General features: G+C 42.0%; 2 protein-coding genes and 2 long non-coding RNA genes across 10 annotated transcripts; 2 read left to right on the top strand and 2 right to left on the bottom strand.

Moving 5' to 3' along the window:
• The first annotated feature begins 16,935 nt into the window (after positions 1 to 16,935).
• LOC118885850 (zinc finger protein 345-like) lies at positions 16,936 to 34,129 on the top strand. Of its 4 annotated transcripts, XR_005017561.1 has the most exons (5): positions 16,936 to 17,197; positions 18,453 to 18,579; positions 27,474 to 30,890; positions 33,568 to 33,631; positions 33,734 to 34,129. XR_005017561.1 is itself a non-coding variant. In XM_036834996.1 (4 exons), exons 1-3 carry the CDS (start codon positions 17,048 to 17,050, stop codon positions 29,795 to 29,797), a joined length of 2,601 nt encoding a protein of 866 aa, XP_036690891.1. In that variant the 5' UTR covers positions 16,936 to 17,047; the 3' UTR covers positions 29,798 to 29,801; positions 30,715 to 31,604. The 4 variants fall into 4 exon arrangements, 3 of the variants coding, with proteins under 3 accessions (XP_036690891.1, XP_036690890.1, XP_036690892.1); XM_036834996.1 differs by lacking the exons at positions 33,568 to 33,631; positions 33,734 to 34,129 and having other exon boundaries at positions 27,474 to 29,801; positions 30,715 to 31,604; XM_036834995.1 differs by lacking the exons at positions 33,568 to 33,631; positions 33,734 to 34,129 and having other exon boundaries at positions 27,474 to 31,604.
• Positions 34,130 to 50,525: 16,396 nt separating this feature from the next.
• On the top strand, positions 50,526 to 94,572 carry LOC118885862. The gene is made up of 5 exons (XR_005017565.1): positions 50,526 to 50,761; positions 54,298 to 54,428; positions 82,717 to 82,918; positions 84,445 to 84,646; positions 94,417 to 94,572. It is a non-coding gene; the product is annotated as an uncharacterized LOC118885862 (long non-coding RNA).
• Positions 94,573 to 99,291: 4,719 nt separating this feature from the next.
• LOC118885863 lies at positions 99,292 to 126,564 on the bottom strand. Of its 4 annotated transcripts, none has more exons than XR_005017569.1 (5): positions 126,338 to 126,564; positions 114,284 to 116,772; positions 113,359 to 113,485; positions 106,066 to 106,142; positions 99,292 to 99,332 (listed from the first exon to the last, which is right to left on the bottom strand). It is a non-coding gene; the product is annotated as an uncharacterized LOC118885863 (long non-coding RNA). The 4 variants fall into 4 exon arrangements; XR_005017568.1 differs by having other exon boundaries at positions 113,359 to 115,032; positions 115,180 to 116,772; XR_005017567.1 differs by having other exon boundaries at positions 113,359 to 115,788; positions 115,869 to 116,772.
• Positions 126,565 to 130,361: 3,797 nt separating this feature from the next.
• On the bottom strand, positions 130,362 to 139,577 carry C19H19orf18 (chromosome 19 C19orf18 homolog). Its single transcript, XM_036833966.1, has 7 exons — positions 139,261 to 139,577; positions 139,109 to 139,164; positions 138,162 to 138,203; positions 135,297 to 135,386; positions 134,771 to 134,873; positions 131,611 to 131,777; positions 130,362 to 130,630 (listed from the first exon to the last, which is right to left on the bottom strand). The coding sequence occupies exons 1-7, from the start codon at positions 139,425 to 139,427 to the stop codon at positions 130,512 to 130,514; spliced, it is 744 nt and encodes a 247-aa protein (XP_036689861.1). The 5' UTR covers positions 139,428 to 139,577; the 3' UTR covers positions 130,362 to 130,511.
• Between the last annotated feature and the right edge of the window lie 4,602 nt (positions 139,578 to 144,179).

Below are 144,179 nucleotides of genomic sequence, written 5' to 3'. Positions count from 1 at the left end.
CACTGCTTAGCCTTCAAATTTCAGAGAGTATTACATTGAAGTCTCTTTGACTCTGTTTCTCATCATTTTACCCAAACCATGGTCAACAACTTCAAGAGATGTAAGTCAAAGGAGTACAGTTAACCACGGGGGTAGAGTTGCAAACTGGAGAAGACAAGATACAACTAAGTGTACTGTTGTTTCGCACCTCTGATTAATTTTTCACTCTGTTAAGCAGGTCATCAAATCCAGATTTTTTTTAAATTGGACTTTATTTTTAAGAACAGTTTCAAGGGACTTCCTTGGTGGTCCAGTGGTTAAGACTCCACGCTCCCAATGCAGGGGACCCGGGTTCAATCCCTGGTCAAGGCACTAGATCCTGCATGCAGGCTGCAACTAAGAAGCTCGTGTGCCGCAACTAAGACCCTGCGCAGCCATAAATAAATAAATATTAAAAAAAAATAAAAGAAAAGAACAGTTTTAGGTTCCCAGCAAATCCGAGTGGAAGGTACAAGAGAGTTCCCGTGTACCCCCTTCCCCCACATAAGCAGAGCCTCCCTGACTGTCAGCATCCCACACCAGAGTGGGACATTTGTTACAATCAATGAATCTGTACTGACACATCATTATCACCCAAAATCCACAGTTGACATTAGGGTTTACTCCTGGTGTTGTGAATTCTGTGGATTTTGACAAATGTATAATGACATGTATCCACCTTTACAGTATCATACAGAGTAGTTTCTGCCCTAAAAATCTGTGCTCTGCCTATTCATGTCTCCTTCCCACTTAACCTGTGGCAAGCCCTGATCTTTTTACTCTCTCCACAGTTTGGTCTTTTCTAGAATGTCATATATTTGCAGTCATACAGTATGTACCCTTTTCAGGTTGGCTTCTTTCACTTTGTCATATGCATTCAGGTTTTTTTTTTGTTTTATTTTTGAAGTTTTGAATTTAATTTATTTTTTTATACAGCAGGTTCTTATTAGTCATCTATTTTTTTAATTTATTTATTTTTGCTGTGTTGGGTCTTTGTTTCTGTGCGAGGGCTTTCTCTAGTTGCGGCAAGCGGGGGCCACTCTTCATTGTGGTGCGCGGGCCTCTCACTATCACAGCCTCTCTTGTTGTGGAGCACAGGCTCCAGACGCACAGGCTCAGTAATTGTGGCTCACGGGCCTAGTTGCTCTGCGGCATGTGGTATCCTCCCAAACCAGGGCTCGAACCCGTGTCCTCTGCATTGGCAGGCAGACTCTCAACCACTGCGCCACCAGGGAAGCCCTAGTTATCTATTTTATGCATATTAGTGTGTATATGTCAACCCCAATCTCCCAATTCATCCCACCACCAGCACCACCACCACAACCACCACCACTTTCCCCCCTTGGTGTCCATAGGTTTGTTCTCTACATCTGTGTCTCTATGTCTGCCCTGCAAACCAGTTCATCTGTACCATTTTTCTAGATTCCACATATATGTGTTAATATACAATATTTGTTTTTCTCTTTCTGACTTACTTCACTCTGTATGACAGAGTATCCCAATTTTGTTCCTTTTTATGGCTAATATTCCATTGTATATATGCACCACATCTTCTTTATCCATTCATGTGTCGATAGGCATTTAGGTTGCTTCCATAACCTGGCTATTGTAAATAGTGCTGCAGTGAACATTGGTGTGCATGTGTCTTTTTGTTTTGTTTTTAATTAATTTATTTTATTTTTGGCTACATTAGGTCTTTGTTGTTGTGCGCGGGCTTCTCATTGCGGTGGCCTCTCCCTTTTTTCCACATCCTCTCCAGCATTTGTTGTTTGTAGACTTTCTGATGATGCCCATTCTAACTGGTGTGAGGTGATACCTCATTGTAGTTTTGATTTGCATTTCTTTTTTTTTTTTTTTTTTTTTATTTATTTTTGGCTGCATTGGGTCTTCGTTGCCGCACGAGGGCTTTCTCTAGTTGTGGCGAGCGGGGGCTACTCTTCGTTGTGGCACGTGGGCTTCTCACTGTGGTGGCTTCTCTTGTTGCGGAGCATGGGCTGTAGGCGTGCAGGCTTCAGTAGTTGTGGCACGTGGGCTCAGTAGTTGTGGCTTGCGGGCTCCAGTGCGCAGGCTCAGTAGTTCTGGCGCATGGGCTTAGTTGCTTCGTGACATGTGAGATCTTCCCCGACCAGGCAGATTCTTCACCACTGCACCACCAGGGAAGCCCTTGCATTTCTCTAATAATTAGTGATGTTGAGCAGATTTTCATGTGCTTCTTGACCATCTGTATGTCTTTTTTGGAGAAATGTCTGTTTAGGTCTTCTGCCCATTTTTTGATTGGGTTGTTTGTTTTTTTAATATTGAGCCGCATGTGTTGTTTATATATTTTGGAGATAAATCCTTTGTCCATTGATTTGTTTGCAAACATTTTCTCCCATTCTGAGGGTTGTCTTTTCATCTTGTTTGTAGACTCCTGTGCTTTGCAAAAGCTTTTAAGTTTCATTAGGTCTCATTTGTTTATTTTTGTTTTTATTTCCATTACTCTAGGAGGTGGATCAAAAAAGATCTTGCTGTGATTTATGTCAAAGAGTGTTCTTCCTACGTTTTCGTCTAAGAGTTTTATAGTGTCCAGTCTTAACATTTAGGTCTCGAATCCATTTTGAGTTTATTTTTGTGTATGGTGTTAGGGAGTGTTCTAATTTCATTCTTTTACATGTAGCTGTCCAGTTTTCCCAGCACCACTTATTGAAGAGACTGTCTTTTCTCCATTGTATATCCTTGCCTCCTTTGTCATAGATTAGTTGACCATAGGTGCGTGGGTTTATCTCTGGGCTTTCTATCCTGTTCTATTGACTCTATTTCTGTTTTTGTGCCAGTACCATACTGTCTTGATTACTATAGCTTTGCAGTATAGTCTGAAGTCAGGGAGTCTGATTCCTCCAGATCCGTTTTTTTCACTCAAGACTGCTTTGGCTATTCAGGGTCTTTTGTGTCTTCATACAAATTTTAAGAATTTGTGTTCTAGTTTTGAAGGAAATGCCACTGGTAATTTGATAGGGATTGCATTGAATCTGTAGATTGCTTTGGGTAGTATAGTCATTTTCACAATATTGATTCTTCCAATCCAAGAACATGGTATATCTCTCCATCTGTTTGTGTCATCTTTGATTTCTTTCATCAGTGTCTTATAGTTTTCTGAGTACAGGTCTTTTGTCTCTTTAGGTAGGTTTATTCCTAGGTATTTTATTCTTTTTGTTGCAATGGTGAATAGGATTGTTTCCTTAATTTCTCTTTCTGATCTTTTGTTGTTAGTGTATAGGAATGCAAGAGATTTCTGTGCATTAATTTTGTATCCTGCAACTTTACCAAATTCATTGATTAGCTCTGGTAGTTTTCTGGTGGCATCTTTAGGGTTCTCTATGTACAGTATCATGTCATCTGCAAACAGTGACAGTTTTACTTCTTCCTTTCTGATTTGTATTCCTTTTATTTCTTTTTCTTCTCTGATTGCTGCAGCTAGGACGTTGAATAATAGTGGCGAGAGTGGACATCCATGTCTTGTTCCTGATCTTAGAGGAAATGCTTTCAGTTTTTCACCATTGAGAATGATGTTTGCTGTGGGTTTGTCATATATGGCCTTTATTATGTTGAGGTAGGTTCCCTCTATGCCCACTTTCTGGAGAGTTTTTACCATAAAATGGTGTTGAATTTTGTCAAAAGCTTTTTCTGCATCTATTGAGATGATCATATGGTTTTTGTTCTTCAGTTTGTTAATATGGTGTATCACATTGATTGATTTGTGTATGTTGAAGAATCCTTGCTTCCCTGGGATAAATCCCACTTGATCATGGTGTGTGATCCTTTCAATGTGTTGTTGGATTCTGATTGCTACTATTTTGTTGAGGATTTTTGCATCTGTATTCATCAGTGATATTGGTCTGTAATTTTCTCTTTTTGTAGTATCTTTGTCTGGATTTGGTATCAGGGTGATGGTGGCCTCACAGAATGAGTTTGGGAGTGTTCCTTCCTCTGCAATTTTTTGGAAGAGTTTGAGAAGGATGGGTGTTACCTTTTCTCTAAATGTTTGATAGAATTCACCTGTGAAGCCATGTGGTCCTGGACTTCTGTTTGCTGGAAGATTTTTTTTTTTTTTTTTTTTTTTATTTATTTGCCTGTGTTGGGTCTTCGTTTCTGTGCAAGGTCTTTCTCTAGTTGCGGCAAGCGGGGCCACTCTTCATCGCGGTGCGCGGGCCTCTCACTATCATGGCCTCTTGTTGTGGAGCACAGGCTCCAGATGCACAGGCTCAGTAGTTGTGGCTCAAGGGCCTAGTTGCTCCGTGGCATGTGGGATCTTCCCAGACCAGGGCTCTAACCCGTGTCCCCTGCATTAGCAGGCAGATTCTCAACCACTGTGCCACCAGGGAAGCCCAACTGCTGGAAGATTTTTAGTAGTTTCAATTTTATAACTTGTGATTGGTCTGTTCATATTTTCTATTTCTTCCTGGTTCAGTCTTGGAAGGTTTTATACCTTTCTAAGAATTTGTCCATTTCTTCCAGGTTGTCCATTTCATTGGCATAGAGTTGCTTGTAAGTTGTCTCTTATGATTTGTATTTCTGCCGTTTCTATTGTAACTTCTCCCTTTTCATTTCTAATTTTATTTATTTATTTAATAAATTTATTTATTTTATTTCTTTCTTTTTGGCTGCATTGGGTCTTCATTGCTGCGTGCGGGCTTTCTCTAGTTACACCGAGTGGGGGCTACTCTTCGTTGTGGTGTGCAGGCTTCTCATTGCAGTGGCTTCTCTTGATGCGGAGCATGGCCTCTAGGCACTCGGGCTTCCATAGTTGTGGCTTGTGGGCTCTAGAGCACAGGCTCAGTAGTTGTGGCACACGGGCTTAGTTGCTCCGCGGCATGTGAGATCTTCCCAGACCAGGGCTCGACCCCATGTCCTTTTCATTGGCAGGTGGATTCCTAACCACTGCACCACCAGGGAAGTCCCTCTAATTTTATTGATTTGAGTCCTCTCTCTCTTTTTCTTGATGAGTCTGGCTAAAGGTTTATCAGTTTTGTTTACCTTCTCAAAGAACCAGCTTTTAGTTTTATTGATCTTTGCTATTGTTTTCTTTGTTTCTATTTCATTTATTTCTGCTCTCATCTTTATTTCTTTCCTTCTACTAACTTTGGGTTTTGTTTGTTCTTCTTTCTCTAGTTCCTTTAAGTGTAAGGTTAGATTGTTTATTTGAGATTTTTCTTGTTTCTTGAGGTAGGCTTGTATTGCTATAAACTTCCCTCTTAGAAATGCTTTTGCTGCATCCCATAGGTTTTGGGTCATCGTGTTTTTGTTTTAATTTATCTCTAGGTATTTTTTGATTTCCTGTTTGATTTCCTCAGTGATCCCTTGGTTATTTAGTAACGTATTGTGTAGCCTCCATGTGTTTGTGGTTTTTACGTTTTTTTCCCTGTAATTGATTTCTAATCTCATAGCGCTGTGGTTGGAAAAGATGCTTGATATGATTTCAATTTTCTTAAATTTACTGAGGCTTGATTTGTGACCCAAGATGTGATCTATCCTGGAGAATGTTCCATGTGCACTTGAGAAGAAACTGTAATCTGCTGTTCTTGGATGGAATGTCCTATAAATATCAATTTAAATCTATCTGGTCTATTGTGTCATTTAAAGCTTCTGTTTCCTTATTAATTTTCTGTCAGGATGATCTGTCCATTGGTGTAAGTGAGGTGTTAAAGTCCCCCACTATTACTGTGTTACTGTTGATTTCCTCTTTTTATAGCTGTTAGCAGTTACCTTATGTATTAAGGTGCTCCTATGTTGGGTGCATATATATTTATAATTGTTATATCTTCTTCTTGGGTTGATCCCTTGATCATTATGTAGTGTCCTTCCTTGTCTCTTGTAACATTCTTTATTTTTTTTTAAATTTTTTAAAAAAATTTATTTAGTTATTTATTTTTGGGTGTGTTGGGTCTTCGTTTCTGTGCGAGGGCTTTTCTCTAGTTGCAGCGAGCGGGGGCCACTCTTCATCGCGGTGCGCGGGCCTCTCACTGTCGCAGCCTCTCCCATTGCAGAGCACAGGCTCCAGACACGCAGGCTCAGTACATTCTTTATTTTAAAGTCTATTATATCTGATATGAGTATTGCTACTCCAGCTTTCTTTTAATTTCAATTTGCATGGAATATCTTTTTCCATCCCCTCACTTTCAGTCTGTATGTGTCCCTAGGTCTGAAGTGGGTCTTTTGTAGACAGCATATATATGGGTATTGTTTTTGTATCCATTCAGCAAGCCTGTGTCTTTTGGTTGGAGCATTTAATCCCTTCACGTTTAAGGCAATTATCCATATGTTTGTTCCTATTACCATTTTCTTAATTGTTATGGGTTTGTTTTTGTAGATCCTTTTCTTCTCTTGTGTTTCCCACTTACAGAAGTTCCTTTAGCATTTTTTGCAGAGCTGGTTTGATGGTGCTGAATTCTCTTAGCTTTTGCTTGTCTGTAAAATTTTTGATTTCTCTGTCGAATCTGAATGAGATGCTTGCCAGGCAGAGCAATCTTGGTTGTAGGTTCTTCCCTTTCATCACTTTAAATATATCGTGCCACTCCCTTCTGACTTGTAGAGTTTCTGCTGAGAAATCAGCTGTTAACCTTATGGGAGTTCCCTTGTATGTTATGTATCGTTTTTCCCTGTTGCTTTCAATAATTTTTCTTTGTCTTTAATTTTTGTCAATTTGATTACTGTGTGTTTTGGCGTGTTTCTCCTTGGGTTTATCCTGCCTGGGACTCTGTGCTTCCTGGAGTTGGGTGGCTGTTTCCTTTCCCATGTTAGGGAAGTTTTTGACTATAATCTCTTCAAATATTTTCTCTGGTCCTTTCTCTCTCTCTTCACCTTCTGGGACCCCTATAATGCGAATGTTGTTGCGTTTAATGTTATCCCAGAGGTCTCTTAGGCTGTCTTCATTTCTTTTCATTCTTTTTTCTTTATTCTGTTTCGCGGCCGTGAATTCCACCATTCTGTCTTCCAGGTCACTTTATCCGTTCTTCTGCCTCAGTTATTCTGCTATTGATTCCTTCTAGTGTAGTTTTTCATTTCAGTTATTGTATTGTTAATCTCTGTTTGTTTGTTCTTTAATTCTTCTAGGTCTTTGTTAAACATTTCTTGCATCTTCTCAATTTTGCCTCCATTTTTATTCCGAGGTCCTGGATCATTTTCACTATCATTATTCAGAATTCTTTTTCTGGAAGGTTGCCTATCTCCACTTCATTTAATTGTTTTTCTGGGGTTTTATCTTGTTTTTTCATCTAGTACATAGTGCTCTGCCTTTTCATTTTGTGTATCTTTCTGTGAGTGTCCCATTTAGGTTTCCTCCATGTCCTTTCATGACTTGGTAACTCATTTCTTTTCAGTGCTGAATAGTGTTTCTTTGTATGGACCACAGTTTATTTATCCATTCACCTACTGAAGGACATCTTGATTACTTTTGGGCAATTAAGAATAAAGCTGCTATAGGAAGTTCCCTGGTGGTGCAATGATTAAGAATCTGCCTGGCAGTGCAGGGGGCACGGGTTCCAGCCCTGGTCTGGGAAGATCCCACATGCCATGGAGCAGCTAGGCCCGTGTGCCACAACTACTGGGCCTGCGCATCCCAACTACTGAAGCCTGTGAGTCTAGAGCCCGTGCTCTGCAACAAGAGAAGCCACCGCAATGAGAAGCCTGTGCACTGCAACAACGAGTAGCCCCTGCTCACCACAACTACAGAAAGCCCACACGCAGCAATGAAGACCCAACTTGGGGGAAAAAAGCTGCTGTAAACATTCATCTGAGGATTTTGTGTGGGCATAAGTTTTCAGCTGCTTTGGGTAAATACCAAGGAGCTCCATGCCAAACTATATGATAAGAGTATGATGAGTTTTATAGGAAACTGCCAAACTCTTCCAAAGTGGCTGTACCATTTTGCATTCCCACCAGCATTGAATGAGAGTTTCTGTTGCTCCATGTCCTCGTCAGCATTTGGTATTGTCAGAGTTCTGGATTTTGGCTATTTCTAAAAGATATGTAGTGATACCTCGTTGTTTTAATTTGAAATTCCTAATAACAAATGATATTGAGCATCTTTTCATATGCTGTTTGCCATCTATATACCTTTTTTGTGAGGTGTCTGTTTATTGTTATATAAAGAAAAACAGAAGCAAAACAAGTTTATTAACCACATTTACGTGAACAACAATTTTTTGTCTTATTTTTTGGCTGCGCTGCACCACATGCAGGATCTTAGTTCCCCGACCAGGGATGGAACCCATTCCTCTGCAGTGGAAGCATGGCGTCTTAAGCACTGGACCGCCAGGGAAGTCCCAACAGCAATTTTTTTAAACCACCTAAAATTTAGATGCTTCCAAAGAATTCAAATTAGGATTCATCATAGCATCACATCCTTCAGATTCATATTTTACTTGTTTATGTTAATGGTCAGTAAATTATTAAACTGTTTTTATATTTATTTATTTTATTTATTTATTTTATTTTTTGGCTGCATCAGGTCTTAGTTGCAGTACATGGGATCTTTCATTGCGGTGCATGGTCTTTTCTCTAGTTTTGGTGCATGGGCTCCAGAGTGCACGGCCTCTGTAGTTGTGGCATGAGGGTTCCAGAGTGCATAGGGTCTGTAGTTGAAGCATGCAAGCTCTCTAGTTGTGGTGCGCAGGCTCAGTAGTTGCAGCATGGGGTCAGTAGTTGTGGCATGTGGGCTTAGTTGCCCCATGGCATGTGGGATCTTAGCTCCCTGACCAGGGATTGAACTGGCATCGCCTGCATTTCAAGACTGATTCTTAACCACTGGACCACCAGGGAAGTCCCAGGCAATAAATTATTAAATAACAAATTGTTAATTCGAACTAGAGTTTAGGGGACATATAACTTTTGATGAAGTACAGACTACTTATCGTGATTATATGCTAACAAATAAAATATTTCTGGCAGGATACACAGTCGTTGATAACAGAACTTAACTCCTGTATTATAGAGGATGGGGGAGTAAACAGAAGAATGAGGAAATAGCATTTTATGTATATGCACTTAAATCTACTCAAAATTTTCTAAACAAAAAGTCTAGGTTTTATAGTACACATTGAAAAAATAATCAGGAAAACACTGGTAAACCAAAACAAAAATGTGTGTGGGGATATGTATGAAATTAATCAATACATGCAAATTATAGAAAAATATTGGGAATTATAATAAAGAGAAATTACATAAATGAATTTAAATAATAACTAGATACATCATTTAAATGGGAGTGAGCATCACAAAGTTTGGGTAATTACAAAAGATCACAAAATATCTTTGAATCCTGGACCAGTTGTGGTCACATGTCTCATCCCCATTAAAAACTGCAGTCATTCATGAAAAAAATCTAGTCTGTGTCCTGTCTTTTTCGGAGTGATTTCTGTGGAAGGCCACTTAGGGACTGAATCAAACACATCTTATTTTCAGGGGATGTGACAGGAAAATCCCCCCACCCCCACCCAGCTCTGTGGCTTGAATTTTGGAGGTCAGATCAGACCAAGTTATCACTGCTCAAAGAATGAGTGGGGCGAAATCATTAGAAATCCTCACAGATCTGGAGCCAGTGGTGACTTTCAGGGAAACACTTAGACCTTAACACCATTATGCACCTTCATTATTACTCCCCTCTAAGCTTGGCAATCTTTCATTCATTCTTTTATCAAATGAAGTGTTTATTATTTTGAATGAGAGGTACCTTCTTTGCACTGATCCCAGTAATTTGCTGTAGACATAAAATTACTGATAAAATAAAGTGCATCCTGTTCCCCAGAACCACTAAGAAAGAAGATGGAGGTGTTCAGTTCTATACTAATCACAGAAAGTTTACAGAGACTATTCAGAGTTCTCTGTAGTAACAGAACCGATGTATATACAGGGAGAGAGAGAGACTTAATTTATTATTTATTTATCTATTTATCTTTTCTCAGCGATAACAGTGGTGAGAGAGAGACATTTTAAGGAACTGGCTCACAAAATGGTGGTGGATGGCAAGTCCAAAACCTGCAGGGAAGGCTGGCAGGCTGGAGACCCCGGGAATGGCAGACGTTGCAGTCTGAAGACAGCTTATAGGCAGAGTTCCCTCTGTAAGTGTCTGTGTTCTAATCTCCTCCTATTATAGGGACATCAGTCATATTGGGTTAGGGCCCACCCTAATGAACTCACAGTAACTGAATTACCTCTTTAAAGACCCTGTCTCCAAATACAGGCTTATTCATATGTCCTGGGGGTTAGGATTTAAACATACGAATTTGGTGGGGGGCATGGGAGGACACAACTCGGCCCATAATACTTCATACTCTGGCATCACTGAATTCATGTCGTTCTCACATAAAAAATACATTGACTCCAACCCACTTGCCCGCAAAGTCTTAACCCCTTGGATCATGCATTACATGCCCATCATATCTTCAACAAATAATCATCCAGCCACAGCCTTGATGTTCTCTCAGAAGCAGGCTTCCCCAGTTTTTACAAGAGAGATAGGCTTAGAATTCCCCTAGTCTTCAAGTTCCTGTTCCTTTTTGCTTAACAATTCCTGCTTCAGTTTCTCTCTCTCCTCTTGCATGTACTGTGAACAGCAAGGAGAAACCAGGCCATGCCTTCAAGAGCTTGCTTAAAAATCTCATGTCAGTATCCAGGTTCATCACTAACAGGTTCTACTTTCCACAAAACATGAAAATGCAGTTTGACCAAGTTCTTTGCCACTATAACAATGATTGCCTTTCCTCCCATTTCAAATAACATGTTCCCACATTTCTGTTTCAGCCCTCATCAAAAGCAGCTTTAATATTTATATTTCTAGCACTCTTCTGTTTATGATGATATATGTATATCTTTAAGATGATAGGAGCTTTTTCTACAGCTCTCCTTTTTTTCTCTCTGAGCCCTCTTCAGAATCACCTTTAGCTTTCATATTTCAATCAACAGTCTTTTCAGGGCAGTCTAGGCCTTTTCTAACATGTTCTTCAAAACTCCTTCAGCTCTGCTTATTACCCAGTTCCAAAGCCACTTGAGTATGTGTAGGTATTTGTCATAGTAGCACCCCTCTTCCTGGTGCCAAAGTCTGTACTAGTTGGTGTTCTTCAGAGAAACAGAATCAGTAGGGTGTGTGTGTGTGTGTGTGTGTGTGTACACAGTGTGGAGGCACAATTCCTTCTATCCTTGTCTGCACCCTTGTCATCTTACAATATATTGCATATTTTATTTATTATTTGTTTTGTCTGATGTATATCTTTTTTGTTGCTAGTATTGGCTTAATAGAGGCAGGTCCTTTACCAGATATTTTTCTTCCTGATTCCTCTTACAGACACAAATAATGTTTGACACACATCAGATGCTTAACACATGCCTATTGAAGCAGTGAATAAAAGTATACCCATTTTGTTCATGTTCCTTTTTAAGATTCTGTAAGTTCTTCCTACTTCTCTCTTTTCTTCTTCTTCCAGGCTGCAGTAGTGCTCAGAAATCACAAATGAAAAATAATAATATTTTCTAGGTAAAACACTTGGGTTGGCGAGAAACACAGCCCATGAAGCCCATCCTTTGTCTTAGCTGTCTTCTGTCACTTTTTAGACTGTGTCTTGCCTATCAATTTTACCTGATCTTTTCCAGCCATTTCAGATATGTTATGGCCTGGGTTCCTGGCTTCTCCCCCTCCTCAATAAATTACTTAATCACTACTAATAGTTCTTAATAATTTGATCATTTTTAAATGTTTCTCTAAGATCATCTCAAGTCCCCATGCTCACACTGCCACTGCATTTACGTGTGAAATAAAAATTCCTTCCCAGCAAGTACATGACGTGATATTGTCCCAAACCTTTATCTACCGGGTAAAATGACCCCTGTGTACATGTGCAAAGATAGGAATTTGGAAATTTTTGGCTTACAGTGGTATTTATGCCATGACATTGAATGAGATCACTAATAAAATGTGTGCAGATTGTGAGGAGAGATGACTATTGATTAAACTCTCAGGAATTCCATTACTAAGTGGATGAGAGAAAATGAAGAATCAGCAAATTTAAGTTAAAAATGCAAAAGTTATGAATGATGTCAAGAGCTACTGAGAGGAAGTTTAACCAAAATCTTACGTATCACTGTTATGTTTAGGAGTTTGCTCATGACATTGGTTTTGTGAGGATAAAACTGCACATAGAATGAGTGAAGAATTACCTAAGAGTTGAGATAATAGAATAAGAGAGGGAAAACGCTCTAAAAAAGTGGAGTTGTAGAGACTTCCCTAGTGGTGCAGTGGTTTAGAATCCGCCTGCCAATGCAGGGGACACGGGTTCAATCCCTGGTCCAGGAAGATCCCAGGTGCTGCGGAATAACTAAGCCTATGTGCCACAACTACTGAGCCTGTGCTCTAGACCCTGCGAGCCACAACTACTGAGCCCACGTGCTGCAACTACTGAAGTCCGCACACTAGGGCCCGCGTGCCAAAACTACTGAGCCTGCCTGCCTAGAGCCCATGCTCCAAAACAAGAGAAGCCACAGCAATGAGAAGCCGGTGCACTGCAATGAAGAGCAGACCCCACTCGCCACAACTAGAGGGAAAGCCTGCGTGCGGCAACGAAGACCTAACGCAGCCAAAAAATAAATTTAAAAAAAACAGTGGAGTTGCAAAGGGTGTGAGAAATGGTAGAATCAGAAAATGTACTGGATACAAGAGTGAAGTGTAATTGTTTCAAGGTATCCAATATTTATCAAGTTATTTTTAAGAGATTCAAAGAGACTGAAGCGCATTGATGAGATTATCTTTCAAGAGATTTGATAAAACAGCTTGTCTTGGCCAAGAGCTTCTCCTTAGGGTGTCTCCGTAAAGGGTCTTTGAAGCCAGTGGCAGTTTTGGAAGAAAATATTTTCTAGATGATATTGGATATAAACTTGTCCTTTGTCTTCACAGAGTGGGCAGGAGGAGTCGTCTTAGCCATTAAGCTTTGCCCCAGTATTTCAAGGTGGGTGGAACTCAGAGTGACATCCCCCAAGTGCATTGGATTCTGCTTTTTCCTCTGCTGGATACTGTAGCACTTGATAAATACCTTTAGTTGCTGTGAGTAAACTGGACCAAGTAAGAGGAAAAACAGCTGCAGAAAAAATTCATAGATACTGTTTTTCAGTCATTTCAGAAAGGTGTATTGCCTCACTACATGAATTCATGTTGTTCTTCATTGACCTGATGTGTTATGGGCTCATGGTCCACCAGCGGCTCCATGGGTCTTTTCCCGCACAGACACAAGCAGAGAATCCAGTGCGTTCACAGCAGCAGCCTCTCCCCTAGACTTTCCCATGAGACCAAAGCACCATTCTTATGGTGCTGAGGAAAAAAGCCACGTTCACCATTCTCATTCTGGTGAATATGTTGTCTGCTTTTACCCTCTCTCTTTATTTTATCTTTTTGGATAACCCTGATTATGAACCCACACCATGGTCTAATGAACGCCTCTGAAAAGGTATTTTCAGGTTTCCCGACATTCATCCCTTAGTGCTCTTTGGCAGTGACACTCAGCTCTCTCAGTTTAGCTTTCCTGTTGGGCAAGGAAAACAAATATTCTGAGTGTAGCTCCTGGGCTATAAATTCTCTCTAGAACACCCTGCCGTTTATTTAATCAACTTTATATATTTGTATGCTCACGTTTTATGTCATTTCATCTTCCAGAAGATTTTGACTCAAAATTGATAACAGTGATAATAACTCTGCTTCATATTACAAGTAGAGTATAAAAACACGAAAGCTACTCATAATTATCCAAAAATAATTTTCTAAAATTATATAATGTTATTCACTACAGGTTCAGGGAATTTAATGATAATATAGAGAATGTTCAAGATTTAGGAGTGTAGGTTATAACAGCACTTTAATTTAAACGTTAAACTTTATGTTGACACTTAAAAGATTTTTTGAATTTACAAAGCATAGTGGGGAAAATAGATGTTTCATTTGGAGAGCAAAAGACCTGGGAATACTTTTGAGCTGTAAAGTCATATATGGAATTCAAAGACTGAAGGAAGATCGATGTGTTTGTGGTATAGTGTGCGATGGGAAGAGTGATGAGAAAAGAAGCAGAGGAAGCAGGTGAAGGCTTTTTTTGCCAGGTATCAGAGGATATCTCAGTGATGAGAATGATCCGAACTTTTTGTAGGGAAGATGATGAGTTTATGGGGGATTAGTCAGGTGGGATAATAATCAGTGTTGTATATGGTAACAAGTGTAAGTATTCAATTCAAATAAATTTACTTTATTAAACTCTACATTTTAGCATCATTTAATATTTGTTTTAATTGAAAACTTTGTGTTTGTTTGAAGTAGTTCTTAGAAGTGATGCATTTACAGTATTTAATAGGCATATTTTGGAAATTATGCTTTTATGAAAGTGAATTTTAGAAATTGTGATCTATTGGCAATTGAAGGATACTTTTAAAAGTTGAATGCTCTTTTCCTCTTTATTACCCAACTGTAGTAAGTTATTTGCCTTTTATTACCACTAACATTTATTAACATAATACCTGTCAAACGTTGAAACACTAACTCACAAAGGGACTGTATTTGGACATAGGGCATTTATAGAGGTAAATAAAGATAAGTGAGGTTATAAGAGTGTGGCTGTATTCCATTAAGACTGGTTTTCTTCTGTTGACAAAAACTCAATTAACAATCAAGAAGAAAAAAGTGAATTTTATTCAATTAAACTGAGGTTTATAACCCGGGAGACAGAGTCTCAGAATGTCTGAGATCTGTTCTGCCTGTTGGAAGTTGAAGGCACAACGATATACATTTATGAGACAAAGGATCATACAACAAAATGACATGCTGACATTTTATACAAAGTTCATAGGCCAAGTAAGCATGTACAAAGCAGTCAGTGAGTCACCATAACCCCCAATAGAGTTGGGAAAGAATGCTAATCTTTTAAGAAGTTACATTGCTAGCATCAGAAGAAAGGGGGAAAAAATTGATCTTTAGAGTCAAGAAAGCATTCCCATCTTTGAGGAAGACTAGTTAGTGTGTAATGCAGATGCACACTGCACATTAAGGAGGTAGAGAGGCCAAAGCAGAAAATTTTATGTTTAAATTTTCTTGTCCTGCCTTGAAATATAAATTTCATTGCATCACTCATAAGATGAGGGATAGACACCAGGAGTATGCACACGAGGAGAAAAGGCCATGTGAGGACAGAGCAAGAAGTTGGCTACCCAAAAGCCAAAACAGAGGCCTCAGGAAAAACTATACTTTTTGACACCTTCCTGTTAGACTTTTAGCATCCAGAACTGCAAGAAAATAAATTTCTGTTATTTAAGCCACCCAGTCTATACTCTTACTAAACCAGTTTCATTTGCCCGATGCACAGCAAGCCAAACGCTGAGACGCTGAGGTTTGCAGCAGAGAAACTGTTTATTCATAAGGCAGCCAAGCGAGGAGAAGCAAAGACAAATCTCAGATTCACCTCCCTAAAGGGGAGGGGCTAGGAATGTTTATGGGATAAAGCTGGGTGGGGGGGATGGGAATTGAAGATAAGAAAAGGTGATTGTTGTTCTGCACAGGTAAAAGTAAGCTACAGACATTTTCATGAGACACCTGTTCAGAAAATGGCAGCGTTAGCATGTTCTGAGTGTGGGCTGTTGGCCCTCTGACATCAAAAGGTCACTGAGCCGACATTTGCGCATGCCCAGATGGAGGGTCGGTGGTCTTAACCAGTTTTAACCAGCTCGAGCTCAAACTGGACACAGCTGACTCCCAAGTTCCTAAAACAACTTGGGCAAAGATCTTATTGTTTAGGCTATTTGCCACTTGGGAGTACCTGCAAGTTTTTGTAAAAGCAAAGTGAGCTTGATCAGTGAAAGCAGGTTACAGTTTATAACTTATGACTACCCTAGGTTTCAATAGTATTCAAATGTTATGGCAGCCCTAGCAGACTAACACAATTCTCATTTAATATTTTCTCATCACCAAATAAATGAGCTCAACACCCAAGAAATATAGTTAGGCCTACAACACCACTTCTGCTGTCACAGTAAAGTCTGCCATCAGACAACTGAAGGAATTGGAGGACCAGTAGAAGCACCACCATTTGAAACCTTGCTAGCCTTTAATAAATGGGTTGATTTGTGTAACAAAATATATATAGAGAGAGAGAGACAGGGGGAACACAATTGTAACAATTCTAAAAAGGCCACAAAATTAAAAATTAGCTTTTATACAATTTAGGGCATTTAGTTTGGCAGTTCCTATTTTTCTTCCACTTCTGATGATCCTGTTGATTTTTGCTTCTACTCCTCAAAATGACTGATAACATAGGCAGGGGAACCGTTTTCTGTGGGAACCAGAGGCAGAGCTCCTGCTTGTCCATCCTCTTCAGGGCAGCCGAACATCGCACTACTTGCTTTTCTGTCATGGACCTGTATGGAGTCTTTTTTTCTTCTTCCTGACCAAACAAACTGAAACTTAAAAAACTGAATAACACTTCCGGCCACATGCAGTTGAAGAGCAATTAACAATGTTTCTAGCTATGTGTGGACTCATTTTATGTACGAATGACTGGAATGATACGGCCATTTAGATGAGTCGATTTGGGAGCATCGCAAATAATAGTTTTATCCTCTAGGAGCTGCCTGGGCTTCATGGAGTCTGAAATAATATCTCTTCGCAGCCTTTAACAACGACCAAAGCCCCTCCCTCCTTTGAGGTAGGAACACCACCAGCAGCGCTCCTCAGGGGGCTGCAAATCCAATGCTCCTGTTGAACATTATGAACTAGCTTCGCCGCGGCCTCTGGAGCGCTGGGAACTACATTACCCAGAAGGCACGGGCGGAGAGGCCGCAGTTACGAGGCAACGGCCACTCAGGATGAGGGGTTCCCGCGCGTGATCGTCGGGGCGGGACTTCCGGCGACCCCGTTGTGGCGGTCATTTTTGCTCCCCTCCGGTTTGTTCGCGCTCCGGAGCGTTGTGTCAGGATCGAGGTGACGGGACCGAGAAGATCCGAGAGGAGGGCCTGTCCCCGCAACACAGGGGCAGGAATGAGGCTCGGCGACGCCGCCCGGGGTATCCCGCGCCAAGCCCGGAAGAGTGACCGTCGTGCCCACGTTTCGCCTCCTCTCCCGCAGCTCCCGGCCCCGCTCTATCCACCGAGTCCGATGGCGGCGGCGGCGCTGAGGGACCCGCCTGAGGTAAACGCTCGTCCTCCGGCCCCTCACCGCCCTCACTGCACCAGACACTAAAGTCCCGAGTGCGGGACGCCTGCTTACGTGCCCGCAGCCCAGGCCGCGGTGTCCAGGACGGTGAGGTGGCCGTGGGCGGCGCGTGGGCGAGGGTGACAGGCGGAGGGACCGGCAGGTGCAAAGGCTTGGAGGTCGGACTGAGCCAGGAGGATTCGGGAAACCTGGGGTCCATCTTATGGCTGCAGTAAAGAGAGTGTGAGGTGGAATCACGCCTGGACCGGCAGAGAGAGAGGTTGTTCCTTTATTCTGAGGGACCTGGGAGCCACGGAGGGCTGTGAACGGACGAGGAACAGTGTATGTGAGGGCTTTAAAAGTTTTCAAAAAGCTGCTCAGAGAAGAGAACGGATTGGAATGGGGGTGACAAAGAGAGGCACAGGGAGTTGAGTCCTCGTCCAAGGTCGCAGGATCTGATGAGAGGCAGCAGAGGTTAGTCAGTCAGCCTGAGGTCACTAGGTTCCAGGGCTGGGTGGGGATACAAGGGAGTCCTGCACACATGGAGCCCAGCCATGGTTGCCCAGGTTCTGAAGGTTGAAGAGGCACTTGTGGAACCTATGTAAGGCAGGAGAGGGTGTCCCAGTCCCTCACTGGTTCTGGGTGGCTAATACTGAAACAGAGGTCAGAGCAAGGCAGGCAGGGCTTTCCCTGGCTGTGGGCTCCCTCAGAGAACTGGGATTGTACCAGATCATGTTTGATTTTGTTAAGCACTCTGTGGATGCCATGTTCCAAGTACCTGGGTGAGTCCAGAGAGGTGCCTGTGATGTGGGGCAGGGAGGTGGTAGAGCTGTGGGAGTGCAACTGTGAGGTCTGAAGATGTGCAAGAGGTTTGGACAACTGAATGGCGTGCACATCAAGGCGAAGTGTGGGCTGAGGGCCCACAGGCCCTGGTGTTGGGGATTAAGGGTAAAGATGAGCCCATGTTTGGCTGTGTCTTGGAGGCACAATGTGGGAGACCTCAGGGGAATTACTTGGGGGGAGGGATGGGGCCCTGTAGGCCAGGCCCAGAGTTTAGATGGCATTTATCCCCCCGGCCACCGCCTTTTGTTGCTGAGGGCTGAACACAGTGAGGAGAGATCAGGCATCATTGGCACCAGGCCTGACGTGGGGAGCCCTGATGGATGATGACCGTGGAATACATGTGTGAGGAGATGAATTGTGGGTCCTCAGAGAGAGAATGTTTATGTTTCATCTATCTCATTCATGACAGGGTGGTGTGACCTTTGAGGACATTGCCCTGTACTTCTCCTGGGAGGAATGGAAGCTCCTTGATGAGGCTCAGAGACGCCTGTACCATGATGTGATGCTGGAGAACTTTGCACTTATATCTTCACTGGGTAAGAGCCTCACCCTCCCCAGTGACCTGGGCTAGGCTCTGTATCCTGCCTCACCCTTTTTTCTCCAAGGTGTGCTCTGTCCTTCTCACATATGGACCTTGGGCACTGCTTGTTTCCCTAGCTTTCTGGGCAGTTGCTGTGATAGTTAGGGCTGGGTTGTTTGCACTGCCCCCTTCTCTCCCCGTAGCCCCAATACAGTCTGTACTCAACCCTCATAGGGGTGGATTTGAGTAAGCAGTCTTGGAGTGAGGCTAAAGGATTGCATCTTAAACTTGCCCTTTCCCTGGTCAGGTGGTGTATCCAGGTCCATGGCACTTCTGTGTCCCAGGTTTTGTTCCTTTTTATCATCTGACATTTCCTTCTGCCTCCATATGCCAGGAATTGAAGGTATTGTCATGACCATTACTTACCTGGACCATGGGCGGTTTTCCAAGGCTGTCCTTAATGGTTCTACTTGTGTTGTTTAGATCTCTTTTCTTTTTTCTTTTCTCCAGCTTATTGAGGTATAATTGACAGATAATACTGTATATATTTAAAGTGTACAGGGAGTTCCCTGGTGGTCTAGTGGTTAGGATTCAGCGCTTTCACTGCCGTGGCCCGGGTTCAATCCGTGGTTGGAGAACTGAGATCCCACAAGCCGCACGGTGTGGCCAAAAAATGAAAAAAAAATTAAAAAGTACAAGGAAGTGTACAATGTCATGATTTTATATATACACACATACAGTATGAAATGATTACTACAGTCAAGTTGATTAACACATCCATTACCTCACATAATTGTATTTACATTTTTCGTGTGTGTGAAAACACTTAAGATCTACTCTGTTAGCCCATTTGAAGTATACAATACAGCATTACAATACATTACAATACAGTATAAGCTCCATGCTGTATTAGTTCCTCAGAGCTTATTCATTTTATAAAACTGACCAACATCTCCCCATTTCCCCAGACCTGAGCACCTGGCATTCTACTCTTTGTTTCTATGGGTTCAACTGTTTTTTTTTTCAAGATTCCATATATAAGTGATAGCATATAGTATTTGTCTTTCTCTGGCTTATTTCACTTTGCATTATGCCCTCCAGGTTCATCGTTGTTGTCACAAATGCATGATTTCTTTTTTTAATGGCTGAATAATACTCCATTGCATATAAATGGACTTTATTAATCCATTCATTCGTAGACAGATACAGGCATATTGCAGGTTAGGTTCCAGACCACCGCAATAAGGTGAGTAACACAATAAAGTAAGTCACAAAAAGTTTTGTTTTCCAGTGCCTATAAATGTTATGTTTACACTGTATAGTAGCCAGTAAGTGTGCAATAGCATTATGTCTTAAAAAACAACATATATACCCTAGTTAAAAAATACTTAATTGCTAAAAAAAATTTTAATCATCATCTGAGTTGTATCTTTTTGCTGTTGGAACAATTTATTAAAAAAAATTTTTTTTAATAAATAAATAAATTAATTAATTTATGGCTGCGTTGGGTCTTCGTTGCTGCGCGCAGGCTTTCTCTAGTTACAGCGAGTGTAGCTACTCTTTGTTGCAGTACAGGGGCTTCTATTCTCATTGCGGTGGCTTCTTTTGTTGTGGAGCACGGGCTCTAGGTGCATGGGCTTCAGTAGTTGTGGCACGCAAGGTCTAGAGTGCTGGCTCAGTAGTTCTGGCGCACGGGCTTAGTTGCTCCGCGGCATATGGGATCTTCCCAGACCAGAGCTCGAACCCGTGTCCGCTGCATTGGCAGGCAGAGTCTTAACCACTGCGCCACCAGGGAAGTCCCTTGCCTTAATTTGACTGATCAAGGTGCTGACTGATCAGGTTGCTGAAGGTTTTGGTGGCTTTGGCAGTTTCTTCAAATAAGACAACAATGATGGTTGCCACATCAATGGACTCTTCCTTTCAGGAATGATTTCTCTGTAGCACGCGATACTGTTTGATAACATTTAACACACAGTAGAACTTCTTTCGAAATTGGAGTCAATCTTCTCAAACCCTACTGCTGCTTTATGAACTAAGTTTATGTAATATTCTAAAGCCTTTGTCAGGCTTCCCTGGTGGCGCAGTGGTTGAGAATCTGCCTGCCAATGCAGGGGACACGAGTTCAAGCCCTGGTCTGGGAGGATCCCACATGCCGCGGAGCGACTAGGCCCGTGAGCCACAATTGCTGAGCCTGCGCGTCTGGAGCCTGTGCTCCGCAACAAGAGAGGCTGCGATGGTGAGAGGCCCATGCACCGCGATGAAGAGTGGCCCCCACTTGCCGCAGCTAGAGAAAGCCCTCGCACAGAAACGAAGACCCAACACAGCCATAAATAAATAAATAAATAAAATTTTTTTAAAAAAAGCCCAATTACATTTTTAAAAATTTAAAAAAATAAAATAAAATAAAGCCTTTGTCATCATTTCAACAATCTGCACAGCATCTTCACCAGGAGTACATTCCATCCAAGAAACCATTTTCTTTTCTCATCTGTAAGAAACAGCTCCTCATCTGTTAAAGTTTTCTCTTGAGATTGCAGCAATTCCGTCATCTTCCAGCTGCACTTCTAATTCTAGTTCTCTTGGTTTTTCCACTACATCTGCAGTTACTTCCTCCACTTAAGTCCTGAACCCCTCAAAGTCATCCAGAGAGTTGGAATCAGCTTTTTCCCAACTCCTGTTAATGTTGATATTTTTACCTCTTCCCATGATTCATAAATGTTCTTAATGGCATCTAGAATGGTGAGTCCTTTCCAGAAGGTTTTCAATTTAATTTGCCCTGATCCATCAGAGGAATTGCTATCTATGGCAGCTATAGCCTTATGAAATGTATTTCTTAAGACTTGACAGTGTAAACTACTTGATCCATGGGCTACAGAATAGATGTTTTAGTAGTAGGCATGTAAAGAACATTAATCTTGTACATCTCCATCAGAGCTCTTGGCTGACCAGCTGCATTGTCAGTGAGTAGTAATATTTTGAAAACATTTTTTTTTTCAGAGCAGTAGGTCTCAACAATAGTCTTAAAATATTCAGTAAACCATGTTATAAGGAGACGTGCTGTCATCCAGGCTTTGTTGTTCTATTTATAGAATATATGCAGAGTAGATTTAGCAGAATTGTTAAGGGCCTAAGATTTTCAGAATGATAAATGTGCGTTGGCTTCAACTTTCAGTCACCAGCTGCATTACCCCTAACAAGAGAATCAGCCTGTCCTTTGAAGCTTTGAAGCCAGCCTTGACTTCTCCTCTCTAACTGTGAAAGTCCTAGATGCCATTTTCTTCCAACATAAGACTGTTTCATCTACATTAAAAATGTGTTGTTTAGTGTAGCCATGTCCATTAATTATCTTAGCTAGATCATCTGGATAACTTTGGTATAGCTTCTACATCAGCACTTGCTGCTTCACTGTGTACTTTTTTTTTCACCTTGTACTTTTATGTTATCGAGACAGCTTCTTTCCTTAAATCTCATGAACCAACCTATGCTAGCTTCATACTTTTTTTTTGCAGCTTCTGACCTCTCTCAGCCATCACAGAGTTGGAGAGAGTTGGGGCCTGACTCTGGATTAGGCTTTGGCTTAAGGTAATGTTGTGGCTGGCTTGATCTTGGATACAGATAACTAAAATTTTCTCCATATCAGCAATAAGACTATTTTGCTTTCTTTTTTTTTTTTTTTTTTTTAAATAAATTTATTTATTTATTTATTTATTTTTGGCTGTGTTGGGTCTTCGTTTCTGTGCGAGGGCTTTCTCTAGTTGCTGCGAGCGGGGGCCACTCTTCATCGCGGTGCGCAGGCCTCTCACTGTCGCGGCCTCTCTTGTTGCGGAGCACAGGCTCCAGACGCGCAAGCTCAGTAGTTCTGGCACACGGGCTTAGCTGCTCCACGGTATGTGGGATCTTCCCAGACCAGGGCTCGAACCCGTGTCCCCTGCATTGGCAGGCAGACTCTCAACCACTGCACCACCAGGGAAGCCCTTTGCTTTCTTATTATTTGTGTGTTCACTAGAGTAACACTTTTAATTTACTTCAAGAACTTTTCCTTTGCATTTATTGACACAACTTGGTTAATACTGTTTGGTCCAAGAGGCCTGGCTTTCAGCCTCTCTGGACTTTTAACTTGCCTTCCTCCCTAAGCTTAATCATTTCTAGCTTTTGATTTAAAGTGAAAGACATGTGATCCTTCCTTTTACTTGAGCTCTTAGAGGCCATTGTAGGGTTATTAATTCGCCTAATTTCAGTATTGTTGCATCTCAAGAAATACAGAGGCGTGAGGAGAAGGAGAGAGACGGATTTGCCAGTCGGTAGAGCAGCCGAACACATACAGTGTTTATTGATTAAGTTTGCTGTCTTATGGGTCCAGTTTGTGGCACCCCAAAACAAAGATCACTGATCACAGATCACCATAACAAGTATAACAATAATGAAAAAGTTTGAAATATTGCAAAAGTTACCAAAACCTGACGCACAGAAACAAAGTGAGCAAATGCTGTAAGAAAAATGGCGCCAGTAGACTTGCTTGACACAGGGTTACTGCATACCTTTAATGTGTAAAAAAAAAATGCGTTATCTGTGAAGCACAATAAAACAAGGTATGCCTGTACTTAGGTTGTTTCTATACCTGGGCTATTGTGGATCATGCTGCAGTGAACATGGGGATGCAAACACCTGTTTGAGATACAGATTTTGTTTCCTCTGGAAATAGACACAGAATTGGGATTATTGGACCATGCAGTAGTTCTATTTTTAATTTTTAGGAAATTCCATACAGTTTTCCCTAATGGCTGTACTGATTTACATTCCTACCAACAATGTAGAAGGCTTTCCCTTTCTTCACATCCTAACGAACATGTATCTCTTGTCTCTTTGATAGTAGTGTTCCAGACAGGTGTGAGGTGATATCTCCTTGTGGTTTGGATTTGCATTTCCCCGATGTTAGTGATGTTGAGCACCTTTTCATATACCTGTTGATCATTTGTATGTTTTGGATAAATATCTGTTCAGGTCCTTTTGCCCATTTTTAATTGGATTCTTTAGTTTTTTATTGTTGAATTATATGAGTTCTGATATTTTCTGGATATTAACCCCTTATCAGATAAATCCTTTGCAAGTATTTTCTCCTTTTCCTTAGGTTGTGTTTTCATTTTGTTTCCCTTGCTATAAAGAACCTTTTCCATTTGATATAGTCCCACTTGTTTATTTTTGCTTTCATTGCTTGTGCTATTGGTGTCATCTAAAAAAATCATTGCCAACACCAATGTCAAGGAGCTTTTTCTCTGTATTTTCTTCTAAAAGTTTTAGAATTTCAGGGTTTATGTTTAAAAATTTTAATCCAATTCAAGTTAATTTTTGTGAGTGGTGTGAAATAAGGCTCTAGTTTCATTTTTTTTGCATGTAGATAACCAGTTTTCCCATCACCATTTTTGGAAGAAGCTGTCCTTTCTCCATTGTGTGTTCTTGTTGTGCCTATCAAAGATGAGTTGACCATATATGTGTGAGTTTATTTCTGGGCTCTTTGTTCTGTTAAGTTGGTCTATGTGTCTGTTTTTATGCCAGTACCATAATGTATTAATTACCATAGCATTGTAATATTTTGAAATCAGGAAATGTGATGCCTCTAGCTTTGTCCTTTTTCAAGATTGTTTTGGCCATTTGGGATTTTTCATGGTTCCATACAAATTTTAGGATTGTGTTTTCTATTTCTGTGGAAAATATCATTGGAATTTTGATATGGATTGTTTTCAATCTATAAATTGCTCTTGGTAAAATTAACAATATTAATTTTTCCAATCCAAGAATACTGGATATCTTTCCATTTATTTGTGTCTTCTTCAGTTTCTTTCATTGTTGTCTTATGATTTTCAGAATGTAAATCTTTCATCCCCTAGGTTAAATTTGTTCCTGAGTATTTTATTCTTTTGATGCTATTTAAAATAAGATTGTTTTCTTAATTTTCTGTTCAGACAGTTTTTTATTAGTGTATATAAATGCAACTGAAATTTGTATATTGGTCCTTTTTATCCTGCAACTTTACTGAATTTATTTGTTAGGGTTGAATTTTGGGGTTTTCTACATATAAGAGTGCATTACCTGCAAACAAACACTTTTCCTTCTTCCAGTCCAATTTGAATGCCTTTTCTTTCTTTTTCTTCTCTACTTACTCTGGGTGGGACTTCCTGTACTATGTTGAATAAAAATGGATAGGGTAGGCATCCTTGTCTTGTTCCTGATGTAGAGGAAAACCTTTTAGCTTTTGAATGTTCAATATGATGTTAGGTGTGTGCTTGTCAGATGTGTTGAAGTACATTCCTTCTATACCTAGCTTTTTTTAAAAAAAATAATTAATTAATTCGGCTGTGTCTGGTCTTAGATGTGGTGCGCAGGATCTTTTAGTTGTGGTGCACAGGCTTCTCTCTAGTTGTGGCGTGCGGGCTCAGTAGCTGTGACCTGCAGGCCCTCTAGTTAGAGCGCATGGGCTCACTAGTTGCGGCACACAGGCTCTCTAGTTATGGCACACGGGCTGCAGAGCGCGTGGGCTCAGTAGTTGCGGTGCATGGGCTCTCTAGTTGTGGCGGGCGGGCTGCAGAGTGTGTGGGCTCAGCAGTTGCAGTGCGTGGGCTGAGTAGTTGCAGTGCATGGGCTCAGTAGTTGCGGTGTGTGGGCTTAGTTCCCCAACCCAGGACCGAACCTGTGTCTCCTGTATTGGAAGGCGGATTCTTAACCACTGGACTACCAGGGAAGTCCCTCTTCTATACCTAACTTGTTGAGAGTTTTTATCATGAATGGATATTGAATTTTAAAATGGTTTTTCAGCATCTATTCATATGATTATGATTTTTATCCTTTGTTCTGATAATGCAGTGTATCACATTTATTGATTTGCACATGATGTTGAACCATCTTTGCATCCCAGGGATAAATTCTACTTGATTGTGATGTATGATCCTGTAAATGTGCTGTTGGATTTGGTTTGCAGGTATTTGGTTGAGGATTTTTGCATCTATATTCATCAGGGATTTTTTTTTAATTAATTTATTTTATTTATTTATTTTTGGCTTTGTTGGATCTTCGTTGCTGTGCGTGGGCTTTCTCTAGTTGTGGCGAGCGGGGGTTCCTCTTCATTGTAGTGCATGTGCTTCTCATTGTGGTGGCTTCCCTTGTTGCAGAGCACGGACTCTAGGCACGCAGGCCTCAGTAGTTGCAGCACGCAGGTTCAGTAGTTGTGGCTCGCAGGCTCTAGAGCGCAAGGGCTTAGTTGCTCCGCAGCATGTGGGATATACCCGGACCAGGTCTCGAACCTGTGTCCTGTGCATTGGCAGGCAGATTCTTAATCACTGTGCCACCAGGGACATCCTCATCAGGGATATTGACCTGTAATTTTCTTCTGCTGTATTCTTCTTAAATGGCTTTGATATCAGAGTAATGCTGGTCTCATAAAATGAGCTTGGGAGTGTTCCTGCTTCAATTTTTTGGAAATCTTTGAGAAGGATTGATATTAATGTTTTAAATATTTAGTAGAATTCCCAGTGATTTTGTCTAGTCCTGGGCTTTTCTTTGTTGGGAGATTTTTTTATTAGTGATTCAATCTGCTTACCAGTTATAGGTTAATTCAGATTTTCTATTTCTTCACGATTTTATTTTGGTAGGTTTTATGTTTATAGGAGTTTTATTCATTTCTTCTGAGTTATCCAATTTGTTGGCAAATAATTGTTCATTCTAGTTTCTTCTGATTGATTGTATTCCTGCAGTATCAGTTGTTATGTCTCCTCTTTCATTTCTGATTTTGAGTCGTCTCTCTTTGTTTTATAATCTAGCTAAAGGCTTGTCAATTTATCTTTTCAAAAAAACCAACTCTTGAGACTTCCCTGGTGATCAGTGGTTAGGACTCTGCACTTCCACCCCAGGGGGGTCCAGGTTTGATGCCTGGTCAGGGAACTAAGATCCCAGAAGCCATGCAGAGTGGCCAAAATACAAAGTAAAACGTTTAAAAAAAAAAAAAGGCTCTTAGTTTTATTGGTATTTTCTGTCATTTTTCTAGTCTCTATTTCTTTAATTTCTGCTCTGATCTTTATTATTTGTTTTATTTCTGCTAACTTTAACCTTGGTTTGTTCTTTTTCTCATACCTTGAGATATAGAGTTAGGTTGTTTATTAGAGATCATTCTTTTTTCTTAATGTAGTCATTTATTGCTATAAACTATCCTCTTACAATTGCTTTTACTGCATCCCATAAGTTTTGGTGTGTTATGTTTCCATTTACATTTGTTTGAATATTTTTTTTTAAATTATTTCTTATTTAACCCATAGATCGTTCAGGAGTGTGTCATTTAAATTCTACATATTCGTGAATTTCCCAGCTTTCCTCCTGTTAATGATTTCTAGTTTCGTACCATTGTGGTTGGAAAAGATATTTAATATGTTTTCCATCTTCTTAAATTTGTTAATACTTGTTTTGTGACCTAATATGTGAACTATCCTAGAGAATGTTCTCTGTGTACTTGAGAAGAATGTGTATTCTGCTATAGTTGGATGGCATCTTTTGTACATGTCTGTTAGGTCCATTTGGTCTTAGGTGCAGTTCAAGACCAACGTTTTCTTATTCAGAGTGGGGCATTGAACCCCTAATATTACTGCACTGCTTTCTTTTTCTGCCTTCGGATTTGTTTGTATTTGCTTAATATATTCAGGCGTTCCAATATTGGGTGCAAATATACTTGTAATTGTTATATCCTCTTGATGAATTGACTGCTTTATCATTATATAATGACCTCCTTTGTCTATTTACTTAAAGTTTGTCTTTTCTGACATAGTATAATTACCCCTACTCTTTTTTTGTTTCATTTGCGCGTTTGTGGTTGGGTTGCCCCTTCCAATAAACTGAATGTGTACCTCATCAGTGTTTCTTTGCATTCAGGTTTCTGGAGTGGAGAAGAGAATGTTGAGGCATCCTTTGAACAGAGTGTTTCTGTGGTAATGTCACAGGTCAGGACTTCCAAGGAACCTTCATCTTCCCAGAAGACTCACCCCTGTGAGATGTGTGGTCCGGTCTTGAGAGACATTTTCCATTTGACTGAGCAGGAGGGAACACAACACAGCCAGAAATTATTCAAGTGTAGGGCATGTGCAAAAGGATTTTATTTCAGTGCAGACACTCAGCAGCACCAGGAGCAACACATGCAAGAAAAACCATTCATAATCGGTGTGGACAGGGCCTCATTTGTGAAGAGCAGCAATTTCCATGTGTCAGGGGAGCCTTTTACCTGCAAGAAAGTTGCAGAGGACTTCCTAGCCACCTCAGGACATCTGAATCAACAGACCATTCACACTGGGGAAAAGCCAAACACAGTCACCCACTGCATGGAAACTTTACAAAGCAGAAAAAGTCATTGCACCAGGGGAGAATGCAAGAAAGCCTTCAGCCCCAAACACACACTTGTTCAGGCCCAGAGTGTCTACACTGAAAGACAGTGTTTTATGTGCAGTGAATGTGGGAAAATATTCAAGTATAAATCCTCATTTGTTGTGCACAAGAGAGTTCACACTGGTGACAGGCTTTATGACTGTGGCGACTGTGGAAAATCTTTTAAGGGAAGCTCAGCCTTCATTCAACATCGAAGAATTCATACTGGGGCAAGGCAGTACAAGTGCAGCAAATGTGGGAAATTCTTTAGCCAAGAATTTGTCCTCATTTATCCTCAGAGGAGTCACACTGGAGAAAATTGCCACATTTGCCATCAATGTGCACAATCTTTTAGCCATAGCTCCATCTTTTTTCAACAACAGACAGTTCACACTGGAGAAATGAGTTATGGGTGCACTGAATGTAGGAAGTCCTTTAGACGAAAATCTGACCTCATTGAACACTGGAGGGTTCACACAGGAGAAAGGCCTTATGAGTGCAGTGAATGTAGGAAATCCTTTACTTCTAGCTCCGCCCTCCGTTATCATCAGAGAGTTCACACTGGAGAAAAGCCTTATAAATGTGGGGAATGTGGGAAGTCTTTTACCTCTAGCTCTGGCCTACGTTATCATCAGAGAATTCACACAGGAGAAAGGCCATATGAGTGTACTGATTGTGGAAAGTCTTTTACCCAAATAAATCACCTCATTATACACCGAAGGGTTCACACAGGAGAAAGGCCTTATGAGTGCAGTGAATGTGGTAAATCCTTTAGCCACAAATCTTACCTGTCTCAACACCAGAGAGTTCACACTGGAGAAAGGCCTTATGAATGTAGTGAATGTGGGAAATCTTTTACCTCTGGTTCCGCCCTCTGTTATCATCAGAGAGTTCACACAGGAGAAAAACCTTATGAGTGCAGTGAATGTGGGAAATCCTTTACCAATGGACCGATACTCATTCGACACCGTAGAGTTCACACAGGAGAAAGGCCTTATGAGTGCAGTGAATGTGGGAAATCCTTTACCCAAAGAAATCATCTCAACATACACCAGAGAGTTCACACAGGAGAAAGACCTTATGAGTGCAGTGAATGTGGAAAATCTTTTACCTCTGGTTCCGCCCTTCGTTATCATCAGAAAATTCACATTGGAGAAAGGCCTTATGAGTGCAGCGAATGTGAGAAGTCTTTTACCTCTAGCTCTGCCCTCCGTTGTCATCAGAGAGTTCACACAGGAGAAAGGCCTTTTGACTGCAGTGAATGTGGTAAATCTTTTAGGGACAGTTCCCAATTGAATCAACACCAGAGAGTTCACACTGGAGAAAAGCCTTATGAATGTAGTGATTGTGGGAGATCCTTTAGCCAGAATTCATACCTCTCTAAACACCGGAGAGTTCACACTGGAGAAAGGCCTTATGAGTGCAGTGAATGTGAGAAATCTTTTACTTCTGTCTCTGCCCTTGGCTATCATCAGAGAGTTCACACTGGAGAAAGGCCTTATAAGTGCAGTGACTGTGGGAAATCTTTTACCAATAGCTCCATACTGATTCGCCATCGGAGAGTTCACACAGGAGAAAGGCCTCATGCATGTAGTGACTGTGGGAAGTCCTTTACCCAAAGAATTCACCTGATTATTCACCGGAGAGTTCACACAGGAGAAAGGCCTTATGAGTGCAATGAATGTGGGAAATCTTTTACCTCTCGTTCCACCCTTCATTATCATCAGAGAGTTCACACAGGAGAAAAGCCTTATGACTGCAGCGAATGTGGGAAGTCTTTTAGCCGAAAATCTAACCTCTCTCAGCACCAGCGAGTTCACTCTGGAGAAAGGCCTTAAATGTGTAAGAAATGTATAATTTCCTTGTTCAGTGTAATGACATTGGACAAAACTGTGAGGCACTAGTTGCCCCATGCATCCAAACATCAGGAGTAGAGAGATTCCTCATAATTTTCAGTTATGTGGGAAGCATGTGTGACTGTGTTGCACTTTCTAACCTACCCAGGGCTCTTGATTTATGTCACTGCCACTTTCTGTAGCCAGATCCATTTCACCCCTATAACCTGGCACATCCCCACAGTGTGCATCAGTCACTACTGCAGTGTGCTCAGGGAAGCCAACTCTGTTCTCTCATTTGTGGGAGGAAATTAGGAATAGCCTGAACCTTTAGGATGTCCTCATTCCCTTTCTGACCAGCTTGGGCATGGGTCTGACCTACTGTTGGCCCAGAGAACATCATATGAGTTCATCTGGCAGCTTGCAGAGAAGGATTACCATTTTTAGGGACACTTTGGTCTCAAGATACCTGTGATGAATTTTTCTAGCTTCCGAGTCACCAGCTAAAGAACTGCCAGCCATTGCTGGCAGATCTGCCAGAACATTGCTTTGGTTTGAACAGTAGCAAAGACCTTACTGTTAAGTTCTCTTTAATCTTGGACATTCTATTTACCAAGTAGGGTAGGTTATAAACAGATTTGGGCTCTACAAGCATGAAGGGGTGAGCAACTTTTATGGGGGTATCAAACTTTCTATGCCTCAGAGGAGACATTACAGAGGCAGAAATTAACTTACTAGTTTTTGCCAAATTTGCATTTCTGCCCGTGGCCTCCTAGGAAAGACTGCAGGACTTTCTTGTCCTCATTTGAGGCCTGGATGCTATGAGTTTTAGGAGACTCAGAGGGCACCCTGAGGAAGGGTCAAGTGTGACAACCTCAACTGCTTCTGGGAGCAGCATGAATTTTTTCCCTTGTTCACAGGGGACGTCAGCAATGCTGAGGGAACTCTCTTCCCCAGGTCCTACAAAGAGCCAGGCAGATTTAAAAAAAAGAGAAAAGGAGAATCTGTAGTCCACAGATGTGTCTCTTGTGACCCAGGCCACATTCCTGTTGACTCTGGTGGAAAGTCATTGCTCACTCTATTTGCTGTCTTTGAGGTAAGACCAACCCCGAGAGGGCATGACAAAGTGGAATGAATGTAGGATTGCCAAACCTATTTTCCCTAAACAGTTGGACATAGAGGTTTTTTTTTTTATCTTGAAACATTTCAAAAGCTATTTGTTATCAGATAGCTCTGATGTATGTATGGAACTGAAACCATCATTGTAGTCATGGTAATGACTGTATCTGTTACTGTATATTTATCTCATGACCTTTTGTAATCTCTCTCTCCTTGCCCCTCACACCCCTTCAAGTAACCATTGATTTACTTTCCATTATAATATATAACTTTCCATTTTCTAGAATTCATGTGATGGGAATCGAAGTATTTACTCTTTTTCCTGCTTTTATTTATGTTGCATAAATACTTGGAGAGTCATCAATGATATATAAGCAACTCATACTTTTTTTTCTAAGAAACATTCTTATCTTTGAATATACCACTATTTATCCATTCGTTTGCTTATGGACATTTGGGGTTTTTCTAATTTTTGACTATTGGATAAAAAAGCTGGTACAAACATTTGTGTATAAGTTTTTATGTGGATATATGTTTATCTTCAGTAACTCAGAGTGCAAAGTTTAAGTCATAGGGTAGGTGAATGTTTAACTTAAACAAACTAGCAAATTGTGATCTGAACTAATTATACCTTTTTCATTTTTTTTTTTTTTTTTCCTGGCCGTGCTGCACAGCTTGCGGGATCTTAGTTTCCCAACCAGGCCTCATCATTGAAAGTGCAGAGTCCTAACCACTGGACTGCCAGGGAATTCCCATTTTTTTCATTCTTACCAGCAGTGTATGAGAGCTCCATTTCTTCCACATCCTGGTGAATACTTCGTTTGTTCAATCGTTCTTTTTTTTTTTTTTTAACAAAAGTTGTCACTTTTATATTGTACATATGTGTCTTTCTACATAAATGGGATAAAAGATAACATTCCAGGATATTAGTGTTTTTATTGGGAATGTGTATTTCTTTTTTTTTATTACTTGTATTTTTTATAGTCAATCATTCTTAATTTTAACACTTTTTGTAAGTTTGTCCAGCTATCTAACTGTTGTTTTATTTGCATTTCCCTAAAGATGCATGATGAGCATTTCTTCAGATGCATATTTGCTACCTCTGTATCTTTAGTGAAATGTTCATATCTTCTGCCTATTCTATGAATTTTGGCTATTTTCTTTCTTTCACAAGAGAAGAGTGAAACAGCCAAGTTGTATTGGAATTTCACTCATTTTGTGACTTTTTAATTTATGGAATAATTGTTTTTAATACTGGAATAATATGTTCTAATTTTTTCAATTTTTTATGCTATGTGCAATGTAATGGATACATATACCATATACTTTTAATTTTAATCTGTGTTATTAATGTACTCTCCATCACTTTCTAAAGTCCAGACATTTAATCATACCACAAACCCTTGCTTAGTAGTGTTCGCCCATTTGCCTGGTCTATCATCATGGGGGTTGGTGGGTTGGAGCCGAACTCTTGGGGAGGGAGACAAGATGGCATCAGGATGAACAGGGTGTTTTTTGAGTCCCAAAGCCTAGCAGGACTGGAAATAGGGTAGTAATCAGACTCCCCAAGCCCTGAGTCAGGCAGCCTGGGTTTGAATCCTGATCCCAAAATATTGTGACTCACAGGCAAATAACCCCCCACTCTGGGCCTCAGTTTCCCCCTTTGTAAAACAGGTACAAGGTGTGGCTCTACCCGTGAGCTGTGGGAGGTGAAGAGCTGAAATGCCTATTTGCTGTGCCATGGCTATACCCGCAACCTCACTGGACCTAGGCAGCACTAACCTCTGCCTGCCGTGACATTCCCTGGCCAGGCACCCCTCATTTTCCCCAAAGTCCCCGGGTGCATTTGGGAAAGAAATGGGGCTTCTCAGAAGCCACTGACCCACCCACCCAACCCACCCGCAAGGAGGTAGAGGCTGCAGAGCACTGACATCTCAGTCTGGTTTCCCCACCTGGGAATCTCTGGGCAACTTGCTAGAGCTCCCTGAGCCTCAGTTTGCTGACTGGCATGGAGGTGATGAGGCGCTTACCTTGGTCCCTGTGAGGATTAATAAAAGTAACAAAACACTGAGTACCTAACGGTGCCAGGATTCCAGGGTTTGCTTTATGAACATATTCTCTTTAATTCTCACAACAACCCAAGAAAGTGGGAACTATTATTGTACTGCCGGGGAAATCCAGGGTCAGAATGATGTTGTGGGTTCCCCGAGGTCACACAATGGACAAGTGTCTGATTCAAGATGCTGGATTCATACCCCTAAGTCTAGCTCCAGAGCTGGGGATGTTTAATCCCTTTACCTCAGCACGTGAAGCACTAATCCCTGGGCAGGCACGCACAGAGTTCCAAGGAGTCTCAGCTGCTGTTACCTTTGTTGGAATTATTAACATGACCATTTCCCCACTTACCACCTGCCCTCACAGTTCTCACAGGAATGCCCTTGTCTGTCATCACCAGTGGCTTCCCCCATGGGAGGTTTTTCTCAGCTGCAATTGCATTATGTCCAAAGACCGCACCTTCCTCCCCTTTGAGCACAGCACAGAGCTTGACCCTCGAGAATCAGTGATTCAGGGCTGGGTCTCTCCACCTTCATCAGCGACTGATTGACAGCCTCTGATGCCATCTAACATCCCAATATGAGGTTTGACTTTTTCAGGTGTTTGTAACCTTCATCCTGGAGGAGTAGAGACAGCGCAGCCCAGAGGACCCGGTACCAAGAGGTAATAATGGAGACCTTTGGGCTCCTGGTCTCAGTGGGTAACAGCTCACCTCTGCTCCATTCATGGACCTGCTGCCTATTTGGTTCTGTCCTCTCTGTCCAGGACTGGCTGGTTGAGAAGACCACTGGCACGCACCGTCCTTCTTCCCTGCACTCCTCACCATGTTCTGGACCGACATCCTCTATTCCAACCTTTCTGTCTGCATCAAGGGTCTTTTGGTAAAAAACACAAGTCCTCACCTGAGTGCCCAGCACACTCTAACCACATCTGAGGTCCCCGCTCCAGATTCCACAGAAGGGGAACTGACTAGCCAAGCCTGGTTGGGTCATGTGTCCCCTCGGTCCAGTTAGCAGGGTCATGGGTGATAGGCTGCTTCAGAGAAGAGCGTGAGTCAGGCAGTACTTCTTGAGAACCATTTGCCATCAGTTCATCCAGGGTATCTTCTTAAACCATACAATCCCAGTTAAAACAGGCTCTGGTGACTTCCCTGGTAGTCCAGTAGTTAAGACTTCACACTTCCAATGAAGGGGGTACTGGTTCGATCCCTGGTCGGTGAAGTAAGATCCCACATGCCGCGCAGCACGGCCAAAAAACAAAAGGTGGGGGTAGCTCCTCTCCTGAATGCTACACCATTGTCCCTTGTTTTTTTTTTTTTTTTTTTAATTAAAAAATTTTTATTGAAGTATAGTGGATTTACCGTATTATACTAGGTTCAGGCATATAGCTTAGTGATTCAGTACTTTTACAGATTATACTCTGTTAAAAGTAATTACAAGCTAATGATATATAATTCCCTGTGCTATACAACATATCCTTCTTGCTTATCTATTTTATACATAGTACTTTGTATCTCTTAATCCCATACCCCCAACTTGTTCCTACCCCCCTTCCCATTCCCCTCTGGTAACCACTAGTTGGTTTTCTCTATCTGTGAGTCTGCTTCTGTTTTGCTGTATGTTCATTTGTATTATTTTTTAGATTCCACGTATAAGTGATATCATATGGTGTTTGTCTTTCTCTGATTTATTTCACTGAGCATATCTTTGAGGTCCATCCACATTACTGCAAATGGCAGAATTTCATTCTTTTCTATGGCTGAGTAATATTCCATTGTATATATATGTACCACATCTTCTTTAGCCATCCCTCTGTTTTTGATTTTGTTTTTTATTTTTTTTCACACACACACACTGTATTTTATTTTTACAAGAGATAAATAGACTGACACCAAGCATTGTACATGGATGACCACAACAAAAGCAACAATGATTGCAATTACCAAACATGAAACACACTCATACTATGTCATAATATTGACATTCAGTCCAGTAATCCTCCACTGTAACAGCTCCTTTACTTTGCAGTGAAAATTGATTTGTATATTCTTTGCCTCTGAGTCCTTGTGGGATTTTTTTTTTTTAATTCAGACAGAAAGTCACAAAAATTATACTCATCCTCATCAGTTCACTCAGTCCCATGTAATTAATTTTTTTTTCATCTTGACTTTTGTTAGCACTTTTATGAGTTCATCAGTTTTTCATTAGAGTTCTGAAAATGCTTATTCATTCAGTTCAGCAGTACAGTCAGTTACCAGAAACCTGTACTTGTCAGAGTCTTTTCCATGAATTTCTTGAAGATGAAACCCTTTTATAGGAACATATTTGCAAAAGCATCAGAGTACACCCAGAACTGTCTGTAAATGACAAAATACTTAAAAATGATCACAGTTAAAGATTTGATGAAAGTTCTTAATAATGCAGTTGACAAGAAAATTAGTTATTTCTGAGATATACATTTTAAAGTAATAACTAGGATTATTACTTATAACATTATACCAGAACATATAAGATTTTTAGAAATTTCATGTAATGTCTGAAACATTTATATTAACATATTTCCATACATATTTCCATACAAATACAAATATAAGATTTTTAGAAATTTCATGTAATGTCTGAAACATTTATATTAACATATTTCCATACATATTTCCATACAAATACAAATATAAGATTTTTAGAAATTTCATGTAATGTCTGAAACATTTATATTAACATATTTCCATACAAATAACCCAATGAAAGTTTAGTATTAGTTGTTTTGTTTGTTTGTTTTTTTATACTGGAAGTTCTTATTAGGCATCAATTTTATACACATCAGTGTATACATGTCAATCCCAATCGCCCAATTCAGCACACCACCATCCCCACCCCACCGCAGTTTTCCCCCCTTGGTGTCCGTATGTCCGTTCTCTACATCTGTGTCTCAACTTCTGCCCTGCAAACCGGCTCATCTGTACCATTTTTCTAGGTTCCACATACATGAATTAATATACGATATTTGTTTTTCTCTTTCTGACTTACTTCACTCTGTATGACAGTCTCTAGATCCATCCACGTCTCAACAAATGACTCAGTTTCGTTCCTTTTTATGGTTGAGTAATATTCCATTGTATATATGTACCACAACTTCTTTATCCATTCGTCTGTTGATGGGCATTTAGGTTGCTTCCATGACCTGGCTATTGTAAATAGTGCTGCAATGAACATTCGGGTGCATGTGTCTTTTTGAATTACGGTTTTCTCTGGGTATATGCCCAGTAGTGGGATTGCTGGGTCATATGGTAATTCTATTTTTAGTTTTTTAAGGAACCTCCATATTGTTCTCCATAGTGGCTGTATCAATTTACATTCCCACCAACAGTGCAAGAGGGTTCCCTTTTCTCCACACCGTCTCCAGCATTTGTTGTTTGTAGATTTTCTGATGATGCCCATTCTAACAGGAGTGAGGTGATACCTCATTGTAGTTTTGATTTGCATTTCTCTAATAATTAGTGATGTTGAGCATCTTTTCATGTGCTTCGTGGCCGTCTGTATGTCTTCTTTGGAGAAATGTCTACTTAGGTCTTCTGCCCATTTTTGGATTGGGGTGTTTGTTTCTTTAATATTGAGCTGAATGAGCTGTTTATATATTTTGGAGATTAATCCTTTGTCCGTTGATTCATTTGCAAATATTTTCTCCCATTCTGAGGGTTGTCTTTTCGTCTTGTTTATGGTTTCCTTTGCTGTGCAAAAGCTTTGAAGTTTCATTAGGTCCCACTTGTTTATTTTTGTTTTTATTTCCATTACTCTAGGAGGTGGATCAAAAAAGATCTTGCTGTGATTTATGTCAAAGAGTGTTCTTCCTATGTTTTCCTCTAAGAGTTTTATAGTGTCCAGTCTTATATTTAGGTCTCTAATCCATTTTGAGTTTATTTTTGTGTATGGTGTTAGGGAGTATTCTAATTTCATTCTTTTACATGTAGCTGTCCAGTTTTCCCAGCACCACTTATTGAAGAGACTGTCTTTTCTCCATTGTATATCTTTGCCTCCTTTGTCATAGATTAGTTGACCATAGGTGCGTGGGTTAATCTCTGGGCTTTCTATCTTGTTCCATTGATCTGTGTTTCTGTTTTTGTGCCAGTACCATATTGTCTTGATTACTGTAGCTTTGTAGTATAGTCTGAAGTCAGGGAGTCTGATTCCTCCAGCTCCATTTTTTTGCCTCAAGACTGCTTTGGCTATTCGGGGTCTTTTGTGTCTCCATACAAAATTTAAGATGATTTGTTCTAGCTCCATAAAAAATGCCATTGGTAATTTGACAGGGATTGCATTGAATCTGTAGATTGCTTTGGGCAGTATACTCATTTTCACAATGTTGATTCTTCCAATCCAAGAACATGGTATATCTCTCCATCTGTTGCTATCATCTGTAATTTCTTTCATCAGTGTCTTATAGTTTTCTGCATACAGGTCTTTTGTCTCCATAGGTAGGTTTATTCCTAGGTATTTTATTCTTTTTGTTGCAATGGTAAATGGGAGTGTTTCCATAATTTCTCTTTCAGATTTTTCATCATTAGTGTATAGAAATGCAAGAGATTTCTGTGCATTAATTTTGTATCCTGCAACTTTACCATATTCATTAATTACCTCTAGCAGTTTTCTGGTGGCAGTTTTAGGATTCTCTATGTATAGTATCATGTCATCTGCAAACAGTGACAGTTTTACTTCTTCTTTTCCAATTTGTATTCCTTTTATTTCTTTTTCTTCTCTGATTGCCGTGGCTAGGACTTCCAGAACTATGTTGAATAATAGTGGTGAGAGTGGACATCCTTGTCTCGTTCCTGATCTTAGAGGAAATGCTTTCAGTTTTTCACCATTGAGAATGATGTTTGCTGTGGGTTTGTCATATATGGCCTTTATTATGTTGAGGTAGGTTCCCTCTATGCCCACTTTCTGGAGAGTTTTTATCATAAATGGGTGTTGAATTTTGTCAAAAGCTTTTTCTGCATCTATTGAGATGATCATATGGTTTTTATTCTTCAATTTGTTAATGTGGTGTATCACATTGATTGATTTGCGTATATTGAAGAATCCTTGCATCCCTGGGATAAATCCCACTTGATCCTGGTGTATGATGCTTTTAATGTGTTGTTGGATTCTGTTTGCTAGTATTTTGTTGAGGATTTTTGCATCTATATTCATCAGTGATATTGGTCTGTAATTTTCTTTTTTTGTAGTGTCTTTGTCTGGTTTTGGTATCAGGGTGATGGTGGCCTCATAGAATGAGTTTGGGAGTGTTCCTTCCTCTGCAATTTTTTGGAAGAGTTTGAGAAGGGTGGGTGTTAGCTCTTCTCTAAATGTTTGACAGAATTCACCTGTGAAGCCATCTGGTCCTGGACTTTTGTTTGTTGGAAGATTTTTAATCACAGTTTCAATTTCATTACTTGTGATTGGTCTGTTCATATTTTCTGTTTCCTCCTGATTCAGTCTTGGAAGGTTATACCTTTCTAAGAATTTGTCCATTTCTTCCAGGTTGTCCATTTTATTGGCATAAAGTTGCTTGTAGTAGTCTCTTAGGATGTTTTGTATTTCTGCGGTGTCTGTTGTAACTTCTCCTTTTTCATTTCTGATTTTATTGATTTGAGTCCTCTCCCTCTTTTTCTTGATGAGTCTGGCTAATGGCTTATCAATTTTGTTTATCTTCTCAAAGAACCAACTTTTAGTTTTATTGATCTTTGCTATTGTTTTCTTTGTTTCTATTTCATTTATTTCTGCTCTGATCTTTATGATTTCTTTCCTTCTGCTAACTTTGGGTTTTGTTTGTTCTTCTTTCTCTAGTTTCTTTAGGTGTAAGGTTAGATTGTTTACTTGAGATTTTTCTTGTTTCTTTAGGTAGGCTTGTATAGCTATAAACTTCCCTCTTAGAACTGCTTTTGCTGCATCCCATAGGTTTTGGGTCGTCGTGTTTTCATTGTCATTTGTCTCAGGTATTTTTTTATTTCCTCTTTGATTTCTTCAGTGATCTCTTGGTTATTTAGTAACGTATTGTTTAGCCTCCATGTGTTTGTCTTTTTTACGTTTTTTTCCCTGTAATTCATTTCTAATCTCATAGCGTTGTGGTCAGAAAAGATGCTTGATATGATTTCAGTTTTCTTAAATTTACTGAGGCTTGATTTGTGACCCAAGATGTGATCTATCCTGGAGAATGTTCCGTGCGCACTTGAGAAGAATGTGTAATCTGCTGTTTTTGGATGGAATGTCCTATAAATATCAATTAAATCTATCTGGTCTATTGTGTCATTTAAAGCTTCTGTTTCCTTATTTATTTTCATTTTGGATGATCTGTCCATTGGTGTAAGTGAGGTGTTAAAGTCCCCCACTATTATTGTGTTACTGTCGATTTCCTCTTTTATAGCTGTTAGCAGTTGCCTTATGTATTGAGGTGCTCCTATGTTGGGTGCATATATATTTATAATTGTTATGTCTTCTTCTTGGATTGATCCCTGGATCATTATGTAGTGTCCTTCCTTGTGTCTTGTAACATTCTTTATTTTAAAGTCTATTTTATCTGATATGAGTATAGCTACTCCAGCTTTCTTTTGATTTCAATTTGCATGGAATATCTTTTTCCATCCCCTCACTTTCAGTCTGTATGTGTCCCTAGGTCTAAAGTGGGTCTCTTGTAGACAGCATATATATGGGTCTTGTTTTTGTATCCATTCAGCCAGTCTATGTCTTTTGGTTGGGGCATTTAATCCATTCACGTTTAAGGTAATTATCGATATGTATGTTCCTATGACCATTTTCTTAATTGTTTTGGGTTTGTTTTTGGAGGTCCTTTTCTTCTCTTGTGTTTCCCACTTAGAGAAGTTCCTTTAGCATTTGTTGTAGAGCTGGTTTGGTGGTGCTGAATTCTCTTAGCTTTTGCTTGTCTGTAAAGCTTTTGATTTCTCCATCAAATCTAAATGAGATCCTTGCCAGGTAGAGTAATCTTGGTTGTAGGTTCTTCCCTTTCATCACTTTAAATATATCATGCCATTCTCTTCTGGCTTGCAGAGATTCTGCTGAGAAATCAGCTGTTAACCTTATGGGAGTTCCCTTGTATGTTATTTGTCGTTTTTCCCTTGCTGCTTTCAATAATTTTTCTTTGTCTTTAATTTTTGCCACTTTGATTACTATGTGTCTCGGCGTGTTTCTCCTTGGGTTTATCCTGTATGGGACTCTCTGTACTTCCTGGACTTGGGTGGCTATTTCCTTTCCAATGTTAGGGAAGTTTTCGACTATAATCTCTTCAAATATTTTCTCTGGTCCTTTCTCTCTCTCTTCCCCTTTCTCTCTCTCTTCCCCTTCTGGGACCCCTATAATGCGAATGTTGTTGTGTTTAATGTTGTCCCAGAGGTCTCTTAGGCTGTCTTCATTTCTTTTCATTCTTTTTTCTTTAGTCTGTTCTGCAGCAGTGAATTCCACCATTCTGTCTTCCAGGTCACTTATCCGTTCTTCTGCCTCAGTTATTCTGCTATTGATTCCTTCTAGTGTAGTTTTCATTTCAGTTATTGTATTGGTCATCTCTGTTTGTTTGTTCTTTAATTCTTCTAGGTCTTTGTTAATCATTTCTTGCATCTTCTCAATCTTTGCCTCCATTCTTATTCCGAGGTCCTGGATCATCTTCACTATCATTATTCTGAATTCTTTTTCTGGAAGGTTGCCTATCTCCACTTCATTTAGTTGTTTTTCTGGGGTTTTTTCTTGTTCCTTCACCTGGTACATAGCCCTCTGCCTTTTCATCTTGTCTATCTTTCTGTAACTGTGGTTTTTGGTCCACAGGCTGCAGGATTGTAGTTTTTCTTGCTTCTGCTGTCTGCCCTCTGGTGGTTGAGGCTATCTAAGAGGCTTGATGGGAGGCTCTGATGGTGGGTAGAGCTGACTGTTGCTGTGGCGGTCAGAGCTCAGTAAAACTTTAATCCACTTGACTGTTGATGGGTGGGGCTCGTTTCCTTCCCTGTTGGTTGTTTTGCCTGAGGCAACCCAACACTGGAGCCTACCTGGGCTCTTTGGTGAGGTTAATGGCAGACTCTGGGAAGGCTCACGCCAAGGAGCACTTCCCAGAACCTCGGCTGCCAGTGTCCTTGTCCCCATGGTGAAACAGAGCCACACCCCGCCTCTGCAGGAGACCCCCCAACACCAGCAGGTAGGTCTGGTTCAGTCTCCCCCAGGGTCACTGCTCCTTCCCCTGGGTCCCGATGCGCACACTACTTTGTGTGTGCCCTCCAAGAGTGGGGTCTCTGTTTCCCCCAGTCCTGTCAAAGTCCTGCAATCAATTCCCACTAGGCTTCAAAGTCTGATTCTCTAGGAATTCCTCCTCCCGTTGCCAGACCCCCAGGTTGGGAAGCCTGACGTGAGGCTCAGAACCTTCACTCCAGTGGGTGGACTTCTGTGGTATAAGTGTTCGCCAGTCTGTGAGTCACCCACCCAGCAGTTATGGGATTTGATTTTACTCTGATTGCGCCCCTCCTACCGTCTCACTGTGGCTTCTCCTCTGTCCTTGGACGTGGGGTATCCTCCTTGGTGAAGTCCAGGGTCTTCCTGTCAATGATTGTCCAGCAGCCAGTTGTGATTCTGGTGCTCTCACAAGAGGGAGTGAGAGCACGTCCTTCTACTCCACCATCGTGGTTAATCCCTCTGTCCCTTGTTTCTTAAGGCCTGGACCATGCTCCCATGCTGCTTCAGGAGATGATTTTAGAGGATGCACAGATCCGACATCAAGTGGAATGTCTGGACACCCTGAGAAAGCGATTCTTTTTCCCCGCTCTTTCCCTTGCTGCTGTCAGGAGAAAGTCTTCTTGGTATAGTGCTAGATCTCTATTGCCCACTGTTATTAATATCCCCCTCCCCCTTTTTGGTGCCCGAACAGGGACATGAAACTAATATCCCTTTTTAATAGAGGGGGCACCCGTGAGCATACCCCATGAGGTCCCTGGGACTTCAGAGCATTATTTTGATTTCATTGTATTTTCATGGTAAACTTCCACTTGTCCCAAGTCAAACTGGTTTTCCCAATTAGCAGAGAGATACAAATATTCTTTTTAAGATGCAATCTATATAAGAAAAATAAAATGTAGGTCATTTAAAAGAGAATTGTAACACTGGCCACAGCCAAGTTCCCGTAAGCACAGACCAGGTGTCAGGTTTGTTGCAGGCACTGTTCTGACTCCATTTCTTGAATTCCAACATCCTGTCCTCAGCAAAGTAAGGAAGATACAGCCACTGAGTGAGTTCCTCAGAAACCTCAAGTTATTCAATGTAGAAGATGTGCCTTCTCTATGAGGTGCCAACCTGTGCTTTCTTTGCTGCTAAAAGTCCTTTTTGTGGCCACGTTTCATGGCATGCAAGATCTTAGTTCCCAGACCAGACCAGGGATCGAACCCCTGCCCCCTTCAGTGGGAGCACAGAGGCCTAACCACTGGATTGCTAGGGAATTCCCTAAAAGTCCTTTTTAAAAATGAAATGTGAGTGAGTGTAGATGATAGTTGATGTCCTTTCTGCACCAAATCACCATGTAGATTTTCTGATTTTTAAAAAAATTTTACAAGTCCATGAAATATCAAAATCTGGGAATGACCAAGTCATCCCCTCACACAGATTCCCCTTTCTCGAGGATTAAATACTCCAGATCACCACCCTCTCACATGGCTACCTTCTCCAAGAATGCTGGCCCCACACAGAGCTGTGCACTGTTTCCTCCTTAGTGTAGCACTCAGGAGGCCGAGTCCTGGAGCCAGAGCTCCTGGTGAGAATCCCAGCTCTGCTCCTCACAGGCTGTATGGCCCCAGGCAAGTTTCTGAACCTCTCCCTGCCTTAGAGTCCTCCTTGACAGAATGGGGTAATATGGTATTTATGTCACAGTATTATTGTTTGTCTAAATGTTCATGTATGAAAACAGACCAGTCTGTTACTTCCTGACTGTGCAGGTCTGAGGTATGATCTCTGTTGCTATCACTGCTCCTGTTGATACCACCATCATCATCATCATTATCCTCATTTTCAACATGCCTGAACTCGGCACCTGCTAGAGCAGTGTTGTGAAGTGTTGTAGTTCAATAGTACAGATGCCAGAGACAGCCAACCTGGGTCCCCAATTGGATCAGCTGAATATCAGTTACATGCCATTCACCTGTCTCAATTCACTTGTTATTGATAGTTGAGTTTCCAGCTTGGGGATGTTAAAGATAAAGCTGCTGCAGACATTTATAGCTAGTCTTCATGTGGAAATGTGTTTCATTTATTTTGAACTAAGATTTGTGAGTATAATTCCTGAGTCAGATGGTAGGTGAATTTTTTTGTTGTTAAGAAACTGACAAAATTTCAGTTTCATTGACCTTTTCAATTTTTTTTTAGTCTCTATTTCTGCCCTGATCTTTATTATTTCTTTCTTCTACTAAATTTGGGTTTTGTTTGTTCTTTTTCTAGTTCCTTTAGGTGTAAGTTTAGGTTGTTTGAGATTTTTCTTGTTTCCTGAGGTAGGCTTGTATCACTATAAACTTCCCACTTTGGACTGCTTTTGCTATATCCCATAGATTTTGGATTGTTGTGTTTTTGTTTTCATTTGCCTATAGATTTTTTTTTTTTTTTTTTTGCCACACTGGGCGGCCTGAGGGATCTGTTTCCCGACCAGTGATTGAACCCAGGCCACAGCAGTGAAATCCTGGAATCCTAATAACTAGGCCACTAGGGAACTCCTGATATTTTTTTTTTTTTTTTTTATTTATGGCTGTGCTGGGTCTTCGGTTCGTGCGAGGGCTTTCTCTAGTTGCGGCAAGTGGGGGCCACTCTTCATCGCGGTGCTGGGACCGCTCTTCATCGCGGTGCGCGGGCCTCTCACCATCGCGGACTCTCCCGTTGCGGGGCACAGGCTCCAGACGCACAGGCTCAGTAATTGTGGCTCACGGGCCCAGCCGCTCCGTGGCATGTGGGATCTTCCCAGACCAGGGCTCGAACCCGTGTCCCCTGCATTAGCAGGCAGACTCTCAACCACTGCGCCACCAGGGAAGCCCGATTTTTTTTTATTTCTTTGATTTCTTCAGTGATCCATTGGTTGTTAGCAGCATATTATTTAGTCTCCATGTGTTTGTGTTTTTTGCAGTTTTTTTTCTCTTTCTTGTAGTTGATTTCTAGTCTCATAGCATTGTGGTCGAAAAAGATACTTGACAAGTAGGAAAAGTTATGGTCAGAGAAGGTTCTTTGAAAAGAAAAATAAAATTGATAAATCTTTAGCCACACTCATTAAGGAAAAAAGAGGGCCAAAATCCATAAAATCAGAAATGAAGAAGCAGAAGTTTCAACCGACACAACAGAAATACAAAGGATCATGAGATTAATATCAACAACTATATGCCAATAAAATGGACAACCTAGAAGAAATGGACAAATTCCTAGAATGTACACTCTCTCAAGACTGAACAAGGAAAAAATAGAAAATATGAACAGACCAATTAACCAGTAATGAAATTGAATCAGCAATTTTAAAAAACTACCAACAAACAAAAGTTCAGGACCAGATGGCTTCACAGGTGAATTCTACCAGAAGTTCAGAGAAGAGTTAACACCTCTGCTTCTCAAACTATTCCTGAAAACTTACAGCAGGAACATTTTTGAACTCATTCTACAAGGCCAGCCTCACTATAATACCAAAACAAGACAAAGATATCACAAAAAAAGAAAATTACAGGCCAATATCACTGATGAATATATATGCAAAAATCCTTAACAAAATATTAGCAAACCAAATCCAACAATACATTAAAAGGATCATACACCATGATCAAGTGGGATTTATTCCAGGGATGCAAGGATGGTTGAATATCCACAAATCAATCATATACCACATTAACAAGTTGAAGAATAAAAATCATATGATCATCTCAATAGAATGCAGAAAAAGCTTTTGACAAAATTCAATACCGATTATGATAAAAACTCTCTAGAAAATGGGCATAGAGGGTACATACCTCAACATGATAAAGGCCATATATGATAAGCCCACAACTGGTATCATACTGAACAGTGAAAAGCTGAAAGCATTTAATCGAAGACAAGGATGCCCACTCTTGCCACTTTTATTCAACATAGTTTTGGAAGTCCTAGCCACAGCAATCAGAGAAGAAAAAGAAATAAAATGAAATTCCAAGGGATTTCAGAGCTTGGTGGCAGGAACTGTGGTCAAAGACCAAATATTAGAACAAAAGATGCTCTTAGTGCTCTTATCACTTAGGAAATTAGAAGGGTTTTAGGAGCTCTGTGCCAGGAACTAGTGGTAGAGACCAACATATTTTTACTGTATTTTACAGTATATTAAAACACACCACTCAGCCATAAAAATGAATGAAATTGGGTCATTTTTAGAGACATGGATGGACCTAGAGAGTGTCATACAGAGTGAAGTAAGTCAGAAAAGCAAATATCGTATAATAACATATATATGTGGAATCTAGAAAGATGGTATAGATTTTATTTGCAAAGCGGAAATAGAGACATAGACATAGAGAACAAATGTATGGATACCAAGCGGAAAAGGGGTGGGGAGGGAGGAATTGGGAGACTGGGATTGACACATATACATTATTGATACTATGTATAAAATAGACAACTGATAGGAACATACTGTATAGCACAGGGAACTCTACCTAATGCACTGTGGTAACCTAAATGGGAGGGACGTCCAAAAGGGAGGGGATATCTGTCTATGGATGATTCATTTTGTTGTCAGTGGAGGCTAACACAACATTGTAAAGCAACCATACTCCAATAAAAATTAAACTAAACAAAACGAAAAAACACACACACCAGAAAATATCTCTAGCACCCTGGAACTGGCACAATGGTCATATGAGTGGTCTGGCAGTCCAGGCAAACAACTACCCTTGGGAAAGTGTATTGGCTATTTCTTCTCCATGGAACATCTTTCTGATGTATCCTTGTCACTCTCTCCTCTCCATTAAATACTTGCTCGAATATTATCTGCACTATGAGAACATCTCTGACCCCTCTATTTCCTACTGAAATCCTCAGACTCCACATGCTTGCATTCCTCATTGCTGCTCTTTTATATTTCCACAGCACCTGTCATCTTATAATTACTATAATATAGAATTTTTTTGTGATTTATTGACTATTCCTTCAATAAAGAGTTAGATTGAAGGCTGCATGAGAACACATTTTTTGGTTGCTGATGTATAACTCATATCTAGATGAGCCTCTGAGCCAGATGAGATGTTTAGTAAATGATTATTGATGGAATAAAACATGATGCCATAGCTTTCCTTCCATTCTTCTACCTCTTTCTGCTCTCACCTTACTGTTTCTTTTTCTCAAGTTTGTTTTCTCAGGGTTGTCATGAATGGAAAGGATTCACACTTTGTGGAAATAAGAATTTCATGGTAGCCAAGTCTCCAGCATAACCATGGACTCAACTTAATTCTCTCACATTTTAGGACTCAGTGTCCTTCATTTACCACCCATTGAGACTTACCTGTTCTCAGGTTTCACAAGTCCTTTTCTAGTGATTTCCATAGTGCTTAATGGATGACTCCATTAATCAACATTAATAACTTTCTGTAATTTTCTCACTCTACAACTATTTTTCAGAGATATTCTTGAGTCCCCTTGCAGACACTGTCACTGCATTTACAGGTGAAATAATAATCACTGCCCAGCAAGGAGATGAGATCGTGGAATTAAAAACCTTTATCTCTTGTTTGGATGCCCACTTTTTACCCCATACACAGATGCCGATATTTTGGCCATCCTGGCAACAAATGTAAATTTGGTAAGTAAGCACTATTCCCAGATACATGTCATATTCTTAGAAGAAATAGACCATACCTCAGAAAATTCAATAAGAAACGTTATATGGGGGAAAAAATCTGCTTTCTGGGATTGGAACACAAATACTGACAAAGAGATACAAAAAGGATGCATTCTGAGGGACCAAGAGCCATGGTGCCACCTCATCTACTTGCTTTAGGGCTGCCTAGTATCTCTCCATGTTTCCTCTACAACCTGTCTGGATTATACTTGCTCTTATTGTTGACCAAACACATTGAGCCTCACAATGTCCATTCTAAGAGCTTTGCTCCCCACGAAGAGTAAGAAGACTGTGTTTTATTCAGTTTTTGAGTGGACATTTATGTCAATTGTTGGATATGCATTTTTTTATCTTTTGGGAGCATGATTTGCAAATCGAATCTGTAAGAGTGTTTTACTAAGATGTCTTTGATGAGTGCAAGTGTTAAACTTCCTGTCAGATTTCGTGAAAGCAAGACACACTTAAAAAACATGTGAGTAAAAGATTGTAAGATACAAAGAGCAAGATAATCAGGGATATAAAGAATCTCAAAGCTAAAGGTTATCTTGTATGACGGCATGTTTTATATATACATAATATCTTCATTATTATTAATATTTTGCCTCCTCTCTCTGGAAAGATCTCTGATGATTCAGTGGTGAATCAGTAGGTATCTAGTTCGTTATCTAGAAGTCATGAGACGGCTTGTTCTAACAAATCATATCCTGATCACACACACTGACAGGTATCTTTCAATCCCTTTGTGGAGAGTGAAGTTTTCTTGATTACACCTTATTTGTGCTCACATAGAACCTCTCTAATCAGGGGAAATTTAAGAGCCTTTGTTATCTCAAAAAAACTGCAGTTTGTAATGGGCAATGTGTACAATAATGAGAGCAAGTTTAGAATTTGCAGGCCCTTGTCTCTTTAATTAAAACAAGTTTTGTTATGCCTCATACAAAACAAGTAATGCTGCTTGTATATGACTTAAATTCATTTCAAAGGTTTTATATAAACTATTTCCATTTTTTTCCTTTTTATAATTCTCTTACTCTAATTTAGTATTTTTATTGTACTACCAATTTGCTAGTTTCGTTCAATTTTATAGAATGCTATATAAATTAAAGTACTGAGAAAAAATTTTAATTTAATTAATTAATTTATTTATGGCTGCGTTGGGTCTTTGCTGCTATGCGCGGGCTTCTCTAGTTGTGGCGAGTGGGGGCTACTCTTCTTCGTGGTGTGCGGACTTCTCATTGTGGTGGCTTCTCTTGTTGTGGCGCACAGGCTCTAGGTGTGCAGGCTCAGTAGTTGTGGTGCACGGGTTTAGTTGCTTCACAGCATGTGTGATCTTCCCAGACCAGGGCTCGAACCTGTGTCCCCTGCGTTGGCAGGTGGATTCTTAACCACTGCAGCACCAGGGAAGTCCCATCACTGAGAAAATTTTTACCCAATCCATACAGATATGATTTTTCATGTGTAGGTTTGATTAAATTATTTTCAATTTGAGAATATTTTTTCCATCTCAATTTTTAATCCATTTTAATATTTCATTGCATTATATATTTTCTGTCCAAATTGATAATCAAGTTTAATATATATATGCCCGCTTAAATTATTCAATATGTACATATCAGTAAGGTGTTTCCAGGCTCACTACTATGTACTGTTAACCCCACTACGATTTTCTCTGCCAGAATAAGCTGTTGGATATATTTATAATTTCTTCTAATAAATACTTTTGTTATCCCTTTAAGTAAGCTTTAACTAATAAGCTCTGAAACACTAGCATTTTGTTTGAAATACATCAAGTAAATGACCTCTTTTAGTATTTTTATTCATAATAGCCTTTCTATATAGAAACTTGCTTTATATCTATTTTTATTTAGAGGTGGTTTTTATAATTTCTGGTTTAATTTCTACAGTTTTCAATTTTCTTCAATTCTTTCACATTTCTTTGTTCTAATGTTTTTCAAATTTTTGTTTGTATTTCAGTAACATTTGCTTTAAATTTTTAAATAGGAGAAAGCTTCTTACAAGATTAATATTGATTTTTAATTTTTATTGCATATATGCATACCCATAATCTCTTGTTAATTATATTTCAAATGGTTTTAAAAGGATTTTTAGCTATATATAGGTCAACTTTCAGTATAAATATGTACTTTTTCATTTTCTCTAAATATAATTCATAAATATATTCCTAAACTTACAGCATTGAAAATGCCGGACACATCACCTCACTTATAAATCTTTCCAGTATGTTTATAAAGTACAAATTCTCTTTCATTATGACAATTACAATAACATTTTCACACTAACAGAAATACCAATAACTGAAAATTCAATTTTCCTACTTTTTCTAAAATTATTTTTTCGTAATCATTATGTTTAAATCACAAACAATATACTCCTATTTTATGTTTAATTATGCATCTTAGTTCTCTTTTATTTCAAAGATTTGTCTTACATTCTTGTGTTATATTTGTCATATATATGGTGGCGTAACTAGGTCATTTGGTATAATTTCCCACATTTTCTAATTGCATTTCTCTGATGGCCTAACATGTTCTGCATTGCTTCCAATAAATGTATAAATAGAGCCAGAGGCATTGATCAAATTCACTCTGGTCACTGTACTCCACAGGCAGGGCTGAGACTTATGACTGCATCACCAACAGATGCTCTGAAGACTGAGTGTCTCTGCTTTTCAAAGTTAACGATTGATGCAATAAAAATTTGTATTCTGAGGCAAACCAAGGATAATTTAAACATAAAAAATTTTCTGTGCCCTTTGGCTTCCTCTTTCCCCTCTACTGTGCATTGTATATCTGCATTATGCATCCACCAAAACTCCCCATTGGCAGAAATACCTGCTCAACCATAAAGAGCAACATTCTCCTAGCACCAACAAGAAAACTCCTTAAAAGATAACATGCCTTCTTGATCTTGTAAGGTGTCACGATGACCCACCACTTTGTACTTACAGATCTGGATTGTGCAAACCATCTATGGCATTTAAAGTACAGCCCTCTGTCTATATAATTATAAACCTATATAACTGCTTTGACCTTTAACGACCAGAACAGTTCTTGGAGCTTTCTGAGAGGGTGTTCCCGGATTATAATCCTACTTGGCTTGAATAAAATTTTCCATTTCTTTCTTAGATAGGCCGATTAAATTTTCTTGGACACTTCACACAGTGGGTCCAAAGGTTATTAGGGTTTTTTCATCCAATGTCATTTTTCCCCCACTGGATTTTTATCTGTTGTGTTAGCTGTCCCTTGCAGTTATTTGGCTGAAGTAATTGGTTGGTGATCATTGATTAAATTCATTACTTTATGCGCTGTAGACCAGTCCCTATTCTACCTAATTCTTATCAGGAATTCTGCATATATAAAGAAGAAACTTTCCTAATTTTCTATTTGTTTACCCTAAAGTGCAGTCTGTACAGCAAAGTTAGGAAAATGCTTGATGCCTTCGCTTTCATTAGCCATTCTCAAAATGTCCCTTAGACGTTTTGTACGCAATTTCCCAGAGCATCCCCGCAGTGGATCTTGGCCTTTTCTCCTGGAAATGGGAACTACATGACCCAGAATGCTTTGCGTTGAAGGCAGAGTCCCTGAGCCAATAAAGGCTCAGGAAAAAGGAGTTTCTGTTTGGGCACAAAGGGTCGGGCGGGACTTCCTGTCTCCTCCTCCAGGCGGCCATTTTAATTGCCCTTGGTCTGTTTCAGCTCCGCAACGCTGGGTAGGGACGGAGGTGACGGAACTGAAGAGGTGCGAGAGGAGGGGCTGTTCCTGCGGCATAGAGGCGGGCCTGAGGTTCGGCGACGCCGCTCGGGGTGCCCAGCTTCAGGCCCGGAAGAGGGACCGCCGTGTCCGCGTCCGGCCGCCTCTCCCGCCGCTACCGGCCCCGCCCCGCTCACAGAGCCCGATGGCTGCGGCGGCGCTGAGGGACCCGCCTGAGGTAAACGCTCGTCCTCCGGCCCCTCACCGTCCTCACCCCACCAGACAGTAAAGCTCCGAGTGCGGGGCGCCTGCTCACGTACCCGCAGCCCAGGCCTCGGTGTCCTGGACGGTGAGGCGGCCGTGGGTGGGGCTTGTTTCAGACAGGGTGATGGCGCGTGGGAGAGGTTTCAGGTGGAGGGACCGCAGGTGCAAAGGCTTGGAGGTCGGACTGAGGCGGAAGGATTCGGGAAACCTGGGAACCATGTTCTGTCTGCAGGGAACAAACAACGTGAGGCGAAGGCTGGAATAGCAGGATGAGGGTTCTTCATGGTAGAACTCTAGAAGTCATGGGGAGTTTTAAGAAAAAAAATACAGGATCTACGTCAGAGGTTAAAAATTTCCCAAAAGCTGTTCAAAGGAAAAACAGAGAGGCGTTGAGGACATTGAGGTACTGGGAGGTTGAATCTTTGTTCAGGTTCACGCAGCTGGTAAGGACACTGATCATTGAGATTAGACCATCAGCCTGAGGTCACCTGGCTCCAGGGTCAGGGAAGGGTACAGGGAGGCGATCAGCACATGGGACCCCACCACGGATCCCTTCCTCCGAGGCCTGCCTCTTTGCACAGGTTCCCATGGCTGCAGAAGTGCTTGTGGAATTCGCACAGGTAGGTGGAGCGTGTCCCAGTCCCTCAGGGCCACAAACCCCACTCCTGTGTTCTCTGAATTGTGGTTTCCTGGGACTCTTAATGCTATTCCTCCAATTCTTGAGTCTGGGAACTCTGGAGAAACTCCAAACCCATAGCCCTGAATCCATGTGAGGCTTTATATAGAGGTATTCTCATGATTGACAACCAGTGTAAACAGGCGTGGAGGGTTCTTCCAGGAACTGGTTCCAAGATTTCCATATGTTTAGAGGTAAAACTGAGCAGGGATTGTTCAGGAAACCACAGGTCTCCTTTCTTTTAGGTGAGAACAAAGAGCAGGGACAGGAGTCAGTATAGAAATGATTCCCTGAAAAGATGGATGTCTATTCTAGAGATGAAGGGAGATTTGGATCAGAGGAGGGAGGTGTTCTTACCAGTGTCTATAAACAGGTTCCATTGGGCTGTAAAGTGGAGAACAGACTGAAGTTGAGGGAGGAGGAGGGGAAAATCAGGGTAGAGGCTCCTATCATAGTCCAGGTGAGGGTTAATGGACCATAATGGTGGCTTAGGAAAAGTGGTTGGATTCTGGATGCATGTTTTAAAAAGGGACAACTAGATTTTTTTCTAATGTGAACAGTGAGGGAGTAAAACACAGGAGTCAGAGATTACCCCAGGGTTTCCAGCCTTAGCAGCTGTAGGGATGCAAACTCCATCATCTGGGATGAGAAAGACTGTAGTAAGTAATAGTCACTGGGGGTAACAAGAGCTTTGTTTTAGCCATGTTTAAAGTCTGAGGTGTATCAGAGATCACTGAGTGGAGGCGTGAAAGGAACACCTGAACACATAGGTGTGGAAATGTGCGGAGGGGTTCAGGATGGAGACATCCAAAATGTGGTCGGTACTCTGTAGACCATGATGAGTAAGCTTTGGTGACATTAAGGAGGGGCAGTTTTCAGGTTACTGTGTAAAGCTATTAGGCGCCCAGGAAAGGGAGGGTGGGGCTGTGGACTGAATATCTGGCTTGAGTACTTGGGTCATGGTATTGGGCTTCACAAACAAAAGTGAGGAAGGTAAGTGGCCATAAAGGGAGGTTGTGTTGGGGACAACATAGTGTGGCGGATGACTAGACATTCTAAGTGGCCAATGGAAATAAGATGGATGCAGAGGCCTAGAAGTAATTGAGGCAAGATGACAGTCAGGCTGGAGCTGGTGCTTACTTCCCTATGGATGCTCTAGGATTTTTTGATGACTTTGGTATGCTCTGACATGTTTCATTCAGCCTGGAGGATAAGATCGGGGGGAAATGTGGTCATATGTGAGCATCAGTAGGCCTGGGGTGGGCCACCAATGGGCTAGGCTTTGAATGAGGGTTAAGTGGACGGAGGAAAGTTGTGACTGGTAAGGGAACAGCAAGTACAGCATAGAAGTGGAATAGGGCCATGGGTGTCTGAAATGAACAGTCGATTCTGTGTGGCTAAGTCTGAGGTAAGGAATGGAGCCTGTCAGGGCGGCCATTATAGAAGCTTTTGGCACTGCCACTGCTAGTGGGAGCCATGGAGGTCTAGAGAATTACTGGATCCTTTATGAATTTGCCAAGCATACTCTGGATGCTGTCAGCTAAGTTGTGGTGTCAGGCCTAAAATTAACTCCCAGTATTATATGCTTCCTTGACATGTGTTGAAACTGGCAGGACCTCAAATGGCCTGAGCAGCAGTTCCCCACCTTGCTCTGCTCCAGTGGATAAGGTCTCCTAACCAAACAACCCTTTTTATAAAGGGGACCAGGTATAATTCCTGCTTATCCCTTTGTAGTGAGTTTCAATTCCCTGTCAGCCCTTTGGAGTTATTCAGAAAAGGAAATTGCATCCTTCCATGGAAACCAGGGGCACCTTACCCTCTTGATACTACAAAGCTTGCATACCACAGCTCTTGGTTGTTCACTGTTTTCCAGAGTGTAACTCCATGTAGCCCTGTGTGGAATGTGGTGTCCTCCTATTCCAGGCTGTGGATATATATGATTAATAAGATGCTGCTGATAACATCTGTCCAGTGTCAGGTGCCCTAACCCTAGGCAGAAATCCCACCCTCACCAGTGGAGTGAAAAGGAGGTGATCAGGGCTTCCCTGGTGGCGCAGTAGTTAAGAATCCGCCTGCCAATGCAGGGGACATGGGTTCAAGCCCTGGTCTGGGAAGATCCCACATGCCACGGAGCAACTAAGCCCGCGAGCCACAACCACTGAGCCCTTGTGCCACAACTAGTGAAGCCCGCGTGCCTAGAGCGCGTGCTCAATAAGAGAAGCCACTGCAATGAGAAGCCTGTGCACCGCAACAAAGAGTAGCCCCCGCTCGCCTCAACCAGAGAAGAGCCTGCGCACAGCAACAAAGATCCAACACAGCCAAAAATAAAAAGTAAATAAAAATTTTAAAAAAAAACTTTATAAAAAAAAGGAGGTGATAAAAATACTTCAACGTGTGGGGAGGTCAGGGAGATGCTTATAGAGTGGGATGGTGAGGTGGTGGTGGCCATGGGCATGTCTAGATATGAGGGATGTGCAGTCTCGAGAGTGATATGTACATGGAGAGGGAGTATGTCTGATGGTCCCAGGTCCCTGGTATTGGGACTTACATGACCTTAATCACACCAGGGGTATTGCCTGGCAGGAGGGTTGGATGCCTCTATGTCAGGCGCACAGTTTAAATATCTGTTTGTGCACCTGTCTCTTGTTGCTGACGGCTGGACCCAGTAGTCATTGGGCCCATAGGGAGACAATAGCACCAATGGCGCCAGGGCCTAGTTTCTCCTCTGACTGGGGAGATTGGGAGGAGGATAGACATAGAATAGATAAATAGGGGAATTGATTGTAGGTCCTCTTGAGAGAGGCTTGTTTGTGATTTCATCTGTCCCAATCAAGACAGGGCAGTGTGACTTTTGAAGATGTGGCCGTGAACTTTTCCTTGGAGGAATGGGGTCTCCCTGATGAAGCTCAGAGATGCCTGTACCATGATGTGATGCTGGAGAACTTGGCACTTACAACCTCCCTGGGTAAGGCCCTCAAACCCACCCCTGTGCCCTGAGCTAGTCTCTGCCCTTTCTTTTTATCCATTGGCAAGTCTCCCCTTCTCACATCAGGACCCTGGGCGCTGCTTTCTTCCCCAATTCCCGGAGTAGGTGTTGTGGTTGGTAGGGCTGAGGTGTGAGCACTGCTGTCTCTTCTCTTTGACAGGTCCAGCACCTGCTACCCCTTGCCTTGCAGGGATGGATCCAGAGTCAGGAGTCTTGTAGGCATGAATCCCACTTTGTTTACCCTCTCCATAATCAGGTGAATTTTCCAGATCCAAGGCACCTGTGTACCCCAGGTTCTACTTCCTTCACCTAGCTAACATTTCCTCATTCTTGCTTGTGCCAGAAATTGCTGTTACTGACCTGGTCACTGTTATTATACGGACCATGGGCTATTCTTGCAAGATATTCCTCTGAAGTTCTTTTTGTAAGATTTAATTTTATTTCTTGTGCTCTATCTTTTTGGCCAGTGCTAGCTGCTTATCTGTCCTGTCTTTACTTTAGTACTTGAATCATCCAGGTTCTGCGTAGCTGCTCATCAAGGGGGTGATGTGGAGAGGTTCACAGAATAGAAAGGACTCCAGCTACAGCAAGGACTCACACATAGTCTGGCCCTGATAAGTGGCACCTGGGGGAGGGCGTGATGTCAGGGCCGTATACAAATCATGCCAGAAAGCTATTCTCTGACTAGCCTTTTGGTGCCAATCACAGTGGCGGCCACACCTCATTTCTGCCTGTACTTCCCCATTCTTCAGTTAGCCACCTTCTCAACTCTACTACTTGTCACTTTTTATTTCCAACATAGGGCTAATTCTCACCTCCCTGGACTCCATCTCTCAATGCTTTTTCACACTGGTCCATCTGCAGTGCTGTCCAACATGGGCCTATACCATTTATGTCATGAGGTGTGCACATTCTTAATCCTTGAACACCAGCTGCTCTGTTGCAGTTGGATTTTCCTGAGCCTGGATACAACCTACTACATAGTACTCATGTGTCACCACCAAACAAGGTCTTGCTGAAAGCTGTTTTCAGAATGAGTTGTAGACCCTGCCTCTTCTCTTTGTGTCACTCCACATGGTCATGTCCCTCACCTTGTGAGGCCTCCCCCATTCTGTAATCTTTAAAGGCCCAGTGCTGCTAAGCAGCGGCATCCTCAACTTGAACCCAACCACCTTGTCTTGCAAGCAATCCCATGGACTCATCCTTGGATTTGTGAGACACAGATTTGTATTGGGGATTTCTCCTTGCACAGAGTCAACGTGTACGTCTCCAGCATTTCTCTGCTTTCAGGTTGTTGGCATGGAGGAGAGGATGAGGAGGCACTTTCTGAGCAGAGTATCTCTGATCAAGGAAGCTCACAGATCAGAATTGTTAAGGCAGGTCTGTCTCCCCAGAAGGCCAACCTCTATGAGATGTGTGGCCCAGTCTTGAGTGACATTTTTCACTTGGCTGAGTACCAGGTAGCATGCTGTGGGCAGAAACTACACGTGTGGGGCGTGTGAGAAACCATTCTATTTCAGAGCAAACCTCCATCACCAAAAGCAGCACACTGGAGAGAAACCATTGAGAAGTGATGTGAGGAGAACATTGTTTGTGAACAGCTGCAAATTCTATGTATCAAGGAAGCCCTTTACCTTTGGGGATGTTGGGAAGGACTTCCTGGGCAACTCAGGATTTCTTCACCAACAGGCCACATGCACCTGGGAGAAGTCAAATAGTGGAACTGAGCGTGAGACTCCCTTTCCAAGGGGAAAAAATCATTATAAATGGGGAGACTGCCCAGAAACTTTCAGTGGCAAACACACTTGTTCAGCACCAGAGAGTCCTCACTAGAGGAAGATGTTACACATGCAGTGAATGTGGGGAATCATTTAGCAAAAGCTCCCATCTCATTAGACATGAGAGAGTTCACACTGGAGAAAGGCCTTATGAGTGCAGTGAATGTGGGAAATCCTTTAGCCAAAGCTCTAACCTCATCACACACCAGAGAGTTCACAGTGAGAAAAGGCCTTACAATTTGGGGAATATGCTGAATTCTTTACCTACAGCTCTAGTCTCTTAAAACAGTAGACTGTTTACACTGGACCTTGTTAATGCAATGAATACGATAAGGCCATTAGCCCAAGGTTTTGACTCTGGAACCACAGATTTCAGAAGGAAAAAACATCTTACATGTGCAGGGATGTACAATTTCCTTTTTCAGTCTGTCAACACTTGAGATCCCTCCTCGTGGTACCATCTGAATTGAACCTCATACATCCAAACATCTGCAAACATCCCAGGTATGTGGGAGCTGCATTGTACTTTTTAGCCTGCCCAGGTCCCTTGCCAGATTTCTGTCATTGACAGTTTCTGTGGCCAAAGCCATTTCGCCTCTCCCACCTGGCAGGTACTCACAGTGTACAGCATTCACCCACCCCAGTGTGTGCAGGGAAAGAAACCTTGGTTTTTCCCATTCACAGGAGGGCTTGTGAGAAGCCTGAGCACTCACTCCTTTCTCATTTCTTTGATGAGTTAAGTCACTGACATGACCCATTTTTGGCCCAAAGGACTCTGCTTGTGACTTGCAAAAATGGACGACCTTATTCAGGGGTATTGTTGGCCTCACATAACTCCTATGATAGGATTTCCTAGCCATCAAGTCACCAATCCAGGAGTAGCTTCCCTCCCATTGCTCTGGTTTGTGCAATTATAAAGGTCTCACTGTTTAAGCCACATTTAATCTTGAGGTTCCATTCACTGTAGGGGATGATTTGAAAACACTTGGGTTCTGCTAACATAAAGGAGTGATCAGCTTTTGTTGGGAATCCCACGCTTTGTGTGCCTTAAACTTAAGGGCACAGTATGATAGCAGATATACCTTTCTCCATTTTGGCCTTGTTTGCATTATTGCCCAAGGCTTCCAAGGAAAGACTACAGAGCTTTCTGGTTCTAATTTGTGGCCTGAGTGCCATATTTTCTTGGTTCAGAGGTCAGCCTGGGGAAGAAGCAATTGTTGTGACAACCGTCCTTGCTTCTGAGAGTAACATGAAATTGTTGTCTTGTTCACAGGGGATATTGCCTTGAGCTCAGCATTAGTGAGGAAAATATTCTCCCAGGTCCTGCAATAGAGCCATGTGCCCTTATGTGCAGAATTCTGTAGCATAGCATCACTGATTGTAAGATTATAGGGGGAATGATAATTGTTACAGAAAACATTGGATTAATAGTGGGAAGAGGACACTATTACAAGCTAGTTGGAATGTGTCTCATTTAAAGGGGCATCCAGGGCTTCCCTGGTGGGGCAGTGGTTGAGAGTCTGCCTGCCAATGCAGGGGACATGGGTTCGGGCCCTGGTCTGGGAGGATCCCGCATGCCGCGGAGCAACTAGGCCCGTGAGCCACAACTGCTGAGCCTGCGCGTCTGGAGCCTGTGCTCCGCAACAAGAGAGGCCACGATAGTGAGAGGCCCGCGCACCGCGATGAAGAGTGGCCCCCGCTTGCTGCAACTGGAGAAGGCCCTCGCACAGAAACGAAGACCCAACACAGCCAAAAATAAATAAATAAATTGATTAATTAATTAAAATATTTAAAAAAATAAAAAAATAAAGGGGCATCCACAATGACAGTGTTCCAGTCACTGTGCCTGTGAAGGATGAGCATGTACAGAAATTCTCAGATCTCCTGAATTATGAAGCTTGTATAGCAGAGGGCATTACAAGAGAAAATAATCTGAAGGTTTTGTGGATTTCTGTAGCCTCTGTGGGCTATCCTCCTCAAGGCCATTTCTGTGCAGACAGAAAAATGAGAATAGAGAGAAGGGATATCTTTTCATCGAGTAATGGACTTTGTGACCCAGGCAGTATTCCTGTGGAATCAGGTGGGAATAGTCTTCATTGCTTACTTATATTTTTGACCACTGAGGCAAGGTGACCCTCCCAAGGCGTGAGGCAGAAAGTGGTGAAGTCAGTATAGGGGATTTTACAAAAAGAGTAAGAAATCCAGATTTTTATTTTGGATAATATTTTAAAGCTTTAATAAGGTATAAATACATGCAATAAAATGCACATGGTTAAAATATACAATTTGATAAGTTTTGACATTTATATAAATCCATGGAACCACCATCACATACATAATAAACCTATCTTCCTTCATATTTACCTTGTTTCCTTTATTGATGTTACTCTTACTTCTAGTCAATCATTGATTTATTATTCTTTACAGTAGATAAGTTTGCATTGTCGAGAATTTTATATGATTAAAGTCATAAAGTGTTTATTCTTTTCCCCTCAGGTGCCCTCATGTGACATATTTATTTTGAGAGTCATCAGTGAGTAGTTCATTCTTTTTATATTGATGAGAAGTATGATGTTCTGAGGATATACCACTATTTGTTTATTCATCTGTTTATCCGTATTTGAGTTGTTTGCAGTTTTTGACTGTTGGAAGTAAAATTGCTGCAGACTTTTGAATATAATTCTATACATGGTTATGTTTCACTTTTCCTGTATTAATACTTTGGGGTGCAGTGCCTGAGTTACAGGGTTAGTGAATGGATGATTTTTAAAGAATTACCTATAGTGTGATCTGAAATGGTTGTTTCCTTTTGTATTCCTACCAGAAGAGTTTGGGACTTCCAGTTATTCCATATCATTGCCAATATGTTTAGTCTTTTTAAACTTTTTTTTCTTTTTAATTTGGCTGCATCGGGTCTTAGTTTGTGGCACATGGGATCTTCATTACGGCATGCGGGATCTTTTGTTGTGGTGTGTGGGCTCTTCGTTGCGGCGTGCGGGCTTCTCTCTAGTTGTGGTGCACAGGCTCCAGAGAGCGTGGGCTCAGCAGTGGTGGCGCCCTGGCACTCTAGTTGTGTCGTGTGGGTGCTCTAGTTGTGGCATGTGGGCTTAGTTGCCCCACAGCACGTGGGATCTTAGTTCCCCAACCAGGGGTCGAACCCATGTCCCCTGCATTGGAAGGCACATTGTTAACCACTGGACTGCCAGGGAAGTTCCAAGTCTTTTAATAGGACTTTTTGACCCTTTTAATAAGTGTGTAGCAGTATCTCACTGTGGTTTTAGTTGCATTTATCAGATGTTTTATGACGTGGAGGATTTTTTTCATTTTTAAAATTTTCCACTTGCGTGTCCTCTTTTCGTAAAATGTCTTTTCATAGCTTTTGTCCATTTTAAAATAATTAATTTTGACTATTTCTCTCTTCATTAATAAATATGATAATGAAACAGTGAAGACTTGAAACTTCATTCTTTAGTGATGTGACTCCTAGCCATAAGAAATAATTATTTTTGAATTCTGAAATACTATTTCCTAAATTTTTTTCTGCTGTACACAGTGCAATGGCCACATACAGCATATATCAGCATTACTAACATATTCTCCATAATCAAGCCAAGATTTGTGTTGTTTGCACTTTCCCTAGTGTGAATATTCCTACTTTCGTCGATTTAAAACTTCCAATGTGATATCACTGAACATGGAGTTTGAAAGTTGACAGTAGCACACCAATATATTCTATTTCCACTGTAGTGATACAGTAGCCACAAGCTTCAAGAACATAGAAGAAAAATGTAGTGAAGTGACTAAGAAGTTAGAAGTTTTTATATATATATATATTTTTTTTTAACACACACTGTATTTTATTTTTACAAGAGATAGACTGACACCAAGCATTGTACATGGATGACCACAACAAAAGCAACAATGATTGCAATTACCAAACATGAAACACACTCATACTATGTCATAATATTGACATTCAGTCCAGTAATCCTCCACTGTAACAGCTCCTTTACTTTGCAGTGAAAATTGATTTGTATATTCTTTGCCTCTGAGTCCTTGTGGGATTTTTTTTTTTTAATTCAGACAGAAAGTCACAAAAATTATACTCATCCTCATCAGTTCACTCAGTCCCATGTAATTAATTTTTTTTTTCATCTTGACTTTTGTTAGCACTTTTATGAGTTCATCAGTTTTTCATTAGAGTTCTGAAAATGCTTATTCATTCAGTTCAGCAGTACAGTCAGTTACCAGAAACCTGTACTTGTCAGAGTCTTTTCCATGAATTTCTTGAAGATGAAACCCTTTTATAGGAACATATTTGCAAAATCATCAGAGTACATCCAGAACTGTCTGTAAATGACAAAAGACTTAAAAATGACCACGGTTAAAGATTTGATGAAAGTTCATAATAATGCAGTTGACAAGAAAATTAGTTATTTCTAAGATATACATTTTAAAGTAATAACTAGGATTATTACTTATAACATTATACCAGAACATATAAGATTTTTAGAAATTTCATGTAATGTCTGAAACATTTATATTAACATATTTCCATACAAATACAAATATAAGATTTTTAGAAATTTCATGTAATGTCTGAAACATTTATATTAACATATTTCCATACAAATAACCCAATGAAAGTTTAGTATTAGTTGTTTTGTTTGTTTGTTTTTTTATACTGCAGGTTCTTATTAGGCATCAATTTTATACACATCAGTGTATACATGTCAATCCCAATCGCCCAATTCAGCACACCACCATCCCCACCCCACCGCAGTTTTCCCCCCTTGGTGTCCATATGTCCATTCTCTACATCTGTGTCTCAACTTCTGCCCTGCAAACCGGCTCATCTATACCATTTTTCTAGGTTCCACATACATGCATTAATATACGATATTTGTTTTTCTCTTTCTGACTTACTTCACTCTGTATGACAGTCTCTAGATCCATCCACGTCTCAACAAATGACTCAATTTCGTTCCTTTTTATGGCTGAGTAATATTCCATTCTATATATGTACCACAACTTCTTTATCCATTCATCTGTTGATGGGCATTTAGGTTGCTTCCATGACCTGGCTATTGTAAATAGTGCTGCAATGAACATTCGGGTGCATGTGTCTTTTTGAATTACGGTTTTCTCTGGGTATATGCCCAGTAGTGGGATTGCTGGGTCATATGGTAATTCTATTTTTAGTTTTTTAAGGAACCTCCATATTGTTCTCCATAGTGGCTGTATCAATTTACATTCCCACCAACAGTGCAAGAGGGTTCCCTTTTCTCCACACCGTCTCCAGCATTTGTTGTTTGTAGATTTTCTGATGATGCCCATTCTAACAGGAGTGAGGTGATACCTCATTGTAGTTTTGATTTGCATTTCTCTAATAATTAGTGATGTTGAGCATCTTTTCATGTGCTTCGTGGCCGTCTGTATGTCTTCTTTGGAGAAATGTCTACTTAGGTCTTCTGCCCATTTTTGGATTGGGGTGTTTGTTTCTTTAATATTGAGCTGAATGAGCTGTTTATATATTTTGGAGATTAATCCTTTGTCCGTTGATTCATTTGCAAATATTTTCTCCCATTCTGAGGGTTGTCTTTTCGTCTTGTTTATGGTTTCCTTTGCTGTGCAAAAGCTTTGAAGTTTCATTAGGTCCCACTTGTTTATTTTTGTTTTTATTTCCATTACTCTAGGAGGTGGATCAAAAAAGATCTTGCTGTGATTTATGTCAAAGAGTGTTCTTCCTATGTTTTCCTCTAAGAGTTTTATAGTGTCCAGTCTTATATTTAGGTCTCTAATCCATTTTGAGTTTATTTTTGTGTATGGTGTTAGGGAGTATTCTAATTTCATTCTTTTACATGTAGCTGTCCAGTTTTCCCAGCACCACTTATTGAAGAGACTGTCTTTTCTCCATTGTATATCTTTGCCTCCTTTGTCATAGATTAGTTGACCATAGGTGCATGGGTTAATCTCTGGGCTTTCTATCTTGTTCCATTGATCTGTGTTTCTGTTTTTGTGCCAGTACCATATTGTCTTGATTACTGTAGCTTTGTAGTAGAGTCTGAAGTCAGGGAGTCTGATTCCTCCAGCTCCATTTTTTTGCCTCAAGACTGCTTTGGCTATTCGGGGTCTTTTGTGTCTCCATACAAATTTTAAGATGATTTGTTCTAGCTCTGTAAAAAATGCCATTGGTAATTTGATAGGGATTGCATTGAATCTGTAGATTGCTTTGGGTAGTATACTCATTTTCACAATGTTGATTCTTCCAATCCAAGAACATGGTATATCTCTCCATCTGTTGCTATCATCTGTAATTTCTTTCATCAGTGTCTTATAGTTTTCTGCATACAGGTCTTTTGTCTCCATAGGTAGGTTTATTCCTAGGTATTTTATTCTTTTTGTTGCAATGGTAAATGGGAGTGTTTCCATAATTTCTCTTTCAGATTTTTCATCATTAGTGTATAGGAATGCAAGAGATTTCTGTGCATTAATTTTGTATCCTGCAACTTTACCATATTCATTAATTACCTCTAGCAGTTTTCTGGTGGCAGTTTTAGGATTCTCTATGTATAGTATCATGTCATCCGCAAACAGTGACAGTTTTACTTCTTTTCCAATTTGTATTCCTTTTATTTCTTTTTCTTCTCTGATTGCCGTGGCTAGGACTTCCAGAACTATGTTGAATAATAGTGGTGAGAGTGGACATCCTTGTCTCGTTCCTGATCTTAGAGGAAATGCTTTCAGTTTTTCACCATTGAGAATGATGTTTGCTGTGGGTTTGTCATATATGGCCTTTATTATGTTGAGGTAGGTTCCCTCTATGCCCACTTTCTGGAGAGTTTTTATCATAAATGGGTGTTGAATTTTGTCAAAAGCTTTTTCTGCATCTATTGAGATGATCATATGGTTTTTATTCTTCAATTTGTTAATATGGTGTATCACATTGATTGATTTGCATATATTGAAGAATCCTTGCATCCCTGGGATAAATCCCACTTGATCGTGGTGTATGATCCTTTTAATGTGTTGTTGGATTCTGTTTGCTAGTATTTTGTTGAGGATTTTTGCATCTATATTCATCAGTGATATTGGTCTGTAATTTTCTTTTTTTGTAGTGTCTTTGTCTGGTTTTGGTATCAGGGTGATGGTGGCCTCATAGAATGAGTTTGGGAGTGTTCCTTCCTCTGCAATTTTTTGGAAGAGTTTGAGAAGGATGGGTGTTAGCTCTTCTCTAAATGTTTGATAGAATTCACCTGTGAAGCCATGTGGTCCTGGACTTTTGTTGGAAGATTTTTAATCACAGTTTCAATTTCATTACTTGTGATTGGTCTGTTCATATTTTCTGTTTCCTCCTGGTTCAGTCTTGGAAGGTTATACCTTTCTAAGAATTTGTCCATTTCTTCCAGGTTGTCCATTTTATTGGCATAAAGTTGCTTGTAGTAGTCTCTTAGGATGCTTTGTATTTCTGCGGTGTCTGTTGTAACTTCTCCTTTTTCATTTCTGATTTTATTGATTTGAGTCCTCTCCCTCTTTTTCTTGATGAGTCTGGCTAATGGCTTATCAATTTTGTTTATCTTCTCAAAGAACCAACTTTTAGTTTTATTGATCTTTGCTATTGTTTTCTTTGTTTCTATTTCATTTATTTCTGCTCTGATCTTTATGATTTCTTTCCTTCTGCTAACTTTGGGTTTTGTTTGTTCTTCTTTTTCTAGTTTCTTTAGGTGTAAGTTTAGATTGTTTACTTGAGATTTTTCTTGTTCCTGAGGTAGGCTTGTATAGCTATAAACTTCCCTCTTAGAACTGCTTTTGCTGCATCCCATAGGTTTTGGGTCGTCGTGTTTTCATTGTCATTTGTCTCAGGTATTTTTTTATTTCCTCTTTGATTTCTTCAGTGATCTCTTGGTTATTTAGTAACGTATTGTTTAGCCTCCATGTGTTTGTCTTTTTTACGTTTTTTTCCCTGTAATTCATTTCTAATCTCATAGCGTTGTGGTCAGAAAAGATGCTTGATATGATTTCAATTTTCTTAAATTTACTGAGGCTTGATTTGTGACCCAAGATGTGATCTATCCTGGAGAATGTTCCGTGCGCACTTGAGAAGAATGTGTAATCTGCTGTTTTTGGATGGAATGTCCTATAAATATCAATTAAATCTATCTGGTCTATTGTGTCATTTAAAGCTTCTGTTTCCTTATTTATTTTCATTTTGGATGATCTGTCCATTGGTGTAACTGAGGTGTTAAAGTCTCCCACTATTATTGTGTTACTGTCGATTTCCTCTTTTATAGCTGTTAGCAGTTGCCTTATGTATTGAGGTGCTCCTATGTTGGGTGCATATATATTTATAATTGTTATGTCTTCTTCTTGGATTGATCCCTGGATCATTATGTAGTGTCCTTCCTTGTGTCTTGTAACATTCTTTATTTTAAAGTCTATTTTATCTGATATGAGTATAGCTACTCCAGCTTTCTTTTGATTTCAATTTGCATGGAATATCTTTTTCCATCCCCTCACTTTCAGTCTGTATGTGTCCCTAGGTCTAAAGTGGGTCTCTTGTAGACAGCATATATATGGGTCTTGTTTTTGTATCCATTCAGCCAGTCTATGTCTTTTGGTTGGGGCATTTAATCCATTCACGTTTAAGGTAATTATCGATATGTATGTTCCTATGACCATTTTCTTAATTGTTTTGGGTTTGTTTTTGTAGGTCCTTTTCTTCTCTTGTGTTTCCCACTTAGAGAAGTTCCTTTAGCATTTGTTGTAGAGCTGGTTTGGTGGTGCTGAATTCTCTTAGCTTTTGCTTGTCTGTAAAGCTTTTGATTTCTCCATCAAATCTAAATGAGATCCTTGCCGGGTAGAGTAATCTTGGTTGTAGGTTCTTCCCTTTCATCACTTTAAGTATATCATGCCACTCCCTTCTGGCTTGCAGAGTTTCTGCTGAGAAATCAGCTGTTAACCTTATGGGAGTTCCCTTGTATGTTATTTGTCGTTTTTCCCTTGCTGCTTTCAATAATTTTTCTTTGTCTTTAATTTTTGCCACTTTGATTACTATGTGTCTCGGCGTGTTTCTCCTTGGGTTTATTCTGTATGGGACTCTCTGCGCTTCCTGGACTTGGGTGGCTATTTCCTTTCCCATGTTAGGGAAGTTTTCGACTATAATCTCTTCAAATATTTTCTCTGGTCCTTTCTCTCTCTCTTCCCCTTTCTCTCTCTCTTCCCCTTCTGGGACCCCTATAATGTGAATGTTGTTGCATTTAATGTTGTCCCAGAGGTCTCTTAGGCTGTCTTCATTTCTTTTCATTCTTTTTTCTTTAGTCTGTTCCGCAGCAGTGAATTCCACCATTCTGTCTTCCAGGTCACTTATCCGTTCTTCTGCCTCAGTTATTCTGCTATTGATTCCTTCTAGTGTAGTTTTCATTTCAGTTATTGTATTGGTCATCTCTGTTTGTTTGTTCTTTAATTCTTCTAGGTCTTTGTTAATCATTTCTTGCATCTTCTCAATCTTTGCCTCCATTCTTTTTCCGAGGTCCTGGATCATCTTCACTATCATTATTCTGAATTCTTTTTCTGGAAGGTTGCCTATCTCCACTTCATTTAGTTGTTTTTCTGGGATTTTTTCTTGTTCCTTCATCTGGTACATAGCCCTCTGCCTTTTCATCTTGTCTGTCTTTCTGTAACTGTGGTTTTTGGTCCACAGGCTGCAGGATTGTAGTTTTTCTTGCTTCTGCTGTCTGCCCTCTGGTGGTTGAGGCTATCTAAGAGGCTTGATGGGAGGCTCTGATGGTGGGTAGAGCTGACTGTTGCTGTGGTGGTCAGAGCTCAGTAAAACCTTAATCCACTTGACTGTTGATGGGTGGGGCTGGGTTCCCTCCCTGTTGCTGTGGCGTCAGAGCTCAGTAAAACCTTAATCCACTTGACTGTTGATGGGTGGGGCTGGGTTCCCTCCCTGTTGGTTGTTTTGCCTGAGGCAACCCAACACTGGAGCCTACCTGGGCTCTTTGGTGGGGTTAATGGCAGACTCTGGGAGGGCTCACGCCAAGGAGAACTTCCCAGAACCTCTGCTGCCAGTGTCCTTATTCCCACGGTGAAACAGAGCCACCACCCGCCTCTGCAGGAGACCCCCAACACCAGCAGGTAGGTCTGGTTCAGTCTTCCCCAGGGTCACTGCTCCTTCCCCTGGGTCCCGATGCACACATTACTTTGTGTGTGCCCTCCAAGGGTGGGGTCTCTGTTTCCCCCAGTCCTGTCAAAGTCCTGCAATCAATTCCCACTAGGCTTCAAAGTCTGATTCTCTAGGAATTCCTCCTCCCGTTGCCGGACCCCCAGGTTGGGAAGCCTGACGTGGGGCTCAGAACCTCCACTCCAGTGGGTGGACTTCTGTGGTATAAGTGTTCGCCAGTCTGTGAGTCACCCACCCAGCAGTTATGGGATTTGATTTTACTCTGATTGCGCCCCTCCTACCGTCTCACTGTGGCTTCTCCTCTGTCCTTGGACGTGGGGTATCCTCCTTGGTGAAGTCCAGGGTCTTCCTGTCAATGATTGTCCAGCAGCCAGTTGTGATTCTGGTGCTCTCGCAAGAGGGAGTGAGAGCGCGTCCTTCTACTCCGCCATCTTGGTTAATCCTCTAGAAGTTTTTATATATTTTTAAACAGTTCAATTGTGGTAAAATTACATAAAGTAAACTGCACATATTTTTAATGTACATTTTAATGGTTTGACACGTGCTTACAACTGAAACCAAAATTTTCCTGCTACCCATTTTAACTCAGCCTTCTCCACATATAAAATTACTGATACAATGACATATCATTTGTTATTTCTAATATACACAAAAATGGAAAAGATTGTATTAGGAAGCTGGATGAACCCCTTTCCAATCTGCCACCATTATTTATCATTTCTTGGCCATTGTTTCATTCATCTTCGTATATGCTAGTGGATTATTCTACTTTTAATCCCAGACATAACATGATGCATAACCTCTTCAGGATGCATTTTTAGAAATTGAGTGCTCCTTCATAACTCTAATAACTATCACATAAAATGAAAACACTTAAGAATTTGGAAGTATGCTCAGTTTTCTCAACTGTCTCAAAAATGTATTTAAGGCAGATTAATTACGGTCAGGATCCAAAATGTATTCTTAGGGTTTTTGGTAGCTGTGTCGCACTAAGTCTCTTAACCTTTAAGTCTCACTTGCCATTTTTATTCTTATTTGTTGATCAGAATTAGGCAGATTATAGATGTGGTTTATTGAATCTCTGATACTGTTTAACTGATCACCCTTTCCCCATAATCCTGTGCAGTAGATATTAATGAGGTAGGTGATTGAAGTTTGGTCCCAGCAAAGTGTGTGATGGTGACTATTGGGTAAATAAAAATAAAATCTCTGGACTCAGAAATCCTCTCCTCAAAGGTGGTAGTGACAGAAAACACTTTTATTTTTGAGTAAGCATTAAACCAGAGTTTGATGTGTATCACAGGTCATATGCTAAGAAATTGCAAAGGCTGAAAAAAAACTCCACCTTATGTAGCTAAGCAGATACAACTCATTACATACATGTTTTGACGATAATAACTAGTCACCTAGCTCTAGTACCTGTGCCATGCTCAGTCACTGGCTGAGAACAGCTTGCTGAGAATGGCTTTTGGAATGCTGTGGTGGCTTCCAAGGCAGCACAGCTGGGGGCTGTTGGCCAGCTACACTCCTCAGAGCAGGATACATTGTAAAGGAAGAACTGAGCAGCGTACTCTCATGGCTGCCCAGAACTGAAACTATATGGATAATATTTGATTAATTTTAAATATGGTTTGGTCAGAGCAAAGAGGCAACAGAATAATCCTTTGGCCGGTCTCTCTCAAATTCTTAAAATTCCATCTGATTCCTTATCTTAAAACCATCAAAGTAGGTCTACTCTAAAAGTAAGAAATAGGCCCAGAAAACAAACAAAAAAATAGTCAAGAGAATTTGACAGTACCACTCATCACACATGGTTCTTCTTCTAAATTTATCTGGCAATTGGGGTGACTATTGTGAAAGGAAAGTAAAAATGGAGTCGATATTGCTCAGGGCTGTCTAAAATGGAGCCGGGAATCTATTAAGGAAGTGTGACTTATGCACCTCTCAGCCTGGATGGAGTCTGATTTTTGACTACTTATTGTCCTAATGAGGCCATCCAGAACATCTGCCAGAACGTCAAGATTCTTATCAAACCCTCATCCTAAAATAACTCATGACAGCCTGTCTACTTATCAGACCCAAACCGTAAAATAACTCCTGATTGCTTAAGGACAAATAGTTCCTAAATTGCATCAGACTCAATCACAATTCTCAAGAGGCAGCTTTAACAAACTCAGAGCTCTTTGTCTTTGTAAGCCCCTTACTCTCTTCTCCTGGAACATCTTTTGGGGTTACCTGAATCTGTGTCTCCTGAATTGCAGACTCCAAATAAACTCTTTTCTTTTTTTAATAACGGGTTTTTTTGTTTGTTTGGTTTGGGTTTTTTTGGCCATGTTGGGTTTTCATTGCTTCGCGCAGGCTTTCTCTGGTTGTGGCAAGTGGGGGCTATTCTTTGCTGCGGTGTGTGGGCTTCTCGTAGTAGCTTGTCTTGTTGCAGAGCATGGGCTGTAGGCACGCGGACTTCAGTAGCTGTGGCTCGCAGGCTCTAGAGTGCAGGCTCAGTAGTTGTGGCGCATGGACTTAGTTGCTTCGTGGCTTGTGGGATCTTCCCGGACCAGGGCTTGAACCCACGTCCCCTGCATTGGCAGGTGGATTCTTAACCACTGCGCCACCAGGGAGGTCCCTAAACTCTTCTTATTTGCAGCCTCCTATATTGTTTTTTGGTTGGCATTACATGGTGTCAGAAGTGGGATACAGAGCGACCTGCAAAAGCCCTCACCAACTCTTATCTAACGCTGCCTTGGATTCAGTTAAGGTGCCTGCAAGAGCCTGTTATGCTTTATCATCTCCTTGGTGATCCCAGATCGTGGTGGTGAGTCCTCCTGTACCTAAGCCACCCATGTTGGTAGAAGTTCTAGTTTATTTGGGTGTCCTCTGTTGCTGGCTTCTGTCCTCTAGGATTTTGTTTCCTGTTTTGAGTGGCCTCCAGCATTTTGCTTCCTGTTTGTTTTTTGGGTTTTTTTTATTTTATTGAAATATAGTTGATTTACAGTGTTGTGTTAATTTCTTCTGTGCAGCAAAGTGACTCAGTTATATATGTATATGTATAATCTTATTCATATTCCTTTCTATTGTGGTTTGTCACAGGATATTGAGTATAGTTCCCTGTGCTATATAATAGGACCTTGTTGTTTATCCATCCTTTATAATAGTTTGCCTCTGCTAATCCCATACCCCCAATCCTTCCCTCTACTACCCACCCTCCGCCTTGGCAACCACACGTCTATTCTCTATGTCTGTGAGTCTGTTTTTCTTTTGTAGCATACCCATTCCACAGGCAGGGATACTGAGTCTCCAGAACCAGGGGACAGTCCTGCTGCTAGGAAGAGGCAGATCAGAGACCTGAACCCCTTTGGCAGAAGTATCTCAGGGTGCCTCCTATGTATACAGGTGCCCTGAGCAGTTCCCTGCTGGCTGAAGACACAGGTGCAGCCTCCAGGTAGGACCCCAAGTAGGGATCAGAGCTACTCTGGGAAGAGCCCCCTGATGGGCCAGGGCCCCTCAGCCCCTGGAACTCTCTCCTGTTGTTGCAGCCTCCCCAAGGGCACTGCCACCACTCTCCAGGGTATCAGGACTCCAACAGCTACCTCCTTGGGGGCCTTACTATGGGCCCGGCCCTATGCATCCTCCCACAGCCCCTGAGGCAGCTCCATCATTATCCCCGTTTTGCACTGGGGGAAACTGAGGATGTGTGGGACTGGAGGGGGTATCTCTTACTGTAACCCCGGCAGAGGTGGGGATGCAAAAATCAATCGCAGCCTCACCCACTGTGTCCCCCCTTCCCTCTGGCCTGGTTCCACCCCAAGAAACCTCTCCTTATTCCCTCGGGCTCCTCTTAGGAGCCTTCTCAACCTCTTCCCTGTTGCCCTGCAGGTCCTCTCCCAGATGCTGATGGTCCCTGTGTTAATTTGCTAAGGTTGACAAAACATGGCACCATAGTCTGGGTGCTTTAAACAACAGAAAATTATTTCCTCACAATACCAGAGGGTAGAAGTCTGGGATCAAGAGGTTAACAGTGGTTTCTTCGGAGGCTTGTAAATAGCTGTCCTCTTCCTCTGTCTTTACATGGTCTTCCCTCTGACATGGCTCCCCACCCCTGCAGGCATACAGCACCTTCCCCAGGTGTCACCCCAAACACATGACTGGCCCTTGCTGCCACATGTGAGTCATCCCAAGGCTGTTGGTCTTCCTACTAACATCACCTCGGCATCTTCTCCAATCATTGCCCCATTACTCAGCTGTCACTGTTGTGGACATTGGAAGAGATGCTAAGGACTAAGAATGTCTACTGTAACCCTCCCCAGTCCCTGTCCCCATGGTTCTTCCTCTCACTCCCTCCAGCTGGTGAATTTGGTCCTCCCGAACACTCTAGGTAAAAAGCAAACCAGTGACTGCTAATCCCTAAGAATATTCCTGCTCCCTCCTGGGGAACTAAACTTGACCACCATTCCCTGAATGGGCTAGATGAAGTCTGGCCTGTCTTGTAAATCCTGCATCATTCACATATGACAGGATGACAGTGTCCCACACTTGTTACACTGTGTCCCCAGATATATATAGGCAGGTCATATCCAATACCTGAAACGGTTTGTTTCCAGACTGTGTTATGGTGTGGTAGCAAAATACAGTCACACTATTTGTGTTTCTAGGTGTGTCACATACAAATTATTTTATTTGACAAATACACACGTACGTAAAAAACAAAAGATTTACTTCTCCCTGTTGAAAATGGGGAAAGAGATTTCCTTCCTCTCCCTCAGACCATTTACCTTAGAAAACTTGTAGGAACTGTCTCATCTCTTTTAAAATGCATGTCTTTGAAGACTAGAGAGGCCTTTTTTCAGCTCGTCTTTTTTTTTCTTCCAGTTTTAGGACTCAGAAATGTCTTTCTCAAGAACCTGCTTTCTCCTCAAACTGCAGACATCAGGGAGTTAGCTCATTTATCAGTTCTTGTGCAAGGATAGGAGTCTCATCTTAGTGGATGCTGTGCTCCAACTTAAAAAACTACCTCCTATTACAAAGATGAGAAGTTTGTGTTTCCTGTGGCTAAAACCAATAAGCAAACACAGATAGTCACCCCAATTACCAGGTAAAATTACGACTCTGTGTGACAAATGGTACTGTCAACTCCTCTTACTTGAGGACTAGTTATTGTTTATCTTGAATATACATGTGCAGTGGGTTGTATCTGTTTGGATAAATAGGGGAGTTAGGTTTTTTCTGTCTTTGCAGTTTCCTAGTGGATTGCCTGTGATGCACGAGTAGTTTGCTTTAATGCTTATTCAATAATAAAAGTGGTTTTATGTCTCTACTACCATTGTGGAAAGGGTTACCAGGTTGGGAGAAATTTTTGTTTTTACTTCCCTAACAGTCATCATCAGGCACCTGTCTGCAGGGATCAAACCTCATCACCCATCTCGTCAACATCTAGTATACAGGATATATGGGGGGAGGGTGACCAGTTGAACAGTATTAGAGACTCATTAAGACCCATCTTGAATGTGCCAAATTCTGATGAACCAATGACAGCAAATTATGAGAAACAAATAAGAATTTTAAAAGATAAGTGGACCCCACATGTTAAGAGATGTGAGACACAGCTACTGAACCCTGTAAGGATATATTTTGGATTCTGATTGCAACTAAATTGACTTAAGAAACAAACACGTTTTTGAGACAATTCAGCATTGATACAATATTTATATTTTTTTTGGCAACTATTGTGTTATGAAAAATCTATTCTGAAGAGATTATGCATTAAATGATACCATGTCTAGAATTAGTACAGTAGTTCCCCCTTATCTGCAGCAGATGTGTTCCAAGACCTCCAAGTAGATGTCTGAAACTACAGATAGTACTGAACCCTATATGTACTGTTTTTTCCTAAATATACATACCTGTGATAAAGATTATAACAATAGCTGTAATAAAAGTTAAGTGAATGTGGTATCTCTCTCTCTCAAAATAGTTTATTGTACTGTAGTCGCCCTTTTTGTGATGATGTGAGATACAATGCCTATGTGGATTCACTGGACAAAGGGATGGTTCATGCTGTGGGTGGGACGAAGAGGGCAGTGAGAGATTGCAGCATACAGAAAGACACGCAATTTAAAACTCAAGACTTGTTTATTTCTGGAGTTCTCCATTTAATATTTTCAGACCTTAGTTGACCTTGGGTCACTGAAACCCCAAAAAGCACATCTGTGAATAAGGGAGAGACTGTGGTAAACTAACGCACTGGTGTAAACGGGGATAGATGAAATAAGAATGGCCATGAAATGATGGAAGATGGGGATGGATTCATCTGGTTTCATAACAGTCTCTTTTTTTTTTCATAACAGTTTTTTTCATAACAAAAATATATATGTCCTTCTATCAGTAATTTTATATGCTGAGAAGGATAAATTTTAAAAGGCAGGAGGAAACTTGGTTTCAGGGTTGTAAGCATGCATCAATAGATCAAACGGTAGATTTTAAGTATGTGTGGTTTAAACTGTTTTCAATGTATAGTATGTCATCTGCAAACACGGACAGTTTTACTTCTTCCTTTCCATTTGGATTCCTTTTATTTCGTTTTCTTCTCTGATTGCTGTGGCAAGAACTTCCAATACTATGTTAAACAAAAGTGACAAGAGTGGGCATCCTTGTCTTGTTCTTCATATTAGAGGAAATGCTTTTAGCTTTTCACCATTGAGTATGATGTTATCTGTGGGCTTATATATGGCCTTTATTATGTTGAGGTATGTTCCCTTTATGCCCATTTTCTGGAGAGTTTTTATCATAAATGGATGTCAGATTTTGTCAAAAGCTTTCTCTGCATCTATTAAAATGAAATGTTTTTATTCTTTAATTGTTATTGTGGTGTATCACATTGATTTGTGGATATTGAAAAATCCTTCCATCCCTGGGATAAATTCCATTTGATCATGGTGTATGATCCTTTTGATGTACTGTTGGATTCAACTTGCTAATATTTTGTTGAGGATTTTTGCATCTATGTTCATCAGTGATATTGACCTGTAATTTTCCTTTTTTGTAATACCTTTGGTTTTGCCAGCAGGGTGATGCTTGCCTGGTAGAATGAGTTTGGAAGCATTCTTTCCTCTGCAGTTTTTTGGGAATAGTTTGAGAAGGATAGGTGTTAACTCTTTTCTAAATTTTTGGTAGAATTCACCTGTGAAGCCATCTGGTCTTGGACTTTGGTTTGCTGGGTGTTTTAAAACTAGTGATTGAATTTCCTTACTGGTAACTGCTCTGTTCACATTTTCTATTTCTTCCTGGTTCTTGGGAGATTGTAACTTTCTAAGAATTTGTCCATTTCTTCTATGTTGTCCATTTTATTGACATATAGTTGTTTGTAGTAGCCTCTTATGATCCTTTGTATTTTCATGGTGTCAGTTTAACTTCTCCTTTTTCATTTCTGATTGTATTGATTTGGGCCCTCTCGCCTTTTTTCTTGATGAGTTTGGCTAAAGGTTTATATATTTTATTTATCTTTTCAAAGAACCAGCTTTTGGTTTCATTGATCTTTTCTATTTTTTATTTTTTTGTCTCTATTTCATGTCTTTCTGCTCTGATCTTTATGATTTCTTTTCCTTCTACTAACTTTTCGTTTTGTTCTTTCTCTAATTCCATTAGGTATAAGGTTAGATTATTTGAGATTTTTCTTGTTTCCAGAGGTAAGATTGTATTGTTATAAACTTCCCTCTTAGAATTGCTTTTGCTGCATCCCATATGTTTTGGATCTTCGTGCTTTCGTTCTTTCTTTTTCATTTCTGCCTAGTTTTTTTTGTTTGTTTCTTTCTTTGCTGCACTGTGCAGCTTGTGGGATCTTAGTTCACTGACCAGGGATCGAACCCAGGCCCTTGACAGTGAAAGCGTGGAGTCCTAACCACTGGGCCACCAGGGAATTCTCTGTCTCTAGGTATTTTTTGATTTCCTCTTTGATTTCTTCAGTGATCCATTGGTTGTTTAGTAGCATATTGTTTAGCTTCCACGTGTTTGTGTTTTTTACAGTTATTTTCTTGTAGTGGATTTCTAATCTCATAATGTCGTGATTGGAAAAGATGCTTGATATGATTTCAGTTTTCTTAAATTTACCAAGGCTTGCTTTGTGGCCTACCATATTATTAATCCTGGAGAATGTTCCATGTGCATTTGAAAAGAATGTGTATTCTGCTGCTTGTGGTTGGAATGCTTTATAAATATCAATTAAGTCCATCTGGTCTAATGTGTCATTTAAGGCCTGTGTTTCCTTACTGATTTACTTTATGGGTGATCTGTCCATTGATGAAAGTGGGGTGTTAAAGTCCCCCACTATTGTGTTACTGTTGATTTCTCCTTTTATGGCTGTTAGTATTTTCCTTATATATTGAGGTGCTCCTATGTTGAGTGCATATATATTTGCAGTTGTTATATCTTCTTCTTGATTGATCCCTTGATCATTATGTGGTGTCCTTCTTTGACTCTTATAACAGTCTTTATTTTAACGTCTGTTTTGTCTGATATGAGTATTGCTATTCCAGCTTTCTTTTGATTTCCATTTGCATGGAATACCTTTTTCAGTCTCCTCACTTTCAGTCTGTATGTGTCCCTAGACCTGAAGTGGCTCTCTTGTAGACAGCATATATACTGGTCTTGTTTTTGTATCCATTCAGCCAGTCTACGTCTTTTGGTTGGAGCATTTAATCCATTTACGTTTAAGGTAATTATCAATATGTATGTTCTTATTGCTGTTTTGTTAATTGTTTGGATTTGTTTTTGTAGGTCTTTTTTCTCCCCTTCCTCTTTTGTTCTCTTCTCTTGTGATTTACTGAGACATCTTTTTTTTTGGCAGTCCTGTGTGGCTTGCAGGATCTTAGTTCACTGACCAGAGATTGAACCTGGGCCCACATCAGTGAAAGCGCTGAGTCCTAACCACTGGATAGCCAGGGAGCTCCCTCTTCTCTTGTGATCTGATGACTAACTTTAATGTTGTGTTTGGATTCCTTTTTTTTTTTGGTGTGTGTATCTATTGTAGATTTTTGGTTTGTGATTACCATGAGATTTGATATAGCGGTCTATATATAAACAAGATTGTTTTGTTGCTGCTCTTTTTTTATTTTTATTTTTTTTATTTTTTTTTATTTTTTTCAGTATTAAGTAGTGTTTATTCAGTGAATGCAAGATTGATTTAACAGTTGACAGTCAATTAATGTAATTCACTGCATTAACAGAATGAGGGAAGAATCATAAGATTGTTTCAATGTGGTAGAAAAAAATGATAAAGTTTTACTCCCATTTGTTATAAGCTTATGTCATAAAATTGGTATGGAACTTCTTTAATTGGATATTTAAAAATAAACTAGCACATAGGTATTTAAAAATAAACTAGCACAAATATCAGACTTACTATTGAAAAATTGAAAATTTAGCAAATTAGAAATGAGTCAAGGATATCTTCTATCACCATTTATTTTCAATGTTAAAACCTCTGTCTAGGGTCAGGAAGAAAGAAAAATAAATAAAAGTTATAAAGATGGGAAACCAAAAATAAATTTTCATTTTTTTCATAGGCAACTTAAGTTTTACCTAGAAAATCCAAAAGAACCCAGTGATTAGTTATTAGAATGAGTTTAGCTATCTTCTGGATACAAGATATTTTTTTTATTATAGTTACTTCTGTGATTATTTATAGAATGTCTTTTTTTTTTTAATTATATCTCAAAGCTCTTAATTTTTATTTTTATTTATATATATATTTTTGGCTGTGTTGGGTCTTCGTTTCTGTGCGAGGGCTTTCTCTAGTTGTGGCAAGCGGGGGCCACTCTTCATCATGGTGCGCAGGCCTCTCACTGTCGCGGCCTCTCTTTGTTGCGGAGCACAAGCTCCAGACGCGCAGGCTCAGCGGTTGTGGCTCACGGGCCCAGTTGCTCCGCGGCATGTGGGATCTTCCCAGACCAGGGCTCGAACCCATGTCCCCTGCATTGGCAGGCAGATTCTCAACCGCTACGCCACCAGGGAAGCCCTGTTGCTGCTCTTTTAATTTCAAATGCATCTCCAGTATCCTGCGTTTGTACTCTCCTCATGATTGCTCGTTTTGATATCATATTTGTGTTTGGTTGCTTTCCTACTTTTTCTTTATGTTTGCCTTTACCAGTGAGTTTTTCCATTCATAATTTTCTTGTTTCTAGTTGTGGCCTTTTTCTTTTCTTTTCTTTTTTTCCCCACCTAGAGAAGTTCCTTTAGAATTTGTTGCAAAGCTGGTCCGGTGCTGCTGAATTCTCTTAGCTTTTGCTTGTCTGTAAAGCTTTTGAATTCTCCTTCGAATCTGAATGAGATTGCTGGGTAGAGTATTCTTGGTTGTAGGTTCTTCCCTTTCATCACTTTCAGTATATGGTTCCACTACCTTCTGGCCTGCAGAGTTTCCATTGAATAATTAGCTGATACCTTATGGCAATTCCATCGTATGTTATTTGTTGCTTTTCCCTTGTTGCTTTTAATTTTTTATCTTTGTCTTTAATTTTTGTCAGTTTGACGGCTATGTGTCTCAGCATGTTCCTCCTTCGGTTTATCTTGACTGGGGCTCTCTGCACTTCCTGGACTTGGGTGACTGCTTCCTTTCCCATGTTAGGGAAGTTTTCAGCTATTATCTTTTCAAATATTTTCTCAGGTCCTTTCTCTCTTCTCCTTCTGGGAACCCTACAATGTGAATGTTGGTGTGTTTAATGTTGTCCCAGAGGTCTTTTATACTGTCCTCATTTCTTTTCATTCTTTTTTCTTTATTCTGTTCCATGGCAGGGATTTCCACCATTCTGTCTTCCAACTCACGTAGCCTTTCTTCTGACTCATTTATTCTGCTGTCAATTCTGTCTAGTGTATTTTTCATTTTAGTTATCTTATTGTTCATCTCTGTTTTAGATCTTCTAGCTCTTTGTTAATCATTTCTTTTGTCTTCTCAGTCTGTGCCTCCATTCTTTTTGTAAGATCTTGGATCATCTTTACTGTCTTTACTCTGAATACTTTTTTTTTTTTTAATTTATTTATTTTATTTATTTTTGGCTGTGTTGGGTCTTTGTTTCTGTGCGAGGGCTTTCTCTAGTTGCAGCAAGCGGGGGCCACTCTTCATCGTGGTGCATGGGCCTCTCACTGTCGTGGCCTCTCTTGTTGCGGAGCACAGGCTCCAGACGCGCAGCCTCAGTAATTGTGGCTCACGGGCCCAGTTGCTCCGTGGCATGTGGGATCTTCCCGGACCAGGGCTTGAACCCGTGTCCCCTCCATTGGCAGGCAGACTCTCAACCACTGCGCCACCAGGGAAACCCTACTCTGAATACTTTTTCGGGTAGATCGACTATCTCCACTTCACTTAGTTGCTCTTCTGGGGCTTTATCTTGTTCCTTCGTTTGGGATATATTCCTCTGACATCTCATTTTGTCTAACTTTCTGTGATTGCGGTTTCCGTTCTGCAGGCTGCATGGTTGTAGTTCTCCTTGCTTCTCGTGTCTACCCCTTAGAGGATGAGGCTGGTCTAAGAAGCTTGTGCAGGCTTTCTGGTGGGAGGAACTGGTTCGTGCCCACTGGTGGATGGATCTGGGTCTTGTTCCTCTGGTGGCCAGGGCTGTGTCAAGGGGTGTGTTTAGTGGGAAGCAGTGAGCTCAGGAAGACTTTAGGCAGCCTGTCTGCTGATGGGTGCAGATGTGTTCCTGCCCTGTTGGTTTGGTCTGAGGAGTCCCAGCACTGGAGCCTATAGGTTGGGTAGGGCCAGGTCTTGGTGAGAAAACGGTGGCCTCCAGGAGGGCTCACGCCAATGATAATCCCCCAGAACTAGCACCACCCGTGTCTTTGTCCCTGCATTGAGCCACAGTCACCCCCCACCTCTACAGGAGACTCTCCAATACCACCAGGTAGGTCTGGCCTGGGCTCCTATGAGGTCACTGCTTTGTCCCCCGGGTCCTGATGCACACAAGACCTTGTATGCTCTCTCCAAGAGTGGAGTTTCTGTTTCCCAAAGTCCTGTGGAGTTCCTGCGATCAAACCCCCCTGGTCTTTAAAGCCAGATACTCTGGGGGCTCCTCCTCCAGATGCCACACCTCCAGGCTGGGGAGCCTGATGTGGGGCTCAGAACTTTCACTGCTGTGGCGTAACCTCTACGATATTATTATTTTCCAGTTTGTGCATTGCCCACCTGGTGGGTATGGGATTGGATTTTATCACAATTGTTCCCCTCCTACCATCTCATTGTGGTTTCTTCTGTGTCTTTGGATGTAGGATAATTTTTCTGGTAGGTTCCATTGTTTTTTTGTTGTGATTTGCTGTGTTGTGATCACAGCAGTTAGTTGTGATTTTGGTGTTGTTGTGAGAGGAGGTGAGCTGACGTCCTTCTCTGGCACCGTTATTTTTAATAAGAGTCTGTGCCTAACAATTTAAAGACCTCTGGCCACATGTATTTGTAGAACAAGAGTTTCCTGAATCTGGTCCTTTTGCTTATTATTTCTCTGTTTCTCCCTCAGGTGCAGCCTTTAAGTAGTCAAAATAAACCAGGTAAAGGCATCTCGGGGTGTGGGGGTACAAGCAGCCAGCAGCACCTCTTCCTGCTATTCTCTTGGTGTTGGTAGTGGTGGTATTTTTAGGCTGAGTGGTAAACTTCAGGCTCATTTTTCTATTAATGAAAAGAAATTGGCTGTGGAAACATAGACGTATAAGGAATAATATAACAAATAGTAATATACCACCTCCCCCCACTTCTGACTTAAGATATTTTTCTTTAAACTGATACATAGGAACCATATTTTTCTGCCTTCAGTGTCCAGGATTTCATTAAGAAAATGGGATTCATGCTCCCAGGAATTTGTGTGAGAATTAAATGAGAGCATATAAACAAAGCATGGCACATGGCAGGTTCTCAAAAATTGTACCTGTTAGTATGAACACTTCCATACTTATTGCTATTCTTGTTTTATTTATTTATTTATTAATATTTATTTTTGGCTGTGTTTGGTCTTCGTTGCTGCACACAGGCTTTCTCTAGGTGCGGCGAGCAGGGGCTACTCTTTGTTGCAGTGCGTGGACTTCTCATTGTGGTGGCTTCTCTTGTTGTGGAGCACAGGCTCTAGGCACGTGGGCTTCAGTAGTTGTAGCATGCAGGCTCAGTAGTTGTGGCTCATGGGCTCTAGAGTGCAGGCTCAGTAGCTGTGGCGCATGGGCTTAGTTGCTCCGTGGCATTTGGGATCTTCCTGGACCAGGGCTTGAACCCATGTCCCCTGAATTGGCAGGTGGATTCTTAACCACTGTGCCACCAGGGAAGTCCTATTGCTATTCTTATTAGCCCCAAGTAGAGCCTGGTAACAGAAGCTGGAAAAGGTCAGAGCTGTGGAAAGGAAAGGGGTGACTTGGCATTCAGTGATGGGTGGGGAGATGCAAAGTTTCAGAAGAGAGCTGAAGTAAAGCCCTTGGGGTTTCAGATGCTGACGTCTTGGAGCCCTTGTTTTGCTACTGTGTGGAGGAGGCAGGCAGCCACATGGTCTGCATTATGAACCCCAATGTGGAAGGACTCACTACTTTCAGTGAGTCAGAGGCTCTGCTTCCTGCATGTGGCAGCAGCCTGGCTTCACCCAAAATGAGTGTGGACCCAGCTGTGTGCTGTGCCACAGAACAGTCTACAAAGCATACAGGCTGTTCTTTCAGAATGTTTTGTTTGTCCCAGGAGATGTTTGTTCAGTTCTTCAGTGAAGATGTATGAAGACCTTGAATAGTATCACTAAGATATTAATGGGCCTTGTCTTTCATCATATTCTTTTTGGGAAGAGCAGCAATGAAGCTCTTAAGTCCCCACCAAATCCACTCTTTTTAAAAGATGCCATTCCTGAGACCTCCAAGCCACACCCATCTGTGCTATCTGAAAGTAAATTTATTCCTGTTATTTTTTTTTTCTAGATTATTCTGTCTCCTGGTTTGGGTTTTTGTTCTTAGGATTGGGAGCTTCTGGAAGCTTGTTTGTCCTTCTGTGGTTTTTGTTTTTATTTTGGCTGTGCCAAAAGTCTTCTGGGATCTTAGTTCCCCGACCACGGATTGAACCCGGGCTACAGCAGTGAAAGTGTGAAAAGGCCAACTCTTAACCACTGGACCATCAGGGAATTCCCATTCTGTTGTTTTTATTTAAGCTGTAAACACAGTCAACCGATAACCCCTCCTGTGGGAGAGAAGGGCCTTCTGAGGATTCTTTCCAATAATCGATCCCAGGCGTGGATTTTGTCTTTCTTTTTACAGAAATTGTCCTGTCCTACGAGCTTTATTTTGAAAGGGTACTTCAGATCTTTTTGGAACACGGTAAAATTTAGGACATAAGGAGAGACATTCATGTATTATTTTCTTCTGAGTTTGATAGACATTATTGTATTTCACCAAAGCCAAGATTTCGTCCATTGTAAGAAGAACCACTATCTTATGTACCTCTAAAAAAGTACACTGCCCACTAAACCATGTCACACAGTCATTTAAAAAATCCTGATTTCAGAGAAGCAAAAAAGGATGTGTGTTTTAAAACTGACGAGGTGTGATGTACAAAACTGGGCAGGCAGAATGAACCAGGAGTCAGAGTTCAGACGAGCACACCTTTATTCCACTGGGGCTTTCACAACGTGTCTGACACCCATCACTGAACTGCTCATCGTCTGTCTGCACCTGCTTCGTGGCCCATCTACTTCCAATGTGCCAGTTGGTGCAGTGTTAAGTCCAGTTGTTTGAGCCAGAAATCTGAGTATAGACGGGACTCCTGCCTTGCCTTCCCTCCTACAGCTAACTCCTGGTACTTGATTCTGCCACTTGAATATCTGTACTGCCTCTTCCCAATGACCCAGCCTCACAACCATTGCCCTGGCACAGGACTCAACTTTTTCTTACAGGAATGTCCCAGGAGTTTCCCAACAGGACCCTCTACATCCAGGCTCACCACCTCCAATTGAATCACTCACTGCATGGCCGACCACGGAAACATATCCCTGCCTAGCAAGTGCCCATCTGTGCTCTTAACTGTCCTGGAAAGATGTCCACGTAATCGGGGAGTCCACTGAATTTATTTCAATCCATGGCATCAATGCCCCAGACTCCTTCGCACATTCCGGCCCTGTCTGGCAGCTTTGTCACTATCTTCAGCACAGGAGCACACAGTCGAAAAGCAGACACTCTTTGGCCCTTTCCCCAGATCTGCAGGTGTTGCCCATCCTGTCTATTCAGATGTTTATGTATTTTGAGTGTAGTTGATGCTTTTCTAGTTCTATGTCTTACGTGAGTAAATATTCTTTATCCCATGTGTATTCAGCAAATATTTCTCTCTGCCAGTTTCAAGGTTTTCTTTTGTTGTTGTTGTATTCATTACCTCCATTTTTTTGTGGCTGCACTTTTGGCTTTCAGATTAAGGTATGTCAGTGAGGAGAAATGTTCATTTAATAAAGTACATGTTGTTGCTTTTTGTTTCCTCTTGTGTGAGGGCTCTTCAGGGTGTGTGTTGAAAGTCACAGCTCGTGACTGACGTGACCAGACACATGGCCGTGTCGATTTTCTTCAGGAAAATGTGGAGCTGCATCCACATGGAGGGTAGCTAAGTTTCCTCTGGACCTGCTGGGAGGTGCTGGCCTGGTAGGGAAAGGTGAGGAAATGAGGAGAAGATGTTTCCTGACGGGGGCTGCTGGTTGGGGGTACCGGGGGTAGGGAGGTCCATCTCAGAGGTCCCAGCAGAGGAATAAATGGGGGAGGAAAATTGTGAATTTTAGTCAGTCTTGTGTGGGGTGGGGAAGGAGTCTGGTGTCCTCTTTTAGGGTCATGATGTTCCATATTCTAGGTCTTTTTATTTTCTTAGCATGACCGTCCTTTCACTGCTCTAGGTCCCTGGCAGCATTGTCTTCAGCTAACACACCAGGGACGACGTGTGTGTTCTTCCTGGGGGTCTCTTGACTCCTCCCCACAGACCAATGGATTTATTTCTGGGATCACCTTTCAATTCCATTCATCTCAGTATATATCCTCATGCCAGTTTCACCATGTTTCACTTCCCAGGGGCTGTGTTCAGAACATTTGAAAGTTGTAGGTCTGAGCCTTCAATCTTGTTTTTTTTTTTTGTTTTTGTTTTTTTAATAACTCAGGTAGAGCTGTGGGGTCTGTTGACATTCCATATTTCAGGGTGTTCTTTTTTGCTCCCCTTTGCTGATATGTACACCGCCCTCCCCTTTGCTGAGGCACACATGTATTGAAGACCTCTTGATTCCTTTAAGGTGTAGACAGCATGAGTGGAGCTTCCAAGCAAAACATCGTTTTTGTTTTTGTTTGTATACAGGTTTTCAAACCAACTGTGTGAATGCTTGGAGGCCTGCCAGGTGGTCTACAGGTGTTAGACTATTTTGGCTTTGGCCCATGGTGCCCAATGGTGTCTCCAGGGACCATTATCTGCATTTCATCAGCAAGAAAGGAGAGTTGCTGTTGTTCCTCATCCTCCAGTGATGGGTATCGTCATTTCGGGAGGTTAGCAGGACTCAGAGGTGTGTAGTGCTATCTTGTGGTTATAATTTTGCATTCCTCATAACTCTGATCTGGATCATATTTCTGTCCACTTATGTATTATCTGTATATCTTTGTAGGCCAAGTGTCTCTTCAGATCTTGACTTACCTTGAATGGAGCTTTTGTTTTCAAGTTCTTTGTCTACTCTGAGGAAAAATTCTTTATCTGATCTGTGTTTGGCAAATATGTTTTTTCTTCCAGTTTGTGGCTTGTTTTCTGGCTTTCGGCATAAGTTATTTCAGCATGGAGAAATTTTCATTTAATAAAGTAATTGTTGTTACTTTTTGTTTCCTCTTGTGTGAGGGCTCTTCATGATGTGTGTTGAAAATCACAGCTCGTGATGGATGTGACGAGACCCATGGCCGTGTCAATGTTCTTCTCTGTGATCCTCTGTAATTTTTTATGGTTTCGTATGTTTTCAATTTGCCTGCAGACAATTTGGAGTGACTTTTAGTGCAAGTCGTAAAGTCTGTGCCTACATTCGTTTCGTGGCACGTGGTTCCTAACTGTCCTATGATTAGGGTTCCAGAAGTCCTGGGATATTGGCCTCCGTCCCTTGGAACTTGGAGAGTGTGTTGCATTGAGTGGGGCTACCTGCAAAAAATTCAGCCTCCACTGTAGTGGGAGTGGGTGCCCCCTGCATTTTCCCACTTGGCCAGCGGAGGGTGACAAACCAGTCTCTCTCACCAGTGCAGGATCTTCCTCTTCTGCCCACAGGCTTGGCCTTGTGCACAGCTCACAGGCGTTAGGTCTCTCCAGGACAGGCCAGGGCTTTGGCTTCGGGAAAATGCAGCGCTGCATCCACATGGAGGGTAGCTAGGTTTTCTCTAGACCTGCTGGGATGTCTGGCCTGGTAGGGAAAGGTGAGGAAATGGCGGGGCAGGGGGATGTTTCCTGACGGGTTGCTGGCTGGGGTTACTGGGGGCAGGGAGGTCTGTCTCAGAGGCCCCAGCAGAGGAAAAATGGGGAGGAATATTGTGACTTCTAGTCTTGTGTGGGGTGGGGAAGGAGTCCAGTGTCCTCTTTTAGGGGCATGATGTTCCATATTCTAGGTCTTTTTGTTGTTGTTGTTGTTAGGGTGACTGTCCTTTCACTGCTCTAGGTCCCTGGCAGCTTTTGTCTTCAGCTAAGACACCAGAGATGTGTGTGTTCTTGCTGGAGTCTCTCGACTATTCCTTACAGACCGATGGGTTTATTTCTGGGAGATCCTTTGATTTCCATTCATCTCAGTATACATCCTTATGCCAGTTTCACCATGTTTCATTTCTTGGGGTTCTGTTCAGAACATTTGAAAGTGGGAGGTCTGAGCCTTCTATCTTGAGTTTTCTCCTTATTAAATAATTATGTTAAGCTGTGGGATCTGTTGACATTCCATATTTCGGGGTGTCCTGTTCTGCTCCCCTTTGCTGAGGCACACATGTATTGAAGACCTCTTGATTCCTTTAAGGTGTAGACAGTATGAGTGGAGCTTCTGTGCAAAACGTTTTTGTTTTTGTTTGTATACAGGTTTTCAAACCAACTGCGTGAATGCTTGGAGGCCTGCCAGGTGGTCTGCAGGTGTTAGACTATTTTGGCTTTGGCCCATGGTGCCCAGTAGTGTCTCCAGGGACCATTATCTGCATTTCGTCAGCAAGAAAGGAGAGTTGCTGTTGTTCCTCATCCTCCAGTGATGGGTATCGTCATTTCGGGAGGTTAGCAGGACTCAGAGGTGTGTAGTGCTATCTTGTGGTTATAATTTTGCATTCCTCATAAGGTCCAATCTGGATCATATTTCTGTCCACTTATGTATTATCTATATATCTTCGTAGGCCAAGTGTCTCTTCAGATCTTGACTTATCTTGAATGGAGCTGTCTGTTTTCTAGTGCTTTGTCTACTCTGAGGAAAAATTCTTTATCCGATCTGTGTTTGGCAGATATGTTTTTTCTTCCAGTTTGTGGCTTGTCTTCTGGCTTTCGGCATAAGGTATTTCAGCATGGAGAAATTTTCATTTAATAAAGTAATTGTTGTTACATTTTGTTTCCTTTTGTGTGAAGGCTCTTCATGATGTGTGTTGAAAACCACAGCTCATGATGGACATGATGAGACCCATGGCCGTGTCAATATTCTTCTCTGTGATCCTCTGTAATTTTTTATGGTTTCGTATATTTTCAATTTGCCTGCAGACAATTTGGAGTGACTTTTAGTGCGAGTCGTAAAGTCTGTGCCTACATTCGTTTCATGGCATGTGGTTCCTAATTGTCCTATAATTAGGGTTCCAGAAGTCCTGGGATATTGGCCTCCATCCCTTGGAATTTGCAGAGTGTAGTGCATTGAGCAGGACTGCCTGCAGAAAACTCAGCCCTCACTGAAGTGGGAGTGGATGCCCCCTGCATTTTCCCAGTTGGCCAGTGGAGGGCGACAAACCAGCCTCTCACCAATGTGGTACCTGCCTCTTGTACCCACAGGCTTGGCCCTGTGCACAGCTGACAGGCATTAGGTCTCTCCAGGACAGGCCAGGGCTTTGGCTTCGGGAAAATGCAGAGCTGCATCCACAGGGAGGGTAGCTAGGTTTCCTCTGGACCTGCTGGGAGGTGCTGGCCTGGTAGAGAAAGGTGAGGAAATGGGGTGGGAGGATGTTTCCTGACAGGGACTGCTGGTTGGGGTTACTGGGGGCAGGGAGGTCTGTCTCAGAGGCCCCAGCAGAGGAAAAATGGGTGAGGAGTCTTGTGTGGGGTGGGGAAGGAGTCTGGTGTCCTCTTTTAGGGTCATGATGTTCTGTATTCTAGGTCTTTTTGTTGTTGTTGTTAGGGTGACTGTCCTTTCACTGCTCTAGGTCCCTGGTAGTTTTGTCTTTGGCTAACACACCAGCGATGTGTGTCTTCTTCCTGGGGTCTCTCAACTCTTTCTCACAGACTGATGAGTTTATTTCTTGGATCTCCTTTCAATTCTATTCATCTCAGTATATATCCTCATGTCAGTTTCACTGTGTTTCATTTCCTGGGGTTGTGTTCAGAACATTTGAAAGTGGGAGGTGTGAGCCTTCAAATTTGAGGGTTTTTTTTTAAAAATAATTGTGTTAGAGCTATGGGGTCATTGAAATTCCATATTTTGGTGTGTCCTTCTCTGCTCCCCTTCACTGAGATGTACATCCCCCTCCCTTTTGCTGAGGCACACATGTATTGAAGATCTCTTGATTCCTTTAAGGTGTAGACAGTATGAGGGCAGCCATGGGTCTGGTCACATAGCTCACGAAGCAGGATTTGGAACAAAAAGCCCTCACACAAGAGGAAACAAACAGCAGTAACACCTGATGCATGTGTTATTCTCCTCTGTGAATTACCTTCCTCCCTAAGCAAAAAGAGAAGCCACACACTGAGAGAAATATATATTTATTTCCCAAACATATATCAGATAAAGAAATTTTACTCAGTTTGTGAAAAGAACGAGAAACCAAACAGCTACATTCACAATGGGTAAAGATCTGAACAGACACTGGGCCTGAGATGATCTACAGATAATAAAGTAGTGCAGACAAAAATATGACTTGGGAGAGGAGTCAAGATTTCAGACTAGGTTGATGCAGAATTCGCATCTCTGCATAACCAGGGCACCTACCAGGCACTGGTGGGGGACCTCGGACACCTAAAGGGATGAGAAGAACCCCCAGTGACGGGGTAGGACGTGGGGCATGGCAGGGGAGTGAGGGGTGAGGAGAAGAGGAGGTGGGACTGTACTGGCGACCCTGAGGGGTGGCTGGGGGAGAAGGGATCCTATGCCCAATGGGGGAAATTGGGGGACCATTGGGAGGGCAGAGGATCAAAAGAGAGCATGGCCAGGTTTCCCCTGCCCTCTTGGGCCCCCGGGAGCCTGCTGAGTTCCCAATCCTGATCCTCTGCTCACGGAGGCCCCCTCCAGCCATGCAGGTCCTAAGGGAGTGGGAGGGAGGGAAGGGGGAGCAAAAGTAAAGGCTGCACCTACAGAGCTGGCACCCCTGAGGGGTGGTTGGGGGAGGGGAGGAGTTCCTACACCCACGGTTGGGGTCCAGCAGGAATGGGGGAGACCCTGGGGGAGACATGGGATGCAGAGGAATGGAAGGGAACACGGGCAGCGATTTCTCTGTCCACTTAGGCACTGGGGAGCCTGTTGGGCTCCCAGTCCTAATCCTCTGCCCTTGGATCCTCCCTACTGCCCACAGACTGAAGCCCCGCCCCTACACACCCACCCAGGGCCCTACCTCTATACTCGGAGATCCCCTCCAACACACTGGGCCTAAACCCCACCCACACATCCTCGCTGAGGGCCTTACCTCCAAACTCCAGAACTCCAAACTCCATAGGCAGCCCTTTGGATGTGCTACCTCTCCACTTCCAGGCAGGTCCTAAGCAGAGGCCCCGCCCCATGCTTGAATGTTGTCCTGCCTGGGCTCTGTCCCCAAGGCCTTTTCTGGCTGCCTGGGTTCTGAGCCTAGGCTCCGCCTCACACTCAAACGTCACCCAACCCACCCACCTAGGTCCTGCCCCACCCTAAACCCTGCCCCTGCCCGAGTTCCACCTCTGCCTACACTCCACACTGCCCCCCACCACCACCCTGTAGCCAAGGTTTTTTTTTTTTTTTTTTTTCCTCTTAGATTGGGGTTCTGTTTTACCTTGTTGTTGATTCACTGATGTTGATTCCTTTATATATTTTTTTCTAATCTTTTATTTTTCTAATTTTATTTTTTATACTTTGTTATTGTCCTGCGGCTTTTGGCTTTTTTTCTGTTGTGGTTTTGTTTTACCTTATTGCAGTTGTTTCAATTATATTATTACTTTTCCCAATATATTTTTTATCTTTCTAATTTTATTTTGTTTTTAATTTTTTGTGATTGTATTTTTGGTTTTTTGCTTCACCACGTGGCTTGCAGGATTTTTGTTCCCAGGCCAGAGGTCAGACCCAAGCTCCTGTGGTGGGAGCTCCGACTCCAAACCACTGGACTAGCAGAGAACGTCAGCCCCCAGGGAATATTAATCAGAGTGAGGCCTCCTGGAGGTCCTCATCTTGGCACCAAGACCCAGCTCTATCCAACTGCCTGCAAACTCCAGTGCTGGACACCTCAGGCCAAACAACCAGTAAGACAGGAATACAGCCCCACCCATCAAAAAAAAAAAAAAAAGAAAGAAACAACAAAAAAATATGTGGCAGACGAAAGAGCAAGGTAAAAACCTACGAGACCAAATAAATGAAGACAGAATAGGCAGCCTACCTGAAAAGGAATTCAGAGTACTGACAGTAAAGATAATCCAAAATCTCAGAAACAGAATGGAGAAAATACAAGAAACATGTAACAAGGATCTAGAAGAATTAAAGAGCAAACAAACAGTGATAACACAATAACTGAAATTTAAAATACTCTAGAAGGAATCAATAGTAGAATAACTGAGGCACAAGAACGGATAAGTGACCTGTAAGATAAGATAGTGGAAATAACTGCCCCAGAGCAGAATAAAGAAAAAAGAATGAAAAGAATTGAGGACAGTCTCAGAGACCACTGGGACAACATTAAACTCACCAACATTCGAATTATAATGGTCCCAGAAGAGGAAGAGAAAAAGAAAGGGTCTGAGGAAATATTTGAAGAGATTATAGTTGAAAACTTCCCTAACATGGAAAAGAAAATAGTCATTCAAGTCCAGGAAGTGCAGAGAGTCCCATACAGGATAAACCCAAAGAGAAACATGCCAAGACACATATTAATCAAACTATCAAAAATTAAATACAAAGAAAAAATATTAAAAGCAGCAAGGGAAAAGCAATAAATAACATACCAGGGAATCCCCAATAAGGTTAACAGCTGATCTTTCAGCAGAAACTCTGCAAGCCAGAAGGGAGGGGCAGGACATATTTTAAATGATGAAAGGGAAAAACCTGTAACCGAGATTACTCTACCCAGCAAGGATCTCATTCAGATTCCATGGAGAAATCAAAAGCTTTACAGACAAGCAAAAGCCATGAGAATTCAGCACCACCAAACCAGCTTCACAACAAATGCTAAAGGAACTTCTCTAAGCAGGAAACACAAGAGAAGAAAAAGACCCACAAAAACAAACTCAAATCAATTAAAATGGTAATAGGAACATACATATCAGTAATTACCTTGAATATAAGTGGATTAAATGCTCCAACCAAAAGACACAGACTAGCTGAATGTATACAAAAACAAGACCCTTATATATGCTGTCTATAAGAAACCCACTTCAGACCTAGGGATACATACAGACTGAAAGTGAGAGGACGGAAAAAGATATTCCATGCAAACGGAAATCACAAGAAAGCTGGAGTAGCAATACTCATAGAAGATAAAATAGACTTTAAAGTAAAGACTGTTACAAGAGATAAGAAGGACACTACATAATGATCAAGGAATCAATCCAAGAAGATACAACAATTATAAATATTTTTGCACCCAACATAGGAGCACCTCAATACATGACAAATGCTAATAGCCAAAAAAGGAGAAATCGACAGTAACACAATAGTAGTGGGGGACTTTAACACCCCACTTACACCAATAGATCATCCAGACAGAAAATAAATAAGGAAACACAAGCTTTAAATGACACAGTAGACCAGGTAGACTTAATTGGTATTTTCAGTACATTCCACCCGAAAGCAGAAGAATACACTTTCTTCTCAAGTGCACGTGGAACGTTCTCCAGAATAGATCAAATCTTGGGTCACAAATCAAATCTTGGAAAAAGTAAGAAAATTGAAATCATATTAAGTAACTTTTCTGACCACAACACTATGAGATTAGAAATCACAGGAAAAAAACCAGCAAAAAACACAAATACATGAAGGTTAAACAGTGTGCTGCTAAATAATCAAGAGATCACTGAAGAAATCAAAGAGAAAATTAAAAAGTACCTAGAAACAAATGACAATGAAAACGCAATGATCCAAAACCTATGGGATGCAGCAAAAGCAGTTCTAAGAGGGAATTTCATAGCAATTCAAGATCACCTCAAGAAACAAGAAAAATCTCAAACAATCTAACCTTACAGCTAAAGCAACTAGAAAAAGAATAACAAAGGAAACCCAAAGTTAGTAGAAGGAAAGAAATCAAAGATCAGAGCAAAAATAAATGAAATGGAAACAGAAAACAATAGCAAAGATCAATAAAACTAAAAGCTGGTTCTTTGAGAAGATAAACAAAATTGATAAAACTTTAGCCAGACTCATCAAGAAAAAAAGGGAGAGAGCTCAAATCAATAAAATTAGCAATGAAAAAGGAGAGATTACAACTGACACCACAAAAATACAAAAGATCATAAGAGACTACTACAAGCAACTCTATGCCAATAAAATGGACAACCTGGAAGAAATGGACAAATTCTTGGAAAAGTACAACCTTCCAAGATTGAACCAGGAAGAATTAGAAAATATAAACAGACCATTCACAAGTAATGAAATGGAAGATTTTTAACTACAGTTTCAAAGAAAAGTCCAGGATCAGATGGCTTCACAGGCGAATTCTATAAAACACTTAGAGAAGAGTTAACACCTATCCTTCTCAAAATCTTCCAAAAACTTGCAGAGGGAGGAACACTCCCAAACTCGTTCTATGAGGCCACCATCACCCTAATGCCAAAACCAAAGATATCAGAAAAAAAATTATAGACCAATATCGAACATAGATGCAAAAATCCTCAACAAAATACTAGCAAAGAGAATCCAACAACATATTAAAAGGATCATGCACCATGATCAAGTGGGATTTATCCCAGGGATGCAAGGATTCTTCAGTATATGCAAAACAGTCTGTGTGATACACCATATTAACAAATTAAAGAATAAAAACCATATGATCATCTCAATAGATGTAGAAAAAGCTTTTGACAAAATTCAACACCCATTTATGATAAAAACTCTCCAGAAAGTGGGCATAGAGAGAACCTACCTCAACATAATAAAGGCCATATACGACAAACCCATAGCAAACATCATTCTCAATGGTAAAAAACTGAAAGCATTTTCTCTAAGATCAGGAACAAGACATAGATGTCCACTCTCGCCACTATTATTCAACGTCCTAGCCGCGGCAATCAGAGAAGAAAAAGAAATAAAAGGAACCCAAATTGGAAAAGAAGAATTAAAACTTGTCTCTGTTTGCAGATGACATGATACTATACATAGAGAATCCTAAAGATGCCACTAGAAAATTACTAGAACTAATCACTGAATATGGTAAGGTTGCAGGATACAAAATTAATGCACAGAAATCTCTGGCATTCCTATACACTAACAACGAAACATGAGAAAGAGAAATTAAGGAAACAATCCCATTTACCATCGCAACAAAAAGAATAAAATACCTAAGAATAAATCTACCTAAGGAGGCAAAAGACCTGTACTCAGGAAACTATAAAACACTGATGAAAGTAATCAAAGATAACATAAACAGATGCAGAGATATACCATGCTCCTGGATTGGAAGAATCAATATTGTGAAAATGACTGTACTGCCGAAAGCAATCTACAGGTTCAGTGCAATCCCTATCAAATTACCAATGGCATTTTTCACAGAACTAGAACAAAAAATTGCACAATGTGTATGGAACCACAGAAGACCCCGAATAACCAAAGCAATCTTGAGAAAGAAAAACGGAGCTGGAGGAATCAGGCTTCCAGACTTCAGACGATTCTACAAACCTACAGTAATCAAGACAGTATGGTACTGGCACAAAAACAGAAATACAGATCAATGGAACAGGATAGAAAGCCCAGAGGTAAGCCCACGTACATATGGTCACCTTATCTTTGACAAAGGAAGCAAGAATATATAATAAAGACAACCTCTTCAATACGTGGTGCTGGGAAAAACTGGACAGCTACATGTAAAAGAATGAAATTAGAACACTTCCTAACACCATACACAAAAATAAACTCAAAATGGATTAAAGACCTAAATGTAAGGCCAGACACTCTAAAACTCTTAGAAGAAAACATAAGAAGAACACTCTGACATAAATCACAGCAAGATCCTTTTTCACCCACCTCCTAGAGTAAAGGAAATAACAAAAATAAACAAATGGGACCTAATGAAACTTAAAAGGTATTGCACAACAAAGGAAACCATAAACAACGAAAAGACAACGATCAGAATGGGAGAAAATATTTGCAAATGAAGCAACTGACAAAGGATTAATCTCTAAAATATACAAGCAGCTCAATATCTCAAAAACAACCCAATCCAAAAATGCGGAAGACCTAAAAAGACATTTCTCCAAAGAGGACATACAGATGGCCAACAAATACATGAAAAGATGCTCAACATCATTAATCATTAGAAAAATGCAAATCAAAACCACAATGAGATATCACCTCACACCGGTCAGAACGGCCATCATCAAAAAATCTACAAACAATAAATGCTAGAGAGGGTGTGGAGAAAAGGGAACCCTCCTGTACTGTTGGTGGGAATGTAAATTGTTACAGCCACTGTGGAAAACAGTATGGAGGTTCCTTGAAAACCTAAAAATAGAATTACCATACGACCCAGCAATCCCAATACTGGGCATATACCCTCAGAAAACCATAATTCAAAAAGAGTCATGCACTCCAATGTTCATTGCAGCACTACTTAACAATAGCCAGGATATGGAAGCAATCTAAATGTCCATCAACAAATGAATGGATAAAGAAGATGTGGCAATACGATGGAATATTACTCGGCCATAAAAAGGAATGAAATTGAATTATTTGTAATGAGGTAGATGGACCTAGAATCTCCTTCCTTGCTGATGGAACACACTGAAGGCCCCTCGAGACACCCTTTGGAAACATGTTCCAAAGCCAATCAAATCCAACACTGAAGACCATCTTTCAAGCTTCCAAAGAGTCATGGAATTGTTTTCAGAAACTATCCAGACAAAAGGAAGGACCCTTTTTTACATGGAAGCTCTGTTCATACTGTTGACACCTTAAAACAATCAGGAGGTCATAGGGACGTGAGGTCATAAGCAAAGAGGGAAGGGGTACATTCAGGTAATGGGGAAACAGAAATGGAACCCACAAAATATATAATATTCAGACACCCCACAGGTCTAAAAAAATTTTTTTCACGAGGAAAATCTAATTTGAAGGCTCACACTTCCCAATTGCATATGTACTTACACAGCCACAATGAGGGAAACACTGTGATACTGGCTTGAAGATATACAATGAAATGAATGGAATTGAATGGAGATCCCAGAAATAAACTCATCAGTCTGTGAGGAAGAGTCGAGAGAGCCTATGAACAGACCCACACATATGTGGTTTGTTAGTGTGAGACAAAGCTGCCCAGACCCTACATCAGTGAAAGCACAATCAGCCGAATCAGTGGCCTGGAAAACTGATCAGGACCCCCTAAAAGGATGCAGGGCTCCTCCTGCACCACACACATGACTAAGTAAAATATTCTTCCCCAAGCTTTTCCTCTGATGGATCTTCTCAAGATGGACCCCCCCTACCCTCATCCCTCAGCCCCCAGCAGGAAGCATCCCCCCACATCTTCCTCACCTATCCCTCCAAGGGTGGAACCTCCCAACAACTCTTGAGGAAAACTGCTCCTCTAGTGTGGATGCAGGTCCACATATTCCCGAAGCCAGGCCTGGCTGGTCCTGTGTAGACCTAATGCCTGTTAGGTGTGCACAGGGCCAAGCCTGTGGGCAGAAGACAGGGCCTGCACTGGCATGAGAGTCAGGTTGGTCGCCCTCCGCTGGCCACCTGGGAAAATACAGGTCGCACCCACTCACACTTCAGTGGAGGCTGAGTTCCATGGGGGCAGTCCTGCTGAATTCACAACACTGTGGAAACTCAAACGCATGGGGGCAAATATCCCAAGACTTCTGGAATGCTAGTTGTTTCAGGACAATGAGGAAACACATGCCCCAAAATGAGTGTAGCCACAGACTTTACAACTCACACCAAAAGTCACTCCAAGTTCTCCACAGGCAAATTTAATATATAAAATATTATAAAACCACTTAAACTTTAAGAATTATTAAAACCAGTTACATTGATATTGAGAGGTAATAGGCCCTTATACTTTTTAATTTTTGTGTGTGTGTTTTAGACAGATGTAGAAAACAAAATAATGAAAAATTTTTAAAAATCTGGGAAACGATGAATTTTTTTTGGTTGGGTAGGTGATTATATAACTGGAAAATTTAGGCAATTTGTTTAAAAACAGATTTGGTACATTGCATTGATAAATCCACAATGAGTTTCTGGGGGAAAATTATTCACAGTAATGATCAAGAACTAGAAAATACTTAGTAATAAATTTAACAAGAAAAGTATATGACCTTAATGAGAAAACTGCACAACTTCACTGATGGGCATAGAATAAAACCTGCAGAAATAGAAAATATAATCATGTTCTCTAGGTGGGAAGGCATAATACCATAAAGCGAAAATCATTTCTCTCCTAATAACATATAATTCAATTTTATATCATACCTCTTATGTTGTTTTAGATTTAAAAGCTAAAAGCTTATATAAAAGGAAGAATGCCGAAGAGAAGCTAGAAAAAGAGGTGTCACAATGTATGACAAAGGCACTATTAAAAAATCAATATGGGGACTTCCCTGGTGGCAGAGTGGTTAAGAATCCGCCTGCCAATGCAGGGGACATGGGTTCGAGCCCTGGTCCGGGAAGATCCCACATGCCGCAGAGCAACTAAGCCCATGCGCCACAACTACTGAGCCTGCACTCTAGAGCCCGTGAGCCACAACTACTGAGCCCACGTGCCACAACTACAGAAGCCTGCACGCCTAGAGCCCATGCATCGCAACGAAGAGTAGCACCTGCTTGCTGCAACTAGAGAAAGCCTGCATGCACCAATGAAGACCCAATGCAACCAAAAATTAAAAAATTAAAAAATCATACGTTCCTCTATTGAAAAAAAAATCAATATGGAATCTGGGGAAGAAGATTGATTAAAATGAGGCGTGTTCAAAGAAACAGACTGATGCAGGGGGAGACAGAAGAGACCACATGTAAAAGAGACACCAACAACACCCAAAGGGTGTAAAGAACATAGCAAATACTGAAGTGAGCCAGTCATCATTGTTGTCACCACTCTACCTGCTGTTCATTTAGGCTCTGGGCTTTAGAATAAACTGCTGCTCTCATTGGTGTGTTTGAAGTACTAATTGACATAACAACAGTCCTTCAGTTGTTTCTTAAATCATTAGAGACTTGGCTATAAATAGGACAGTCACAGGACTCCTGGGGAGAAATTATTCGCTAAACACAGCGTGAGTCATGATTTCCTCAAGTTGCCAAGTTACCCACAAAGCTCAGGGCAAGACTCGGTTCATGGACTGGAGACTCTATCCTTTCTGAGACAGGCAATGCCTGTCAGCCAATGCAGGGGATATGGGTTCGAGCCCTGGTCCAGGAAGATCCCACATACCACAAAGCAACTAAGCCTGTGCACCACAACTGCTGAGCCTGTGCTCTAGAACCCACGAGCCACAACTACTGAGCCCACGTGCTTCAACTACTGAAACCCACGCACGTAGGTCCCATGCTTCACAACAAGGGAAACCACCTTAATGAGAGGCCTGCGCACCACCATGAAGAGTAGCCCCCACTCACCACAACTAAGAAGAAGCCCACGTGCAGCAACGAAGACCCAACACAGCCAAAAATAAATTTATTTTAAAAAATAGTAAAATTAAAATGCTCCTTAAAAGCCACTACATACATATTATCATCCACAGTTTGAATAACACCAAGGTTTTAACCTTATGTGCTTTGTAAGATTTAAATACACAAGAGTAAACTTTTATCGAGTGACAACTTGGATATATTTATATACACTGCTGCATAAATTATGAAAAATGTTTTTTAAATTCTCAAATTTTGGTTTAAAAATGTATCACTTATTTGAAAATGATATTGAACTTTGGAATTTTGGGGGGTATATATTGAGGCAGACTGTTTTCTAATTCCTTTTATCATTGTTATTGGCACGATCATATTGGCATGGCCAATACACTTCTCTACAGACATTTAATTTTATCTTTTAAAAAAACAAAATATACAAGGAATTTGATAAATATATACAAATGACAAACATGTGAAAAGATTTTCAACCTTATTAGTAATCAGAATACAAATTTAAACCACAATGATACTGGCAGATCAGTCTGATGTATTCCTGGTAGTAATATGGAAAAAAAGAATTATATATTTCTTTTAGGAATATGTATTCAAACAAGCACTGGGTAAACATTTTGGCATTTTCTAGGAAACCTGAATATTTATATAATCTAGTAAGCAGCAATTCTGCTCCCAGATTTATACTGTAGAAAAAATTTTTATATAAAAATAGACTTGGAAACATGTAAATAATACTTATGACAGCAACAGTCATAATAGCGTAGACAGGGAAAAGCCCAAATGTTCATTGACAGTAGAATGGATAAATAAACTATGGTTCATTCATACAAAGTTATTTTACACAATGGTGAGAAAGAATGAATTCCATCCACATGTAACAACATGGATGAATCCTGAAAACAATATTGTGAGCTGAAAACAAGCAACAGAAGAATTTATAGTGTAAGATACTATTGGGGACTTCCCTGGTGGCGCAGTGGTTAAGAATCCACCTGCCAATACAGGGGACACGGGTACGAGCCCTGGCCCGGGAAGATCCCACATCCCGTGGGGCAACTAAGACCGTGAGTCACAACTACTGAGCCTGTGCCCTAGAGCCTGCAAGCCAAAACTACTGAAGCCTGCGTGCCTAGAGCCCATGCTACACAAGAAGAGAAGCCACAGCAATGAGAAGCCCACGCACTGCAACAAAGAGTAGCCCCCACTCGCCGCAACTAAAGAAAGCCTGCGCGCAGCAACAAAGACCCAACGCAGCCAAAAATAAATAAATACACTTAAAATAAATATACTATTGATTCCATGTTCAAAAATATTCAAGCTAGAAATTATATTAGGTAGGGATTCATACATATGAAAACATATAGAAAAGTCAGAAAAGACTAAACTAGAAATTCATGTTAGTACATACCTCTTGGGGGGAAAGTGGAAGTAGTGTTTGCAGTGGGATACACAAGGTACAGACATTTGTTTCATTTTTTTTTATTTTTTATTTTTTGCATTTTCAATTCAATTAGGACCTTTAATAATATCACAAAGATGAAGCTTGATATGAAAATTTTTTTAACATCTTTATTGGAGTATAATTGCTTTACAATGGTGTGTTAGTTTCTGCTGTATAACAAAGTGAATCAGCTATATGGATACGTATATCCTCACCGTCTGGTGTCTCCCTCCCACCCTCCCTATCCCACCCCTCTAGGTGGTCAGAAAGCACCGAGCTGATCTCCCTGTGCTATGCAGCTGCTTCCCACTAGCTATCTGTTTTACATTTGGTAGTGTATATATCTCAATGTTACTCTCTTCGTCCTAGCTTACCCTTCCCCCTCCCCATGTCCTTAAGTCCATTCTCTACATCTGCATCTTTATTCCTGTCCTTCCCCTAGGTTCATCAAAACCATTTGGGTTTTTTTTTAGATTCCATATATATGTGTTAGCATACGGTATTTGTTTTCTTCTTTCTGATTTACTTCACTCTGTATGACAGACTCTAGGTCCATCCACCTCACTACAAATAACTCAATTTCGTTTCTTTTTATGGCTGAGTAATATTCCATTGTATATATGTGCCACATCTTCTTTATCCATTCATCTGTCGATGGACACTTGGGTTGCTTCCATGTCCTGGCTATTGTAAATAGAGCTGCAATGAACATTGTGGTATATGACTCTTTTTGAATTATGGTTTTCTCAGGGTATATGCCCAGTAGTGGGATTGCTGGGTTGTATGGTAGTTCTATTTTTAGTTTTTTAAGGAACCTCCATACTGTTCTCCATAGTGGCTGTATCAGTTTACATCCCCACCAACACTGCAAGAGGGTTCCCTTTTCTCCACACCCTCTCCAGCATTTATTGTTTGTAGATTTTTTGATGATGGCCATTCTGACCTGTGTGCGGTGATACCTCATTGTAGTTTTGATTTGCATTTCTCTAATAATTAGTGATGTCGAGCATCCTTTCATGTGTTTGTTGGCAATCTGTGTATCTTCTTTGGAGAAATGTCTATTTAGATCTTCTGCCCACTTTTGGATTGGGTTGTTTGTTTTTTTTGATATTGAGCTGCATGAGCTGCTTGTATATTTTGGAGATTAATCCTTTGTCAGTTGCTTCGTTTACAAATATTTTCTCCCATTCTGAGGGTTGTCTTTTTATCTTGTTTATAGTTTCCTTTGCTGTACAAAAGCTTTTAAGTTTCATTAGCTCCCATTTTTTTATTTTTGTTTTTATTTCCTTTACTCTAGGAGGTGGGTCAAAAAGGATCTTGCTGTGAGTTATGTCAAAGAGTGTTCTTCCTATGTTTTCCTCCAAGAGTTTTAGAGTGTCTGGCCTTACATTTAGGTCTTTAATCCATTTTGAGTTTATTTTTGTGTATGGTGTTAGGAAGTGTTCTAATTTCATTCTTTTACATGTAGCTGTCCAGTTTTCCCAGCACCACGTATTGAAGGGGCTGTCTTTTCTCTATTGTATATTCTTGCCTCCTTTATCAAAGATAAGGTGACCATATATGTGTGGGTTTATCTCTGGACTTTCTATCCTGTTCCATCGATCTATATTTCTGTTTTTGTGCCAGTACCATACTGTCTTGATTACTGTAGCTTTGTAGTATAGTCTGAAGTCCAGGAGCCTGATTCCTCCAGCTCCGTTTTTCTTTCTCAAGATTGCTTTGGCTATTTGGGACCTTTTGTGTTTCCATACAAATTGTGAAATTTTTTGTTCTAATTCTGTGAAAAATGCCATTGGTAGTTTGATAGGGATTGCACTGAATCTGTAGACTGCTTTGGGTAGTACAGTCATTTTCACAATGTTGATTCTTCCAATCCAAGAACATGGTATCTGTCTCCATCTGTTTGTATCATTTTTAATTTCTTTCATCAGTGTCTTATAGTTTTCTGCATACAGGTCTCTGTCTCCTTAAGTAGGTTTATTCCTAAGTATTTTATTCTTTTTGTTGCAGTGGTAAATGGGAGTGTTTCCTTAATTTCTCTTTCAGATTTTTCATCATTAGTGTATAGGAATGCCAGAGATTTCTGTGCATTAATTTTGTATCCTGCTACTTTACCAAATTCATTGATTAGCTCTAGTAGTTTTCTGGTAGCATCTTTAGGATTCTCTATGTATAGTATCACGTCATCTGCAAACAGTGACAGTTTTACTTCTTTTCCAATTTGGATTCCTTTTATTTCTTTTTCTTCTCTGATTGCTGTGGCTAAAACTTCCAAAACTACGTTGAATAATAGTGGTGAGAGTGGGCATCCTTGTCTTGTTCCTGATTTTAAAGGAAATGGTTTCAGTTTTTCACCATTGAGAATGACGTTGGCTGTGGGTTTGTCACAGACATTTGTTTTAAAATGTCCAAAAGCAAAATTGAAAGTTTGAATTGTACCCAGAAACGACCCCTGCAGTGGAAGCACGGCCTCCTAACCACTAGGGCTCCAGGGAATTACCAGACATTTTTATAAATTTGCTTGAGTTAATTAACTTAGCCTGGTGATCTTCAGTTATTAATAAATATGCAAATATGATATTGATTTCATCTCAGGAATACATATTACTTTTTTAGAAAGACTTAAGTGTTCTCACAGCAATTTAAAAAAAAAGACTCTTGGGCTTCCCTGGTGGCGCAGTGGTTGAGAATCTGCCTGCCAATGCAGGGGACACGGGTTCGAGCCCTGGTCTGGGAAGATCCCACATGCCGCAGAGCAACTAGGCCCATGAGCCACAATTGCTGAGCCTGCGCGTCTGGAGCCTGTGCTCCACAATGGGAGAGGCCGCGATAGTGAGAGGCCCGCGCATCGCGATGAAGAGTGGCCCCCACTTGCCACAGCTAGAGAGAGCCCTCACACAGAAACGAAGACCCAACACAGCCATAAATAAATAAATAAAATTAAAAAAAAAAAAAGACTCATGAATCATGCCTTTCATTTCAATCTGACTCTTCTAGCTAAAAATTCAGAAAACTAATACTGAAAATGTCTCTGAGTATTTTTTCTTTTTTCTTTTCTTTTTTTTTGATTTATTTATTTTATGTTTTGGCCATGAAGCATGGAGGATCTTACTTCCCTGACCAAGGATGGAAACCATTCCCCTGCATTGGAAGTTTGGAGTCTTAAACACTGGACCACCAGAGAGGTCCCTTTTTTTGTTTGTTTTTTAAAAAAATATAAGCTTCTATTTTAAGTATTACATACTTACAGAAAAAGTACACAGGTCTTGAATGAATGAATGTATAGCTCAAAGAATTGCCACCAAGGGAATTATCGCCAAGTGAACCTGTGTGTTAGTGAGAAGATCAAACTATCCCACTAAATAAATTTGAAGTAGGTCATAATCAAAATCATAGAAGCAAAAACAATCGAACACATCCAAGAAAACAGGATAAAATATGCCCAACGTGTGTCCGTCTATGTGTGGGGGAGAGATACGTATCTCTCAAAGGACTTATATCCAGAATATAAGAGCTCTTATATCCAGAGCTGTGATCACAATAGGACAAATAAGCCCCCAACATGAGCAAAAAACTTGAAGACACTTCACAAAAAATAGACAGTTGACCAATGAGCACAGGAATAATGTTCAACATTATTAGTCATCAGGGAAATTCAAATTACAGTCAGCATGAGATACCACTGAAGACACACATAAATAAATAAAATTAGAAAGATGGACATAGCAAATGTTGGTGAGGCCTTGGAGCAACTGGGAATCTCATCTACTGCTGATGGGAATGTTATCAACACCTTGGAAACCAGTTGGGCAGTTTCTTAACAAAGTTAATACAATGTGACCTAGTAATTCTACTTTTAGGATTTTTTGCCAAAGGGAATGAAAAATACGTGCACGAAGACTTGCACGTGAATATTTACAACAGTTTTTGTCAAAATAGCCCAAACTTGGAAAACATCCAAATACCCAACAGCTGAACAACATGTGTATACAATGTAATCTTAGCTTTATAAAGAAATGAACTGCTGATACACACAATACCCAAGAATATCAAAAACCTTATGCTGAACAAAAGCAGCCAGACACAAAGGAATATACATGATTCGGTATGTATGAAATTCTAGAAAAGTAGATCTAATCTCTGAAGACTACTAGATCATTGGTTGCCTTGTGCTGATGGAAATGGTTAGGAAGGGGACAAGGGAATATTTTGGGGTGATGGAAATATTCTGTATCTCGATTGTGGTGGTTGTTACATGGGTATATATATTTGTCAGAAGTCATGAAGCTCTACCCTTAAGTTTTATTGCATGTAGATTATATTAAGCTCATGAAAAGGTACTTCACACCAGTAGTCATTTGAGAAAAGCACATCAAACCCACAATGAGAAACTACCTCACATCTAAGATAGCTACAATTTAAAAAGCAACAACAGAAAATAACAAGAATGGAGAGAATTAACAAGTGTTGGGAGGAGAATGTGGAGATATTGGAACCCTGTACTTGGCTGGCGAGAATGTAAAATGATGCAACCACTGTGGAAAACGATTTTGTCGTTCCTCTAAGTGTTTTTTGTATGTATGTATGTATTTATTTATGGCTGCATTTGGACTTCGTTGCTATGGGCATGCTTTCTTTAGTTGCGGCCAGCAGGGGCTGCTCTTTATTGCGGTGCACAGGCTTCTCATTGCAGTGGCTTCTCTTGTTGCAGAGCATGGCCTCTAGGCATGCGGGCTTCAGTTGTGGCACGTGGGCTCAGTAGTTGTGGCATGCAGGCTCAGTAGTTGTGGCTCATGGGCTCTAGAGCGCAGGCTCAGTAGTTGTGGCACATGGGCTTAGTTGCACCGTGGCATGTGGGATCTTCCCGGACCAGGGCTCAAACCCATGTCCCCTGCATTGGCGGGTGGATTCTTAACCACTGCGCCACCAGGGAAGCCCTCATATGGTAATTTTAACTCTTAGAGGAGGGACTTCCCTGGTGGCACAGTGGTTAAGAATCCACCCGCCAATGCAGGGGACATGGGTTCGAGCCCTGGTCCGGGAAGATCCCACATGCTGGTGCAACTAAGCCCATGTGCCACAACTACTGAGCCTGCGCTCTAGAGCCTGCGAGCCACAACTACTGAAGCCCGCGTGTCTAGAGCCCCTGCCCTACAAGAGAAGCCACTGCAATGAGAAGCCCACACACTGCAACGAAGAGCAGCCCCCGCTCGCTGCAACTAGAGAAAGCCCACGTGCAGCAACGAAGACCCAACGCAGCCAAAAATAAGTTTTAAAAAAATTACCATATGACCTGACAAATCTACTCCTAGGTCTATACCCAAAAGAACTGCAAACAGGGATTCCAACAGATACTTGTACATGAATGTTCACAGCAGCATTATCCACAACAGCCAAAAGGTAGAAACAGCCCAACTGTTCATTGGCAGATGAATGGATACACAATCGTGTTAGACAGTTGACCCTCAAACATCACGGGTTTGAACAGCAGGGGTCCACTTATACTCGGATTTTTCCCAATAAATATGTACTACTACACTATCCATGGTTGTTGCATCCACGGATGTGAAACTGAGGATACAGAGGGCTGACTGGAAAGTACACAGATTTCTGACTGCATGGAGGGTCAGCGCTTCTCACTCCTGTATTGTTCAAAGGTCAACTGTACATACAGTGGAATGTCTTTCAGCCATAAAATGTAATGAAGTTACGATACATGCTACAACATGCATAAACTTTAGAAACATTATGCTCATTGAAAGAAGTTGGATGCAAAAGGACAAATATCTAGAAAAGACTAATTCTGAGAGACAGAAAGATTTGTGGTTACAAGGAACTAGGAGGAGGGAAGAAATGGAATGATTGGGTACAGAGTTTTGTTTGGGGTGATGAAAAAAATTTGGAAATGGGGTGATGGTTGCAAACATTCTGAATGTAATTAATGCCATAGAATTATACTCTTAAAAATTATACACTTTAAAAAAGTGTAAAATTATACACTTAAAATTACCAATTCTCAAAGAAATAAAAAGAAACAGTAATGGCAGTTTTTAATTTCAGCAAAAGAACTGAAAGCAAAAAAGCATGAAGATTGGGACTTCCCTCACAGTCCAATGGTTAAGACTTCGCCTTCCAATGCAGGGGGTGTGGGTTCGATCCCTGGTCAAGGAGCTAAGAACCCACATCCCTCACGGCCAAAAACACAAAACATAAAACAGAAGCAATACTGTAACAAATTTAATAAAAACTTTAAAAATGGTCCACATCAAAAAAATCTTTTAAAAAAAGTATTAAGATTTAAATTTTGTAAAGGTAATGGTTCTCAGAGATGTAATTTGATACTTTCATCTCCACCTGCCTATCCTACATCTTCACTTTGATGTCTAAGAACTGCCTCAACCTCACCCTCGTCCAAAACTATGACTTTCCACCCCCACTCTGTTCCTCCAGCTGCCTCCCCCATATTTGACACCTCTTCTTGTTTCTCAGGCCCAACCAACAGGGTCATTCTTTGCTCCTTCCTTTTCCACAAACTCCAGATCTGAATTGAAAAATAAAGCTGATTCTGATTTTGAAATACATCTATACCTACCCATATATGAGCACTTGCTTTATTACGATATGAGTACTGGTGAGCAGTGAAGCAGATTCTCAGTAAATGGTGCTTCATCAACTGACCATCTAGATGGAATAAAATTCATCAAGAGTCAATTCCAAGTGAATAGTGGATCTAAATGGGAAAGGTAAGAAAAACCAGAAGATGACGTAGGAGAATGTCTTCATGATCTCATGTAGGCAAAAATCTAAGGGCAGGAATTTGTGTCTGTGATGTCTAATGCTGCATCTCCAATGTAGACGCCCAGTATTTACAGAATGAACGTAAAGGAAACTTCCACACTCTCTGGAGGGATATACACACATACAAGTACTTGGGTCATTGTGAAGACACATAATGTTCTTAGTGGTCAGACTGAATGTCATATAAATGTCACTTATTAGTCTATCATCTAATGCAATCCTAATTAAAAACCATTCAGATTTATTTTCAGAATAATCTGATTCTAAATTTCATACAGAAAAATGAGCAAGAATACCTAGGAAAACCCTGAGGGGGAAAAAGGTGGGCCCAAGTAATGAGGTGTGATAAGGCCTACCAGGAGGTAAAACGTATTTTACAGCCACAATTATTACCATCTTGTTGAATCTAGGACACTGTACTATAAGGTGCATCACTGGTTCATGTGCCACTAAGAAAAACACTGGCTATTAGGCTATGACTTGTTAGATGCCTCCTGATTCAAAGATCTCACAAGTGTGAAAAGATATCTGCCTTGGAATGGCATTGATGCATGGATTCTCAGACAGATGAACAAAACAATAAAAATGCCAGACATAGACCCAAAATCATACGTGACTTTAGTAGAAAATAAATATTGCAGATAGTTGGGAAAAGAGGGGTCTTTCATTGACTGGTATTGAGAAAATTAGGTAGTCATTTAGGAAAAAAGCCTCCTATTTCACACCTGATAGACACACACACATACACACACACTCCAGCTGGACCAAAGATGTGAAACCAGAAACCAAAAAACAGAAGAACAGTAGTAGAAGAACTCGAGGAATAATAATTTTTATATTATCAGAATAGAGAAGGTCTTTCCAAGTATGTCATAAGTGGAGAAGCCACATAGAAAGTCTGATTATCTGACTGCTTCAAAACAAACAAAACCCAGTGGTGAGGCCAACGCTGCCCCAACATCGAAGTGAAAAACCGAAAGGCAAGCTGGGAGGTAGCCTGGCCACTCACCCTACCCCATCCAGGGTGTTTTCAGGGTCCTCATTCTCCCCAGACCCCCACCCCCATGGCTGCTGCCACTGCCAGTCTATGTGGGACCTCAGTCACCTCCTAAAATGAGAGGGTTATTTTACACAAAGATAGTGGGTTGAATGGTGGCCCCAAAAGATGTGTCCCTCAGAACGTGTGAAGGGACCCTGTCTGGGAAAAAGGTCTTTGCAGGATTAGTGAAGGATCTGAGATGAGGACATCCTGGATGAGGGTGGCTCTAAATCCAATAACAGTGTCTTTATATGAGACGGAAGAGGAGAGGCACGGGGAAGCCACGTGAAGACGGAGGCAGAGATGGGAGAAAGGCGGCCACAAACCCAGGGATGCCTGGAGCCCCCAGAATCCAGGAGAGGCAGAAAGAACACTCCCCTGGAGCCTCCAGAGGGAGCATGGCCCGGCCCACACCTTGATTCATACATCTGGTCTCCAGGACTGGGGGAGGATGAATTCCTGTTGTTTTAAACCACCCCACCCAGCTTGTGGTCATTTGTTACAGAAGCCACAGAACAGTCACAGAGACCCTGCTCTGTAGGATCCTGGAAGTGTGGGTCTCACTAAAGGCAGATAGAGGTTGGATTACAGAACCCTTAGAGTCAGCATTGGGCCCCAGAAATCCTAAAGCAGTGGCTGGACACCAGAACGTTGAGGGGTCAGTCGGAAGCCCATCCCTAAGGGTGCCGGCTGCACACGGCCTCTCCAGGTTTTTACGCCTGTGCATGTTGGGGATAAGTATTTCAATCCTGACTCAGGACCTCTGATGTCACCGTTCACATTGCTAATTAAGAACCCACTAGTTACACCGATGAAAACCCTACCAGGACACTTGCTCCAGTGGTAAACAATTCTGAAGTTGGTCACAGGTGGGGAACCGTCTCCCATGCAGCCAGCAGACCCCACACAAGGACCGTCCTCATTGCAAAGCTGGGGGACCATGAGGAGGCGTCTCTGAGTAAACGTGAGCTGAGCCCCAGGCCAGCTGCTGCTGAACTTTTCCCACCCTTCCCAGGTAAAACACCTGAATATGTACAAAGACTTTAAAGCCCAGAGGAAAGGTCTTGGAGTCACACCAGCGACAGCACGCAGGCTCAAGATGGTGCCTGCAGGCCAGCCAGGATGGTCCTGGCCCCGGGCGCTCTTCTGGAAGCTTTCCATTTCCCTGCCTGAGGTACCCCTCCTGTCCCGGCCCCCACTGCTTTTTTCCTTCCTCACCTCTGCCCGGGGAGAAATTCCAACGACAGGTATGGGTGACACATCCTCTTCTTTAGCAGGTGGCAGCCCAGCAACTCCTGTGGAAAGTCCAACAGAGGCCCACTCACACTGGGCCACCCACAAAGCCGTGGGCCCTACTCCCTCCCACCAGCCCGGCCCCGAGACGCTGACGGGGCAGAGAATATGGCGTCACGCACAGCTGCAGGTACTCTTGCCTGGAGGGGGTATTTATATTGACCTCAACCCAGGCACACCTGGGGAGGGCTGGCCGTCCAGGTCAGGCTGCCCAGGTCAGCCAATCCTCGCCCCTCAGGGGCTCAGAGTTGCAGAAAATGGGCCTTGCTGCACCGGCCAGGTCCAAGGAACAGGTGTGGGGTCCTGAGGGTCAGGATAGACAAGGGGCTGCAGCTCTGGCTTGTTTTCTAATCATTTTATACGGTCCATGAGTGGGAGACAACTTCAAGAAGACCCTCTCCTAATGAGAGGAACCCAGGAGTCAGGGAGAGGAGGGGTGGTGGGTGGAGACAGAGGTCTGATGCCCCGGCTGCAGTGGAAGTCTCTGGAAGACCCCGTGGAGGGAGACGTGATAAGCCCCATGGGCTGCCCAGGTGAGTCCCATGTTCTGGAAGGTGCCTGCCCACCTTAGCCCTGTGGGCTGCTGGGTGCCTGCTCAGGTGAGCTCCATATCCTGGGAGGGGCCGGTGTAAAAGAGCCCTTGCAGTGGGAGGGGCTGTGGAACGAGCATCCTCTTTGCCACCAGCACACAGTTGCTTCCTCACCCTTGGGCAGTGCTGGGGTGAGATGAGAACCAGGAGACACTGTGGGCTCCTGAAACCCTGCGTGGGCTCACGTAGAGCAAGGAGGTCAGCTGGCTCCTGTGCTGCAGACTCGCTTTGAATGTAGCTATTTGTTTTATAGCACTTCATATTATGTGAGTATAAATTCTTTATCACATACGTATTTTGCAAATATTTTTCTCCCAGTTTCTGGCTTGTCTTTTGGCTTTCAGAGTAAGGTATTTCACCAAGTATAATTTTCAATTTTATAAAGTACGTTATTAATTTTTTCCCTTTTGTGTGAGGGCTTCTCACGTGATGTTAGACATCAAATCTCGTGATCTATGTGACCAAAACCATGGCCATGTCAATTTTCTTCTATATGATCTTCTATAATTTTTTAAGTTTTATATTTTAAATTTGCCTGTGGACAATTTGGAGTGACTTTTGGTGCGAGTTGTAAAGCCTGTGCCTACATTCGTTTCGTGGCACGTGGTTCCTAATTCTCCTGTAATTAGGTTCCAGAAGTCCTGGGATATTGGCCTCTGTCCCTTGGAATCTGCAGAGTGTAGTGCATTGAGCGGGGCTGCCCACAGGGAACTCAGCCTCCCCTGAAGTGGGAGTGGGTGCTGCTTGCATTTTCCCAGGTGGCCAGCGGAGGGCGACAAGCCGGCCTCTCTCACCAGCGCGGGACCTGCCTCTTCTGCACACAGGCTTGGCCCTGTGCACAGCTGAGAGGGGTTAGGTCTCCGCAGGACCGGCCAGGGCTTTGGCTTCGGAAAATGCAGACCTGCATCCACATGAAGGGTAGCTCGGTTTCCCCAAGAACTGCCGGGAGGTTCCACCCTGGGAGGGAAAGGTGAGGAAAACGTGGTGGGATGCTTCCTGCTGGGGGGATAGGGCACCTGGAGATGCAGAGCTGCCTGCAGATGCTGCTACAGAAACCCCTGATTCTTTCCTGAGAATATTGGTGGAGTGGGGGGGGCATTCAGGCAACAGGGCAAACAGCTTGGTCTGGAGGCTCTTGTGGGGAAGTGGGGGCATAGCAACAGGGGCTCAGCCCACAAAACCCCAGAACTGCTCCCATATCAGCTCTAGAACTGCTCCCAGAATGGCAAGAAGTGGGTCTTCCACCTACTAGACGTGGAGGAAAGGGGTGGGGTCTGCAGGGCCTCCCTCACCTTCGGGGACTTGCTGGGAGGTCACGGGGCTCAGCACATGCTGTGTGCTCAAGGCTAAGATGGGTCAGGACATGCAGTAGGGATGCAAAGGGGGATCCCTGTGCCAGCTTCTTCGTGACCCCTCCTTTCCTCAAGGGTCTCGAGAACGTCTCTTACCCCAGTGACAAAGGATAAAACCATGACATTTCCCCCAGGGAAGCTCATTAGAGACTTGGCACTCAGCTGGGGGCTGGTCACGTGATTTCCACCCTCACCCTCCCAAATGCCAGGGCCCAGAAGGGGAGCCTTGTTCAGCACGAACCACATGGTTTGTGCAAACAGTGTAGGTGCAGGGGGCTGCCCCTAATGGGAGGGAGGTTTAGATAAGGGCGGGGTGATTTTCCAACTCTCCCCCACCCCCTCGGCCCCCAGGGCATTTTACAGAAGCCAGAGACTCAGCCAAGGAGGAGAGGGAGCAGGTCTCTTCCTGATCCACGGGCCTAGGATGCCCCATATGGCGAGGGCACTAGACTCAGGGGTCTCCTACACCGTGCCTGGTAGAGGGGCCCTGCAAGTTCTAGGGCTCTGAGACCACCCCACTTCTGACCCCAACTGCAAGACTGGGAGCCCCTAGACCACCCCAGGTTTTTTTCTTAGAGGCTCCCAGGACTCACTGAAGCTTTATACTCAGGCTCAGGATTTGTTATGGTGAAAGAAAACAGATAACATCAGCTGAGAGCAGAGGTCAGGAGGAGAGTTGGGGGTCCATCAGGTGTGGCCACCTAGGGAAGCGACCTGAGTCCTGGGGTGCAGGGTGTCACTGAGGTCCGCCACGTTGACGTGGGGAACCCCGTGTGGCTGGAGTTTGACTCCAGCGCCTGTGAGGGGCTCAGGAAGCCCCACCATGCGTCACACCGTCAGCACAGACCAGCCCAGTGTGAAGACCACGGAGCACAGACACTCCCGTCTGATGCAAGGTGACCACCCGGAGCCAGGAGCAGAGGCCTGGCCTCTCTGTGGGCAGGTTTGCGGGTCTTTCACTTCTTGGGTTACATTTATTCCTAGGGGTTATGTCCTTCTGATGCTATTGTACATGGGATGGTTTTCTTCATTTCTCTCTCTGATGTTTCATTATTAGTGTATAGGAACACTGGGCTTCCCTGGTGGCGCAGTGGTTGAAAATCTGCCTGCCAATGCAGGGGACACGGGTTCAAGCCCTGGTTTGGGAAGATCCCACATGCCGCGGAGCAACTAGGCCCGTGAGCCACAATTACTGAGCCTGCGCGTCTGGAGCCTGTGCTCCGCAACAAGAGAGGCCGCGATAGCGAGGCCCGCGCACTGCGATGAAGAGTGGCCCCCACTTGCCGCAACTAGAGAAAGCCCTCGCACAGAAACGAAGACCCAACGCAACCAAAATTAAAAAATAAATAAATAAATAAAACTATTTTAAAAAAAAAACCTACGTAGAAATACCACTGTTTCTACAACATCCAGGTCATCCAGAACACCAAGACATGGTGGCTACTAACATAATCTTCCCGCCGTGCCCCTCCAACCTCTGCCATCCTACAGCGGTGAACTGAATCATCACTTTGGGGAGCAGGATCTGGGTAGGGCTTGGCCTCCATAACAAACTATGACATCTTCTCTACTTTTCTGTCCCTTCATTGACATGGTTGTTTTGAAAAGTAATTGACTCTGCAATAATTTCCAAAGTCTAGAAAATTGTCCCTAACAGTAGAAAAGACTCACATTTGCCATTTCACACTGAATTCTATATTGTGTTTTATGCAAAGCAGAAATCCTCTTCCAGGGAAGCAGCACGTGACCTCCAAGTGAGGACATTTTTATGGTTTCCACATTATAATCCAATCCACAGGCCCACGTCCACTTTCACCAGGTTCCCCAACGCTAGGGAAATGTCTTTTTCCATTCTGATCCAGGTTTCTTTTTCTGAAACATTAACAGATCCTTTCCCTCCTTTTCACAACCTTGATGGATTGAGAGCACACAACATGAGTATGATCTGGGTGGCCTTTTCTGTATGGTAACACAGATCAGTACTTCATTCATTGTTTGTTGTGACTAAATGGGCATCATATTTAGCATCTGAACCATTTTCAGTACACAGTCCTATGGCATTAACCACAGGCACGTTGTTGTACAAATATCCTCACCATCCACGTCCAGATCTTTTCCACTTTCACCAGTGAAACGCTGTACTTTGATTGAACACTAATTCCCCTCAGTCCCTGGCACCCACATTCTACTTTATGCCTTTGAATTGTACTTCTCTGGATACCTCCTGTATGTGGTAACTCATCATGTGTGTCCTTTTAAAGTGACAGGGCTATTTCACTGATCATCATGCCTTTGAGGTTCGTATATGCTGTAGGAGTTGTCAGAATTTCCTTTGTTGTTAAGGCTGAATGACATTCCTTTGTGTGGATATCACATGTAGTTTATCCATTCATCCATCGATGGACACTTGGGTGGCATCTGCCTCTTGGTATTGTGATTCATGCTGCTTGGAATGTGGGTGTACCCATTTCTGTCCCAGGCCCTGCTTTTAATCTTTTGGGTATGATCCTCTCTGACGAGGTGTTTTAAAACTTTTGAAAACTTTGAACAGACTTTCCAAATATCAGATTCTTTGAACTCCAGCTAATTTTGGGGTGCTTCAAAGGGCCCCTGGAGCATCCCAAAGAGAGATCCTAAACTAGTTGGGTTCACTTGGTGTGTTAAACTACATGGAAAACATTGTCCAAGCTCGCTGTTGCCTGTGGCAGATGGAATCATCAGGCTCTCCCCAGTTTTTTCATAGCCACCAAACAGACGGGAAAGGATTTGGGGTTCTTCTGCTGTCTAGTCTCTCACCTCACCCAACTTCCAAAAATCTAAAGAATTTCTCTGTTTCCCGGACTCGGGTCTTGAACCCCTTGCCCAGCTCCACTTTCTCCAAGGATTCCTCTTTGAATCTATCGGACCCCCTTCACTCCAGGCCTTGGCAGGCCATACACTGCTATGGACAGCCTATCGGGCTGGCCGCTGCCCAGAAGCCCATATTATAAACTCTGTAGATGCTCAAGCGTGAGGAATACACCCCAGTGTAGGGAAACTTGTTATAGGACATAGGCTTTATAAACAACAGATCCCCCTCAGGGAGAATCCTGGCAACGCACTGGCACTGGTTCAAACGTCCCCACCCCCAACCCCTGGGGACCCTCGTGAAAGGTACTGGGTTGACCACAGACATCTGGTTGGGCGATGGGAGAGCAGAAGACACTGAAAACCCCATTAGGTTCGAAAGGAATTCGGAGGATGCTCTGACCCCTTCAAGTTAAAGCCTCCTGGTAAATGTTTCCGGGACGCCGGATTCCATTTCTAGGAACGCTCGGTTGTAGGTTGCTCAACATGGGAGGATCCCCTTCTAAGCCAGAAAAAACATCTCTGGAGTGTATCCTTAAGAACTGGAAATTTTTAGGGACTTCCCTGGTGGCACAGTGGTAAAGAATCCGCCTGCCAATGCATGGGACACGGGTTCGAGCCCTGGTCTGGGAATATCCCACATGCCGCGGAGCAACAAAGCCCGTGCACCACAACTACTGAAGCCTGCAAGCCTACAGCCCATGCTCCGCAACAAGAGAAGCCACGGCAACGAGAAGCCCGTGCACCGCAACGAAGAGTAGCCCCCACTCACCACAACTAGAGAAAGCCCATGTGCAGCAACGAAGACCCAAAGCAGCCAAAAATAAATAAATAAAATAAATTAAAAAAAAAAAAAGTCCACAAATAACAAATGCTGGAGAGGGTGTGGAGAAAAGGGAACCCTCCTACACTGCTGGTGGGAATGTAAATTGGTGCAGCCACCATGGAAAACCGTATGCAGGTTCCTCAAAAAACCTAAAAATTGAGCTACCATATGATCTAACAATCCCACTCCTGGGCATATATCTGGAGAACAACATAATTCGAAAAGATACATACACCCCAGTGTTCATAGCAGCACTATTTACAATAGCCAGGACATGGACGCAACTTAAGTGTCCATTAGCAGATGAATGGATAAAGGAGATGTGATGCACACACACACATATACACAACACATACTCACTATGGAATATTACTCAGCCATAAAAAAGAATGAAATAATGCCATTTGCAGCAACATGGATGGACCTAGAGATTATCATACTAAATGAAGTCAGAGAAAGACAAATATTATGTATCACTTACATGTAGAATCTAACAAATAATAAAAATGAATCTAACAATGAAACAGAAAGAGACTCACAGACTTAGAAAAAAAAACTTATGGTTGACAGATGGGAAGGGGGGGAAAGGGTGAACTAGAAGTATGGGATTAACAGATACACAACACTATATATAAAATAGATAAGCAACAGGACCTTCTGTAGAGCACAGGGAACTATACTCAATATCTTGTAATAACCTACAATGGAAAATAATCTGAGAAAAACAAAAAATATATATATAACTAAATCATTTTGCTGTACACCTAAAACTAACACAATATTGTAAATCAACTACACTTCGATAAAATTAACATTAAATTTAAAATAAAAATTAAAAAAGAGGAACTTCCCTGGTGGTACAGTGGTTAAGAATCCGCCTGCCAATGCAGGGGACATGGGTTCGAGCCCTGGCCCGGGAAGATCCCACATGCCACGGAGCAGCTAAGCCCGTGTGCCACAGCTACTGAGCCTGCGCTCTAGAGCCCGTGAGCAACAACTACTGAAGCCCGCACACCTAGAGCCCGTGCTCCGCAACAAGAGAAGCCACCACAATGAGAAGCCCACACACAGCAACAAAGAGTAGCCCCCGCTCGCCACAACTAGAGGAGGCCTGCGCACAGCAACGAAGACCCAACGCAGCCAAATTAATTAATTAATTAATTAATTAAAATAAAAAGAGAATTTCAGAGGCGGGTTTTCAAGAACAGACCACGGTCCACATGAGTAGTGACCATGTCAGCGATGACAATTCCTGACAGGCAGGCATGAGGAAATGTCAGCTAGAGGAAAAAATTAGAACCTGGTGTACACAGGTGCCTTGGATCTGGACAGTTACCTGGCCAGGGCAAGGCCAAACAAGGGGGGGTCCATTAAGGTGACTGCAAAACCTCTGCCTCTGACACCTTCCACGTGACACCACAGGAAGCAGGTGTCGGGGCTGCTCAAGGAGAGCAGAAGGCAGTGCTCACACCTCATCCCAACCAACCACAGCACCAACCCAGGGAAATGGAAAAGGAAGCAGTATCCGTGGTCCTGATGAGAGAAGGACAGAGCTGCCACTGGGGAAAGGGGAAGGACACAGGGGTGGATCTGAGGTTCTTACCCAGGGAGGCTGTAAGTGCCAAGTTCTCCAGCTTCACATCACGGTACAGGTATCTCCGAGACTCATCAAGGAGACCCCATTCCTCCCCGGAAAAGGTCACAGCCACATCTTCAAAGGTCACGCCATCCTGCTATGATGGTGACAGATGAAACCACAAACAGCCCCACTCCCAAGAAGCCACAATCCATTCTCCACCAACCCACCCACCCCCACATCTACCATATGCCCATCCTCCTCCCAACCTCCCCAACTCAGAGAAGAAACCAGGCCCTGGTACCACTGGTGCCTCTGTCTCCTCAGGGGTCCATTGATCACTGGGCAAAGCCATCAGCAGCAGGAGGCACATGGGCAATCAACAGCTAAGCTCTGGGACAAGCACAGAAGGATGTACCACCTCCACAGGCTATTGCCCGGGTGTGGCCACAGTAATGTGGTTTCCAGTGCAGTGCTCTAGACCATCAGACGTGCTCCCTGTCCGACGCACATCCCTCACAGCCCCATGCCCACGGCCACCAGCATCAGTACCCCCTACTGTAGGCGTCTTGTTACTCGTATTTCAGTCACCTCCTCATAACCCCACTGGTGAGGGTATAATTCCCACCCTAAGGGTGTGGCCAAACACATGACCCCTGACACTGGCCAGATGTAATCAACAGCCATTTATTAACCACATATTAACATGTGGGAGACAACACACAAGGCCATGGGAAGGCCACACGCTGGCGGAGTGAAAAACCAAGGGCTGTGGGATGCAGTCTCTTTGGGATCGAGAGGGTATGGTGCCCTGCTTCCCGCAAGAGGACATGATTGGCTTGTTTAAATGACTCTGCAGGCTGGTAGGGAACTGAAACTCACTACAAAGGGATAAGCAGGAACTGTGCCTGCTCCCTTTGATAAAAAGGGTTGTAAGGTTAGGAGACATTACCTGTGAGAAGCATGTGGAGGGAAACTTGTACCACGGCCATTTGAGGGCATCCTTGTTTCACCAGATGCTAAGGCAGCATATCTATTGGCCTTAATTTTAGAACTTACAACACAACTTGGCAGACAGCATCCAGAATATCCTTGACAAATTCAGAGAGGATCCAGTATGACTACAGACTTCCCATGGTTCCTGTTAGCAACCACAGCCCCAAATCACTCCATGCAGGTCTCATTCAACTCCTTGGCTCAGACGCAGCCACAGAGAACCATGTGTGGATCTCAGCTACCCATGGTCCTATCTGCTTTTTCTGCACTTGCTGTGCCCTCAGAAATCACACCCTTCCTCTGTCCATCCAACCATCATTCAAAGCCCAGGCCCACTGATAACCCACCCCAGGTCTGGTGACTCACAGATGACTGAATTTGCCCCTGATCATATGCACCTGGCTGAATGAAACATCCTAGACTCCACCAAAGTCCTCACAAAGTCTTGGTGAGTCCATAAAATGGTGAAAAAGCACAAGTTTCAGCCTGAGTATATCTTTAAGTATGCACAATTTATGGCAAGACAATTAGTCAATCCTCATTTTTCATGGATTCTGTATTTGTAAATTTGCCTACCTGCCAAAACTTGAAACCCCCCAAATCAATACTTACATTTTTACACTTCTTGGTGGTTTTGTGGTCCAAAATGGCCTCCAAACCTGGCGCTTATGTGCCGCCTAGAGTTCCTAAGCCCAAAAAATGGGCCTTAAAGAAAATACATGTTAGGTAAGCATTGTTCAGGCATGAATCATCATGCTGTTGGCCATGATTTCAGTGTTAACGAATCAACAGTATACAGTAAATGAGTTGTCTTTAAACAGAAACACATGGAAAACCATGTTATGTACTGACCTGTTGACAAAAACATTGTGACCAGAGGCTCTCAGGAACCTAATTCCAGATTTCCCCTAGGAACAACGGCTCTATATTCACTGATTCAGTGAATTAGAGAACATGACTAGCGTGAATGACAACTGATTGTACTTCAGTAAAGCTGTTTAAAAAGCAAAGGTAACTCTTAAAATTTGTAACTTCCTAATTATTTCACTATGCTTTACTATTCTATACATTCTCAAGGTTATTTGCGTCTACTGTTATCAGTACGGCAAAAACAGAATACAATGAGGTACCTTCTTTGCATCTTTGTCTCTTTTCAGGCTGCCACAACAAAATACCACAGACTGGGTGGCTTAAAGAAGTGTATATTCTCCTATTTCTAGAGGCTGGGAGTCTAAGACCAAGGTGCCATCAGGAATGGTTTCTGGTGAGGCCTTTCTTTCTGACTTCTAATCAACCACTTTCTTGGTGTGTCATTAAATGGCCTTTCCTCTGTTCGTGAATACAGCGAGAAAGTGAGCACCTTCTGGTGCCTTGTCTTCTTCCACGGACACAAGTCACACTGGATTAGGACCCCGTTCTTATGACCTCATTTGTCCTTAGTTATCTTCTTATAGGGCATACCTAAAAACATAGTTACATTGGCTGTTAGGGCTTGAACATATGAATCTTGAGGGACACAATTCAGTCCATAACAGACTTACCTATATTATGTAAAGGCCTTTATTCCTTGTGAACATTCTGGTATTTTAGGAGATTGGGGTTGAAGGTAAAGGACTTTCCATTCACTGCACTCATAAGGCCTTTCTCCAGCATTAATTCTCTGGTGTCTAATGAGGCGAGAGCTCTGGCTAAAAGATTCCCCACGTTCACTGCACTCATATGGCTTTTCACCAGGGTGAACTTTTTGATGCATGATAAGGTTGTACTTCTTGCTAAATAATTTTCCACCTTCCCCACACTCATAAGGCTTTTCTCTATTGTGAACTCTCAAATGCTCCCTGAGGCTACAGTTTTTTCTAAAGGATTTCCCACACTCACAGCACCTGTAAGATCTTTCCCTCTTGAGGACTCTGGTGCTGAACAAGGGTGTGTTTGGGGCTGCAAGCTTTCATGCACTCTAGCCGGTTGTAATGGCTGTTTACACTGTGGAAGTCCACCACACACTCCGGTCCACTGTTTGACTTCTCCCTGATGTGAGTGGCCTGTTGCTGAAGATGTCCCGAGCTGGCCAGAAAGTCCTTCCCAACCTCCTTACAGGTAAAAGACTTCCCTAACACATGGAATTAGCAGCTCTTCAAGAATAAGGCTCTGCTCTTGCTGCTTTTGAAGCATTTCTCTCCAACACACTGCTTGTGCAGCTGATAAAGGTCTGCAGTGAGAGGAAATTGTTTTCCACATGCCCCACACATGTGCAGTTTCTGCCTGTGACGTGTTTCCTGGTGTTCAACCAAGTGCAAACTGTCTCTCAACATGGGTCCACACATCTCACAGAGGTGGGCCTTCTGGGGAGACAGACCTGCTTTCAGAGTCCTATCCTGTGGCATTACTTGGCAGAAATGCTGTGCTCAGAAGATGCCTCCTTATCCTCCACTCCACACCAACAACCTGAAAGAAAGAAATGCTGGTGAAGTGCATGTTGATTCCGGTGAGAAGGGTAACCTGTAGAAAAGTGTGTGTGGGACAAACCCAGGAACAATCAGTGGGATTGTTCTGGGGACCAAAGAGTTGGGTACAGGTTGAGAATGGGTTGCTTAGCAGAACCGGGCCTCTAAAGATCACAGAACAGGGGAGGACTCACGAGGTTAAATACACCACCACTGGGTGTGGCACAGGGAGGAAAGGGTCTACAACTCCTTCCTTTGGAAACAACTCTCTCCGGAGATCTGGTCTTCTGCTGACATGGGTGTGTTATGTAGAAGAGTGTGTTCAGGACCAAGAAAATGCAACTGCAACAGAGTAGCTGGTGTTCAATGACTGTTTAAGAATATGTGTGCGGGACTTCCCTGGCAGTCCAGTGGTTGGGACTCTGCATTCCAATGCGGGGGATGTGGGTTCAATTCCTGGTCGGGGAGCTGGGATCCCACATGCCTTGGGGCCAAAGGGCCAGAACATAAAACAGAAGCAATATTGTAGCAAATTCAATAAAGACTCTGAAAATGGTCCACATCAAAAAAATCTTAAAAAAAAAAAATGTGTGCATGTTACGATGCACATGTAGAGGCCAATGTCAGAGAGTACTACAGGTGGAGAAATGAGAATGGCGAGTGATATGTGTAGCCCACAGATGTGGTGAACAGCCCTGAGCTGGAAGAGCAGAAGTGACAAATAGCAGAGCTGACAAGTTGGTAGTGTCAAGAATGGGAAAGGAAAGGCGTTAGGCTGCCTTTGTCAGCAGCACCAAAATACTACTCAAACAGAATAGGTTTCTGTATGATCTGAGCACAGCTCAGACATCGTGCCTCCCCCAGGGCTAGGCTCCCATGGAATCCATACTGCTGTAGCTGGATTTATGCTACAAACTCAAATGTTTATGTCCCTGCAAACACCATATGTTGAAATCCTAACCCTCAACGTGATGGTAGTAAGAGGTGGGGGACTTTGGCAGGTGATTAGATCATGAGGGTGAAGCCCTCATCAATGGGATTAGTGCCCTTGTACAAGTGACCCCAGAAAGCCTTCTCATTCTCCTTCTGCCATGTGAGGACACAGCAACAAGAAGGCCATTTATGAACAAGGAAGTGGGCCTCACCAGACACTGAAACTGCCAGTGCCTTGATCGAGGACTGCCCAGCCTCCAGACCTGTGAAATAAATGTTTGTTGTGTAAGTACCAGCCTACGGTAGTTTGTTATAGGAGGCTGACTGGACTAAAACAGAAATTGGTTTGAGAAGTGGGATGCTGCTTGCAAGAAAAACCTGAAAAATTAGAAGTGGCTTTGGATCTGGGTAATGGTCAGAGGTTACCAAGAGTTTTGAGGTGCATATTTGCAGAAGTCAATATTGTCAAGAATGCTAAGTAATTCTGGTAAGAGCTTAGGAAGAAAAGAGGGGAGTTATAGAGAAAGCTTCCATCTTCTTAGATGATAATGAGTCATGAACAAAATGTGCATAGAAATATGGATGGTAAATGCTATTCTATTCTGATGAAGTCTCAGAAAGAAATGAGGAATATGTTATTAGACAAGGAACACTGAAGATCCTTTTTATAAAGTGGAAAAGAACTTGGCTGAATTTTGTTCATGTTCTAGTGTTTTACAGAAGGTAAAATGTGTGAGCAATGAAATTTGATATTTAGCTGAGAAAATTTCTAAACAGTGCTGCAGAGTGGCTTGGTTCCTCCTGACTGCTTAGAGTAAGATACAATTAGAGAGGTGACTTAAGGACGGGATTGTTAAGCAAAAAGGAACCAGAACTTAAAGATCTGAAAAACTCTCAGCCTATCCATTTTGAAAAGAATGAGAAGGTGTTTTCAGAAGAGAACACTAAGACTTTGATAAGATTAGCATGCATATGACCCAGGAACCTCATCTGCCATCTCAAAAATGATCACCCTTAAGGTGATCAGGGACCCTCACGGCTGCCACCCCCACCACAGGCCCAGAGAGCAAGGGCCAAGGGAGAGCAACATGACTCCAATGGGTGGGGCCACCTATCTGGGTCAGGCACACCACGATGTTCCTGCTCCGTGCCTCATGGTGGGGCCCCGGCAGAGAGCTGTGGTGTGCTTGGCGGACACATGGGGCCAGGGATTCACAGAGCCATAGCACCTGGACCCAACACCAACAGAGCCACCAACTAAAAGTGCCAGTCTGAGAGCCACCGTCATGAGATCCTAATCCAGGAGAGCAGCAGAGGCAGGACTGCTCCCCAGTGGGCCTGGAGGGCAGAACACTGAACCACAGAGGATTATTCTTGAGGCTTAAGGTCCAAAGACATTTGCCCCAGTAAGCTTTGGACTTACTCGGTACCTATCACTCCTTTCTCCCTTCCCTTTAGAATGGGAATTGCTTCATTCTGGGATGGGAATGTCTACCTCATGCCTGTTCCACCACTAAATTTTGGAAGCACTTAACTTGTTTGGTTATATAGGTTCTCAGCTGGAGAGAAATCTGTTGCAGGGTAAACTGTATTTCAAGTCTCACCAATATCTGATATAAATGATATTTAGATGAGACTTTGGAATTTAGAGTTGATGCTAGAACTAGTTAAGATTTTGGGGGCACGTTTGCTGGCCCTGCAAGGTGGAAATGGTGGCGTAGTAGGTTTTTGTTTTGTTTTGTTTTTTTCCTTTCCACCCACAGGATTTGGGTTTCTGGCTGGAAGTCAGGTTTCTGGAAATCTTTGTGGAAAATTAACGGTATATGCGGTATCTGTCTTCAATAGAGCTAAAAGGAGCCCAAGCCCGTTAACCAGCTGAACAAAGGCTATGATGGAATAGACCCTTGCTGAGATTTAGACTGGAGAGGTTGTGGAAGTGGGGCTGGGCCAGGATACAAAGAGAAATATGGGGGAAGAGAGAAGTTACTAAGAAGAATCAAGAGATCCTAGCCTTCTTATTTGCTGTGTGATCTTAGTCAAGCAACTTATTCTCTTTAGGAATTCTTTTATAAAATTTGACCAACAGGACCCACCTCACAGAATTACTGAGAAGAAAAAAATGAGAATTCTATAAACCTGAAGAGTAAGCTTTTAGAAAAATCATCAGAAGGAAGGAAATTGTAGAAATAAATCTGGAAGCATTCAGAATCTTGATGGTGTGCCAAACCAAATGTCAACTGGAGCTCGACCAAAAACTAAAATGAGCAAACCAAGGCCCAGGAAAGCCATGTGGCTGACAGGGTCTTGGTGCTCTGGGCTGGTGTCAGGCCTGAGCCTCTGAGGTGGGAGAGCCAAGTTCAGGACATTGGACCACCAGAGACTTCCTGGCCCCATGTAATATCAATTGGCGAGAGCTCTCCCAGAGATCTCCATCTCAACACTAAGACCCAGCTCCACCCAGTGGCCAGCAAACTCCAGTGCTGGACGCCCCATGCCAAACAACTAGCAAGACAGGAACACAACCCCACCCATTAGCAGAGAGGCTGCCTAAAATCATACTAAGTTCACAGACACCCCAAAAAACACCACCAGACGTGGTCCTGCCCATCAGAAAGACAAGATCCAGCCTCACTCACCAGATCACAGGCACCAGTCTCCTCCACCAGGAAGCCTACACAAACCACTGAAACAACCTCACCCACTGGGGGCAGACACCAAAAACAACGGGAACTACAAACCTGCAGCCTGCAAAAAGGAGACCCCAAACATAGTAAGTTAAACAAAATGAGAAATCAGAGAAACATGCAGCAGATGAAGGAGCAAGGTAAAAACCCACCAGAACAAACAAATGAAGAGGAAATAAGCAGTCTACCTGAAAAAGAATTCAGAGTAATGATAGTAAAGATGATCCAAAATCTTGGAAATAGAATGGAGAAAATACAAGAAACGTTTAACAAGGACCTAGAAGAACTAAAGAGTAAGCAAACAATGATGAACAACACGATAACTGAAATTTAAAATTCTCTAGAAGGAATCAATAGCAGAATAACTGAGGCAGAAGAACGGATAAGTGACCTGTAAGATAAAATAGTGGAAATAACTACCGCAGAGCAGGATAAAGAAAAAAGGATGAAAAGAATTGAGGACAGTCTCAGAGACCTCTGGGACAACATTAAATGCACCAACATTTGAATTATAGGGGTCTCAGAAGAAGAAGAGAAAAAGTAAGGGTTTGAGAAAATACTTGAGGAGATTATAGTTGAAAACTTCCCTAACATGGGAAAGGAAATAGTCAATCAAGTCCAGGAAGCACAGAGTCCCATACAGGAGAAACACGCCGAGACACATATTAATCAAACTATCAAAAATTAAATACAGGGCTTCCCTGGTGGCGCAGTGGTTGAGAATCTGCCTGCCAATGCAGGGGACACGGGTTCGAGCCCTGGTCTGGGAAGATCCCACATGCCGCGGAGCAACTGGGCCCGTGAGCCACAACTACTGAGCCTGAGCGTCTGGAGCCTCTGCTCCGCAACGAGAGAGGCCGCGATGGTGAGAGGCCCGCGCACCGCGATGAAGAGTGGCCCCCACTCGCCGCAACTGGGGAAAGCCCTCACACAGAAACGAAGACCCAACACAGCCAAAAATAAACATAATAAATAAATAAATTAAAAAAAATTAAATACAAAGAAAAAATATTAAAAGCATCAAGGGAAAAGCAACAAATAACTTACAGGGGAATCCCCATAACGTTAACAGCTGATCTTTCAGCTGAAACTCTGCAAGCCAGAAGGGAGTGGCAGGACATATTTAAAGTGATGAAAGGGAAAAACCTACAACTAAGACCACTCTACCCAGCAAGGATCTCATTCAGATTTGATGGAGAAATTAAAACCTTTACAGAAAAGCAAAATTTAAGAGAATTCAGCACCAGCAAACCAGCTTTACAACAAATGCTAAAGGAACTTCTCTAGGCAGGAAACACAAGAGAAGGAAAAGACCTACAAAAACAAACCCAAAACAATTAAGAAAATGGTAATAGGAACATACATATTGATAATTACATTAAATGTAAATGGATTAAATGCTCCAACCAAAAGACATAGACTGGCTGAATGGATACAAAAACAAGACCCGTATATATGCTGTCTACAAGAGACCCACTTCAGACCTAGAGACACAGACAGACTGAAAGTGAGGGGATGGAAAAAGCTATTCCATGCAAATGGAAATCAAAAGAAAGCTGGAGTAGCAATTCTCATATCAGACAAAATAGACTTTAAAGTAAAGACTATTACAAGAGACAAAAGAAGGACACTACATAATGATCAAGGGATCAATCCAAGAAGAAGATATAACAATTGTAAATATTTATGCACCCAACACAGAAGCACCTCAGTACATAAGGCAACTGCTAACAGCCATAAAAGGGGAAATCGAAAGTTAACACAATAATAGTAGGGGACTTTAACACCCCACTTTCACCAATGGACAGATCATCCAAAAAGAAAATAAATAAGGAAACACAAGCTTTAAATGACACATTAAACAAGATGGATTTAATTGATATTTATAGGACATTCCATCCCAAACCAACAGAATACACTTTCTTCTCAAGTGCCTATGGAACATTCTCCAGGAGAGACCATATCTTCAGTCACAAATCAAGCCTTGGTAAATTCAAGAAAATTGAAATCTTATCAAGTTTTTTTTCCGACCACAATGCTATGAGACAAGATATCAATTACAGGAAAAGAACTGTAAAAAAATACAAACACATGGAGGCTAAACAATACGCTACTAAATAACCAAGAGATCACTGAAGAAATCAAAGAGTAAATCAAAAAATACTTAGAAACAAATGACAATGAAAACACAACGACCCAAAATCTATGGGATGCAGCAAAAGCAGTTCTAAGAGGGAAGTTTATAGCAATACAAATCTTACATCAGAAATGAGAAAAATCTCAAATAAACAACCTAACCTTACACCTAAAGCAAATAGAGAAAGAAGAACAAAAAACCACAAAGTTAGCAGAAGGAAAGAAATCATAAAGATCAGATCAGAAATAAATGAAAAAGAAATGAAGGAAACAATAGCAAAGACCAATAAAACTAAAAGCTGGTTCTTTGAGAAGATAAACAAAATTGATAAACCATTAGCCAGACTCATCAAGAAAAAAAGGGAGAAAACTCAAATCAACAGAATTAGAAATGAAAAAGGAGAAGTAACAACTGACACTGCAGAAAAACAAAGGATCATGAGAGATTACTATAAGCAACTATATGCCAATAAAATGGACAACCTGGAAAAAATGGACAAACTCTTAGAAAAGCACAACCTTCCGAGACTGAACCAGGAAGAAATAGAAAATATAAACAAACCAATCACAAGCACTGAAATTGAAACTGTGATTAAAGATCTTCCAACAAAGAAGAACCCAGGACCAGATGGCTTCACAGGAAAATTCTATCAAACATTTAGAGAAGAGCTAACACCTATCCTTCTCAAACTCTTCCAAAATATAGCAGAGGGAGGAACACTCCCAAACTCATTCTATGAGGCCACCATCACCCTGATACCAAAACCAGACAAAGATGTCACAAAAAAAGAAAACTACAGGCCAATATCACTGATGAACATAGATGCAAAAATCCTCAACAAAATACTAGCAAACAGAATCCAACAGCACATTAAAAGGATCATACACCATGATCAAGTGGGGTTTATCCCAGGAATGCAAGGATTCTTCAATATACGCAAGTCAATCAATGTGATACACCATATTAACAAACTGAAAAATAAAAACCATATGATTATCTCAACAGATGCAGAAAAAGCTTTCGACAACCTTCAACACCCATTTAAGATAAAAACTCTCCAGAAAGTAGGCATAGAGGGAACCTACCTCAACTTAATAAAGGCCATATATGACAAACCCACAGCCAATATCGTTCTCAATGGTGAAAAACTGAAACCATTTCCTCTAAGATCAGGAATGAGACAAGGTTGCCCACTCTCACCACTACTATTCAAGATAGTTTTGGAAGTTTTAGCCACGGCAATCAGAGAAGAAAACGAAATAAAAGGAATCCAAATCGGAAATGAAGAAGTAAAGCTGTCACTGTTTGCAGATGACGTGATACTATACATAGAGAATCCTAAAGATGCTACCAGAAAACTACTAGAGCTAATCAATGAAATTGGTAGAGTAGCAGGATACAAAATTAATGCACAGAAATCTCTTGCATTCCTATACACTAATGATGAAAAATCTGAAAGAGAAATTAAGGAAACACTCCCATTTACCATTGCAACAAAAAGAATAAAATACTTAGGAATAAACCTACCTAAGGAGACAAAAGACCTGTATGCAGAAAACTATTAAGACACTGATGAAATAAAGATGATACAAACAGATGCAGAGATACACCATGTTCTTGGATTAGAAGAATCAACATTGTGAAAATGACTGAACTACCCAAAGCAATCTACAGATTCAGTGCAATCCCTATGAAACTACCAATGGCATTTTTCACAGAACTAGAACAAAAAATTTCACAATTTGTATGGAAACACAAAAGACCCTGAATAGCCAAAGCAATCTTGAGAAAGAAAAACGGAGCTGGAGGAATCAGGCTCCCGGACTTCAGACTATACTACAAAGCTACGGTAATCAAGACTGTATGGTACTGGCACAAAAACAGAAATATAGATCAATGGAACATGATAGAAAGCCCAGAGATAAACCCACGCACATATGGTCACCTTATTTTGATAAAGGAGGCAAGAATATACAATAGAGAAAAGACAACCTCTTCAATAAGTGGTGCTGGGAAAACTGGACAGCTACATGCAAAAGAATAAAATCAGAACACTTCCTAACACCATACACAAAAATAAACTCAAAATGGATTAAAGACCTAAATGTAAGGCCAGACACTATAAAACTCTTAGAGGAAAACATAGGCAGAACACTCTATGACATAAATCACAGCAAGATCCTTTTTGACCCACCTCCTAGAGAAATGGAAATAAAAACAAAAATAAACAAATGGGACCCGATGAAACTTAAAAGCTTTTGCACAGCAAAGGAAACCATATACAAGATGAAAAGACAACCCTCAGAATAGGAGAAAATATTTGCAAATGAAGCAACTGACAAAAGGATTAATCTCCAAAATATACAAGCAGCTCATGTAGCTCAACAGCAAAAAAACATCCCTCACATCCCTAGATTCCACAGCCATATGCCCATGGCCACCACCACCTTAGGGCCCACACCATAGGCATGTCCTTGGTCTCCCCACATTACTCGTGTCTTAATCAACGCCTCTTCACCCCACTGTTGAGGGTGGAATTCCCAGTGTGTAGTTATGGAGACAGCCAAACATGTGACATTTGACACTGAATTTATGAGACAGACAGCAGTTTATAAATCACATATACTCACAGCCTGAGAGAGGAGGACACACCACACTACACAGGGCCACATGGAGGTTGTACTCCAGAAGAGAGGCTGTACACTGGGGGCTGTGGGACATAAGCTTTGTAGTATCAAGAGGGAGAAGTGTTCGTTGGTTCCCATGGGAGGATGTGATTGGCTTTGTGCAAAATTCCATGGATTGGTAGGAACTGAAACCTGCTACAAAGGGATGAACAGGAACTGCTCTGGTCTCCTTGCTAAAAAGGGGGTATCTGGTAGGAGCAGAGTGGGGAGGGCAACTTGCACTGAGGACATCTGAGCCATCCCATTTTCTACCACCCATGTTAAGGCTACCCATAATGGGCCTATGCTGCAATTTGGCAGATGACATACAGATTATGCTTGACATAGTTTCCACTTGACTGTGTTGGTTCCATAAGCAGCCATGGAAATGTGGAACAAGTGATGAGTCTATGGAGGGGTTTGATGGGCTCAGGTTTCCATGTACCCCTGCCTGGCCCTGAAGTCTGGGATAGCTCCTTAATCTCTGAGCCTCAGTGATCAGTTCGCCTTTTACAAGGTGTCCCTGTGCCTACCACCCTCCCCCACTTGCCACCACACTGTCAGAAACAGGGCCCCACCAGAAACCTAGCAGGACCCTGAGGGGCTCCTGGGTACAGAAGCCTTTCTGTGTCTTGCGTTTCTTGTTTGTAGGTCAAGGGATACGCATAACAATATCCTTGAGCTCTACTGCAGAACTAAAACCCCCAACAAATAGAAGACGCTAACTACCTGATGAAGCATTCTTCAGAGAAGATCAGGAGACCACCTGAGGCCAGATTAAAGGAATGCAAGCCCTGCTCACACCCTGATCCTTAACAACAACCCCGCTCTTCAACTGCTGCTATAAAACTCCTCACCAAATTCCCCCGGGGTTGGGACAACAGGTTTTCAGGGCACGAGCCCACTGTGTCCCCCCTTGCCTGGCAAAGCAATAAAGCTATTATTTTCTGCTTCACCGAAAACTGTCTCCGAGTTTGGATTCGGCACCTGTGCACAGAGGCCAAGCTTTTGGCATCACACCCACGGCCGCCTCACCGTCCTGGACACCGGGGCCTGGGCTGCGAGCACAACAGCAGGCGCCCCGCACTGGGGGCTTTAGTGTCTGCTGGGGTGAGGGCGGTGAGGGCCCGGAGGACAGGCATCTACCTGAGGCGGGTCCCTCAGCACCACCGCTGCCACTGGGGTCTGTGGGCAGAGTGGGACCCGGATTGGCAGTCCCTCTCCCAGGCCTGGCGCGGGGCATCAGGGCGGCGTCGCCGAGCCTCAGACCCGCTTTTGTCCTGGGGGAACAAGGCCTCTTCTCGGACCTTCTTGGCCGTCACATCGGTGCAGACCCAGCAGTCTGGAGCCAGAACAGACCCAGAGCAGTTAAAATGGCCGCCACGAGAAGGAAACCGGAAGTCCCTCCCTTATGAATTGCACCTGATACGGAAACGCCCCTTTTATGAGACTTTGATTGGCTGAATGGCGCTGCCGCCCGTCGTGGAGCGTTCTGGGTAATGTAGTTCCTGCAGAGCCACTCGCCGCGTGTGAGGATTCTCCCCGCTGACCTCTAGTAAAGAAGGCAGAAAAAAAAAAAAGAAGGCAGAGCTCCGCTGCCAGGGGCGCTGGGAAATGGTGCGTCTGGGTTCCCGGGCAGAGGAAGGACTTCGCTCCTTCTTGAAGAGGCCATACTCAGATTTCTGGGGAGCCATTTCTGCAACTGATCGCGCAGGTGTTTGGAGACGTATTAGTTTGGACTCCTGGGAAGCTCAGCGTGCTCTGAGAGGCTAAACAAATTCTTTCAGACGCCCCCAAAGGCTACAGATACAAATGAACCTGTCATTCCATAGAGTCACAAAAGTTGTGTCCCCGGGTATAGGAAACTCATAAAAATTATCGTATGCAATTCAAGTGTCAAAATTATAAAAATTCAACCATGTTTAGGAATTCAAGAAATTATCTTTAACAATCATACGGCAATGATCATAGACAAAAATAAATTAACTATGTAAGTTTGAAGTAATTGCTCTGAAGCAAATTGAGATATAAATCTACAGTAAAAAAACAAACACAGGGACTTCCCCGGTGCCGCAGCGGTTAAGAATCCACCTGCCAATGCAGGGGAGATGGGTTCGAGCCCTGGTCCGCGAAGATTCCACATGCCACGGAGCAACTAAGCCCATGCGCCACGACTACTGAGCCTGCGCTCTAGAGCCCGCGAGCCACAACTACTGAGCCTGCGTGCCACAACTACTGAAGCCCGCGCACCTAGAGCCCGTGCTCCACAACAAGAGAAGCCACTGCAATGAGAAGCCCACGCACCGCAACGAAGAGTAGTCCCCACTCGCCGCAACTAGAGAAAGCTTGTGCAGCAAAGAAGACCCAGCGCAGCCAAAAATAAATAAATAAATAAATAAATTTAAATAAATAAATAAATATGGTCTGGGGACTTCCCTGGCAGTCCAGTGGTTAAGACTCCATGCTTCCAATGCAGGGAGTGCGGGTTCGATCCCTGGTCAGGGAACTAAGATTCCACATGCCGAGTGGCCTGGCCAAATAAATAAATTAATAAGGTCTGCAGCACTGAAGTACACAAATGGTAAAATATGAATTTAGACCTCCTCTTCAAACTATACACAAATATTAGTTGCCAGTAGGACACTGGTAGATTCCAAACCTTGGGGCAGCTGCAGGGAGACTGCAGTCCTGCAGTGCCGGGCAACAAAAAGACTAAGGCAGAGGAATGCAATAGAATGTTTAATGCCCTGAGAAAAATCGGAGCAAGGGTGGGGAGTGAGACTATTAGGGAAATTAAGACATTTAAATGCAGCATAGGGACTCCCCTGGTGGCGCAGGGGTTGGGAGTCCACCTGCCAATGCAGGGGACACGGGTCCAGGAGGATCCCACATGCCTCGGGGCAGCTGGGCCCAAGCGCCACGGCTACTGAGCCTGCGCTCTGGAGCCCGTGAGCCACAACTGCTGGGCCCATGTGCCTGGAGCCCGTGCTCCGCAGCAGGGAGAGGCCACCGCAATGAAAGGCCCAGGCTAGCCTCAACTGGAGAGGGCCCGCAAGCAGCAGTGAAGACCCAATGCAGCCAAAAATTAATTAATTAATTAATTAATTAACTTTAAAAAAAGACTAAAAGGCTTTCAATCCTACTTTTAAAAAATAAAAATAAATGCAGCATACTGTATATGGTAGAACTGGTGAAACACACACACACACGCGCACACACACACACACACACACACACACCAGGGAAGATGCATGTCTGGAAAAAATCTGAGAAAGCCTGAAGCCTTCACACTGGGTTGATTAGTAAAGGTCTTTCCCTGCATGGAGCCAGTCCCTAAAGACTTGGACAGGTGGCTTAATGTAACAATTAAGAGAGCGACAATCCCATCACTTTTGCGTAATCACAAGAGTGACATCTGTCATATTCAAAGACCCACACTCAAGAGAAGGGAACTACACAGCTGTGTACACCAGGGGGCAGGAGTCTTGGGGCCATCTTAGAATTCTGCCTGCCTCAGTGATTCTTGCTAAGACACATCTGCCTGAGAAGATTCATGCTCTTCTCATTTGCTTGATACTTGATAAAAAGCAGTCCAGGGATTTCCCTGGCAGTCCAGTGGTTAGGATTCAGCGCTTTTGCTGAGGTAGCCCAGGTTCAATCCCTGGTCGGCAAACTAAGATCCTGCAAGGTGCGGCCAAAAACAAAAAAGAAAGAAAGAAAAAGAGTGTATATATATATGTATAACTGAGTCACTTTGCTGTACAGCAGGAATTAAAACAATGTTGTAAATCAAATATAACACTTGTCTCTTGAGTATTGGTCTTTTGAGTGGTGAGCAGCTGAACTTGAGTTCGGTACCAGCCTCCTCAAGTTACACTAATCTTTTTTTTTTTTTTTTAATAGCTACTTTATTTATTTATTTATTTATTTTTGGCTGTGTTGGGTCTTCAGTTCGTGCGAGGGCTTTCTCCAGTTGCGGCAAGTGGGGGCCACTCTTCATCGCGGTGCGCGGGCCTTTCACCATCGCGGCCCCTTCCCGTTGCGGGGCACAGGCTCCAGACGCGCAGGCTCAGTAGTTGTGGCTCACGGGCTCAGCTGCTCCGTGGCATGTGGGATCTTCCCAGACCAGGGCTCGAACCCGTGTCCCCTGCATTAGCAGGCAGATTCTCAACCACTGCGCCACCAGGGAAGCCCTACACTAATATTTTTTTTCAACATTTTCATTGCCCCCAAGAGAATCCTCCTACCCACCAACCATCTTTCCCTTTTCTCCCCTCCCCTGGCACCTAGAACCACTTATCTACTTCGACCTTCTATGGATTTGCCTATTCTAGGTATTTTGTATAAATGGAATCATACGATGTGTGGACCTTTTGTGTCTAACCGCTTTTACTTAGCATAATGTTTTCAAGGATCATCTATGTTGTACCATGTGTCAGTACTTCTTTTTCCTTGCTTAATAACATCCCACTGTATGGAGAGACCACATCTTGTTAATTTGTTTATCGGTTGATGGACATATGCGGTGTTTCCACCTTTTTGCTCTTATGAATAATGCTGCTATGAACGTTTGTGTGAGGGTTTCTCTTGTGTGCAGATACATATATTTTCAATTCTTTTGGATATATACCCAGGAGTGGAATTGCTGGGTCAGGTAGTGACTCTATGTTTACCCTTTCAAGGAACCATCAGACTGTTTTCCACACCAACAGCACCGCTCAGATTAAATCCTGCCCCTTTTGTTTTGTTTCCACAGCTCTTGGTGACTCCCAGCTTACAGCACTCAGTACATCTGGCAATGCTTTATAGCTCTTTGCCCGCAGACCTATTTCCTGAACCAGGTCCCAGATCCCTAAAAACAAAGGTTACTGTCTGCTGTCATATTCATTTTGACATTCTCAGTCTTGTTATACATAAAATGGAAGCGAGCTTCTGGGATTAACAGATAATGTCACTGGGGAGGCTTTGTTTCATGAAAGTGGTTTCCTCACATAGTCTGGGAGACTTACCCGAAGAAACTACTGTTTAGGAGTGAGAAAAGAAAATCCTGACAATTTCTCTTTCACACTTACGAAGTTGGATTTTTTTCTTTTCCAATTAAGTTATATTTATTCATAAACTCTAAGAACTAGGAAGCAAGATTGCTATGAATTGCTATGAATAAATTCATATGAATTTATTTCCTGTTTTTACGTCTGGTGTTCTTCCTTTAGAGTGCTCTTGCACAAGGTTCTCCAGGAGCAAGTCATGCTCACGTTCTGTCATCTGTCACTGTTTCCTCCACACTGGCTGGCATGTCCTGCCTCTCTTTCATTTCTTTTCACAGACGCCCCGGATTTGCGGTATGTATAGCATCCTTTATTTCTACTTCCTTTACCAACTTTTGCTCTGTGTTCAATCTCTTCTTTTCCATATGTTTTCTTCTTTTTGATCTAATGACTAAAATGTAGATATAACATTATTTAGATACTAATAAATCAGGAATTAGAGACAAAAGAAGTGAGGAAATATATGGAAAAATAAAGGAACAAACAATGGAATTTTCAGGCTTTCATGAATGTTATTTGTCTGATAAGGATGGTGAAAATTGCATTTCGAAATGATTTTCCCACTTTCTGTATTCAAGCTTTATAAATATCCAGTTTTAAAATTTTATAATATTGTAAATCAACTATACTTCAATTTTTAAACATTTAGAAAAGTTATAATTCAATGCAATGAAAATACATTAAAAAATATTTTCTAAGAGTACAAGGGCGGTCTGCCTCAGTAAGCATCAATTATCTCTTCTACTCTTGGCCTCTCAGCCTCTCTCTGACTATCTCTGGGGGTTAGAGAGCAGATCCATGCAGCGGATGCTTAATAGTATTGAATCAGACACTGAAATCTACATCATTTTGCTCTAGAATTTTTTTAAGCAAGTACTGAAGAATCTCAGAACTTCTACAAAATCAGGTTTCTATGAGCATGTATGTTGTTCTCTCCTCACAAGGATTTGCAGGGGTAGTGGGCAATTCTCACGGAGGCGTCTCTGACCTGGGGGTAGTAACCTCTGTTTCGTGGGCCTGCATCCCATTCCCACATCAGACTGAGGCAGACAGTGCAGGAGGGCATTTGCCTGTCTGTGGTCAAAACTCGGCAACAACACGACACTGATAAGTATGTTTAAGGGAAATGTTGAGTCCAGGAAAAGTCTTGTTTCCTGAACTCTCTTTTCAGTCCTTGGAATTGCCTTGCAAAAGGAATCAAACAACCACAGGGAGCTGTTTGCCCCTCTGTGTAATTTGATGTGAATGGCTCATTCCTGCATGTGCGGCTGTAAATATTCATTAGCTTTGCCTTTGAAAACCCAACCATCATTGTCAGCTCAGCTTCCCTTGGATTTTGGATCTGACAAGATAAGTTTGTTGACCCTCTACCTGAATGAATGAACTTTTCCAGTTCCTTCTCACTCTCTGGAAGGAGGTGCGTGGACTCATCCTGGCCCTCATCCTCAGAGCCCTCCTCTTCATCTCCTAATAATGGTATCTTGACATTTTTATAGAGTGACGCAAGTTGTTGTTTTTCCTCAGCCTGTACCAGTCGACTGGAGGACAAAATAGATAAATTTAAAAGCACAATTTTCCCACTAAATCATACTGTCTTAATCTTGTGACTTTCTGACTGAAAACGGGTCACTAGTACATGAGGGAGGAGGCAGAAATAGACTTAAACCCAAATAATTATAGAACTCAGATTGGGGCTGACACGCAGAAAAGGGGCGACTGATTTGGAGCCAGGTGACGGGAATGGGGCACTCGGGCTGGGCACAAACCTCCATGATTAAGTTCAATAACATCTTAATGCAATATTTTACAAAAGAAAAATTAATGCCAAGAAATCCATGAGGAACACAATGTCAACATTTTAAATAAATGTAGCATAGGTACCGCTGATTTTTCCTTTCGCTTAGTCTCCAATATGCTTTGGCCCGACAACGTCACTGATCATGTATTTAAAATGTTGATATTTTGTTCATCATGGATTTTTGAGGGCATTAATTTAGACTTAAAAATATTGCAATAAATTATTATTTTTCTTGACTACTGAGTTTCTTGACTACTGCACTCCCTTAAATTTTGCACCTGAGGTGAGTGCCTCGCTCTCCCCACCCTAGGCCCAGACTTGGAAGTGGATCATTGAACAGATATTTCTGTGTGAAGTGAAAATGGATAATAGAGTGTTCTACTTTTTCCTAACATACTTACCTTCCTAATTGTGTTTGACTCATGTAATAACAAACCATTTTAGGGTTAGCTTATTTGTGTTCTAAGGGGCTGTGATGGAGGAAGGGATGTAGGGGGAACATTCCAGAATCATGCTCTGTAGCAGGAAGAAATGGCCTGATTGTAAACACGTTACAGATAATCAGGAATCTGGAACAGGACCAGATTTTGAGTGAGGAGAGTGAGGTGCTTTAGGTGCACAGTTTAAGGGGGTGCCAAAAAACTCAGTAATGGAGATAAATATTTTGACTTAATATTGTAAAAAATTAAAATGAGGGGATTCCCTGGCGGTCCAGTGGTTAGAACTCGGTGCTTCCACTGCCTAGGGCCCAGGTTCAATCCCTGGTCGGGGAAATAAGATCCTGCAAGCCTCATGGTATGGCCAAAAAAAAAAAAAAAATAAGAAAGAAATGAATGGGGAAAATCCATGATAAACCAAATATCAAAATTTTAAAGACAGGATCCATCAGTGCTGTGATGAACCATATGGGAGACTGAGTCAAAAGGGAAAATGTGAGTCCCTATATACATGTTTTTATGTATTATTTTACGGTTCTTCTTTTCCAAAACATTAAAGTAGCTGAAATATATTTTAAAAATTGAAAAGTACTGTATCAAAACTCATAGCATTATTTTAAGTTTAAATACTTTATCTTTACCAGAAACAAAATTTATTATAACTTTACTTTCCTGGTTTAAGTGAAATCAAACTCACCAATATATTTTCAAAAATCTACTTCTGGAAAAAATTAACCACTAAAAATTATGTAAAAACATGTACTTTGGGGCACATATTTTTCCTTTTGCCTCAGGTCCTAAAATGTCACTAGGGGGTAACACAAATATAAAAGCTGTAAATGTTGACATTAGCTCAGTAATTTAACTGGGCACTGAAATTCCAGGAGGATACGTTGTAGTGAGTTACTTTAGCAATCTTCATATGTTAACATCTTTGTCTAGACTAATGAAATAAACTGAAATTCCAGTTATGTAAATTGAGTCATAGATAACCCAGAACCAAACATACTGGGGACACTCTCTCCTTAGCAAAATTTCTTCAATTTTACCTTTAATTTTGCCTTCATTTGACATATTCCAAGTGGTCCTAAAATGGCTACCTTAAAAAATATCCCATACATGGCAATACATTTCCCATGTACACACTTAATTCTGATAGAGTAAATAATTTAGTACTTCCTCAAGCTGTTTCTGATGGGATATAATGGAGTCCTGGAACTAAATCCTAGAATAAGAATCAATGTGTTGGTCCTGATCAGAGTAGCATAATGTCACAGTGAGGCTCGCTTTCGTCTGACACTAATTTCAAAATGATCACATAACCTGAGCTTGACCACAAGCTTTATTTGTGCGAACAAGATGAAGTGTCTTCCCTAAACACTACTATTACCCCTACTATTGCATTGATAATAAGTTTCTAGTGAAAGAGAGAGTGGTCACTCTTTTCTGCTTTGCACTATTAAGATTCCCTCCAAAGTATCAAGTTCACTCTAGAAAGCCACATTTTGGGAGGATGACAGCATCTCTGACTGTGGCTTTCAAACATTTTTGATCATGATCCACAGTAAGAGATAAGATTTACCTCACAATCTTGAGTCTGAAAAGGTTGAAAATCAGCATTTACTTTTTGTTGTTGTTGTTGTTTACTGCGTTGGCTCTTTGTTGCTGCACGCGGGCTTTCTCTAGTTGGGGTGAGCGGGGGCTACTCTTTGTTGCGGTGCGTGGGCTTTCTCATTGTGGTAGCTTTTCTTGTTGCAGAGCACAGGCTCTAGGTGCACAGGCTTCAGTAGTTGTGGTGCGTGGGCTCAGTAGTTGTGGCTCGCTGGCTCTAGAGCACAGGCTCAGTAGTTGTGGTGCACGGGTTTAGTTGCTCTGCGGCATGTGGGATCTTCCCGGATCGGGGCTCTAACCCATGTCCCCTGCATTGGCAGGCGGATTCTTAACCAGTGAGCCACCAGGGAAGCCCAACATTTACTTTAATACTTTCTATTCTACTAAATTGTATTCTGTTCTGTTTCATTTTTGTTCGTTTGCTTGCTTTTTTTTTTTTATTAATTTCTATTTTTACTTAAAAGATTCTTTTTATCCAGTTTCTTTTAAATTTTTTCATTTATATCATGACCCAACATGAATATAGCCCATATTCTGAAAAAGACTGTCTGAAAATGTATAATGACCATAATAACTTAAGGATTATAAGAATTATCACCATCATCATCATTACTATCACAAAATAATAACCTAGTTAACTTATGTCTTACTTAAGGATGGTACAAGTTATTTAGCATAGACTTACTATATCATGTAGGAAATAGTGATCCCACATATCAGGGCAATACTGAAGGCTATACACGCAATTGTAATTACTTGAGCAAGAGCAGGTCTATGAGGAATCAGCGCTAAAAATGGGGAAAAAAAGTTCTCATAAAATCTCATTTTAGGTGTGACTATTAGTTAATATATTTGTTAATCATATTGTTTTGGCAGAATGGGAGAGAAAATCAGAAATAACCTTAAAAATAGTATTCTTAACTAAAAAAAAAAAAAACACAGAGGCTAGATTGTACAGCCTGTGTGAACAAATATAATTTGAATTCCCACCCAATCTCTGATTCCTTTTTCCATCTGCCTCCTGTCTTTGGTCAAAGCCCTCTCTTATGAGACTGGATCCCTGACTTAGTACAGCAGAACTGGCCATCGATGTAGCTGAAAGGAGAGTGGCCTTAGTTTTACAACTCAAGTGTTGCCTGGATGGTCTTAGGTTGTGTAGTGCTGTTACAAAAGGAATATTGTAGGGCAATTCAGAATCTAATTCCACAAACCTGTATTGGGGTTGGTATTTAGGCCCACTGAATGTGCTACAAAACCTTGGATGCTTTTTGTAGGCTCAGGTGTATCACTTCTCCCATTATCTGAAATAAAAATAAATAAACAGAGCTATTGTTGGTACAAACTGAACAAAAGAGCAATTGACTAAGTACATTACTCAACCACTTGTAGGAACTTCCCTGGTGGTCAAGTAGGGAAGACTCCACGCTTGCAATGCAGGGGGCTCGGGTTCAATCCCTGGTCAGGGAACTAGATCCTGCATGCTGCAGCTAAAGAGTTTGCATGCCGCAACTAAGATCCCATGTGCCGCAACTAAGATCCCATGTGCCGCAACTAAGACACGACACAGACAAAATAAATAAATAAATATTAAAAAAAAAAAAAAAAACCACTTGTAAAAATCTGACAAATTGAAGTGCCTACTCCTTGTCGCAAACGTGGCCTTCCCTCACTTTCTGTCCCTTCACTGGTTCAACGACTGAGCTGAGAAATACTTTGAGATTCATACCTCAATGTGAAGTCAGCCTGACATGACAAAAAGGATCTGGACTGTAAAAATGCTTGCAGATTAAACGCTTAATTGTAGACTTTAGGTGTGGCATACATAGATGTTCATTCTATGATTCTCTGAACTTTTCTGTGCTTTCAGATTTTCTTAATGAAATATTAGGTGGGGGGGGTATGGGTTACAGTCGTTTTCAATACAATGACTCCTGAAAACTGGTTGTTGGACTTGGCAATGGGAAGGTCATTGGAGACCTAGTCAAAGGAGATATTATCGATGTGCATGAGTGAAACAGGTTCGAGAGAGAACAGGGGGAAAGGAATTGGAGAGAGCAAGTTTTGGAAATTTCCTGAAGTGTTTTGCTGTCATGGAGGGAAGAGAAATGGGGGCAGCTCCCAGAGGGGACTGAGGGATCAAGAGACGAGTTTTGTTTTTTAATATGGGAAAACCGACAGCATGTTCATATAAGAACGGGGATGATACTTTTAAATACTGTGATGTTCCTGGAAAGGGACAGAGAATTGCCCAGGGTGTCCCCAGTTGACCTGAGGGGATGTTAGCTGGTGCACAGGTGGGGGGTCAACCTTGGCCTAGACAGCAGGAAAAATGAGAAGGTACAACTGCGCTAGATCAGGGGATGCAGACACTCTGTCAAGTGCTTGTATTTTGTCAGTGATGGAGGAAGCAAGGTCATCCCCTAAGAGCGAGCCTGGGGTAGATATGTTGGGAGTATTTGTGGGATGAGAAAAATAGACAAGAAAGTCACCAAGCAAAAGGGGAGGGTAAGTGAACTAAGGAAATGGAGTAGCTTTCTTTCTTTCTTTCCTTCCTTCTTTTTTTTTTTTTTTTTGCCGTGCCACGTGGCTTGTGGGATCTTAATTCCCTGACCAGGGATTGAACCCGGGCCCTGGCAGTGAAAGTGCTAAGTCCTAACCACTGGACTGCCAGGTAATTCCCTGGAGTAGCATATTTTAAATAAAATTCCCAGAAATGGAATTGTGGGGTATATCGTCTCTATTATCTTATTTTCTATATCTTTGATGGTCTACCATTTGGGGCCTTCATCCTGGGAAAGCTCCACGTCTCAGGGCTGGCTACTTCCCAGAGACAGCAAGCGACTCCCCTGTGGTGTCTTTGATATTCAAACCAACCATCAAACCCTCACACACCAGGCCAATACTCCCTCTGCCCTGAATCACCCCAGGGCCTGGTACTGGACACCTGAGAACCACTCTTATAGCCCAGGGCCCACCAAAATTATTCAAACTATGCAACACTAAGCTTACTCCATGTACCTACCCCACCTCACCCATTCCTTCCCTCAAAAACCCCAATAGAAGCTCTGGGTCATCCTCTCCCCTCTCCTCCTCCTGCCTCCTAACCCACTCTGGTCCTTCCCCACATGGCCTGGCATGGTGTGCCATGCCTTCTGTTTCTAGGATTCCGTGTGTATAAATGTCTTCCTTCATGACGATCATTTCCGTGTCTGCGTGTCTTACCATACCTGATTAAAACAAATCCCAGGGATATTTCAACACTCTGGGTCAAAAAGTGAATGCATTCTTTTTATAAGAATTGCCAATTGCCCTCTGTAGAAATTGTACTCATTCCTAGCCTACAAACAAGATATGAGATTATCTTTCCCTACTCCTTTGCCAGGAGAGTTTGTTGTGAAATATTTTGCCTATTTTCAACATGATAGCTGAAAACTGGAATTCTAGTGTATTTTCAATGTGTATTTTCCTTTTTGTGAGGTAGGCATCTTTCCACATAACCAAGAGCTGAAGGTTACAGGAGAAAATGGGAGTCTTCCAGTGATCTGACTAGAAAAACAATTCTGTCTCTGTCTCTGTCTCAGAAGCTACACCTGGGACCCAAAGCTCAGGCATGGCAGAGGTCTCAGCGAACCTCTATTGCCATCTCACAAGACAAGTTAGTGTCAAAGTAAGGACTAGAATGTGGGCCTTCTGATACCTTGGCCCGAACTCCTTTTCTGGGCTTTGGTGCTGGGGGGTGGCGGGGGGTGAACTGGGAAGTGAAATATTATAGCTGAGCTTTAGGAAGGGTAATAACGTCTTTGGGGTGGATGGAGGGATGGATTAATTGTGGGTTTGGTTTTTTTTTTTTTTTCCTGTATTTCCTGATGCTTTGACCTCTGTGCTATTTTCTAATCTGCCCCAAGCAACATCATTACTAATCCAACCATGGAGCGGGGGGCGCCTTTTTCTAATTTGCACAAAGGGGCTGTACAGATTAGTGACAAGCAGCACGGGGTGCCCTCTGGAGCCACACAGCACAGCAGCTTTGTGAACGTCCATGGATCCCACCCACCCTCTCAGATGCCTTGACTTACCAGTACGCCCTGGGAATGGCGTGGGTGTAGTATGTGCTGGAGCTACACGGCCGTTGAAGGGGATCAAAAAGAAGAGACAGGTTTAAGATGCATTTAGGAAAATTAGGATGCAACTTGGCATTAGATGAGGGGGCCTAAAACGTAGTTTCCAAATAGCTAAGTTGGTAAATGTTCTCAATAAGTTTATTCCAATGCCTAGTATTGATAGAAATGCGCGGCTTAATTTGCAAAAGCATGGTGCTCTGCTTGCATCCAGTATTTCCTCTGATGAATCTGGACCATTAAGAACACAATGCATTTGGGTCCTGGTCTGCTTTTGCAGTCACGCAAGCTGGGAAACCTCCTCCCAAGCTGAGGACCTGGAGAAACTTAGCACAGAGCTGAAGGGGGCTGTGCTCTCATCAGGTCAGAGAGCCAGGGCCAGGGAGGGCCCAATAGTCACAGCCCTTCTGTCACCCAGCTTACAGAGAATGAAGAGTATAGGATGTAATTTCCAAGCAATGCTTATCTAGTTTTATTATTTTATGGACCATGCTACTAACAAATATACAAGAAGAGACACATTGGGCTTCCCTGGTGGCGCAGTGGTTAAGAATCCGCCTGCCAATGCAGGGGACACAGGTTCAAGCCCTGGTCTGGGAAGATCCCACATACTGTGGAGCAACTAAGCCCGTGTGCTACAGCTACTGAGCCCGTGCTCTAGAGCCCGCAAACCACAACTACTGAGCCCACATGCTGCAACTACTGAAGCCCGCGTGCCTAGAGCCCATGCTCTGCAACAAGAGAAGCCACTGCAATGAGAAGCCCGTGCACTGCAACGAAGACCCACGCAGCCAAAAATAAATAAAATTTTTTTTAATCTTAAAAAAAAAAAAGAAGAGACACATTGATATAGCACATAAGAGGACCCCAGAATACAGTTCTCATTTCAGTGAACGAGTACTAACAATGACTCATCTCTGTGTTTTGAGAAAGCTCCTTGAACGTGAGATAATTGAAATTCCTTAGCGTACAGTGTGGGCTTTTTGGTGACATTTGTGGGTCTTTGTGACTGTATATAACCTGGAAAAGAAAACTTGTAGCAGTGAAATGTAATTACTCCTTTTTACTTCCTCTAAAACAAGTGAAAACATGCTTGAAGTGACCCATTAAGCGTGTTGTCTGTCCAACTTGTTTGAACTCACCTGCATAAGGCAAGCACAAATGAAGTGGGAATTCCATTAAAAACAAAAATAAAATGGTGAAAGAACTTTGAACCTTGTCCATCGTTCCAAAACTGCTAGTTTGTTATCGTATGGATGAAAGGAAGTATTTAGTTGTAGGCTAGCATCTGTCCTATATTTCTCTGAGCAACTAAGGAGCTCTTCTCGCTACAGAATGTTTGGGTTCTGACTGGGAACCACCAGTGTGAAGTCAGCTCACGTTGCCACATGGAATTCTTTCATGGAACCAAGTCAGCCAGTGGGGAGCCTAACAGAATGAGTGAGCGCGTTGGGAGGGATGCTAAGCTTGGGTACAGGTGTGAATAAGACCAGGTCCCTGCCCTCAGAGACCGTCCAGATTAGTGAGGAGGCAGAAAGAAATCAATTATAATCCCATGTGAGGCCTTCCCTGGCAGTCCAGTGGCTAAGACTCCGTGCTTCCAGTGCAGGGGGCCCGGGTTCGATCCCTGGTGGGGGAGCTAGATCCCGCATGCACGCCACAACTAAGACCCGACACAGCTAAATAAATAAATAAATATTTAAAAAATAATAATAATTCAATGTGACACATCATAAGAAGCCAACAGAGAAAACAGCAGGGCTCTGTGTTCAAATGCCTGAATTCTAACCCTCATCTCTGGCTTCCTAGATGTTTGAGCTTGATCAAGGTACTTACCCCTCTGAGCTTCAGTTTCCTCATCAGAAGAATAGGACAGGAACTAATACCTACTTCACAGGGTTACAGCGATGGCTCAATAAGGGAGTCCACGCAAAGCTCAAAAAGAGTGTGGGCACTGAACGTTAGTTCTGGTTGTAAAATGGGAGAGTATAATATTTGCAATAAAGCAATTCAATACTCCTCCAGCCTCTGGGGGTGCTGTTCAGAAACCTAGACCCAAGTGGCCATCTCCAGAAGTTTCTTTAAAGGAGATTAAATGAATCATCTGAAAATGTGGAAATAGGATAGAAAACTAGATGGCATGGAAGAAGGTTGTCCCCTGGACGTGCCCTTTGCCCATCTGGTAGTTCCCACAATACAGAAAACAGGTTTTCATTCCTCCTACCAATTAGAATAAGTGAACAGACCAGAGACCTTTCGAGGCTTGTAAAGTCCCCTGGGGTTAGGAGTTGGTTCCTCGTGTGCTGTGCCCCAAAGGGCAGCTCCTTCCTGAATGTGAGGAGATGACAAGGCAGGCCTCCAGATATACGCCCGCTGTGGGCCATGAAGTTTCTTGCTCTGCTCTTACAACAGCCCAATCTGCCTTCCTCCCATCCTGCCATGCCCGGGGGGTGAGCCAGGTAAGAACAAGCGCCCCATGCTCTCTCTCTAAATCCCGCAGTCTCAGAGTCGCCCCCAATCAAGCCCGTCTGGATGAATTCATCTGCTGTGTCTCTTTGAACTTAGTTTGGGGCTCCCTATCGGTACTGTGACCTTTAGACTGGATTTAGGTCTCTCAAGCTCCCCATGGACACCACTGTCTTTGGGGCTGGTCTGGGATATCAACTGCCCAATGGTCACTACTGCCTTGCCCAATCCTTTCCGATAGGTCTGTGAACACCTGGCTCTTCCTAGACTTGGTTCTTACAGTCTGTGCACCCAGCCCAGCTGGATGAATCCTACAAGCATCAGAATACCACTGTGAGTTAATAATGCTGACAGATGTGTAGAGAATAATACCATGTCAAGCTATGAGGATTAGGCCAAGAGATAAGATCTTTCATAATGTCACCAAAACCTTTCAACAGATTCCCTTAAATCCAGAGGTGCCTGACCTGTTCTCTTGGCTTTCTTCCAAAGTAGGGTGTACGGTTGCAAAACTGTGTTCCCAACCTTCGTCATATGCCTTATAGGACTATTCCTCATTGTCACCTTTACCAAAATTTGCCGTCAGTGGCCATGTCCAGCCGTCCCAGTCACCTTTAGCATCTCCACAACCCAGGTGGAAAGTGTTATTCACCCCAAATAATATTGTTAATGATGTTGGAGCACTACAGTGTGGATTGTATTGTAGTTTTTTTTATTGAAGTGTAACTGACATTAACATTATATTAGTTTCAGGTGTGCAACATAATGATTCGATATTTGTATGTATTGTGAAATGATCATAAGTCTAGTTAACATCTGTCACATATACATATCACAACATATATAATTACAAAATTTTTTCTTGTGATTAGGACTTTTAAGATCTACTCTCTTGGGACTTCCCCGGTGGTCCAGTGGTTAAGAATGTCTTGCAATGCATGGGACGCCGCTTCGATCCCTGGTTGGGGAACTAAATCCCACATGCTGAGGGGCAGCTAAGCCCTCGCACCACAACTAGAGAGCCCGCACGCCACAATGAAGAGCCCACGCGCTGCAACTAAGACTCGACACAGCCAAAAATAAATAAATATTAAAAAAAAAAAAAAAAAAGATCTACTCTTAACAGACTGGTGGTTTGCAAGGGGGAGGGATGGAATGGGAGGTTGGGGTTAGCAGATGTAAGCTTTTATACAGAGACTGGATAAACAACAAGGTCCTACTGTATAGCACAGGGAACTCTATTCAATATCCTGTGATAAACCATAATGGAAAAGAATATATTTTTAAAAAATGTATATATATGTATAACTGAGTCACCTTGCTGTACAGCAGTAATTAATGCAACATTGTAAATTATTTATATTTCAATAAAAAATAAAAACAAATAAAAATAAAAACATTTACTCTCTTAATAACTTTCAGATATGCAATACAGCATTATTAACTACAGTTGCGACGCTGTACATAACATCCCCATGACTTATTTTATAAATGGATGTTTGTACCTTTTTACCCCTTTCACCTATTTCATTGTATTGTAAAATTTTAAATTTTGTACTTTCCTGCTGCCTCAACATCCCCGCAAACAGGCTGTGAGCACCCCTCCCAGGTGACCAGGCTTATCAAGTGATAAGGCTGGCCCCTGCTACAAGGGGCTTCCTCTTTACTCTCCCCTGAACATGACCTAGTAACATTCAAAAGCACCAATGACATACCTCATGCCTATTCCTGTGTATTCTACCCCCACCCCTAATAAAAGCACTTGCCTGTGGGCTAGTCTTCACTCTCTGCTCCCCACCTGCTTGGTTGAGCCCGCTCCCTGGCTTGCAGCAGGTGTGGACCTTCGTGGCATGCCGTAACTCCATCTTTCTAGGACCTGTGAGTATAATAAACTTTGTTTCTTCCTGCTACTCTCCTGTGTCTCCTCTTATGGCTGCACCTGACTGACCATCACCTAAAAGAACATAAAACAGTGTTCATAACATTATTTATAATAACCAAAAAGTTATTATAAACCCAAATGTCCATCAACTGACAAATGGATAAACAAAAAGGGTATATCCACATGATGGAATATTATTCATCCAAGAAAAGGGGCAAAGTACTGATTTATGCTACAACACTGATGAACTATGAAAACATTATGCTAAGTAAAAGGATCCAGAAACAAAAGGCCACGTTATATCATTCCATCTACATGAAAGGTCCAAAATAGGAAAATCCATACAGACAGAATGTAGATTACTGGTTGCCAAGGGCTGGGGGGAGGAATGAATAGGGAGTAGAGTAATTGCTAATGGGGTTTCCTTTTGGAGTGATGAAATGTTCTGGACTTAGATAATTGTGATGAATGAACAATACTGTGAATATACTAAAAACAACTTTAAAAAGGTTAATGTTATGGTATGTGAATACCTCAAGAAACCTATTGTTTTTTCAAAAGACTTTCTTTTTTAGAGTAGCTTTATGTTCACAACAGAGTTCCCAGGTACCCTCTGCCCCCTCACAAACACACACACACACACACACACACACACACACACACAGCCTTCTCCATGATGGCATCCCACACCAGAGAAGTACATTTGTTACAGCTGATGAACCTACATTGACACATCATAATCAAAGTCCCTAGTTTATGTTGAGGTTGACTCCCGGCATTACAATTCTATGGGTTCTGACAAAGGTATCATGACATGTATCCAATCTTATAAAATGTCATACAGCACAGTTGCCCTGCTGTAAAAATCCACTATGCTCCACCTATTCATCCCTCTCCTCCCCCAACCCTCTGGCAACCACTGATATTTTCACTATCCCCATAGTTTTCCCTTTTCCAGAATGTCATATGTTGGACTCATACAGTATGTAGCCTTTTCAAATTGGCTCCTTTCACTTATTAATACTTATTTAATACATTCTTTAGTAGTATGTTTCTCCATGTCTTTTCATGGCTTGGCAACTCATTTATTTTCAAAGCTTCCAAGCTCTTTTTAAAATAAGGTGTAGTTGATTCACAATATTAGTTTCAGGTGTACAACATAGTGATTCAAAACTTTTATAGATTATACTCCATTTAAAGTTACTATAAAATATTGGCATATCCCTTGTGATGTACAATATATCCTTGTAACTCATTTATTTTATACACGGTAGTTTGTACCTCTTAATCACCTACCCCTGTCTTGTCCCTCCCTGTCAAAGCTATTATTTTTAAAAAATGAGAAAAGCCTTTGAGTTTGGGTGATCTTAAGTGAAGCCCATGGACTACAACTCCCAGAAGGCCGCACAGGCCGCTGTCTCCCAGCGGCCTGAATGCTCCCATTGGTCGGAGGCACGCCACGGTGCCTTCTGGGAGTTGTAGTCTGAGCCTCACAGGTGCTCCCCTGTGCGAGGAGGCCAGGGCCCGGCCTATGGACCACAACTCCCAGAAGGCTGTGCAGCCCAGCCGCGTCTCCTAGGTAACTGAGGATGGGCTCCACCAGTCTCTTCCTGCTACGGTTGTTCTCC

Source organism: Balaenoptera musculus, chromosome 19, assembly GCF_009873245.2.
Source record: "Balaenoptera musculus isolate JJ_BM4_2016_0621 chromosome 19, mBalMus1.pri.v3, whole genome shotgun sequence".
NCBI lineage: Eukaryota > Metazoa > Chordata > Mammalia > Artiodactyla > Balaenopteridae > Balaenoptera > Balaenoptera musculus.
The sequence above is the reverse complement of the archived record's forward strand: the minus strand, read 5'-3'. Positions and strand labels throughout refer to the sequence as shown.

What these genes read in the sequence shown, in the direction of transcription:
- LOC118885850 (XM_036834996.1), top strand. Translation starts at nt 17,048, where the DNA reads ATGAGGCTCGGCGACGCCGCCCGGGGTATCCCGCGCCAAGCCCGGAAG. An exon ending in CGCTGAGGGACCCGCCTGAG is followed by an intron (nt 17,198 to 18,452) that starts GTAAACGCTCGT and finishes CATTCATGACAG; the next exon opens with GGTGGTGTGACCTTTGAGGA. An exon ending in TGCACTTATATCTTCACTGG is followed by an intron (nt 18,580 to 27,473) that starts GTAAGAGCCTCA and finishes CTTTGCATTCAG; the next exon opens with GTTTCTGGAGTGGAGAAGAG.
- C19H19orf18 (XM_036833966.1), bottom strand. Translation starts at nt 139,427, where the DNA reads ATGGACAAGGTTCAAAGTTCTTTCACCATTTTATTTTTGTTTTTAATG. An exon ending in AAATACCAACCCCAATACAG is followed by an intron (nt 134,874 to 135,296) that starts GTTTGTGGAATT and finishes CCCCATTTTTAG; the next exon opens with CGCTGATTCCTCATAGACCT. An exon ending in GGAAAAGTTCATTCATTCAG is followed by an intron (nt 130,631 to 131,610) that starts GTAGAGGGTCAA and finishes TCTACATTTTAG; the next exon opens with TCATTAGATCAAAAAGAAGA.